The sequence below is a fragment of the Schistocerca cancellata genome, chromosome 5, assembly GCF_023864275.1.
Source record: "Schistocerca cancellata isolate TAMUIC-IGC-003103 chromosome 5, iqSchCanc2.1, whole genome shotgun sequence".
Lineage (NCBI taxonomy): Eukaryota > Metazoa > Arthropoda > Insecta > Orthoptera > Acrididae > Schistocerca > Schistocerca cancellata.
In genome coordinates this window covers 602,982,844-603,127,022 of record NC_064630.1, presented here as the reverse complement: position 1 = coordinate 603,127,022, position 144,179 = coordinate 602,982,844, and positions in this window count along the sequence as shown.

Sequence of the window (144,179 nt, the reverse complement as noted above, 5' to 3'; positions counted from 1 at the left end):
TTCCGGAGGGTAATGCGGAACGCCTTGCTGGATCCCAACGGCCTCGTATCACTAACAGCGGAGATGAGAGGCATCTTATCCGCATGGCTGTAACGGATCGTGCAGCCACATCTCGATCCCTGAGTCAACAGATGGGGACATTTGCAAGACAACAATCATCTGCACGAACAGTTCGACGACGTTTGCAGCAGCACGGACTATCAGCTCGGAGACCATGGCTGCGGTTACCCTTGACGCTGCATCACAGACAGGAGCGCCTGCGATGGTGTACTCAACAACGAACCTGGGTGCACGATTGGCAAAACGTCATTTTTTCGGATGACTCCAGGTTCTGTTTACAGCATCATGATGGTCGAATCCGTGTTTGGCGACATCGCGGTGAACGCACATTGGAAGCGTGTATTCGTCATCGCCATACTGGCGTATCACCGGGCGTGATGGTATGGGGTGCCACTGGTTACACGTCTCGGTCACTTCTTGTTCGCATTGACGGCACTTTGAACAATGGACGTTACATTTGAGATGTGTTACGACCCGTGGCTCTACCCTTCATTCGATTCCTGGGAAACCCTACATTTCAGCAGTACAATGCATGACCGCACGTTGCAGGATCTGTATGGGCCTTTCTGGACACAGAAAATGTTCGACTGCTGCCCTGGCCAGTACAGTCTCCAGATCTCTCACCAAATGAAAACATCTGGTGAATGGTGGCCGAGCAACTGGCTCGTCATAATACGCCAGTCACTACTCTTGATGAACTGTGGTATCGTGTTGAAACTGCATGGGCACCTCTACCTGTACACACCATCCAAACTCTGTTTGACTCAATGCCCAGGCGTATCAAGACCGTTATTACGGCCAGACGTGGCTGTTCTGGGTTCTAATTTCTCAGGATCTATGAACCCAAATTGCGTGAAAATGTAATCACATAGCAGTTCTAGTATCATATGTTTGTTCAATGAATACCCATTTATCATCTGCATTTCTTCGTGGTGTAACAATTTTAATAGCCAGTAGTGTATATCAACGCCCGTTAGCAGCTGAAGGTATTAATACAGTCCTAATTTCGTTCTAGACGGCTGCAAGTCATCAATGGTGTCTGTCTGTTCTTTCGGACATGTCCGAGAGAACAGGCACCATATCCGTATAAGTATAAATATGGTAAAGTCCATTCATTGCGATCGCTCCTTAAGACCGCCAGCTGCATTGTGAATCCCAACGCCGCAAGTCGTGGCCAATTAGTTGGTCAATTACTCTCACTATATCGTCTCATCTTTCTCTCTATCGTCACTTCGTGTTGATGACAGTCCATTGCACCAAATAGCCCATGATTCAACCCCTCGGATGTCACAGTTTAATCGGTTGTTCAGCCCTCATATTATTATTACGTTTCCAAATTCGCATACAATGTTCGATACAGTCAATATGTCTCACGATCTCAGTGGCCGATTATAGCTGTAAGTCCCCACAAAAACCTGATAAACAGTATTACGTTTCTTACTGTCCAGCAGACTATAAGACACACCAGTTCTCTTACTAACGATGTCCTCTCAACACAGGTGGAAGTGTCTCAAAAACTCAGTAACACGACAGTTCGTCTCTAACGTCGCGAAATGACATGACAATACAGCATCGAATAAGTGTCAGTACAGTTATATGTGAGTAGTTGAACTTAAACGCTAAACTTGAGTGAATATAAACCATTACCATTAAAATTACACAAAAACTTTGCGGTTAACCGTAATCTAACTTTACACAACGTGTAGTGGTATGACTCACGAAGATCTGCTTCGGTCTAACCATGTCAACTTACATGTGAGGGCATTAAATTGGGACTAATAATAAGTGTCAGTACCATCCCATTGAAGGAGTTCCATACGGAGTGTGGAAGTGGCCATGTACGTAAAAAACAGTATTCCATTTGAGTCCATAGACGTATCAGGGCACTGCACTGAACATATATTTGAATGTTGTGCAGGGGCAGTTGAATTTAGAGAAACTAAACTTCTAATTGTTGTTGTTTATAGGTGCTCTATCTCTAATTTCACGTCATTTCTGCTCAAACTAGAGAGGGTTCTTGGTTCGCTTTATAGGAAGTACCAAAAATTAGTTACATGTGGTGACTACAATATTAATTTTGTATATGACTGTGCAAGGAAAAGGATGTTTGTGGATCTCCTAAACTCGTATGAGCTGATGCAGACTGTGTTTTTTCCAACCGGGATGCAGGGGAACAGTAGCACAGCCAAAGACAATAATTTTATTCGTCCTTCATTACTGTATGGGCATTCTGTCAGTAAAAGGGTGAATGGTCTTTCAGACCATGATGCACAAATTTTAACACTAAAAGGCTTTTGTACTCAAACAAACGTCACATATAATATGTATCTAGGAAAGCTAATCCAACGTCAATACACAGTTTTTTTAACTCTTGTTAAGGAGCAAGAGTGGCAGGATGTTTATAGAACCGATAACATAGATGACAAATATAATGCTTTGCTTAACAAATTTTCATGCTCTTTGAGAGTTGCTTTCCCATAGACCGTTCTAAACGGGGTACTAACAGTAAAAGGCGGCCTAGTTGGACAAAGATATTATGTAGGACAAAGTGGACATTATATTAAAATCTTAGTCGTCACAGTCAAGCTACTCTTTACAATAAGTATTGTAAGGTGCTTCAAAATGTTATTAGAAAGGCAAAGAGTATGTGGTACGCATATAGAATAGCTAATTCGCTGGATAAAATTAGAACCATATTGTCAGTTGTGAAGGAAGTGTCTGGTCAGCAACACAAGGTCGACGATATAGTCAGTTCGCAGAAAAAATATTTCTGTTACTAATAAGTCAGATATATGTACAGTACTTAACAATCATTTTCTGAGCATTGCTGATGAATTAAATAAAAACTTAGTGTCTACAGGGGATGATATAATTCTCTTGGAAAATGCCTTTCCGAGATTGATGTATGAAGTACTTCTCTGTGATACTGACAAGAGGGAGATTGCGTCAATAATTAATTCACTGAAGACGAAGGACTCTCATGGATATAATGGAGTGCCTACCAGAATATTAAAGCACTGCGCTGCACATGTTATCCTGTACTTAGCCATATTTGTAATTTTTCCTTTAAGAACGGTCAGTTTGCTGAACGATTAAAGTACTCAGCAGCAAAGCCGCTTTATAGAAAGGGAGAAAGGGACAACGTAGAGAGTTTCAGACCTATTTATATGCTATCAGTGTTTGCTAAAGTTATTGAAAAGGCTGTGTATGTAAGGATAATTGATCACTTTATATCACATAATTTGCTATCAAATGTACAGTTCGGCTTGAGAGGTCGTTTAACAACTGAAAATGCTATACTCTCTTTTCACTGTGAGGTCCTGGACGGATTAAACAAAAGGTTTTGAACGCTTTCCATATCTTTTGATTTAACTAAGGAATTTGATTGTTTTGATGACAAAAGATTGGTCCAGAAGTTGAACCATTACGGAATTCGGGGAGCAGCTCACAATTGGTTCACTTCTTACTTTATCAACAGACAGTGTTGATAATGGCTGTGATGTAGGGTCTGAGTGGAGTCCGGTCAAATGGGGGGGGGGGGGGGGGGTGCTGCAAGGATAAGTTTGGGACCACTCCTGTTCCTTATTTATATAACTGATATGCCCTTTAGTATTATGTGTAGTTCTAAAGTATTTCTGTTTGCTGATAACACTAGCTTGGTAGTAAAAGATGTTGTGTGCAACATTGGCTCCGCTTCAAATAGTGCAGTTCATGACATACGTTGAGGGCTAGTAGAAAATAAACTAACGCTAAATCACAAAAAATGTGTGTTAAATCTTATGGGACTTAACTGCTAAGGTCATCAGTCCCTAAGCTTATACACTACTTAACCTAAATTATCCTAAGGACAAACACACACACCCATGCCCGAGGGAGGACTCGAACCTCCGCCGGGACCAGCCGCACAGTCCATGACTGCAGCGCCTTAGACTGCTCGACTAAATCACAGTTAGACTCAGTATTTACAGTTCTAACACACAATTCAACAAAACCCGACGTTTTAATTTCATGAAGCTGAACAGTTCAAATTTCTAGGTGTTCAGATAGATATTAAACTGTCGTGGAAACTCTGCCGTTTTTACTATTCGAACGATATCTGAAGTAAGTGATTGTTCGACACAAAAATTAGGTTACTTTGCTTATTTTCATTCGCTTATGACGTGTGGTATTATATTTTTTGGTAATTCTTCCCATTCTAAAAGGATATTTTTGGCTCAGAAACGGGCAGTTCGGGCAATAAGTGGTATAAGCTCATGAACCTCTTGTCCAACCCTGTTCTTTAGTCTGGGTATTTTGGCACTGACCCCTCAATATGTATATCTGTTATATATATATATTACTTACAGTATCAGCTTATTACCAAGAATTAGCAGCTTAGCAGCTTTCATTCAGTTACTACTAGGCAGAAATCCAGTTTGCATTTGGGTCGCACTTCCTTAACTCTTGTGCAGAAAGGGGTCAATAGTTCTATTCTCTTGAGGAGTTCCTTGAAGAATTAAGCTGATTCATATGTTACATTGTTGATTGCATTTACTTAAACTTATGGCTTGACATATTTGGTTTCATAAACATTTTATTTTATCTGTTATTACTTTTATGTTGTAATTTCATGTAGTGACATGTTCCATGACGTTATAGATTTGCATCTTAATTTGGTGCAATGGAACTAGACGTGTAAATAAAAAAAGATAAATAAATAAATAAATAGTATTCCTTAGTCTGAGCATTTTATAGATCCAATAAGATATGTATACAGTGCAGGACATCTTGGATATTTTACAAAGGCAGAGAACAACACAAATTAACTACAATATCTTTTTCTCTTTTTAACGCAGCAACAACTGTCTAGCAAATGCATCCATGCATAGAGCAGGTAGAAGCTCTTGCTTCTGGCTTAGAATCACAACGATTATCAGCACAATCAGTCTTAAAGTCCGCAAAGGGCTGTTCTGTTGCTAGCTCCACAACGTCTAATCATTTAGATACATAATAGTCATTCCTTTTAAAGCAGATCCATATGAGCCTTTAGAAACAGATTTTTCGAGTGTCCTTGAATGTGATAAACATTTGCGGTAAAGAGTCCAACGCATAATTGCTATTAACAGTAAATCCTAGTATCCTGTATTCCTCAGTTGCAGTTAGCCATCTCCATACACTTCGTATAAAGCGACATGTGAACTTTGTTTGTACCATTGCCATAGCTTTCTCTTTCTGCAACTTCGGTGTTATATTCATCCTCTATGGCAGTTGTTTTCACTAAATACCCAAGTTCTCCATTTCCCCATTTTTTTTTCCTTGAACTTACAGGGCGGATGCTTTGTTTAAGGGAGAATGGTTTCAGTCTGCTTGACACATTCGTTCTTTTTCTTAAGACTTGCGGTATAACACTGTTTGTGGGTAGCAGTCCTAGGTCTACAATGCTTATATTACATGGTATTGTGAAGAATAACGTCGTACAATGTTTTTCCTTTTTTAATGTAGTACTTATAACGTCTTTTTCGGAGAGAGTGTTAAGAATCTCCATGTAGTTTACGAATAAAAAGCTAAAAATATAAACCATCAGAATATAGTTTATAAACTCTCACTCATATCGAGTGATGATCTAACAGCTTGCACAGATATCCTTCCTTGTTACCACAGCATCTAGAAAAGGTAGTTGGTGGCCCCTTTCCAAGTTCATAGCAAATTTTTATGTAGGTGTCGAAGGAGGTGGCCGACTGTTTCACACTATGAAGTATCGCTTATAAAGCAACCAGAACGTAGCCACTTTATAAGTCTGAAAAATAAAGTTCTGTCTCTTACGAAACAGGTGGCTTTCATATGCCTTTTAAGCCGTATCGTATTTCATATGCCGGTCATGCTCAATAATAGTACCGCTGGTTTGAGGATTCCCAGCGACACTGCAATTACATGTGTATTTTCTATCGACAGATCGCCTGAGGACATATCGAAGTAATTTGGCTACATTGTAGATCAGAGGTATGTGGGTGCAAGATCTGAATACAAGTATCAATCTACTTTTTTTTCATTTGCAGTTCAGGGCAAAGGATCTGACTAGTAGAGGGGCTTTGTTTGTTGGGTTCTGACTCTGGTTTTTCGCTGATAAGGTTCACAGCCCTGGGTATTAGCTTTCCATTTCCACCAATGGGTCACTCCCCTCCTCCCTCTGATACAAGCCAGAACTTTCACGGCAAAATTTACAGCAGCTCTTGTAGGAGTTTTCCAGACAAGGTCAACGAATGACAGTCTCCTCTGAAGGGTGATGTTCCCCTATAGATTCAAACAGTCCACTTCCGTTGTAGGTTTACCTAGTCGACATGGCTCCAGATATGGAAGTCAGGAGATGTAAGCCTGCCAGTAATTATTCCATTAACACCAACAGCAACATGTATATATATCTATACAGTTTGATAGAAGTGAATGTGCTTCGTTCACATTCTTTCCAGTACCAGTACCGACCAACCATGGTTTCGTTCTGCGTGGGGGGTGGGGGCTGGTAATGACTAGGGGTATACTCTCTCAAATGCAGACATAGAGAAATTCACATTCATTCGACATGTGTGTGATGTATCAATAGCAGCTTCCATCAATTGATGTTATTGTAATTTTGAGGTGTGGTGTAATATATCTGCAACATTTGTGGTAACTTTTTGCGTCTTTCTTCTGGCAGTTATTATCCACAAACTCCCAACCCACAGAAGAAGCACGAACATGCACTTGAAAACCACTCGGATTTAGCATTATAGCGTGTACCCTTAGGACCGTGTGTTTATGCTCTGTGATCGTTTTTCTCTTTCCAAAATCTTCTTGGAATGTACTCCAAACACTAGAGCAATACTCCAGGATTGGTAGCAGAAATGACTTACGTAAAATGCTTCAAACTCCTTCCATTTCAAGCTTCATGATGCATAAACCACACGTTTCTTTTCTTAACTGTCTATTATATCACCACAACGCTCAAAAATGTTTCTGGCTCATATTTACTATAGAGCAATGATGATTGATAACCTCCTCAGCATGTACGCATCTGAAGTGTTCATGTGTACTTGGATGGGTGCCGTGCGTAAGATTGGTATGGAGCAATCTCCGCAGAACAGCTGTTTCAGTATTGCAGTGAGAATATCAATCTATATAACTAGAGTCAATCGGTTGTGCAAGTGTGGAACTGGTGTCGTGCTCTTTTCAAAAGCAAAATGTTGAAGTGTATTAATTACGTGGAACTGAACTCGCTCTGTTCCATCATACGACGTAATGTAGCAGGTATAGTGCCATTCTGCTTCTGGTCAGTTCCAAATGAAATCGGAGACCATGCTGCAGAGAGGGCTGGCCAAAAACAGAGGAACAGTTAGAAGATGCTTGGAGATAGAGAGACCTTCTAGAGTTTTGCTCAGGATTTTCAGCGAATAGGTTCAACGAAGGGGCAGCTCGTTTCGAAATACAGCAGACATCTACTAATACAGTTCGTACTTTTACTCTGTTGGATGTTACAAAGTAATGAGGAGAGAGATAGATGTGCATTGTAGTTTGATGTCAAACCTAAAAGTGATTTTTTTTTGTCATGTGTGAAAGACACCGTTCTGTATTGATTTTCACGTGTCTGAAATGCATGTAATACTCATGTGCATGACAATTTGTAAGACTTCCATAGACACTAATTTAGAACGCAAGGATCGCTCTCAAACTACACCAATTTCTCCATCAGACAGAAAGAAATTCGTTGTGTTCGTTCTTATGAAACCATGACAACTACATTACCATCATGATTGTGCTTGGCAACAGTTGGTCGCTTACAGAGGTAGGTTGACATTAGATCTGACTGTTCCATTGAAAGTTTCCCTCACACAACGGCTAATAACTTAGATGTTTCGTATCTTAAAGTTTGACCTCAACTAGTTCTCACTTTTACTCAGATTGATGTTCGTAAATAAAAAGGACATTCTGTAGTTTTCACATCAAATTAGTGGTTATTTTCGATTTTTCATCTATTTTACACACGGCAGATATGTAAAACTGTTGTGTTATGGGTTAATACATGTATGGCCGGGGGGGAGGAGAAGGCGGGGGCGGTGGTAGGGGCGACTGGAGATAGTGATGTGCAGAGACAGCTGTGGCATAACTCCCTCGACGGTAGTGTGTTTGTCGAGTGGTATTTTGGTGTAGGGCGTACAGCAACTCCACGTACTGTCTGTGTTACAAATAATAGTTGTTTACTTTGGTGTCGAAGGTAGTTGTTTTATCACTTTAAGCTTTGTCACCACTGTGTTTCAGAGAGAAACTTGCAGGGTGAATATATGTCAGACGCGACCACTGTAGCATAATACCCTCGGAAATAGGTAAAGACACCAACTCAGCTACCCACAGACCGTTACAGGTGGATGAGGGCAGAATGCTGTGTTCCTGTCAGTTTTGATTGCCCTCTGTTAGCTAGCTCAGTTTAGCCACTAGACCAAGGTGATCCCTCTGGGGCAAGCAGCAAGACTAACAGTCGTTATCGTTAGTAAGAAGACTACGGTGGACCGCTCACTTTATGAGCCTTTGTACTGCAAACACATATCCATCTGAGAACCATCACCGTTGCAGGCTTGGTCATCGGCGTGAGTGGGGGGGGGGGGGGGAGGGGGCTACAGGACATTTTCCCGCCAATTTCTAATGGTATTGTAGATTAGGGAATTCTGCAAGGTGAACAAATACTCATACAATGGGAATAAGAAAAAATGGGGTGCAGGGGTGCTGGAAAGTGGAGGCATGGGGTAGCAGAGTGTGGATGCAGGTGTAGGAAAATCTAGAGAGATAGCACCTTCAAAAAAAAAGTAAATGAATACCTTACGTCCTTCCGCTTCAGTAGCTCAGCGCAGACTTTTTTCCCAACAGTTCACAAGTGGGGGAAAGGTGCAAGAGGGGGAGGGTGTACAGTTTATATAATAACATGTTCGGTGACTAACATCAGATTTCACACGTGATAAATAGTTACTTTTGTAGTTTAACAATATAATAACTGATTTTAGTTTACAGTCAGTATCGAGGTGTTTACTTGCGAGATATATGGTGGTGCGAAGAGGGGCATGTCGCAACACGATGTTGCAACTTACCCAGTTCTTGGTTAGGTCGAATTTTTGCGTTCGATAATGTAATGCTTATCTTTTACTTGTTCTTGTATTTTACGTTTACTCAGACCAAAGTTTTACTTTCAGGTATAGGAAATGCGTCGTTACAAACGCAAAACAGAAAATGGTTTGACACCTTTAGACGCGGTGGAGAGAGCAGCGAGTTTGTTTCTGGAAAATGGAGGAAAGAGCTATTATACTATTATAAAAACTGCAAAATAATTTAATATTTGCTGTTGTACCCTCTCTTGGTTCATCAAATAGAAAAAAGGAACAGACGGATACGTTACTTGCGGGTACTCTAAATACATGAAAGTGTTGTCAGGCAGTCAGGAAAAAATACTCTGGGATTATATCGTGAGGTCCGGCGAAATTATGTTCGAGCTGATCAAAGAGGAAGTACGAAAACTGGGGTATCGTTCTGCAAAATACTTCAATTTGAATATGTCATCATCTTGGAGTAGCTGTGGCCGATTGGCTTTCAGGATTTTTGGAGAGAAACAACGATCTTTTCATCAGACAACCTGAAATTACAAGTCTGGGAAGAATGATAGCATTTAATAGAAGAAAAGGTGGGGAAGTTTCCAAAAGTTAGATGATGTTTATTCTCGACACCCTCTTCTTCCTTCCAGAATTTGGAACATTGATGAAACGAGTGTAACTACAGTGTTGAAGCCGAACAGGATAGTTATGCAGAAAGATGTGGAACAAGTTGGAATTAAAAGCTCTGCTGAACGGAGAGAATTGGTAACAGTAGCAGCTGCAATATGGGCGCAAGGGAATTCATTCTGTCTATTATTATTTTTCCAAGAACAAATTTTAAAGATCATGTTACCCATGGCGGGCCCATTGGCTGCATCGGTGCTGCCATAGATTCTGGATGGATGGTGGAGCGATCTTTTGTAACGTTTCTCGACAATTTTGTTAGGAAAACCAGACCAACAAAAGAAGCTCCTGTCCTGCTACTGCTGGACAACCATTCGTCCCATCTCAGTAGAGAAGCTCTTAATAAATGTAAGATTTCCTCCCCAGTATTCTCACAAATTACGGCCCATAGATGTAAGTGTTTATAGTCCTTTCAAGAAAATGTGCTCCAAGACACTAGCAATTTTTCATTTGCCTTCCATTATAAACAAAGGACTTCTCACCACTTTCACACCATCAAACATCATTTCAGGATTCACAGCAAGAGGCATAATTCCATTTTACCCAGAAAAATTCCAGGAAAGTGGTTTTTCTCCATATTTTGTGACTGATAGGCCAGTATGAGAAGAAAAACTTTTAGATCATCTGGCTAACACCGAGAATATGACGAATGCTGTTAATTCTGTTCCAGGTACTGCTGCAAAGAGACATTTTTCCTCAGAACGCATTTGCCCTTTCCCTAAAGCTGGACCAAGGAAAGAGAGCAACCATGGGAGATAGAAGAGGAAGTGTGCTGTCTTAACAGACACACCCAGAAAAGAGACTACAGAGAAAGAAAACGAGGAGAGAAATGACAAGATGGCACTGAAGAATGGAAAGAGAAAAAAAGGAGAGAAGGAAGCAACAACTAGCAGCAATAGAAAATTGCACTTCCATTCATCTTACGAAGAAGAACAAGATTTTTTTTATATCTGTGGTGATGTTTATAGAAAGCGAGAGGATTACAGTGTACTAAATGCAAACCATGGTCTTATTGGACACGGTGGAGTAATGATCCATTCTACGTGTGTGCAGACTGTGGACACAATTAAGACTCATCTGACATGTCAGATAATCAGAGCTGAGTAGGCTCATTTCAATAAAATTTTGGTATGCGGCAACGTGTCCCATAGGTGCGGTAAATTTAAATATGTGTCAACCTCTTCTCTATACTGTAGCTATCCTAATGGGTTTAATCGGACATTTTATTAGTGATTTTTGTGTGTTAAATTATGTTGTTTACCACCACCATTTTCAAATTTAAACAGTTTACAATAAAAAATAATAAAAATTAGTAACTGTTTTTGTTGAGATATGTCCCATTTCTTCCCCATATGTGATTCTCAAAAGGCGAAAATACGCTTTGACACGAAGAAGAATCCTCATTGGGTGGTTGTAATTTCAGCGATCTGTTTGGCTCCTGTAAATTAGAAGACAACTAATTTGACAGGGTAGTGCAAATGAACTATTTCCTACAAAGAACGAGAGATTTCTTCTTATTCGAAATTTTACTATGTGTTGTTCAAAGTTTTTCGCTATGATCAGACCAGTTACAAAGCGTTCTTCAATTTGTAGGCGAGGTTATCGTTTTGTTTCACTATAGTATCTAGCACTGTGGGGAAGGGGATGGAATGAGCCCTGTCTGTCACATACTGATTCAATAAAGAATTTCTTAAATAAACAAAATATCCTTTGCAATGTAATTGACATCCATTTGATTTTTGTGTCATGAGATCCTTCCTCTACAGCAAGTCAGCACAGACTTTTTTCTCACTAATTCACAAGTTGGGGGGGGGGAGGAGAAGTGGGAGAGGGGTGGGTTGGAGGACTTCCTGGAGGGGGAACAGTGGCTCAGACCTTAACTGGAGAGGGGTGACAAGAAAGTGTCCTAAGGTTGGCATTCCTTTTCTCAGAGCGGTGGGGGAGAAGGATGGGGAGGGGGAGTGGTGGTTCTTTTTCAGAGTATAGGTTATCCGAGAAGGTCATAAATCAACCCCAAGTAGGTCATAGACCACTTAGCAGAACAATAGTTTAAGGGGAGATGAAGGGGTGATAATTTTCCCATGAATCTATGCTTGGTCCTAGGTGTTTGCAGTCCACATACACCAAAGATACCAGAACTCTCTTTACCCTACTACTACTGTTAGGGAGGTTTGAAGGCTAGAACACGATATTAATCCTCTGTAGGTAATTTAATGTCACACATACCTGCAAAAATAGCATCAACTTTGACAAGCATCCTAGAAACATGCGACAGCTACATTTCTTAGATGATGCAATGAATTAGTTGGAATGCTACATGAAGAACAGACAGCAAAACGTTGTATTTGGGAATCAAAAATCGTCTAAGAAAAATGTTCCCTCACAAGTGCCACAGGGGTTAGTCTTAGACCCATTTTTGTTTTCCAAGTGTGCCAATAACATTTCATCAGGTTTCCCTCCATGCAAATGACGTCTCCATGCCAACGACCACGTCACTACCTAAGTGCTGGCCCTGAAGATATAAATACTGTGATTTCCCACATGAATAATATAATGCTTACAGTTGTTAACATGGGCAAAAATCTGGGAATTAAATTAAATGGAATGAAATTCAGACATAATCTTAATAGCCCATGAGAAATTAATAAGTTCAGAATTATATAATCAATTGCCTCCCATTCAACTTGACAATACCCAATTACCATATCAGAAAGCTGGAAGAACTTCGGTGCAACTTCAGATGAGTATCTTAAGTGTCCAGAGAATACTGTCGCCATGTGCCGGTGGACTTCCGGCCTTTGTGCCCATCAGATATCTCGGAACATATGTTGCATATGACTTAGCACATAGTGCTAAGGAGAGGTCGGCTACGGAGTGTAGCATCAAATGTCGTCATGGGAAAGCCGGACAGGAGCAGATCGCCTTAGTGACCAAGTTAACACACTAAGTAAAAGATTTACTTACCTGTATTTCTCTAAGCATGTGAAGGCTCATTACTAACAATAAAGCAGAAAATAGAGCTCAGCTAGGAAAAGGTCAACAAAGATGAGGCTCTTTGAATTAATGTGTGAACGCTACTGTCGTCTGACGGAAACTTTCAATTCTGTTGCCATCTTTGATCCCCATGGGATTTAGTACTGATACATGATACCACACATACTTCTACAGGTCTTGGAACGCAAAGTCATGCAATCACCTAATGAACTTCCACTAACTTGACATTACTCAGCATGGCACGAGTAGTCAAAACACAAGAAGATTAAAGCTAAATACGGAAACTTCAGTGTTTCGTTTCTGCAACAGCAGTGGATACGACCATTTCAGTGGTTTGTACTCTCATTTTGGGTCATTGCTGTCACACAAGTTATGGGGCTATCATACACTATCTCTACTTTGCCAGTTCTTTATTGTGAAACCACCCCATTGTCTCGCCTCGTCGATTAAACACCTTTCGTTCTATCATAATGAAATATAATGTCTCACTTACCCAGTACTCTAGTTGTTCCCATTCATAACACAAAAACATTAGCAAACTCTTTCGCTGAGGATGCTATCCACCACGGAACAATATGTCCTGCTATCTTTGCACAGTTCAATTTCCTGCTACTTTTAAGAAGAAGTTAGAGAAAAATTCCCCCAAAAATTAACGTATATAGCCAATTTCCCCTTTTGTCAAATAATAAAGCGAATACTTCCGCCTTCTCCCAATTAAGCTTCTCTCTTTCTTTACCTTTCTCTTTGAATCACGCCACCTTCTCTTCGTCAGTACTCATTAACTCCATCTTGCCACATTCCTCTTTCCCTCCCTTGTCTGCCCCTCTCTCCATGCCAATTGCTGCTAGCATACGTAATTAAAAATCTACCTTTCAGTAATATATAATTACTGCTATATTTATTGTGTACAAATATAAACTGTGAGTTTATGTTTTTTACCTGTGCTAATGTAATTTTTATTTTCTAAATTTAGTATAACATGTGTATGTCATATCGCAATGTATAATATGTAGAACTCCAAGTTAGACAAATAAATAAAATTTTCGCATTTGAACATTAGTCTTGATTTACGTTATAGCAATATTTACTAACATAAAAATCATCTTTCATGATACAGGATAATGAATGCTTCAGTTGGCAGTTTTTTGTTTTCGGGCATTTACTTGCTGTTGATCACAATGGCACTGAGTGATAATACTCCCACTTATTGCTTACTTTGTTTTGAAGGCATTAAGTTTTAAAATGGTTCCTCCTCTCATACATTTCATAAGTGATGTTCTTATATTATTGTAATATAAATATTCATATTGAGTGGGATATTCCTTTTAGGTATGATTTACAATATTCATTCGTTGTCAAACAATGTCCTGTAATATGTTTTCTGTTAACAATATGTCCTCAGCATTTCCTCTCCTATTATATTTGCTCTTTATATATATATATATATATATATATATATATATATATATATATATATATATATATATATATATATATATACTCCTGGAAATGGAAAAAAGAACACATTGACACCGGTGTGTCCGACCCACCATACTTGCTCCGGACACAGCGAGAGGGCTGTACAAGCAATGATCACACGCACGGCACAGCGGACACACCAGGGCCCGCGATGTTGGCCGTCGAATGGCGCTAGCTGCGCAGCATTTGTGCACCGCCGCCGTCAGTGTCAGACTGTTTGCCGAGGCATACGGAGCTCCATCGCAGTCTTTAACACTGGTAGCATGCCGCGACAGCGTGGACGTGAACCGTATGTGCAGTTGACGGACTTTGAGCGAGGGCGTATAGTGGGCATGCGGGAGGCCGGGTGGACGTACCGCCGAATTGCTCAACACATGGGGCGTGAGGTCTCCACAGTACATCGATGTTGTCGCCAGTGGTCGGCGGAAGGTGCACGTGCCCGTCGACCTGGGACCGAACCGCAGCGACGCACGGATCCACGCCAAGACCGTAGGATCCTACGCAGTGCCGTAGGGGACCACACCGCCACTTCCCAGCAAATTAGGGACACTGTTGCTCCTGGGGTATCGGCGAGGACCATTCGCAACCGTCTCCATGAAGCTGGGCTACGGTCCCGCACACCGTTAGGCCGTCTTCCGTTCACGCCCCAACATCGTGCAGCCCGCCTCCAGTGGTGTCGCGACAGGCGTGAATGGAGGGACGAATGGAGACGTGTCGTCTTCAGCGATGAGAGTCGCTTCTGCCTTGGTGCCAATGATGGTCGAATGCGTGTTTGGCGCCGTGCAGGTGAGCGCCACAATCAGGACTGCATACGACCGAGGCACACAGGGCCAACACCCGGCATCATGGTGTGGGGAGCGATCTCCTACACTGGCCGTACACCACTGGTGATCGTCGAGGGGACACTGAATAGTGCACGGTACATCCAAACCGTCATCGAACTCATCGTTCTACCATTCCTAGACCGGCAAGGGAACTTGCTGTTCCAACAGGACAATGCACGTCCGCATGTATCCCGTGCCACCCAACGTGCTCTAGAAGGTGTAAGTCAACTACCCTGGCCAGCAAGATCTCCGGATCTGTCCCCCATTGAGCATGTTTGGAACTGGATGAAGCGTCGTCTCACGCGGTCTGCACGCCCAGCACGAACGCTGGTCCAACTGAGGCGCCAGGTGGAAATGGCGTGGCAAGCCGTTCCACAGGACTATATCCAGCATCTCTACGATCGTCTCCATGGGAGAATAGCAGCTTGCAATGCTGCGAAAGGTGGATATACACTGTACTAGTGCCGACATTGTGCATGCTCTGTTGCCTGTGTCTATGTGCCTGTGGTTCTGTCAGTGTGATCATGTGATGTATCTGACCCCAGGAATGTGTCAATAAAGTTTCCCCTTCCTGGGACAATGAATTCACGGTGTTCTTATTTCAATTTCCAGGAGTGTATATATATATATATATATATATATATATATATATATATATATATATCAAAAGAATTCTCGTGTTCCTACCCTTACATAAACTGATGATGCACTTAGGACTGCATATTTTTATAACCGATGATAGCATCATATTTGTCTCACTGTATCATTGGTTTACCTAGTAGTGTAGCTTACCCTAATCTCCTTAATAATCTGAGCCTCAATATGAGATAGGTAGGTACAAGTTTTTATCTGTGGTGGTATGTACATCAGCTTCACGTGATACCACTAGTCTTACCAAAAAAAAAAAAAAAAGGCATATAATGCTTAAGATGTAAATTTAATTGCATTATTGATATATCTTCTCGAAAGAATGATAGTACATACAGAAATATGTGTAATTTCACTACCTAGGTCAGGCTCGTCCAAACTGTGTCCCTGGGGCGCTAGAGCCCGCGATCGCCCGCTGCCAGCGCCCCGGGTAAATTCGTGTGTTGCTGCAGTGGCCGAGCCGTGCCGCTTAGCTGGCCGTGCGGACCGCCCGAACGCCAGCCGTTAGGTATACCGGGTGATCAAAAAGTCAGTATAGATTTGAAAACTTAACAAACCACGGAATAATGTAGATAGAGAGGTAAAAATTGACACACATGCTTGGAATGATATGGGGTTTTATTAGAACCACCCCATATTGTTAGACGCGTGAAAGAACTCTTGCGCGCGTCGTTTGGTGATGCTACTGTGCTCAGCCGCCACTTTCGTCATGCTTGGCCTCCCAGGTCCCCAGATCTGAAGTCGCAAGTGTATCGTGATCGACCGACATCTCTAGGGATGCTGAAAGACAACATCCGACGCCAATGCATCCCCATATCTCCGGACATGCTTTACAGTGCTGTTCACAACATCATTCCTAGACTACAGCTATTGTTGAGGAATGATGGTGGACATATTGAGCATTTTCAGTACAGAACATCATCTTTGCTTTGTCTCACTTTCTTATGCCAATTATTGCTATTCTGATCAGATGAAGCGCCATCTGTCGGACATTTTTTGAAATTTTGTTCTAATAAAACTCCATGTCATTCCAAGCATGTGTGTCAATTTGTATCTCTCTATTTACATTATTCCGTGATTTATTCAGTTTTCAAATTTATACTGACTTTTTGATCACCCGGTATTTGTTCGCCCGGTTTCCCTTCGGGCAGAGGACGTCTCACAAGTGCTTCAGCTAGAACTGATCGACCTACAGAGCCATATCTGCCTGAGGGACCGCTTTCTTATGTGTAAAACTTTGGATGACTTTTACAGCTGTCTTCCACGAGAGAAATATCCTCTTTTGCACAAGCACGCGGCCAAAGTTCTCTCAATGTTTGGTTCCATGTATATTTGTGAGCGCTTTTTCTCTCTTTTAAAGCTTGCTAAAACTAAGAATCATTCATTCCTTGGCGATAAAAATTTGACCAATTCTTTGAGGTTAGCAGTCTCACGGAATATTGTACCAAGATTAGATAAAATCGTTTCATCGAAACAATGTTAATTGTCTTCTTTAAAAATGTTGACTGTAAGAATTAAAGAGCTTTATAACCTTAATTCTATTTTAATAAGTTTTCAAACTTCGTCAGTTAAAATTATTACGTACAAAACAGCAAACTAAGGATCCGATTTCTAAACTCTGAAAAGGGATACAAAAAATTGTAGCACGAAGTGTATCAAAATATACTTACTTGTAACTACTAACAGTAAGAATGAGACTCTATATCCCTTACATAAAATTAATTCTAAAATAGAATATTTTGTTTACGTTAGACGTGACCGCGGGACAGTCCAGCGCAGAGCAGTGATGTGCGGTCTCTCTCTCTCTCTCTCTCTTTATGTCCTATGCCGACGCTAGCGACACACGGTCGCTGAACTGCACTTCTTGGATGAGCCTGACCTAGGTACTAGTCAATTAAGGAACATTTTTCTAGGTCACCTGTTACTTAAGTGTTATATCAGTCATCCTTTCTAAGGTCTTAGTTTCACATACCTGGCACCAAGATTTAGCCATCCAGGAATTACCCATCACGTGAGGCCCAAATACCATGTAAACAGGCACTTATTATTAAAAGTCTTAACAGATGGTTTAAGGTATAGTGAGTGGTCTAGGCGTTGTCTACGTATCTCCAAAATTGTCTGAATATAGAAATGGGAAAACGCATAAAATACTATAACAAAATCCAGACAGTCAAATAGAACTGTGAGAGTTGAAAAGTCTGAGTAAATTGTGTGCTTTTCTCAAAAGTAATCGCCATAATTGTTAATATATTTATCCCACTGTGAGACAAGACAGTCAATGTCATCACGGAAAAATGTTTGAATTTGCTTACGGAAACATGTTTATAGTCACCTGTGCAGCTCTTTGAAGTGAATTGATGACCACCAGTGTCTTCCTTCAGGGCTCCACAAATATGAAAATCGCATGGGGTGAGATCGGGACTGTATGGAGGATGTATAAGGGCCTCGCAGAGAAACATGTGTCGTGTAGTCGAAACAACCTTGTCAACATGTGGGCCCATAGGCAACTGCAAACATTTTTCCATGAAAACATTGACCCTCTGGTCTCACAGTGGGATAAATGTCTTAACAGTTATGGTGATATGGCGGTTACTTGTGAAATAATAATAACTTACTTACTTTTTTCATCTGTTTCGTTTTCATTTGACTGCCCCAGAAACCAGTCCTTGAGACAGGATGATGAGAAAATCAATTGAAGGCATTTTATCTGTCTGTAATTGACTTCTAACTTACAGCACGTAGAAATAAACGTAGTCTAAGACGTTGATAGTATTGTACCAATGACATGCCGGCACATGGGTCTTCCGTAGGTCAGTTATCTACGCTGATGGCTCAGCTACGAAGGCGCGCAAATGATGAGCAACAGAGATACGACCAACAGACAAATCCGATGCCCGAACGTTAGCGAGATTAAACAAGGCTGCGAAACAAGACAGACCAATACGAAAATCAAGAACCTTCATTCCGTTTTCTGCAGCGATACGAGCTCTGACGTCCATGAAAAAACCTTCGTAGCTTGGGTGTGGCAAAGACAAAATCGAAAACTCGTTTTCTGCTCTCATTAAACAAACTAATAATATTGTTTACCAGCACTAGTCAGCCCACATGCTGCAGTACACTATCATTAATCGGAGCCACCACCCTAAGCATACTTTCAACCTAAAATACTGTAATAAATACAACAAATAAAGTAATAAAGTGAATTTCTTGTGAAGCGATTGGAAACGATATTATCTGGATAACCAGTACCAAGTACGTCGTGGATAGCTCAATACCGTGTTGACCGACATATTTGTATTTAATGTGTGCCTCATGAAAGAAAGGAATCGTAATTCTACCTATCTGCAAGAAAGGGTACTCAAGTTGCCTTATCCGTTACCGTACAACCCGCATGTCTACAATATCCTGGAATTTTCTGTTCACGTTCAGCTGATTGAATACTCACGCAAATTCAGTTTCTCAGACAAACGTCTGTTTTCATAAATACTGTAGCACTAGCACAAACACTGCATTAATCAAGGCAAGTAACGACCTCGAATACATCGTACACAACCATGGGGTCACAATTTTGACAATATAGGGTTCGCTCATAGATTCGTACCCTTTTTCTGTAAGTTTAATGAACAAAACAGACACACACAACGCAGACTTAAGTCATCAATAATATATTCTCCATCAATATTTGCAACAGTCTGCCAGTACTGGGGTAACATTCCGATTCGGCAACTGTAGAACCCATGTGCTTTTGAGATGAAGAACTCGTCGAGCCATGTTGTTACTTTTAGGTTGTTTGATAGAGAGAGCGGGAAAGATGAAAATATGATTGCGCAAGATCAGTAAGGTGGGTGCGGAACGACCTACCCAGCTCCTGTTAGTGTTTTTTTGTCAGTCCAGCCTAACGCGGGTGGGCGTGTAGTAGGGTCACTTCACGCAGTCTTCGTGGACTGCGTCTGCAAGTTGTTGACAATAAATGTCAGCATTGATGGTTACACCTCGGGGAAGCAGCTGATAGTACACCAAACCGTCGCTGTTCCGCCAGGGGTATATTATCATTTGTCGATGTGCGCAAGTCTTTGTACGGATAGTTGCTGCTTTGTTTGGGCTCAACCATTTCTTTCTTTTTCTTACGTTAGTTCAAAGAAACCAGTATCGATATTAATAGGAATGGTCGGTGCTGGTTACAAGTCAATTGATGACGACCAAGCAGAGGTGCACATATGGCCAACATCTGATTTTGGTCACTTTGGCTTAGAGTGTGCGGTACCGATACACCCGGGTTTTGAGCCTTCCCCATTGCATGCAAATTTCGTGCTATGCTAGAATGACCACATTGCATCACATTTGCCAGTTCTCGAATAAACTGACGTGGATCGTTGTGGATTAATGCGTTTAAACGATTTTCATCAAATCCCGAAGGTCTTCCTGAACGGGGAGACTACCTAATGTTGAAACGATCCTATATACTTAAAACGAGAAAACGACTTCCTTGCCATGCTCTGTCCAGTGACATTATCCCCATACACGGCACATATGTTTCTGGGTGTCTTCGCTGCAACATCTCTCCATAGAAGTCAAAGAGAAGCATACGTCGGAAAAGCTCCAATTTCTCCTCTTGGTACTCAATTTTCTAGCTTTCACAGCTCGACTCACTATCTCCAAATAACATAATGACTGTATGTAAGTTCAAAAAACGAGAGTGAAAACCAATAAAAATGATAAGCGATTAATAAAACCATAACAACCGGGGTATGAACATGAAAAACAAAAATGCTACACACTTATGCCCTAACTTAATTAGTAGGCTTCAGCAAAGCCTTCGAAACCGTCAAATTTGACATACTGCTCAGAAAACTGCGATAGCCACAATTTTCAGGATGGATGAATTGGTTTGAAAGCTACTTGAGAAACTGACAGCGACGTATTGTCTGCGAAAATGAGAGATCGCTCTGGAAGCAGTTTCTCTCTGGAATGCCACAGGCGTCAGTACTGGGCTCATTACTGCTCTCAGCGCTGTTTAGCTCGGTTTTGCCCTTCTGTTAATATCGTTTACGTGCCGATGGTCTGTAGTTCAATGCTACTGTTAAAAGCATCAATACTGCATTGGTTCTGATGAATTACATATTGTCTTCCGCGTTCACATGAGTGCAAAATCCTGGATGTCAATAAAATTCAATTAAATCTCAAATAATTTCAGAGTGATATCAGAAATTAATTAGCATTTAATTCGGAGAACTATTGTCTCCTATTCTGCTCGATGGAATCCCAATACCGTATCAGAAAACGGCGAAGTCTTTGGGAGTAATTCTGAATGAAATTCACAACAGAGCAGAAAGTAGTTCTGCATGCAGGAAGACTTCCTCTTTCGTCTGTGCCCTTAAGAGACTCGGAAGATATTTTCACAAGATGTGATAAGCAAGTTAGTAAAATCTCTAGCTCTGCCGAACCGCCACTGTTATGATATAATCTAACAAGACATACTAACCTAGGTGGTTATAATAAACCGTGCTCTTAAGAACATTTAGCATGGTTAAGGCCACATAAATTGTGTGACTACAGTAAACTGCGAGTGTATTTATTTCAACGACTGCTCAGCAATTAGCCACACCTATCAAGTATCTGTCATCTCCATACTAACGAAGACAAGTTTCAGCATGACAGCTTGGCTTATCTAAACGAGGATGAGGGCTCGAGAAAGGGGCTGCAAGCGTGAAAGTTGTAGCAAAGAGAGAAAGAAATCCAAAAACAAGTGAACTATAGAATTGTTATTTCTAAAAAAAAGAAAAGTACACAATTGCTCACATATTCCCCCAGTTATTCTTCTTCTTTCCGTTCCTCAGTCACTCAGTCACTTCTGTCCTCTTTCCTTCATTATTTCTATTCTGTCACGGTCCTCTTTCCCTACTTCTCTCACTCCTTTCCTATATCCATTGTTGCCAGCGCCTACATTTTAAATATATCTGCTTGTAATTGGTCTTTATAATTCGGATTTAGCTATAGTTGTCAATGTTTTCACTATTTATGCCAAAACTATTTCCGCATTTGGATTCCATACTAGAAGTGAAACTTGGGAATGAATATAATGTAGAATATGAAGCCTGTCTGATTAGACAGAACTCCTAATGGCTGTGGTCTTGTCAGGATAAATAAATTTGTCCAACCTTTCATGTACACATACATTCAGTATCTGTATGCGGTATGCAGTTAGCTATTTCGCATTCATGTTTACTTCAGTTAGGAAATATTCTTCACTATGCAGTTTATTCTCAAGGAAATAGTGGACCCCACAACCGGAGTGAGGGACTTTAGAGACCTCAAAACACCGTTTATTTCTTATTTCATTCTGGAGAAATGACGTAAACGAGGTTAATGCATGCAACGTGCTGCATTTTTATTTTATTTGTTGAACCCAGGTCTCTCATCGACGCTTTAAATAACAGCTTCATTCTTCGATTGGACTATTTATTGAGCTAGAAGTAATTATCATCCGTCCACAAAAGACAGAATGCGGAACGTGATTTATTCTGCGGAATGTAAAAGAGCGAATGAACGAGAATAGCCGCAGGGCATAAATTGAAATTCCGAATCCAGCATTCGCAATAAATTGTGGTGTCGTATTAATGCTGAGAATTTACCGATATGAGGAAGGAGTGATATATAATGACGCATAACCGCTATGTCGCTGACAAAAAAAGAAACAAGCTTTATGAATGCACGACGCACGATAATACAATCAATCAAATCTTCACTTCTGCGAGCCTCCCATTGCTACAGCCGCAGTATTTCAGCAGTGATGGAGTTTTATATGACACAATACACGATTTAGTATTTTCCACTCGTAACGTGCGACAGAAAGCATCGAACGAACTGCATTCTCGATCATACCATCACCATCTGTTAGCGAACCAACACCAGGCGACGCTGCTTTTGAGCCTCTGTTATTCACCGTTGCGTCCCGATACGTATCAGAGTACCATTGTGCTGCTGTTACACAATGATGCAACTAAATTTAGATTCGGGTTCCCGAGAACTGCTGCAAGTTTTTCTGTTAGAACTGATCATGAATTCGACATTTCTTAGCGTTGCTTGAAAGATTGATAGCGTCACCATTATCACAAAGAACAAAAAGAATGTTGACATAAAAACGAAAGCGCTGAAAAATGCGGAATCTATACAGTGATGTGAGACAGTTACTCATAAAACATTATTACAACAGCATACATCATCATCATAATCGTCATCATCAACAACATCTGCCTTTCATAGTTGGAATTTGACGACCCTTTACACAGTCCTGTTAACAGTCTGTCTCCATTTTTCCCGATATGCTGCATCTAGGAGCAACTGGCCCCATGTTTGGTGTGCACCCTCTTTTAGCTGGTGTTCCCTGCTATCTTTTCCCTTCGACTTCCGCCTTGTATGATCATCTTTTCCTCCAAGTTACTCTACTGTCGTCAGATTATGTGAGCAAAGAACTGTGGAATTCGTCGGAACCAAATACTAGACAACTTCTTCTCCACCTTGAGTACTTGAAGGGTTGATTTGTTGGTCCATTTGTCCATGCATGACATTCTCAGCAACCTCCTATACGTTCACATCTCAAAAGCATAAATTCTTTTGCGGCCCCCATCATTTATTGCACACGTTTCAACGCCATAAAGGAAAACCGGAAATCTCAGAGATTTCAGCACTTCCTGTTTAGTATGTCTGATTATGGTTCGGTTTTTCCAAATCATTGCCAGTTTCCATATAGCATCCCTACTCAGAATAATTCTACTTCATAGCTCCTGTTTGGAGCCATCCTTTTTCTGAACCACTCAGCCCAGGTAGACAAAGTGATTAACTTTTTCCTACTCTGATAGTAAATGAATTGCCAGTAGTGAGTCACATCTTTCAGTTATCATGATCTTGATCTTTCTCTTATTAACTGTCAGTCCAAGTTTCTCACTTTCTCTCTTAACTCTATCCAGCAGTTCCTTCATTTCCAATTGTGATCCTGCTTACAGTGTTGTCTCTTCGGTAAATCTTAAATTACTGATTTTTAGTCCCCCAATTCGGATCCCACCTGCCCAGTCTCATAACATATTCTCCATAGAAGTTAAGTAGGACGGGTGATGGAATCCACACTTAACTCCTTTGAAATAGTTTTGTCTAGTCCTTTTATTGCTTTACTATCACAGGAGAGCTTTCTGGTAAAGGTAACAAGATGATCAGGAACGTCCATTTCTGTAGTACGCTCCGTAGGTCTTTCCACTGAACGCATTCGAAAGCCTTGCTATAGTCCAAGAAGAGAAGAACTAATGTGGTATAGAATTCTCTACATTTTTCAGTTAGCTGCCTGAGACTCAGTATGTGCTCTCGTGTCACTTTATTATCCATGAATCCAGCTTTCTCTGGGAAGAGTCTTATTGACATGTGAAATCAATGAGATAGTTCTGTAGTTCTCACAACGCTGTGCGGTTTATTTCTTATGTAACTGAAACATTACCGACATTGTCCAGTCCTATACGCATGTTGTGTTGTTCTATATGGTGTTACATACGTCATGTGTGATTTCCAAACCAAAATCTCTAGATGTTTTCATCAGCACTCTCTGTTTAGTATGTCTGGTTAATGAGGTCCGGTTCTGTTTCTTTGTTATTTTTTCACTTTAGCTCTAGCTTTTCGGACTTCTGCAGACAAAGAATGAAAAATTGAAGGGTTATTATAATGCAATAATCAGCGTTGTTTCAGCAAAGGTGAAGGTGTCCCAGACGCTAATAAGATGATCTCTTTATTAATAGAAGGGAGAGTAAAGATAAAAAAACTGTATATGACTGTATGAATTCTATATCCAGACAAGGTCTTCGTCTACCTAGTGCGGAATCTCGTGGTACAATTCCTCAGAGGTTCAGAGAAAGACGAGTAAACCAAAATATCAACGAAAACGATTGAAAGTGAAATACTGAGAAAGAAAAATCGTAAGAAGAACGTAAGATAAGGCAGGCATTATAGCTACCGTACGTCGAAGAAGCATTACGGGTAATGAAAGGATATTTCAGGAAAGAAACAGACAGTTCTTATGACGGTACTATTAAGTTGGTTGGTTTGCCATGATTGTATGAAAGCGTTATACACGTTTCTGGAGAATGAGAATGTTGCACACTGCTGTATTCATCATAGACTTTTGTGCTTGCTGCCACTCTGCGGAAAAGTTGTGTAGTGCTCAAGAGTTGATGTATGTGTATGGGACGATGTTCTACATGCTAATGTTCTGACAACGACTGCTCCTCTACACGTATTCCGCGAGGCAGACACGAAGCTCGCTAGACGACAAGGTCAGCAGATCGAGACGCCAAGTGTCAGGAAGCACTTAGCAAAGAAAGAAAATGGTAATAACATAAAATCATTCGAACTGATTATAGATTCAGGGTCCTTTAATTGTGATGCATACTCACCGGTGTGCACATTTTCTTTTTAATTTTTACTTACGGTTTAGACCTTATTGCATTTATACCATTCACAGAAGACGCTGGTGTAAAAGAAACATTCTCAGTAAGCATCGCAGAAGACTTCAAAGTACGTGAAGTGTGGTAAAACATTGACAAGTGTAATGTGATTTACATGTTTCTTACACCGAATTCATTGGGATGATCATGGTATATCCTATAAAGATATGATGACATCACCTCGATTATTCAATTACACGGACCCCATCATCTACTTCGTAGGCAAGGACAACATCACATGCCTGTGCAGAATCTACAAGTATGCAGTTATTCAAGACATGGAAGTGGGAGTCCTGTCCTCCAATGTCTCAAGAAGATGTACAAGATGTATGAATATGAACAAAACAGTATTGTATTTGCTCCTAATACAAAAGTATGGACGCAAAATAAATGAATTTTACGCACTTTCTGTGCTTTTAATGATTTTATCTTTCTTCTAATTTGATGCATTTATAGTTATAAAGTATGCAGCTTTGTTCAGATACTACGTCTGTGGTTTTCTTCAGGTACAGGTGATATAACACAGGTGATATAATTTTAGGCATGTTTGCTCTTTCTCTTTGGAAGCTGACAGTCATGTGCCACCTGCTCCCATAACCCCATACATGCATCACAATGGGCAATTCTCATGCAACCATTCTACAAATTTTGTTATTTTCCTTCTTCAGCTTCAACTCCTTAATAGCACTCATATTCAGACAGAGATATACTTTTTACATTATTACTGTTACTAATAACTATAATCTCAAAAAAAATCGGTCTACACAACAGTGGCACTGGTTGCAGCCTGTTGAGGTCAAATTTATTTACAATTTCGACAGACTCGGTAGGAGAGAGAACTGTTTATCTACATTAAAACGTAGTGAAACTCGAAGGACTAACGGCAGATGAGACTTAAAAATTGTTTCATTTACAAATTTACCTTTTTTTGGTATATTTTTACAAGTGTACGTTGATCCATTCTTTTCTGGCAGCACACAAGACGTGGTTAAGTTTACAACTGACATTCTGATCGCATAACATGAACAGTATGCTTACAAGTGTAATTTTTACATACTTTTGCGTCAGCACGAATAGTGCAGATATGCATTTACATATGTGTACACATTTCTACTAGCACACATGTACATATGTGTACATATGTCTACATGGTACAATTTATGTCAGACACACAGTGTGCAATTAAAACAATATGAACAGTTCATTCTATTCCAATTACATATATCATTTACATCCACTGTCACCCTCTCTTAATCTTTCTCACCAACTGAACAATGCCAGTACAGGCGAGTTACAATCCTGTCCCCACAAATGACCTACTTATCATCACCATGTGACAAACCGACTTTTGATTGCAGCACAGTGTACACCCCTTGCCATCACGGTTGAATACTAGTTTGCTGCACCATATGCTGCAGCTGTGGTGAAGCACCGTGAACATCTTGGTACAGTCACTGAGTGGCACCTCTCAGTGGGCGATATGCAAACAACTTCGATTTGAGACTGACAAACCCCACCATTGGCAACTTATTCGCCTTGTCCTTCATAAGGCCGATAACCTTGTTCTGTGAACAACACCGTAACGCTTATTAGCTGGATATGGAGACGTGTCGAAATCATTGGCATGGCATTCTTCACACAACTAGTTGTTCTGGACGTAGCCGCAAATCGCACTGTGAATCATGCAAACTAGTGGGATATGCGAGTTATGCCTCCACAACATGCCCTACACTAGAATCAGCCACCACACTATCGATATTTTGTCCTATTCTGAAGCATTCGTCTTTAGATACCCACTGAAACTCTCCAACCGCGAGTGATTATTGCATGGCGTGCCCATATAAGTTATTGGCCTCTAGGTACACAACCAGCTCGAATCTTCACATGCGCTGGACCTCTGTTCGACCCATGGATTATTTGCCGTGGTGTACCTATGGACACATTAGCATAGTCCATCACGGATCCCTCCCTGAAAGATAACAAGCACGTCACCATTGGTTGACGTTCATTTCCTTGAGCGTAACGATTAACGTCCCAAGGCAATCCAGATGGTTTTGGATGATATTTCGTATATTCGTATAGTACTTTTCCTAGACCTTCGTTTTTTTAGGCATTTTAATCTCACTGAATGTAGAGTCCATTCATTAATTGTTCTTTCCCGAGCTTTCTTCTAGATCTGGCTCATTCAGCAGTCATGCTTTGCGCATTTTGACAACCTTCCTTCGGGTGTACTCAACTTCACTGTGATAACCCACCAATGTTGTTTGTTTCTTAATGTTTATAACTTTCCAAAAACTGGGAGTTGTCCTTATATATTTGTTGTTGTTGTGGTCTTCAGTCCTGAGACTGGTTTGAAGCAGCTCTCCATGCTACTCTATTCTGTGCAGCTTCTTCATCTCCCAGTACCTACTGCAACCTACATCCTTCTGAATGTGCTTAGTGTATTCATCTCTTGATCTCCCTCTACGATTTTTACCCTCCACGCTGCCCTCCAATACTAAATTGGTGATCCCTTGATGCCTCAGAACATGTCCTACCAACCGATCCCTTCTTCTAGTCAAGTTGTGCCACAAAATTCTCTTCTCCCCAATCCTATTCAATACTGCCTCATTAGTTACGTGATCTACCCATCTAATCTTCAGCATTCTTCTGTAGCACCACATTTCGAATGCTTATATTCTCTTCCTGTCCAAACTATTTACCGTCCATGTTTCACTTTCATACATGGCTACACTCCATACAAATACTTTCAGAAACGACTTCCTGACACTTAAATCTATAATCGATGTTAACATATTTCTCTTCTTCAGAAATGCTTTCCTTGCCATTGCCAGTCTACATTTTATATCCTCTCTACTTCGACCATCATCACTTACTTTGCTCGTCGAATAGCAAAACTCCTTTACTACTTTAAGTGTCTCATTTCCTAATCTAATTCCCTCAGCATCACCCGACTTAATGCGACTACATTCCATTATCCTCGTTTTGCTTTTGTTGATGTTCATCTTATATCTTTCTTTCAAGACACTATCCATTCCGTTCAACTGCTCTTCCAAGTCCTTTGCTGTCTCTGACAGAATTACAATGACATCGGCGAACTTCAAAGATTTTATTTCTTCTCCATGGATTTTAATACCTACTCCGAACTTATGTTTTGTTTCCTTTACTGCTTGCGGGGAGAGGCTACAGCCCTGTCTCACTCCCTTCCCAACCACTGCTTCCCTTTGATGTCCGTCAACTCTTGTAACTGCCATCTGGTTTCTGTACGAATTGCAAATAGCCTTTCGCTCCCTGTATTTTACCCTGTCACCTTCAGAATTTGAAAGAGAGTATTCCAGTCAACATTGTCAAAAGCATTCTCTAAGTCTACAAATACTAGAGACTGATGTTTGCCTTTCCTTAATCTAGCTTCTAAGATAAGTCGCAGGGTCAGTATTGCCTCACGTGTTCCGATATTTCTACGGAATCCAAACTGATCTTCCTAGAGGTCGGCTTTTACTAGCTTTTCCATTCGTCTGTAAAGAATTCACGTTAGTATTTTGCAGCCGTGACTTATTAAACTGATAGTTTGGTAATTTTCACCTCTGTCAACACCTGCTTTCTTTGGGATTGGAATTATTATATTCTTCTTGAAGTCTGAGGATATTTCGCCTGTCTTATACATCTTGCCCACCAGATGGTAGACTTTTGTCAGGACTGGCTTACCCAAGGCTGTCAGTAGTTCTAATGGAATGTTGTGTACTCCCGGGGCCTTGTTTCGACTCAGGTCTTTCAGTGCTGTGTCAAACTCTTCACGCAGTATCATATTTCCCATTTCATTTTCATCTACATCCTCTTCCATTTCCATAATATTGTCCTCAAGTACATCGCCCTTGTATAGACCCTCTATATACTCCTTCCATCTTTATGCTTTCCCCTCTGTGCTTAGAACTGGGTTTCCATCTGAGCTCTTGATATTCATACAAGTGGCTCTCTTTTCTCCAAAGGTCTCTTTAATTTTCCTGTAGGCAGTATCTATCTTACCCCTAGTGAGATAAGTCTCTACATCCTTGCATTTGTCCTCTAGGCATCCCTGTTTAGCCATTTTGCACTTCCTGTCGATCTCATTTTTGAGGCGTTTGTATTCCTTTTTGCCTGCCCCATTTACTGCATTTTTATATTTTCTCCTTTCATCAATTAAATTCAATATTTCTTCTGTTACCCAAGGATTTCTACTAGCCCTCGTGTTTTTACCTACTTGATCCTCCGCTGCCTTCACTACTTCATCCCTCAAAGCTACCCAGTCTTCTTCTACGGTATTTCTTTCCCCCATTCTTGTCAACTGTTCCCTTATGCTCTCCCTGAAACCTTGTACAACCTCTGGTTTAGTCAGTTTATCCAGATCCCATCTCCTTAAATTACCACTTCTTTGTAATTTCTTTAGTTTTAATCTACAGTTCATAACCAATAGATTGTGGTCAGAGTCCACATCTGCCCCTGGAAATGTCTTACAATTTAAAACCTGGTTCCTAAATCTCTGTCTTACCATTACATAATCTATCTGAAACCTGTGAGTATCTCCAGGCTTCTTCCATGTATACAACCTTCTTTTATGATTCTTGAACCAAGTGTTAGCTATGATTAAGTTGTGCTCTGTGCAACATTCATCCAGGTGGCTTCCTCTTTTATCTCTTACCCCCAGTCCATATTAACTTAGTACGTTTCCTTATCTCCCTTTTCCTACTGACGAATTCCAGTCACCCATGACTTAAATTTTCGTCTCCCTTCACTATCTGAATAATTTCTTTTATCTCATCATACATTTCTTGAATTTCTTCTTCATCTGCAGAGCTTATTGGCATGTAAACTTGTACTACTGTGGTAGGTGTGGGCTTCGTATGTATCTTGGCCACAATAATGCGTTCACTATGCTGTTTGTAGTAGCTTACCCACATTCCTATTTTCCTATTCATTATTAAACCTATTCCTGCATTACCCCTATTTGATTTTGTGTTTATAACCCTGTAGTCACCTGACCACAAGTCTTGTTCCTCCTGCCACTGAACTTCACTAATTTCCACTATATCTAACTTTAACCTATCCGTTTCCCTTTTTAAATTTTCTGACCTATCTTCCCGATTAAGGGATCTGACATTCCACGCACCGATCCGTAGAACGCCAGTTTTCTTTCTCCTGATAAGGAAATCCTCTAGAGTAGTCCCCGCCCAGAGATCCGAATGGGGGACTATTTTACCTCCGGAATATTTTACCCAAGAGGACGCCATCATCATTTAACCATACAGTACAGCTGCATGCCCTCGGGAAAAATTACGGCTGTAGTTTCCCCTTGCTTTCAGCCGTTCGCAGTACCAGCACAGCAAGGCCGTTTTGGTTAGTGTTACAAGGCCAGATCAGTCAGTCATCCAGACTGTTGCCCCTGCAACCACTGAAAAGGCTGCTGCCCCTCTTCAGGAACCACACATTTGTCTGGCCTCTCAACAGATACCCCTCCGTTGTGGTTGCGGCTACGGTACGGCTATCTGTATCGCTGAGGCACGCAAGCCTCCCAACCAACGGCAAGGTCCATGGTTCATGGGGGGGGGGTTATATATTATGGAATTATAGTCCATAATAATTATAATTCCTTATATATTATGGAATTATAATCACTAATTACTTCTTATTGTTTTTTGTTGCATGCCAGCACTATGGTTTTATAGTTCTACCAATTCAAAAATTTCACACAGTGATATGTATGCTTCAGAGATAACCCTAAAGATGCATCTATACTCATTTGAAACATAGTTAGAAATAAAACACGTTCATACAGCTGTGCGGCCTCTGGAACACTTCATCAGTCTTGACTTTTTAGTTGTTATAATTTTTATGATAAGTTCGATGGTTCTTGAGTTTTGAGTGTTATTACTTTTATTCAAAATGTCTGCGAGCTGTGATGTGTTCAACTGCCAAGAGACTGCTGCTGCATTGTGTTGTCAATTTCTAGAAATATGAAGAAAGAAACATTCGCGAATGTACCAGCTGTTGTCTCGAATGGCTAAGCCAATAAGATCACAGTGACTTTGTTTCATGTAAGTTCTTGTCAGGTTACGCAGTTTTCTTTAATTCTCCTAAAAATATATATAACGTCTGTTAAGCAAGCAAGAAATTTGGGAAGTTCAGTAGGAAGAAATAGCTCAATAATTCGCCTCACACTTTTGTCTTTGGAGGATAATTATACTTTCTGTCATCAATAATTGAAAATTTGTAATCTGTCAATGAACTAAAGTAAATATGAAACAAAAATCTTGGAACATGGGCCTTTTAAGACTTAATTACTGTTGGAGACACCCCAATTACTTATGTGCCAGTAACCCTTTAAATAACGCCACATCTTCCTAGGCTCAATATTTTTCTAAGTAGCCCCTCTCTAAAGTGTTAAGAATTTAACATTGCGAAAGACTATTGATTTTCAGTGCTTATGGTAAATGAAAAACTCTTAATGCAGTAATTTTAAGGTTTTCTGTCAAAATCGTCTTTAGTTGAGAAGAAGAAGATTCTCAATGGAAAGTTGCCCAGACTTAAACTTCACCACATTATCTACATGATTAGATTAGATTAGATTCAGTTCTCGTTCCATAGTTCCAAAAACCTAATACTCACTACCATGGTCATATGCCAGGAGACTGTAAAATGTTTGAATACATTGCAGTAAACTGGAACTGCTAATATATGTAGAATTGATACAGTGTCAGAATGAAAAACTGTTATGCACTTTTAATAAATTTATCATACACAAATGACTAATCTTGATTGTTGTGATCAAGTGCTATCAAAACTGAATTCTAACAGACATTTTCACTTAAGCTGGTCTAACAGACCCTGTTAAGATATTAATCTATAGAACAGAAGGCGTTGCCTATCAAAAAGTCTTTCCAGCTCTGTTTGAAATGCGCTTTGTCTGAAACTAAGTCGTTAATGGATGCTGACAATTTATTGAAAGCGTGTGTTATTCCTGAATGATGAACCCTCTTTTGGACCAAGGATTTTAAGTTCTTCCTAGTACTGATACTATGTATGGAGCTATTGGTTGGAAACAGAGAAGTATTACTTGCAACAAATTTCATTAAGGAATAAACATCATGAGAAGCGGTAGAATATCAGTTCCTTGAACAGGTTTATGTATTATGTCCTTGAATTTACACCACAGATGATATTTAATATGTCCCAGCAGGCTGTTGAGGATGATCCATGTATTTGACTAGTCTCTGAACTAATGTTAGTCTTCCGTTTTATATCCTTTTAGATATTGTATTTGGTCCTAGTTTTATATTAATGTTCATCATTAAGGTGTGGGTAAGGTGTGGGATGTGTCACCAATAGCCTCTCCCACACAAATGTCAACCTCTCCGGCACGTGGTATCCCCTGCTACGCTAACGAGGCTCTGGCGACCGAGTTTCTCCCGGGATAAGGAGAACCCTCTACTAAGTCAACGACCTTCTAGAAGGGCGGATGAGCTGGTAGAGCAAGGGCACCCTCTTGTCCTTGGAGTGAGAAATCACTCCTAAAGACGGAAGAATCACCAAGGGTGGTCAACGGCATAGGATGCTGAAGGCAACGGGAAACCACAGCATTAAAGATCCAATGGATATCCCCAGGAAAACTCATCATGGCAGGGTTCAATGTCAAATTATCCGGAGTTTCAACTCCCCCACTCGGATCTCCGGGGGGGAGAGCCTTGAACAATGCCACAAGTAAATACAAAAATAATGCAACAATAGCAACTTGGAATGTAAGATCATTATACCAACCAGGCAAAGTAAATAATGTTATACAAGAAATGAAACGCCTAAAAATTAACATTTTGGGTGTAAGTGAAACAAAATGGCCTGACTCAGGAGATATTACCATTGACAACATGAAAGTATATTACTCGGGAAATTCTGATAGCCAGCACAGGAATGGGGTAGGAATAATTTTAGATGAGTATGCTAGTAAATCTGTCAAAAGCATTTTACCAATCTCAGATAGAGTAATCAGTCTACATTTACAAACGAAACAAACAAATATTAATTTAACCCAAATCTATGCTCCAACAGCCGACAAAGACCAAGAAGAAACAGGAAAATTTTATGAAGAATTAACACAAGCAATAGGAACCTCAAAAAGCAGAGACATTATTATCATCATGGGAGATTTTAATGCCAAAATAGGTGAAGGAAGTGAAGGTGATCTTATTGGACCTTTTGGTTTAGGAACAAGAAATGAAAGAGGAGATTTGCTGTCACAATTTTGCCAGGAAAACAATCTGTCTATTACAAACACATTTTTTAAACTCCCTAAACGAAGACTTTATACTTGGAAATCACCAAGAGACTGTAATGAAGAAGTTTGCAGAAATCAAATCGATTTCATACTTATAAACAAGAGGTACAAAAATTCTATTCATGGTGTGAAAACATATCCAGGAGCTGATATATTTTCTGATCATAACCCTTTAGTAGCAAAGTTCCATGTGAAACTGAAAGCCATACAAAAGAAACAAAAGAAGGACTATATAAATACAACTATTCTAAGAGACCCCTTGACTAAACAAAAGACTTCTGAAGAGATTAATAAGGAATTAGTTAGGATAAAGAATAATCAAACAGAAGACATTGATGGCAAATGGGAACTTATAAAAGACACATTAAATAATGCATGTAAAAACACAATGGCGACCAAACACGACAACATGAAAAAGAAGTAAATGACAGAGAAGATATTACAATTGATGGAACAAAGAAGAATGCTTAAAAATAGAGATGAAAGTGAGTATAAAAGATTACATGCAGAAATACGAAAAGAAACACGGCGAGCAAAAGAAGAATGGTACAAGGAACAATGCTCTGAAATTGAGAGTTATGAAACAAGACATGATAGTTTCAACTTACACAAAAAAGTTAAAGATTTAGCTGGACTTAATAAAAAGAAAAGTACAAGTTTATTGTTAGATAAAAATGACAAAATAATTCCTGATGTTAAAGGTAAACTGGACAGGTGGACAGAATATGTCAAAGAACTATTTGAAGATACAAGAAAAGATCAAAAATTTTATGATAACATGATCGGAGAACGAGGACCAAGCATATCGAAAGAAGAAATATTACATGTTATCAACAAATCAAAGACAGGAAAAGCCCCTGGACCGGATAAGATACCAAATGACATCCTGAAACTCATAGGAATAGACCATATAGATATATTTGTACAATTGTTTAATGATATTTATAATTCGGGAATTATTCCTAGGGATTGGTTGACATCTACCTTTGTTACATTACCCAAAAAGGCTAATGCCAAAACTTGTAATGATCACTGTACAATAAGCTTAATGAGTCACACCTTAAAGATATTTCTAAAAGTTATACACCAACGAATATACAAAAAAGTAGAAGAAGGTATAAGTGAAACACAATTCGGTTTTAGAAGTTCCCTCGGTACAAGAGAAGCATTGTTTGCTTTTAACATATTAGTGCAACGATGTATGGAGGTTAATCAGCCACTATATGTGTGCTTCCTGGATTATAATAAAGCATTTGACAAAGTTCGTCATGATCATCTCATAGAATTGTTAGAAAAGAAATCACTTGATAAGAAAGACATCCGCATTATATATAACCTCTACTACAATCAAACCGCAACCGTGGAGGTAGAAAATGAGTTATCGAATGATATAGAAATAAAGAGGGGTGTGAGACAAGGTTGCGTTCTCTCACCCTTATTGTTTAATATGTATTCAGAAGACATACTCCAGGCAGCTCTATCAGATGAAATAGCTGGCATTAAAGTGAATGGGCTAAACATTAACAATGTTAGGTTTGCTGATGACACCGCACTACTAGCTGGAAACCTCAAAGATCTACAATTACTTCTTGACAAAGTCGCAGAAAAAAGTGAAGAATTTGGCTTGACTCTTAACGTAAGCAAGACTAAGTTCATGGTGATATCTAAAACACACCAACAAGAAAATCTTACAATCAATAGGGAAAGAGTCGATCAAGTACGTAAATTTAAATATCTCGGAACAATTGTAAATGAGGAGATTGAAAGCTCAGAAGAAATTAAATCGAGAATAGGACAGGCCAGAAGTATCTTTAATAAGATGAAAAATGCATTCTGTTCGAGAGACATTTGTTTAAACACAAAAATGAGGTTGCTAAGATGCTATGTATTCTCAAAATTACTATACGGAATGGAAGCGTGGACATTGAAAAAGAAGGACATGAACAGTTTAGAAGCTTTTGAAATGTGGGCATATAGAAGAATACTTAGAATTAGTTGGGTGTCGAGGATTACTAATCAAGATGTCCTAAGAAGAATGGGAAAGGAAAAAGAATTAATTAAAACTATTAAAGTAAGGAAGCTACAATATTTAGGCCATGTTATTAGGGGAGTAAATTACAAAATATTGCAAATAATACTAGAAGGGAAAATTTGTGGGAAGAGAACGAGGGGTAGAAGACGGACATCCTGGATTGACAATTTAAAAAATTGGTACAACTGCTCAACGTCAGAACTCCTTAGATCAGCCAAATCAAGATCAGAAATTGCCATGATGACAGCCAACCTTCTTAGAGGAGACGGCACATGAAGAAGAAGACATCATTAGTTTTTGACAAAAGCCGAATAATGGAAACATTCAATGCGCACAGAAACTTTTCTGCTCATTGATCCTTATATTTCTCCGCTTTATGAAGAACTGAGTACGAAGTAAAGAAAACGTGTACATCAATACCGGCAAGTGTGGAACACTTTAGATAATAGGTCGTGTACCGCTCTTGGCTCATCCGTGTAGAAAATAACTCTCAGCTTCCTCTCAGGCAGCAGCAATTAATCTAGCAGACTGTAGGATCGACCGTGAAGGCAGTTCTGGTGTATCGCTGAGGTGAAGAGATAAAGCCGTTCACTCGTATTGTTCGCTAATGACGCCGTTTTATACAGGCAAGAGAAAAATTAGATGGGAGAGTGCAGCTACAAATGGACTGTAACATCAACAGTGCTACCACCGTGTAGTGTGAGGGATAAAGGTCAGAGTCTATAATACAGCTGCAGCACTAGCTCCGAAGCAGCATTTGCCTGCAAAGTTTGAGGGTAATCACCGACTATTTACTGAACCAAATTACATCCGAATGCTAGTACAGTGTTATAAGCATTGCGCTATCTCTCTCTACAGCGCACTGAATATTGTAGCAGTTTGGCAATGTAATTTAGTCTAACAATCCCTGATGAGATGTGAAAAATTAATTTGCTTTACGTACTAATGTGCCTTCGGAAGTGAGAGTACTCTCTTCCATCAATCGTCCTATTCTCATTTGGGGAATCAAACTAGATCACTATATTATAAAAGCTCATTTGGTTATATGAAATGACGGCTCTTGACGTTTTCACCATAATCAGTCGTGGCATCAAATTTTCGATAATACAGAATAACCAAAATTCCTTTGCTGTTTGGTTAAATTCGCTCATGAAGTCACCTATCTCTCACTGTTGCCGATATGAATTGGTGATATTTCCCATGAACAATAACGATGCCATGAGTCTTCAAAGGTGTATGAGTCGAATTCTGATAATCAAATATTAAATCATCCGCCTGTACACCATAAACAGTACGATGTTTAGTGTCAGACGAGACGCACCACGATTAGGTAACTGTTCGTTCCTTCTCAAAATTTTGCCGATATGAATTGGTGATATTTCCCATGAACAATTACGATGCCATGAGTCTTCAAAGGTGTATGAGTCGAATTCTGATAACCAAGTATTAAATCATCCGCCTGTCCACCATAAACAGTACGATGTTTAGTGTCAGACGAGAAGCACCACGATTAGGTAACTGTTCGTTCCTTCTTAAAATTTTTAAGTTTATAAAGAAATCACAGTGTACTGACAGACTTTTACACAACAGTACCGGTCATTATCTCTTGACAGCAATCGAAAATACCTTTTCTGTTTGAAATTTTTAAGTAAACCATGTCCAACAATCTTTGTGGAAAAGACCAGTCTTCTATGAGGAGTCCTAGCATTTAAAATGTAAGGCCCTGTGACTTCCGTCTCGTTATAGTGAAGCTAACATTGATTATTAAAGACGATTTGATGAAGTAGATAAATCTGTTACTATTACAGGCGTCCAGAAAGCAAAGATACACTGGAATAGTTTTGTAGGTGTTTGTCCTTAACCAGATTACCAGTCGCCACTGGAAAAAACCGATTTTCTCTATTCATTATTTAACACATTCAGATGCAGAAAATTCGTATAAACGTTTCTGTAAGAAGCTACGTGATAACGCTGTCATGTGTTGTCAAAAACAAGAGTAGAGAAAGCATTTAGTATCTGAACTTCAAGAAGTAAAAAAAAAAAAATCAATTTTGTAACTTTTAATGAAGTCATGAAGACAGACATTTTGTTGAAATGGCAAAAACCTTCGAAATAGTGATAGGCTTTTTTTCGAACCAGATCTAATACCGAAGTTCACCCGAAATTTTCAGGTGATCTCATTCAGTGGTACGTGCTTTGTAACAGATATTCACAAAATAGGTACCAAGAAATTTTTGTGTCGGTATGGTCATTCGAAAGACTTAAAGGGATCCTAGGGCATTCTCATTAAATTTTCTGTTCCAAGCCTCCTATCATTAAGACAGGTTTGCTATTTTTCAGCAATATGAAGCAAGCTACGAGTCATGCGTTACAACGCTATCTTGCCACAGTAAATGGACCGGCAGCTTTGTACGATTAGATGAAATGTAGTCTCCCCGTCGTCATCAGCGAAACGTAGCATTGATATACAAATCTTTAACATAAGGGTTGAGATTAGTAAAGTTTTTCAATTTCTGACAGTTTTTTGTGTTTTAGGGGATAGTATGTAAGCTGATGTATCTGGTTAATGCACCAATGCCTCCAGATTTAATCAGCTGGGTTAGTCGACGGCAGCCGAATGATCTGCTTACGTGGTTATCAGGATTAGAGAGCAGCCAAGAATCATTTTCCTCTGATGCACTAGCACACAGAACACTATATGACCTATATTGGTAGCAGTACATATTTGGTTTGCCAAAGTTAATTATTGACATAATGAAGAGACTGTTTTAATGCACAAAGAAAACTTTTTCACGCTTTTCGATAATGATTACTTGTGGTATCTTGAATCGTAAGCTGATGTATGGGCAGTCTGGTGTTGATAAAGAGGTTTAGGAATTAGTAGATGTGGCGCCTGTGTATTTTTTCGGCTTCGGATGCTGTGACCAACATTATTCACCAACAGTTGCCAATCTTTCCTTTAGCTTGTAACGTAACATCGGCCGAAAATAGATGGCGATGAAAAACTACTCTCGAAAGAAAGAACATGTTGACGGAACATGTACTAAGGTATCAATTAGTAGTAAATTTAAAAATAGAATAAGTAATAATACGACTGGATGACCGCACGCTTGCTCTCTTTATCGATTTTCAAAATGTGTACACCTTAAACGTCAAACTTCCATATCAGAAACAAAAGAAAAGGATATTAAGGAAAAATTTGGTTACTTGGCGTAGCAGAGAAATGTACTCTTAGCTGCTAAACTAACGTTCACGTAGGACAAGTATCTTATGGGTGGGCCGAGAACTTTTCACTCACTACTCGCAGGAAGGTGAAGTGAACTACAGTGAAGAAATGAGTAAAAGACAGAAAGAGTTGCAGAATTACTTCTAGCTGACGTATGGCTCAACGCATACTGCGACCAATTCGTGTGTAATGGTTACGCTATCTAAAAATGTTTTTCGCTTAGGAATTGTTTACCTTCTTGATTCTGTCCAAAGAGGAAGTTGTTGAACAATTCAGTTAAACTGTTTTGTTATTCAAGAGAATCTGGAAGAAAACATAGGAACTAAACTACAGATTTAGCGTGGAACACCGTCTACATCAGTATCCTTAGTCTGTTTGACAATTCTGTAACCAGCGCCAGTTTCTGGTTCGTAGCTACAGCCCTCTACGGACTCTAGCTTCGTAAAAATTCCTCTAGCTTCGTGAGATCATCGATCTGTTGTAGATTTTTTTTTAAATTACTGTCATACTGCCCATCTTACTTATTTTATTTATCTTTTCTTTCAGTATGCGAAGTATACAGCCAACCAGGTACATAATTTAATTTTAAAAACTTGACCAGGTTTCGATACTATTCGGGTTATCATCGTCAGGACGACGTCACATAAATTACATGGCTTCAAAATTGTAAACATACAAGATGAACTAAACATCTGACCAGGCACATCGTAACCTTCTGACTGCCAACCATCCGAGAACAAGTAATGGATTCCCTGCAACATTCTGAGTCATCGTGCACCATTGGCCTGAGACTAGCAGCAGTCGGACTAGAGGGTAACAGTCCCACGTGCAGGCTACGGTTAACAAACGACACGAAATGTTCCGTTTGGAGCGGTACCGTGGACGGGAAGCATGGACTAGTGAGGCATGGCAACGCATTATGTTTAGCGTTGAATCATGATTCTGCACCACCCCGGATGACCGTCGTTGGCGAGTATGGCGGCGACCTGGGGAGAGAGGTCTCATTCTTCCAACGTTTTCGAGAATCACAGGATGTTACTCCTGACGTCATGGTACCGGTGTGCTTCAGGTCAGAGCAATCAATGGGGGAAGGGACTGTGACAACACTACGGTACACCACGGATGAGGTGTGATGCGTCTCATATGACTGGGTCATATTGCCATTTTTGAACAGTACAATGCCCTTTCACGAATGTCATGTACCTGTGTGAACATCATGGTGCTGAGGAACTCCTGTGGCCAGCAAGAAACCCAAATTGTACCCTATAGAACATCTATGGTACCAATTCGGACGTCAGCTCTGTCCACTGCCGTTACCCAGGTCATCAAAAACCAGTTACCACAGTTGTGGACCGGCTTGCCTCAGTGTATGTAATAAGGTATGTTCGAAGGCAAAAGTATGAAACGCAGTGACAAGCAAAATGACTAAAGTTTTCATTTGCCGTTTTGGTATAACATAAGGAGACATCTAGTGATCCGAATGTAGTGTCACCACCTCTCTCTTTTCTTTTGAACACCCCGCATACAACATCTTTATCCCATCTGAATGACTGCAAGCATGCAGGCCAATGGGGATGCAACGTCATACCAATAAATGGGCTCATATGGCCAAATCCTTGGTGCATTTGACTCGATTTTGTAATCACTTAACTAATATCACATCATTTCCGGTCAATGCCCGCTTATGTATTTTTTTTTTTTTTTTTTTTTTTTGGTGTCTAGAGTCTTCTTTGTGCTACATCACTTTATACCACTTAACACTGTATCCTACGACATTATTATTAGCTATAGAAGGCATGGACGTTTTTTTCAAAGAAACCCGATCATGCGTCTCGTAGAATAGGAAACTGTATTTCAGAACATGAGCGACTACAATAGGCACTACAGAATGGGACTTGTCGCTCAATCCTCCATTTAGAAGTCTTCTTGCACCGCTTTGGTTTTTAATTTTTCCTAGTTCTAGTACTGTACCGAATAAACTTCTGAACGGCTCAGAAAGCCTCCATTCCTGTAGCTACACGTTGTCTCAACTTTATTTCACTCCACACATTTACACTTTGTGATCAAAAGTATCCGGACGCCCCCAAAAATATACGTTTTTCATATTACGTGCATTGCGCTGCCACCTACTGCCAGGTACGCCGTATTAGCGACCTCAGTAGTCATTAGACATCGTGAGAGGGCAGAATAGGGCGCTCCGCGGAACTCACGGACTTCGAACGTGGTCCGGTGATTGTGTGCCACTTGTGTCATACGTCTGTACGCGAGAATTACACACTCCTAAACATCCCTAGGCGCACTGTTTCCGATGCAACAATGAAGTGAAAACGTGAGGGGACATGCACAGCACAAAAGCGTACAGGCCGACCTCGTCTGTTGGCTAACAGAGACCGCCGACAATTAAACCGTCGTAATGTGTAATAGGCAGACATCTAAACAAACCATCACACAGGAATTCCAAACTCCATCAGGACCCACTTACAAGTACTACGACAATTACGCGGGAGGTGAGAAAACTTGGATTTCATGGTCGAGCGGCTGCTCATAAGCCACACATCAAGCCGATAAATGTCAAACTGCGCCTCGCTTGGTGTAAGGAGCGCAAACATTGGACGATCTAACGGTGGAAAAACGTTGTGTGGAGTGACGAACACGGTACACAATGTGGCGATCCGATGGTAGGGTGTGGGTACAGCGAATGCCCGGTAAACGTCATCTGCCAGCGTGTGTAGTGCCAGCAGTAAAATTCGGAGGAGGTGGTTTTATGGTGTGGTCGTGTTTTTCATGCAGGCGTCTTGTACCCCTTGTTTTGCGTGGCACTGTCACAGCGCAAACCTACATCGTTGTTTTAAGCACCTTCTTGTTTAACACTGTTGAAGAGCAATTCGGGGACGGCGATTACATCTTTCAATACTATCGAGCATCTGTTCATAATGCATTGCCTGTGGTGGAGTGGTTACACGACAGTAACATCCCGTAAAGGACTGGCCTGCACAGAGTCCTGACCTGAATGCTATAGAACACCTTTGGCATGTTTTGGAACGCCGACTTCCTGCCAAGCCTCACCGACCGGCATCGATACCTCTCCTCAGCGCAGCACTGCATGAAGAAAGGGCTGCCGTTCCCCAAGAAATCTTGCTGCACCTACTTGAACGTATGCCTGCGAGAGCGGAAGCTGACTTCAGGGTTAAGGGTGGGGCAGCACCAAAGTGAATTCCAGGATTGCCGATGGAGGGCGCCACGAACTTGTAAGTAATTTTCATCCAAGTGTCCGGATACTTTTGATCACATAGTGTATCTATGGAAAGTAACCTGAAACTGCTCCCAGATACTTGAACTCCTTGACATTCACTTTTTTTGAAGCGCTGATGTTGTTTCGTCCATTACTGGATAAGGACTTTTTTAATATGACTGCCTTTCACCACGTCCTTCACATAGCACACGTAACGAATAAAAGAAAATAAAAATCTTCCGACATGGAATGTGAGGTGGATGCCGATGGCGATTACCGCAAGTACAGATTGGGTATCGGCAGGCGGGTATCGACAGCGCGGACATGAGCCCCTCCTTCAGGCATGTACCTGGACTTTTATTTCTTGGCGGGGAACACAGTCGCTCGTTATTGAGACACATGAGGCGCGCCGTTAATCCGGCCGGCAGGGGGATTTACGGCAGGCGCGGACCCGCGGCGGCTTCGTTAGCGTCGCTTAGCGTCCGCGGCGCGCTGTCAGCGCCATGACACCGCGACAAGCCGCGACCTGCGCCGCGCCGCGCTGCACGGCAGACGGGGGTTCCCCGACAGCCGACAAGCCGGACCCTCCCCGTCCACGCCGCCTCCCTCCCCCTCCACCCCCGCCAACTGGCGGCCCGTTATTAATGGAGCGGCGGGGCTATATCGCGATGCCCGCCTGACAAATGACACTCGGGGCCCTGATTTGTCAGTACGGTATTTCGTCATTAGCTTCTACACGCCCCGGCTGCTATCCGTCCTCCCTGCCATTCTTCGTGACTTAACGTCGGAGATGTCGGATGCCATTCTCAACACCCTGTGTTCCGCCTCAGTGACATTTTTCATGTAGCCTGGGACATTTTTAGAGCAATACAGCCAAAGCCTTATCTATCCGCTATAATTCACTAACAGATTTTTGCAATACCTACCAAAGCCTCTCTTTGTCATGTCTTCTGACTCTTTTTATGCAGCCCTCCACGACCAAGAACACAAACATTCTACTGTCCATTAAAATTGCTACACCACGAAGATGACGTGCTACAGAAGCGAAATTTAACTGACAGGAAGAAGATGCTGTGATATGTAAATGATTAGCTTCTCAGAGCATTCACACAAGGTTGGCGCCGGTGGCGAGACCTACAAAGTGATGACATGAGGAAAGTTTCCAACCGATTTCTCATACACATACAGCTGTTGACGGGCTTTTCCTGCTGAAACGTTGTTGTGATGCCTCATGTAAGGAGGAGAAATGCGTACCATCACGTTTCCGACTTTGATAAAAGTCGGATTGTAGCCTATCGCGATTGCGGTTTATCGTATCGCGACATTGCTGCTCGCGTTGATCGAGATCCAATAACTGTTAGCAGAATATAAAATCGGTGGGTTCAGGAGGATAATATGGAACGCCGTGCTGGATCCCAACCGCCTCGTATCACTAGCAGTCGAGATGACAAGCATCTTATCCGCATGGCTGTAACGCATCGTGCAGCCACGTCTCGATCCCTGAGTCAGCAGATGGGGACGTTTGCAAGACAACAACCATCTGCACCAACATTTCGACGACGTTTGCAGCAACATGATAAGCTCGGAGACCATGGCTGCGATTACCCTTGACGCTGCATCACAGACAGGAGCGCCTGCGATGGTGTACTCAACGACGAACCTGGGTGCACGAATGGCAAAACGTCATTTTTTGGGATGAATCCAGGTTCTGTTTACAGCATCATGAAGGTCGCATCCGTGTTTGCCGACATCGCGGTGAACGCACATTGGAAGCGTGTATTCATCATCGCCATACTGGCGTGTCGCCCGGTGTGGTGGTATGGGGTGCCACTGGTTACACGTCTCGGTCACCTCTCGTTCGCATTGACGGCACTGTGAACAGTGGACGTTACATTTCAGATGTGTTACAACCATACATTTCAGATGGATAATGCACGACCGCATGTTGCAAGTCCTGTACGGTCCTTTCTGGATACAGAAAATGTTCGATTGCTGCCCTGGCCAGCACATTCTCCAGACCTCTCACCAATTGAAAACGTCTGGTCAATGGTGGCCGAGCAACTGGCTCGTCACAATAAGCCAGTCACTACTCTTGATGAACTATGGTATCGTGTTGAAGCTGCTTGGGCAGCTGTACCTGTATACGCCATCCAAGCTCTGTTTTACTCAATGCCCACGCGTATCAAGGCCGTTATTATGGCCAGAGGTGGTTGTTCTGGGTACTGATTTCTCAGGATCTATGCACCCAAATTGCGTGAAAATGTGATCACATGTCAGTTTTAGTATAATATATTTGTCCAATGAATACCCGTTTATCATCTGCATTTCTTCTTGGTGTAGCAATTTTAATGGCCAGTAGTGTACCTTCTCCCACAGCTTTTATCCTCTACAGTTGCATCAAATACCACGGAAGCTATTTACTAATGTCTAACACAAGTCCCTTCTCTGATTCAGCGTTTTCCTTACCAGTTCGGTTCAGGACCTCCTCATTTCTTGTTAACCCCACAATACCAACGTCTTTGCCATAACGTAGGGTACCAAGGGGGGGTAATTCCTGGCCACCAACAAAAAGTCGAAAATTTCATTAAATATGTTTAACTTTTAGTAATAAGATACTTTTTAAATAGGTACTGATTCATAAATGGTCCAGACCATGATAACATATTTTAATATAATCTTAGAAGCACCATCACATTTTCTGTAATGCTGACACGGAGGGGAGAGGTACTTTATCATTATCACAATAAATTTTAATGAATACAAATTTCGGTATTTGTCATCGATTTTCATTCACCATATACTTTTTATAGTTATATGTATGTGTAAGAAGAAGAGTCCTGAACCAGAAAGTATGAATATGACACTTTTTTCCGAAAAGTCCCATTCACTTCTAAGACTTGAGTTTTGGATTAAGTTTTACTGAAAAATTGAGAACAATTACAAAATCTGGTATAAGAAATCATTAAAAACAATAAATACTCTTTTCCCAAGTACACGACTAGATTACGATATTTTCAAAATATAGATGTAACCCTTCCTCCACCCCACCCCACCCCCCCGCAACCCGCACCCCCCCTCCTCGCCATCCCCACCTCTTCGCATTGCGAGGGCTAATACGTGAGTTCCTCCATATATAATAATGACTAAGCCAGAAGGCCTGATGTGTAAAGTAGATGATCGAATCTCTCACTCTAGAAACATGCAATCTTACACAAATTATCATCAGTAGTGCACTCTAATAGCAGAAACTGATTCTTTCGTAGTAGGAAACGCCGCTGTCCGGGATTTCCCTCACATTCTCGGATTAAGCGGACGACGAAAAACTGAAGGAAGCCCGAGTTTGAGATCCAGTCGACGGTGAGGTCATCAGGGAAAGAGTATAAATTCGAACTGAGCGGGAAATAAATCATGTATTTCCTGTACAAAAGAGGTTATTGGCACTTGCATACAGTTGTTTACCAAAACCTGAATTCTTTTCTTTAACTCCAGTCAAAGGTCACAAAGAAATTTTCGGCAGACGATATGGACAAGCGGAGTTCGGCTAGGGGAGGAGCAGCTACCGTCATCTGTTCTCGATGGTTATTACGCCACGTCTGAGTCAACACGGGTAAATCGGTAACTTTAGGTATCGCAGGACAATATATCCACAAAGATGTTAGTAACTGATAATGAACAGATAGTGAACATTAGAAGAACTAAAAATACTTTGTAAAACACAGAGAGAAGCTAACAAACACATCCAGCGAACAGCACGAGAAATGGAACAGTTCACATTTGTTGCGTACGGTTCTTTCACGGAAACGTCATCACTAAGAAAATTACCTGTAATCCACCTGTTATTCCGATGAATATGGGAGTTATGAGAAAAGCGTCCCCAAAAGAAAAAGCGTTTATAGTGAAAATCAATTTCCAGTAATGCAAAAATTCGTTACAAAACATTAATACTACCAGAATGCATGTAGCGTAATATACACTAATTTTAGTAATGTTTAAAAATTAAGAGAAAGGGAGAAAAGAATGAAATATTGTGCCGAAGGCATGAGAAAAAATTAAATTTGTAAGTGACACATAATTATACGAATACACAGAATAATACAATCAGCACACCTTTCTTAAAAGACACCCCTTTTTCAGCAACTAGTTTCGACTGTTTCGCCGTCATCATTATTCTTTTTAAGCTCAGTAGTCTGAAAGAAAGAAAATCAGTTGAAACTAGTGGCAGTTAAACGAAGTTTTATAGAGGCTTTTTGATGAAATGTATAATAATAGCTAGAAAAAGTCAGGTGATGTCAGGAAAGGAGTAATGTCCTGTAGGTATGTTCAGAGGATGAATCTTTGCAGTCCGACAAGAAAAAATGAACAGAATTTTGAAATATATCAAGGTAAGCCCTTTGGCTTAAAAAAGGCAAAAATAACAGAAAACTGAAAACACAACAGAAATGTTTGTAGCACGCTAACAGATGGTGCACGCGGTTTCTATTGACTAATGACTTGTAGGAGGCAACACGGCCGTGAATATCGGTGTATCGAGTTCTCACGTCTCTAGAGGGATCGTCGTGTCACTAATTTGTGCAGCCGACCAGCAACAAACTATGTGCAGCAGTTGGTTGCGATGTGTGACTGTTGATTCGAACAGTCAAGTTCAGAGTTCAATGGCACCTAGCAGTTAATTTCTAGTGGCTGTCGGGGTGATGCCTGTGACGAGTGCCACTGGTCAACAACATTATTAAAGATCTGACTACTTCTATCGAGCCATTCGAACTATTTATTTATGTTTTTGTTTTTCGGTTCTTAGCTAATCTGGGGCGTAGGTAGGCTGTTTCTGTGTCGTTAAATATACAGGGTAGTTATAATTAAACTTTCTCTACTTGAGAGGGCCCAGCGAAAAACGAGTGATCGTAGGACACTGAATACGTTTGTAAGGATTTGTGGAAACATTTGTAAGGACAAGCGAAAGAGAAATAAGGAATAAACTACTGAAATGAACATATTTTAATTTCCACAGGAGAGGGTAAAATTTGTTAACTGCGTACCATGTTAGCTTTCCAGGACACAAATGTTGTTCACTGTGACGAGCGTCTACGACCACGACTATCTGGAACCGCACCAGAGATCGTTCTACTACTGCCCGTAACTTCTCAGCTGTGATGTTGGCTACATCCTCCCTCTGCTCATCTTCAACCTCCAACGTGTATTAGCATCTCGTTGATAAACTCTCTTCTTCAGGTACCCCAAATACAGATATCACACTGTTCAAAATCTGGTGATATTGGTAGCCATGCAGTTTGGAACGATCGGTCAATGATTCTGTTTTGTCCTGATGTGTTAAGGATTAACCGAGTGACCTCACGAAAAATGTGGGGTGAAGCTCCATCGTGCTTCAAAACGTCTTCCCTGCAGAGCATAGATGGTATGTTAGCGAAGCAGATCAGGGTAATGCGTGCCGTTTGCATTGATTGTTCTTGGTCACTGAGGTGCAATGTTCCTCAAAGATAAACGGAACAACCATGAACTGCGCCATGAAGCCACACCATACAGTGACGCGTTCACTATGCACGGCAACTTTATGAACGTTCATTGGTGGTGTAACCTCCCCACAGAATTTTGTTCACTGTGTAACCTCAAAACAGGATTCTTTCACATTTAACCTCCCCAAAAAATTCATTCACATTTAATCTACCCACAAAATTCTTTTCTCATTTAATGTAAGCTCAAAACAGAAAAATTCCTAAACTTCTCAACAGTAAAAAATTATAATTATGTCGTTCACATTCAGTGTAACGTCCCAACAAAATAATTTCCGTAACCTTGTAATAATACAATGTAACAAACCTCTCAATTAAATTATCGCTCACTTATAACTTTTCAATAACTGACTGTGAATTTAACCTGGTAAATTTTGGACGTCAGCAGTGCTGCGTCATGGCCTTGAAAGATCATTCTGAATTTAAAAAAAAAGAGAAAAATTGTTACCTCAATGAAGTCGCCGGATACGCATATATATCTGCTCTTAAAATAATGTTTTCTGGCACAGCCCTGTGCAATGCTGGCCGATAGATTTGTCATTTATGAAAGGAACCAACTGATTTTTCTTTCGCAACAATCGGGATGATCATGGATGGGAGAAATTAGTAAATTCTTTAAATTGAAATGAATGGTTGTTAAAAGTTACTTTTTATGAGAAAGATTATTATTACGAGATTATTAAAACATTTACATGGGACTTGAGATGACATTACTACATATGCACGAGGCTGCTTTTTACCTTATACAATAATGCTCAGGCTCCGGCATCGCTGCACCGCGACCCGCCAGCCAACAAGGTACACCAGACCAGACCAGAGCATGAGCAATACATCGAAATTACATCTGCTCGGACCTCTTACATAAAATTACATCTGCTCGGACCTCTTACAGTGGTGACGATCCCCAAATGAGGTAACTGTGAGTGTTCACTGCCTTAGGGAGTGTAAAGTATGTTTCATCAGTGCACAAAATGTTTCAAGGACACATGTCATAAAATTCAAATCTTGCAGGAAACATGAGAGCAAACTCTACACGAATGTCTTCGTCATGTGAAAAAAGTTGCGGATAGTACAAAGTTTTTAAGGATACTACGTCGCAATAATTGTTCGCAGCACTTTACCAACGGTGGACCATTGCAATAGGTGTCGTTACATGATTAAAAAAAAATGAGTGATGCAACTAATCAATCTCATCCCCAACAACCGCATGCCTGTAGAAGCAATACGGGTCTACACATTTCTTTTCTTCATTCTTATGTGCCCTGATATCCATTTTTCACCCTTCCTGAAAGTGTGTGGAGAAGTGTGAATGATTTGAATGCAGCAGCGGACGAACCAGAGAAGTGGTCGGTTTCTTAATCTTCTACCAACCTAAACGATGTCGATGGAAGGCACAGAGCAGGATCAGGAAGGCTTGGCTAAAGATGCATATAGCAAAATGTTTTGCTAGGAGAGGTTGGTCATCGGCCTCCCCCACCACCTCGGGCGGCTCGGAGAGGTTACAGGTTGAGTTCTTCTGACGACAGGTAGGCGACCACACGTTCCCTCAGAACGTCTGTGTCGAACAAGGGACATAAGGTATTTTAATCTGTTAATGACAATTTGTTAATCTCAACAATTTCAAATCCTAGCCTTTTCTTGAATTACCATTTAGGTTCTGGTTACAATTTTTGGTTCAGTTAATCAGTGCCATAATGGTGTGAGTTCCGTAAGGCGCGACCACGCGGTCTATAGATTCAAAGCGCAGACCAAGCCTTAAAAGTTACTGTCTGCCATTTTATTTTATTTGTGCGGGACATTTTAAATTATCAATAAAACTGTACCGAGCGTATATTCGGCAAGATAAATCGATTTGATTCCAAGCGCTTCACACAAAGACATGCAGCCGCCAAAATCCGATCCATGCCAGGCATGAGGTGCATACAAATCTTCCAGCTAATAAATGCTGTCGGCATTTTGTCTGCCGTGTGAATTAGTGCATGTGAATGGCTGTGTTACAAACGTGAGCAGTGACCTCGTGCTCTCCATATTTTCCCACCCCACAGAACTCTACAGATTAAGGCCAACGTGGCTTGCTTTTATCGTATGAGAAAGCCATAGTATCGTATATAAATGTACCAGGAATGTTTTGTTCATCTATTAAATAAAAAAATATTACTGCTAACATGCGCAATATTAGTCAGAAATAAATATTTTATCATTTGAAGCTATTTCTGCGATCGTTAATTTATTTTTTAATACATCTGAAAATAGTGTCTCATTTGTAGTAATGATGATTACACTCCTATAATCCAAAGTGCGTGGCTCAAGTTTAGCTAACGGTACGTAGCTTTTTCTGACTGCTCCATAGAATACCCTTGCGTTATCCGTTGCGACGTTAATAAATTCCGTCAGTGAAGGAACTGTTCCTAAAATTTAGATGGGCCGAAATCTATTTCAAATAACGGGCAAAACTATTCAGGGAAGGTTATGTCGCCAAAGAAAAATAAGAGCTAATGTGGACACGATATACCATCATAGCAGGCTAGAACCAAAGAAATAATAATAATCAAAGGAAGCTCCTGCTAGAGAAAGTAAGTAACCCTCCATCAAGCCCCTACCACGCCGTAGCGGAGAAGCGAGGCAACTGTCCCCCAATTGAAGCAGCTGATCGCCGCCATTTGCAGTGATGAATCCTAGTACTGGGGTTGTGATTTGAAGTATATGAGATGCAACAAGAGCAAATTGAAGCACAACTTAAACACATGTTTGTTTAAAAAAATACTGAGTATTAGAGTCTATTTTAAAAGTATACTTAAGTGAATGAAGTTTCCTAATTTCCGAAATATGTCTGCATAGAGACGTGAAATCTAAGAATGTAAGGCACTTTCCTGACAAGGTCGAGAAAGTTTACATAGAGCTACTTGCATTAGATAATTACATGAAACTTTTAAAGCAGCAGACAGTACGATTATTATTTAATTGACATAAGTTTCCTGTCAGGTCCTGTTTGCTTTTTGCCGACTACTGTGTACATTTTGCACGCTTACTTTCGTTTGGCACAGTACTGTCTACACTCGAATTTTGGTATGATTAATTGTAATAACCCATATCACTTTAAATAACGTAGGAATTTCATTCGCACATTAGTTTTTAACATTGATAGCACCTCTGAAAGTGGTTGAGTTTGCAACATTTGATCAAATATTTGACCATTTACGAAGTATAATCACCACCTGACAACACATGTTAAGTATCTAAACGCAATTATTCGACCTACCTCTGATTCATACTTAATATATATTTGATTAAAACTCTAAATACCTATCATGTGCCTAGTTCTTTATTCAGTTCAACTTAGTACATTAACCCTATTAGTATTTTTAGTAATTTATATGCAAATACAATATAAGTACTTGATATGCAACAGAGTACCTTTGTCTGTAATCTAACATTGCAACTTTTTCCCTATATAACTTGCAATTTTTGTAGCAGAAAGTTTATTAGATACAGTATAAAGTGTAAGTATATACATCAGGTTAGGCTATAGAACAATCTGCTGTCCCCTACATTTAGAATTTGCATTAATAGGCTTTGCAAACACTATATCTTTTTCAAATGAGTTGGATATCCAAATACTGTCGGTATAGCATCGTCCTTCAGTTGACGTCTATTTACATAATTTCCAATGTAAGAATTCTCTTCAAAATGAAGAGAGCATAGCAAATGATTTGCTGTCGGTTGGAAGTTCTCTCTCAGAGTAGCAACAATCCATTTCCGATTTAGAAAATCATTTGTAAGGGGAAACCTAAACCAAAGCAAACGCTGATGATGTAGTATTTCTCCATGAAAATACTATATACAACTAACAGAAAGTAACAAACAACCAGAAAAGACTGACCTGTGAAATGTAACATTGTTTCCGTCTTCGTCTTTGCTTCCATTCTTACTGTTACAATTGAAAGCAGCACACGAACGAACCATGTTTACGCGCTGTTTCCCTGCAAATGGTGGCTTCTATCACGTTCAGTGTGGGGACGCGACACTAGCGCCAATGCACGGTCTAGTTTTTATTTAGTAAGTCTATGCCCTCCATAGGCTGCCACTCAATGAATAATAAGAAAACCAGTGGTGGGTTTGTAACACTATCATGCCGATATGCTCTTTGACCATCTATTATTGTATATGTACTTGCTTTTATCTTTTATGTAAATTTATATGTACACGATGTATGAATTAATTTGTTTATTTTGCTGTATAATCAATTATGTATATTATGTAAATATCGCTGAGTAATCGCTGAGGGAATGTTAGGGAAACGTTAGGTTTTTGTCAACGAATAAGTATCGTTGGAGTAGCGGCGTCTCTGGACGCGGGAGGATATTACGTCAGAGCGCGCGCTACACACAGAGAGAACTCTGGTGTGAGACTTGGTGAAGTACGGGCGCATGGATGGCGTGCACTGTACTGGAGGAGTGATTGTTTAGCGCAACGTGGCAAGTGATGAGCGTGGGCGGTGGAAATATTGGCTGCAGCAACATCAAGAACCCGCCACGCCAGTATCATTGTGAATAACTCCCGTGCTCGCTAATTATCATGGAAAGGAGCCAGCAGCAGTATCGTCGTCAGCAACTTCGTCACGACGAGAATGGACTGAGGTAAGACTGCTGCATCTCAGCTTATCGTCAATTAGTTTTGTAACGGCGTTACTCAGCTTTGTGGTGTTTTGCGAGTGAATAATTACCATAGTTTAATCAAAACTGTTTACCCATGATTATCCTAAAATCATTCGCCAAGTAGTTTCCTGTCCTGTGCTATTGTTACAATAGTCGAAGTACCGTTTATGAAAAATGAAAATTGCAGTGCCAGTTAATTTTGCTTATTAACTAAATGATGCACTTAGATTAAAGATTTGAACTTACAGCATTCAGTAATTTCAGTCTCACTAACATTAAATTTGAGCTTTAATCTGAGGCGATCTAATTGTTGCAAATAGTAAATCAACTAATCAAATTAATGTGATTCCTGGAACTATGAACAAAAGCACTAACTAGAATTAATGAGTGAGTGCAAATATCAGTGATTGTTGTAATTTGTTGTTAGTAAAGTTCTGGTCCACATTTTGACTTGCAGTCATGCTAAAGAATAATAATTACCTCTGATACAGTAATTATCAATTTCTACTTCCCTGTTCAGAAGTCAATAGAGTTTCTGTTAATTATTTTTTCCAATTTTCCAAAATTCGTATGAAAATAGTAGACCTTATTCTGACGTAGCGCCATTGTCACTTACAACAGTAAGTTACCATTAATCTAAGTGTTATCTCGTATGTTTTCAAAATTTCAGCTCTATTAGTTAATGATATTTCGAGTGCAAACTATTTTCTTTCTCGCTTTATTACGTAAATGTTTCAGTTGTTTTTGCTAACATGCGTGCAGCCCTCTGTCGCCGCGCGTGTTCGATTAATTTTTGACATTGACTGTTCTGATCATTAATTAACCTACCGAACAGAAATTTTGCCCAATTGGGCTGGCGACCGTATTTCTTTTAGCTATAATTATTTCAGTAACTCTTATTTTTCTGTTCATGTCCACGTGGTACCCCTTCTCGTTGGCACAGTACGTGAATGACAGCACAAACCTTTCGAACAACCATACTAAATGTTACAGTAATTAAGTAGGCGGAATAAGTTGTCCTAGAAGGCATCTTGTTGTTAACCTCCCCCTCATTTATCGACTTTATATTGAATCTTCGGAACGATAGCCTTTTCAAAATTTTATTCCCATTGTTTAGGCACATGCTTACACGGTCATATATTTCTAACATTGTCGATAGAAGGAAAGGGGGACGTTACAAGTTACACCATGAAACGTTCAAATGTCGTGACACAGCATGCGCACTTCTTGAAGACCACGCATTACGTCTAGCATTCTTAGCCATTGGAACAGTAACTCCAAGAATGTGTAGCGCATTGGCCATCGGCCTCTCCCGGGAGCGATTCCCAGATCTCCAGTTAATTCGAACTTCCGAATCACGTTCTTGAACCCCGGGTCGGAAAGAGGACCTCTTCATTTTCTTTTAATGCGTCAATATTCGCGGAGAGCAACAGAACAATAGCTGTTGTTTTGATAAAACAGCGTTACTAGTAAAGCCCCGCTCACCTTGTTCAGACCCGTGTTGATTGTCAGGAACTGTACTGCACACTGATGCTTGTGCTTCGAAACGTACGTCGTCGTACCAGCACCGGCACCTAACGGGAAGTCATGACACTACTAACAACGCAAATCCTGCAGCGCATAGTCTGTACATCAGTCCTATAGAGACGGGTACCCACGTGGTAAATAGTTTTCCGTCTACATTAGCTCAAGCAGCGAAAGTTTAATTTTAACCAACCTTTGCAGCTAGTTGATCATTGTCCGAATAAACTTATCTACACAGACGAGGTGCCAACACACAAGAAAGCGTAACGACCCAAAGGAGTACTGAGCAAACACATGCCATTTCAAAGAAGGTCGTAATTAATAAATTCTGCTCGAAGTATGCACGGAAATAACATCTGTCAAGAACCGAGAAAAAACGCTTCGTAGGTAAATTATTACGAAAGCTATTTCCTGATTAAATCAAATGGATTCTTATATCAAATTGTAAATTAATCGTTAAAATAGTGAGAGTTTATTGATAGGGTATGTAACTCTCTTGATGTGTTACCAATATAATTTTCTCAATTTTCCTGTAATTCGAATGTGTTTTACTCTGTAGTAAGTTTTCAAAATCAGACCTAAACGTATTCCCAGCATTAGGACACATTTTTATTTTCTGTCATCTGATCTCACGCAGACTGGTGTAATCAAAAGTAATGGGTCGAGTATTACTTTGTGACTGAGAGAGGAAGTAGGTGTATATATTATTGTGTGAACGGCAAAGTCAAAACCATTAGCTACCGGAACACAAGAAGGAGATAGATAGGTAGAGAGAGAGAGAGAGAGAGAGGAGAGAGAGAGAAAATGCGGGACACGTAGCCGAGAGATGGGAAGAGAGATAGAGTGAGAAGGGGTGAGAAAGACGGAGGGAGGGCGGGGGAGAGAGAGATGAGAGAATCTATTGCCGAATATTCGCTGGCTGCGCACGTTTGTGTGTTAGCCGCCTGCTGTGTTATGTGTGATGCACTCGTTCTGCAGTATGCGTGTGTAATCATCCCAATGTATCGACCGGTAGTTTCATTACTGGGTATTTTTTTGAGCGCCACATTATCAAAGCAGCTTTATTAAGCAGTGTCCTATGTTCAGCGAAGTTCAAACGCGCAGTCAACGCAAAGTGCAACAGTCCGTTAGCGACGATTGCATCCGCTGTCGTCATCGATGGGTCAGCAAATACGGAAAATTAATGTATTCATTGCTGCGACTAAAGTACACATACTCGCTTTAAGAGGATCATCGGAATTGCAACTGCAGCTGTGACGAATACTGTTCACTAATTTTCACTTTACAAAAGTCACCCCCAAAAAGAAAGTTTCCTTCTTTACACAATAAAGTGGTTTCAAATATGCGAATGGCTAGGAAGCTCTCTTTTTACTACCTATTAAATACTAATTTTTTTAACAGGTGTTACTGTATTCCAGGGTCTATTGATGAGCTCTCATGGTTGCCTCCAAATTCAAAGTAACTCATGCCGTGTTATTAATAAGAAATTATACCGCTCACACCCAATGTCGTTTTTTATGTGTGAGATATTTTCCTCTAAACTATAAGAGTCTCCAACGTTCTCGAGCTTAAGCCGTTATACAGCACGTCCGTTTTTTGTTAACATTGTCTAGTACTGTCTGTGTCTTTTTTTCCAGTGTTTTTTTTTTTTTGTATTTCTCTAGTATGTTAAGATTCCTATTAACGTTCATACCGAAATGTATGTGACATCAATTTGTTTGTTTACGAAATGTGCGCGTCCTGTAGTTCCTACCGTTAATATTGCTAGCTTCATTAAATGGTATAGCTGTTCGATGGTTGGAGTGGTTGTTAACATTATGGGATTTATCGTATACTAGTCTAAAGGGAAGTCAAATGAAAACGAGACAAACGGAAAAGAGATAAGTAAACTGTTAATTATTTCAAAAGTAAAGGCCATAACTGATAATAAATTTGTCCAACTGTGAGACGAGACGACCAAAGCCTCCATGGAAAAATGTTTGCGGTTGTCTATTGGGCCCACATTTTCCAAAGGTTGTTTCGACTACGCTGCAAACGTTTCGATGGAAAGCCCTTGCACATTCTCCACACAGCCTCTACCTCCTCCCATGCGATTTCCATATTTTTGGAGCCCTGAGGAAAGACGTTCGTAGCTGTGATTTACTACAGACGAAACAGTGCACGTGTCGGTGTAGTCATGGTTCCACAGGCAACAGCTAATATTTTTCCATGGAGGTGGCTACAGTGGGATAAAAGTATTAACAGTTATGGCCGTTACTTTTGAAATAATTAACAGTTTGGTTCCTCTCTCGTTTTCATGTGACTGCCTCTTATACACGGTGTTCAATTTATCAGAAGACATCGAAATATCTCGAAAACTACACATCGGAACCAAACAACAGTTAAAATTTGTCCGTCTCGGAGGGAGATGTCCAATGCTACAACTCGACTCCCCACTCAGCCCCATCATGTGGGTATGGGCCATGGGCGGAGGGGAGGGGGAATGGCACTTTTAAAACTTTAATGGGCACCCACAATTTTTGTTGCAGATTCGGATTATACGGAAAAAAGATACGTAAGTTTCGTCTCGAACTCTTTTTTTTCGTAATCGGAAAAATCAAAATGGGAGGGAAGTCGTATGTTTCAAAACGATTTCCAATGACACTTGAATTAACCACTGCACTTCCACGCTGTTATTTTAGGACACGCAGTTATTTCATAACTTTTAATGAGAAACCTTACTCTCAACGTTGTATTCCTCTGCAAAAGGAATAACGGATTGATCGATGCGCCACTGTGTGGCTGTATAGCGAACTATGACGTATCATAAGAGGCAGTGCAGTGGGATCAGAGCTCACTTTTCTTTCAGAAGTATAACTGAAAGCATCTCTGAAAATTTCATTACGTGAGTAGTTTTCATTGTCTGCTCATCTTCCCTTCATTTCCATAACAGAGCTGCAAGTGGACCGTGACTGTTGCAACCTCAGAAGAATAAATTGAAATGACTCTAATTTATGGTCAATGTAAGAGAAATGTTAACGATGCTGTTGCCTTGTATGCTGACCGTTTTCCAGATAATGTTCGGTCTCCTTCGTTTTTCTACAAAGATGTGGATGGATTCATGTCTGATGGCAAAGTAGACGCTGAAAAAAGGAAACGAAGAAAATATGTTCATGAGAAAGAAGGTAATGAAAGAGCTGTACTAGCAGCTGTTCATCAAAACATACTGATAAGCATTATGCAATTAGGCAACGGGCTTCCGGAATTTCCCAAGGTACTATTGTTCACGTATTGTATCTTTATAAGTATTATCTATGTAAAATTTCAGTGCATCAATAACTTCATGGCGATAATTTTCATGATGAAGCAGTATTTTGTGAATGGACACTTCAATATATGCAAAATAACCCTAATTTCTCATCTAAACTACTATTTCCAGATGAGTCTACATTCACAAACCTTGGTACCATTAATCATCATAACATGCATTACAGGAGTGAAGGAAATCCCCACTGGTTACGGCAAGTTGAACATCAACCGCCGGCCGGGGTGGCCTAGCGGTTATAGGCGCTAGAGTCTGGAACCGCGCGCCCGTTACGGTCGCAGGTTCGAATCATGCCTCGGGCATGGATGTGTGTGATGTCCTTAGGTTAGTTAGGTTCAAGTAGTTCTAGGGGACTGATGACCTCAGGTGTTAAGTCCAATAGTGCTCAGAGCCATTTGAATCATTTTTTAACATCAGCTTCGTTGGGCAGTTGACGTTTGGTGTATAATCACAGGGAACAAACTCATTGGTTCCTATTTTAGTGAAGGCATTTCGAATGGAATCGAATATCGAAATTTTGTGGACCAGGAACTATCAATACTACCAGAGGATGTTGCCTTGGACGTTCGACAAAGTACGTGGTTTGAGAACGGCCGCTGCCCAGTGCAATACTCATAACTTAATTGAAGCACTGGAAGTATAAGAACGTGTCTACCATGGTCAGTGCATTGGCGGAGATGCCCCTATTAATTGGCCTGCCAGGTCGCCTGATTTGACTTCGCCTGATTTCTTTCCGTGGGTTTATCTAAAATGTAAGCTTTATCAGAAAGTGCGAACAGACCTTGAAAACATGGTAGAACGTTTAAGAAACATTTGTGCTGAAATTTCCGTAGATTTGCTTCTGTCATGCGCACAGTTATTCGAAGAAAGGATCAGTGAGTATACTGTATTTGAAGGTTAAACGTTTGAAGATTTACTCTAATTGGAAATAACACTCCCATATGTGAGAGCCAAGGGGAGTCATATTAATAAAGCACCCCAAAGTGAACTGAAAGCTACCATGTCCACGTCGTTGTTCGTCGGTAATACTAAACTTACTTTTTGCATTAGTATTAAACGAGTCAATGAACCTATTTCTGATCGCACTGCACTGCCTTCTATCTTAGATCGTAGTTCACAATATGACCACAGTACCGCGTTGAGCAGTCACTTTTTCGTTTTTTGGAGGTATTAAACATTGAGAATGGGGTTTCCTATTAAAAGTTATGAAATAATTTCCTGTCCTACACTCTCAGGGTGGAAGTGGGGAGTCAGTTCAAGTGTTATTGGATACAATTTTGAAACATACAATTTTTCTAACCATTTTGATTGTTCCAATTACAGTGCGATCTGTCGGGAAACAAAACAAATGTTTTAGACAAACTTATGTATTTTGGGCGAAGACTCCGAATCTGCAACAAAAATGGGAGTTTCTACTTAAGATTTCAAACTTTCATCCGCACTTCCACACACCGGGGTGAGACGTGGAGGTCGAGTTTGGTATCATCAGCAGAGGGCGTATTCAGTGTGTGCAGTTTAAAATAACCTAGATCTGGTACCCACCTAAACAGCGTAATTTCCAAACTAAAAAGGAAAATCACATCTTCACAAATGAAGAGCAGTCTTACGTGACTGATGGGAAGCAGGAGAATGTTAACAAGTATCGATGTTGTAACAACACGTTGCTACTCGAAACCTTTTAGTGGACTTACTAGTTGGGAACTCTGAATAAATTGACAGTTCAGAAAAGAAATAAGAAAGCGACGGAACAGCTTTTAAGTTTCACATTCCTCCAAAAATATTGAGCCCAATCTTTCATTTACTTCTGAACTCCGTAGTTCCCAGTCGACATAATTTAGAAGACTGTTGCAAAATAAAGTACTTACGTTGGCAAATGAAAGCCATTCAGGTCAAACAATGTAATATTCGAGCGCCATTATTTTCAGTACAGTATTATTTTTCGAACTGATGCTTGAATTATATCAGTACCCAACATCAAGCCCGCCCGGTTGGCCGTGCGGTCTAACGCACGGCTTTCCGGGCGGGAAGGAGCGCCTGGTCCCCGGCACGAATCCGCCCGGCGGATGTGTGTCGAGATTCAGTGAGCCGGCCAGTCTGTGGATGTTTTGTAGGCGGTTCTCCACCTGCCTCGGCGAATGCTGGCTGGTTCCCCTTATTGCGCCTCAGCTACACTATGTCGGCGATTGCTGCTGTCTAGTTCTACCGTAAAAATAGAACACATTTAGTGTCCATAAGTGGAAATTACCTTCCTGGAAAACCAATATTTTATGTTCTACTGAGAATTATACATTAACGCCTTTACATCTCTATGACGTGGAGTAGCAAGTTATATGTTGGTAAGCAGTGCATTACTTCAGGTAAGATGCGCGTAAAATTGTAATTTTCATTAGATCATGAAGTAGTTACTCTTGTACATTTTAATATCAGATTATGCTTGACGATTAATTGCTTAGTTCAGTTTTAGTTTTCATCATTAATAAGTCATATGTCTGAGCTGAAAAGTGAACTCTCTTCGAGGAGCATCTGCATTCTTTTCACTTGATTTTACGAATTACTAACGCTTGTGCAGTATTAGAAAATTTGCCGACTTCTACTACTGTATCTCATGAAAAGCTCTACACAGCAGCATAATATTTGAATAAAGCATAAGTGAAATGAGACAACAGTTTTCTGATCAGACTCCTTGTGTCGATTACATTACAGTTTTGAAATGATACTCCGTTTTTTTTTTTTTTTTTTTTTTTTTTTTTTTGCTGTAGGCGTCGACCACGAGAGTAGATCATTTGGGCACTATACATCATTACGAAGTAAGGCAGAAACTCCAAAGAGGTTCTGGTCTTATGTATACCGACTGCAAAACACAATTAATACCTTAACTGCACGATAGCAATTGTAATGTTATAGGTGAGAGTGTCAATAAAGTGGATTTACTAAACACCGTTTCCCTAAGGTCCTTCACCAAACAAGACGATTCGAAAATGAGAATCAAGAACAACTTCCAACAAGTCTAACTTAGAGGTAGATGTGCTCGGTTTGCCGAAAATACTTGAGTCACTTAATAAACGGAAATCTTCCACTCAAGACAGCATTCCAGTTACAAGTCTTTAGAAGTACACTAATATAACAGCTTCATGCTCAGCAGTCAGATACAACCGCTCGCTCGAAGAAAAATCCGTACCTAAGGTATGGAAAGTTGCACAGATCACACAAATAGTCAAGAAAAGATATAGTAATCCACTAAACTATAAACCAGTGTCACTGACAACAATATGCAGTTTATTTTTGGAATATATACCGTGTTCGAAAGTTATAAATTACCTCGAACAAAAGCATCTATTGATACATAGCATGGATTCAGAAAATATCGTCCTTGTCAAATGCATCTGACTCTTTGTTCTCTAGACGTAATGACTCCTCTCGACATGAGATCTGAAACTGATTCCGTATTTCTAGGTTTCCAGAAGGCTTTTGTCACCAGTCCTCACAAGCGCCTTCCAACCAAGTCCTATGGAGTATCGTCTCAGTTGTGCGGTTGGTTCGTGATTTCATGTTAGAAATGTCACAGATCGTAGTAGTTGATGCAAAATCATCGAGTAAAACAGAAATTACATTCGACTTTCCCCAAGTAACCGTTATAGGTCTTCAGCTGTTCGTAATATATTGTCGATTCAGCTAAGTATCTAGCGATTACAGGTACAAACAACTTAAACTGGTACTATCCTACAGAAACTGTTGTTCTGAAGGAGAACCGAAGGGTAAATTTTATTGGCAAAATACTTAGAAGATGCAGCAAATCCACTAAAGAGATGCCTACACTAAGCTTATCCCTCCTCTTCTGGAGTACTGCTGAGTGGCGTGGAATGATCACCAGATAGGATTGTGTTGTGTACTATCGAGAAACAGGGAAGAGAGTGCAAGCGATATGATATGCAAGTTCGGGTAGCGATCACTAAAACAACAAAGTTTTTCGTTGAGATTTTATCGCGAAATTTCACCAACTTTTTCCAGACACCATATTATCTAGAGTTCCTCCAACACAGGGATAAAGGACTATTACAATAATGTGAACTTGTCCGTAAAGATTTGGTTGTTAGTTTTTCTTGCATGTCATCGAGAATAGAATGGCAAAAATAGTCTGAAATGCATCTTAGAACCTTCATCCGAGACACTATCCAATTGCTCTTCCAAGTCCCTAGGTGTCTTTCGGAAATCTAGGAAGACACAACTACCTGTTCGGCTTCATCTGAGGTTTGAAAGATTTTGTGTACTAATATAGCCGGAATTTACTGTTAGGTTCAGTTCGATTGCCATTTTAGGCAAATATGCCGAGTCACAAAGTGGTCTGTCTCCACCCCCGCAGAACGATAAAGAACGCACGCACCGAAGCACTGCTCCACGAAGATCTCATTGTTAACCACGAAATACCGGCTGAACTGAAGGGGACCCCACTACTGTTCGGAATGCGGGACTACCACGAGCCCTCCGCAGACACAGAGACGCCACGGAAACTGCGTAGCGGTCGCGGCAGTGGCAGCGCATTCAGAGCACGCACAGGCGTACGGCACGCTCGTGTGTTTGCCCGGCGCACGGTCGCCGGTCCGGCATGGCAAGTGGCACAACAGACAGGAACAGGCCGCGCCGTCCAATCAGCATAAACCTGCCGGATTGTCCAATTAGGGGAGTGGCCGAGGTGCGGCTATTCTCTTCCCGAACAATACCGAGCGCCCGCTCCCACTGTCACGCGGACGGCAATTATTGGCGCTCCAGACGACCCTCGCCGGCCGCGGTTCATTCCATCCTGCGGGGCAGATCAGCAAGTCCGCTACTGTCCAGTTCTGTGCTGTTTCCGGCGGCCGGCTGCGTCTCTTGCTCATTCTGAGGCACTGTGTGTGCATTTGCGTGACTAGGAATATACACTGGTGGGCTCTGTCAGACTCAATGGTGCGGACTGCTCTCTGTTCCCACTTGCGACGGAGCCTGGGAAATAGCACTGTGTACTTGTCTACCTTGCTTTGTCCTTAAGTTCCTTAAGCAATTTATTTGAAAATTTTTTGATGGCATTTGAGCAAAATTATTGCAGCTAGCAATATTTCCTTTAGCAGGTTACAGACACACTATATTGCATAACATATTTTTAAAGTGCATATTTATATCACCAGACTACAAAATTATTAACTTTATGACTCATTGATATGCACTGCCTTAATGTACATTCTTTCTCAGTTAACGGTCGGCTCCTTTTCTGTCGCATCTCTTACTGGCAGAAGTCAATTTTTATCGTGAACACATGCAATGTGGTTCAGCTGCCCCTACCGATGGGTTTTATGCAACCCTCAATGCCTTCATATCCTCTCGCTCTCTATGCCCATACTATTAGCCGCGCGTGATAGCCACGCGATATAGGGCGCCTTGCCACGGTTCACGAGGTCCCCCTTCCCCCCTCCCCCCGCCAATCCCGTCGGGGGATCGAGTCCTCCCTCTGGCGTGGGTGTGTGTATTGTCCTTAGCGTAAGTTACATGACCTCAGCGGTTTGGTCCTGTAGGAACTTATTACAAATTTCCAAATTTTGCGACGCTATTAGTTCCACAGAAAAAAATGTACACGACCTTTTTGTGGGAAATTTAAATACTTTTATTTTGTGCTTCGATATGTCTTCGCTAGACACTGTAATTTTCGAGTTATTCAAGAAAAATATACAATAGTGATCTTCAAATGCATTTCTCTTGAATAACACTAAAACTGAAGCTTCCAGCGAAAGTATGTCCCAACACAAAATGTAACTACAAAAAGATCACGTTCATTTGTTCTGAGGGACTAACAGTTTGTGCGCAGCAAGCAAGAGAATATGCAAATTTCGCTTGTGGTTTTTTGAGGCATTGCTGGTTGCATAAACCGGATCTGTAGGGCTGCTGAATCATATAGTATAACACCGAATTAACACAAAAAAACTGTTGTGATAACATTTTTGGTATGGAAGTAGTTAACTCAGAATGAAATTGCGTGGAGTCTCTTAGCAAAGCTGTTCTCAAGACGGTGTAATGTAATAAAATAAAGTTTTTTTAAATATTTTGTGACTATTAGTGTAATGTAATAATATAAAATATGAGCCGTGACTTTTACAAAAAGGAAACAGAAATTGATGCAATGGCTCAACATGAAAGAGAATTAACTAATGTAGGAACATTATTAACAGTGTAATATGTTGTTTAATTTAGCCCGACGTGTATAAGCACTCAGTAAACTAGCTCAGTTCTCAGGGTAGTTACGTAATCGTCTATAATTGATTGTCCTTTGCGTATTTATCCAACACTAGGCTCGTGAGAAGTCGTGTGCTTATTGCACCAGAGAATATCGGCGAAGTCTGTTCGATGTACACTACTGTAGTACGTAACTTAATGTTGTGGTTTCGTCTCGATTCCCCAACAAGAGTAACATCTACAAATCAAATCCTATAATGGAACTGTTTCTCCTCGGTAGACATGGGTTTACAAAATGTAAACTAAATATTACGATAAATATTATAAATAATCGACAAGTACGCCAAAGAAGAAGAGATAGAACTACAATGGACATGTTATTCCACGGACTCTTGCGCTTCTATGCATTCGCTTATCTTATCTTATCTGCTTGGATTCGGACCTAAGAGGACGTTCTTGTTTAAAGCTCATCTTGCTGTACCAGCTGACAAGTTGAACTTAAAACCTGAAAAATATAATGGTTACAGAATGAGATTTTCACTCTGCAGCGGAGTATGCGCTGATATGGAACTTCCTGGCAGATTAAAACTGTGTGCCCGACCGAGACTCGAACTCGGGACCCTTGCCTTTCGCGGGCAAGTGCTCTACCATCTTTTTTTTTATCTCATTTTGTTCGCTTTTGTTCGTTGCATCTGCTCGGGGCGGACGACGTAAGACGTCCAGTGAAGTTCGTTGGTGATCGATTAACTCAGTTTTTTTGTTACAGAGGGCACGTAACCCTCTGACCGAACACGCTGAGCTACCGTGCCGGCAAAACTCTGTCCACTGCACCAACTGTACAGCTTAGCCATCTGAGCTACCGAAGCACGACTCACGGCAGGTACTCACAGCTGTACTTCTGCCAGTATCTCGTCTCCTATCTTCCAAACTTTACAGAAGCTCTCCTGCGAACCTGCAAATATCTCTGCTTAGCAACGTAAACAGAGATCGCAGTTTGGTTCGCATTGTGAAATAATTTTAAAATATAGTTGTATTACAGACAGTTATACTTTGAGCGGTGTCCATTATCGTTCATAGCCTTCTGACAAGCAATTACACAAAAGTTTCGTTTATCTGGGACCAGAATATCGGCTTTTCCGGCCGTCCTGAGCGGACGCGCTGTGGCGCTTCTGTTTGGATTTCATGACTCTGCGTAACAGTGTTGTGTAAAATTGTGATTGTGGTGATGCAGCATTTTAGTTTCCTTGTTTTCGCGAGCTGTTAACTGCTGACATGGCAACAATGTTTCCCAGAAAGCTTACCCTAAGATTTGGATTTGACAAAGCAATCCGCAATGTTCAGCCAAGTTCACTAGAAATTCATGACTGGATCGTTGACGTTATTGGCATTACTTCGGATCAGACGCACACTGCTTATTATGACTTGGAGCAATATTCCTTTTTTGTGAAGCTGCTTTCCCCGTTGGTGCTGGAACGTATTTTGCAGAAATTTGAAGGAAAAGCTGAATTCCGCCATCGCGATAATGCGGTGAGTACAGTTACCATTTCAAATGCTGATGTTGATTATAAACAAGTCAGAGTATTTAATTTGCCCCCTGAGGTAGAAAACTGCTACTTAAAAGACGCATTATCTAAATACGGTGACATCAGGCAAATTCGTAACGAACGATGGTCAAGCCAGCATAGATTGCAATGCTTTAGTGGTGTTTGTTCTGTCGATATGCATGTCAAACAAAACATTCCATCTCATATTTTGGTTTGTGGCTACAAAGCGCACGTTATATACAATGGACAGACTTTGACTTGCCATATATGTCATGAAAGTGGGCATCTCCGCCAAAACTGTCCAAAAAAGGTGTTTGTATTGCAGAATAATTTACAACAGCGTAAATGGTTAACACTGGCTGATCTTGTGACTGAAAATCAGATGACGGGTGGTGAAGTTTCCAGCATTTCGTGGAGTGTAGAAGACAGGCCACAAAATACTCTTGAAGACACTGTAGACAATCCGGCTGGAAAAAGTAGTATAGCCAATAACAATAGACGTCGAACTTGTGACGGCAGTAGCACAGATGAAGAAGATATCAACCTGTCGCTGAAAGCTGTAGGTGACATTCAGAAAACAGTACTGGAAACTGTTTCAGACAATATTGTCAGCATAGATTCCAACTCTGAGTCAAGTACATCAGTAGACAAATCGAATACGTTACCATCACCCGAACAGGTCGAAGTGACATCGGAGTCCCATTCTGTAGCGCTGGACGCGCCAGCAGATGGCAATGCGCTGCTCTTGGTGACGCCACAACTTCGCGCTGCAGTGCCCGTACGTCGATCAATGCAGACAGATTCACTCGCGGATGCAACTGAAAGCAAACATGACGAGGTAGCGAGTGATTGTCAACAACAGGCGGCATCACAGCCCAAATCCCAAGACGAAGAAGCGGAGTTTTACAGCAATATGACACAAACAGTAAACGAAAGTGTTCATAGAAGTGATGGGGCATTGGAAGAATGTTTGCAAACTGCTTCTGCGCCGCCCTTGGCGGACGAGGTGGTGGCACACGACTGCCCCTCAGATCCACCGACACCGCTCTCGGTGGAAAACTGCTCAGGGGGTGGGCGGAGCAGACATTCGGTGAAGGCTAGTGCCAATGCAAACCGCAAGAAAAGTAAAAAGAAAGGCTCTAATGCAAACCGTGACGGTGGTCTCCAGTCAGATTCTCAGGAAGTATCCGGCATGGAGTGGCATGAAATGATAGACTAGCGGGAAAAAGGTCACCCCCCTATGTTACAGTCATATACGATTACCATGTTAAACATTAATAGGATACAGTCGGATGTTAAAATAGCTGCTCTGGAACAGTTTCTGTATGAGTCAGCGACGGATATTGCTCTCCTACAGGAAGTGGTATTCCCACAATTAAATTTTTCCAATTACGTTGATTTTTACAATATTTCCACTGAAACGAATGTTGGCACGGCCATTTTAGTTAGAGAAGGCATCCCCGTACATGACGTTGATAAATTAGAATCGGGGCGAGGTATCGGAATAAATGTAGCAGGAGTTACTATAGTCAATTTATATGCTCCTTCTGGCAGCAGTAATAGAGCTGCAAGAGCCACATTCTTTAATGAAAGCGTAATATATTTACTGAGGAAAAACCCCCTCCAACTTATAATAGGAGGAGATTTTAATTGTGTATTGAGTCGAAAGGATCAAATCCCCAACTTCAATTACTCAACTGACTTGAGACGTCTTGTTGTTGATTTAAAATTAAAAGATGCGTGGGAAATAAAATACCCAACGATGGTGAACTTTACTCATATTGTAGCGAATTCCTGTTATAGAACTGACAGAATTTACGTAACGGAAAATTTAGCAGATAAAGTACTGAAAACAGAAACTGTTCCCGTTAGTTTTTCCGATCACAGTGCGTTGTTGACCTGCGTAAATTTAACACCACAACCTACCCGAAGAGTAAGAAGCCAGTGGAATCTAAATATATCGTTATTATCAGAAGAAGACTTAGAAGATGCCCTAACCAGAGCTTGGGAAATGTGTCTCCGTTCACTGAACAACTTTGCAAGTGTGATAGAATGGTGGACCCAACGAGCGAAACGAAGCTAAGGAAAGTTTTAATATCTTTTAGTATAGATATGGCCAGAGCAAGGAAACATACTGTAGAATTCTACTACAGCGTGCTAAGGAACCTCTATGATCAGACAGATGTAATTCCTACAAGATTAAAAGACATCAAGAAAATAAAAGCAAAGTTAATAAGTCTGAAACGTAAGGAACTGGAGGGACTTAAAATAAAATCCAAAGCAAAGTCAGTCACTGAAGATGAGACTGTTGCATTGTACCACCTTGTCAGACACGCCAAGAATAGAAGAAGAAGTTTCATGGATGAACTTCAAATAGATGATGGTACCATAATCACCACCCAGAAGGAAATAATTAAAGAGATCTCAGCGCACTATGAACGTATGTTTGCATCAGGGGAAACAAACGAAGAAGAATACGATGAGCTCTTTGGTACATATCTTCCACGAATATCGCGAGATGTTGATGAGAACATTTCTTCGGATATCACCAAGGAAGATGTTTTAGAAATCGTGTGCAGCTCCCCTGCTAGAAAATCTCCAGGACCTGACGGACTGCCCATTGAATTCTATAAACGATTTTGGACCCTAATAGGAGAAAAGTTCACCGAAACTGTCAATGAAGTCTTACAAGGAAAGTCAGTGCCAGCAGAGTTCAAACAATGCAAAATCGTGTTGATCCCGAAGAACAGAGGCTGCAAAAAAATAAACAACCTACGGCCGATTTCGCTTTTAAATTCAGATTATAAAATTATAGCTCGCGTAATTAACAAGCGCTTTACACCATGCACTGCTGACATCATAGGCCAACAGCAGACTTGTGCTTTTAGAAGAACGATTTTACAAACTGCGGCTTTGTATCGCGATGTCATTGCGCTAGCGCAGGCAAGTAACATAAAATGTGGACTGCTTTTCATAGACTTCCATAAGGTATTTGATCAAATTAATCACAAATACCTGATAGAGATAATGCGCCGAAAAGACTTCCTGCCAAAAACCATCGACATCATCAAGAACATGGCAATGGGTGTTACTGCACAAATCTCCGTTAACTGTCAACTGACAAAAAAAATTGAAATAAAAAGGGGTGTTACCCAAGGAAGCCCCTTATCCATGCTCCTGTTCGTTATATCGCTGGAACCTTTCTTGAGACAGCTACAGCACAGACTGACAGGCATTACCATTCAAGGAACAAAGACCGTGGTAGGTGCTTACGCGGACGATGTAGGCGTAATCATCAGAGACCAAACAGATGTGAGACAACTAGAGATGATACTTGCGAAATACTGTTCCGCATCAGGTGCGAGGGTAAATGAAAATAAAAGTAAATTTCTAAATATAAAGCGGCTTGATAACTTACGCATTGAGTGGGCGAACCATGTTAATGAACACAAAGCTCTTGGAATGGCATTGACAACGTCCCTTTTAAAAATGATAGCAATAAATTGGCGGGAGGTGGCAAGAAAAATCAAGGGAGCTCTGATTGAAAACTGTCAACGTAGCATAGACCAGTTCCAGAGAATACTGGTTATCAACACGTATATTTTATCCAAGGCCTACTACATAGCACAGGTTCTCCTCATTCCATCAATGGTGGCGTAGACGATCATGTCCACCTTAGCAAAGTTCTTGTGGAAAGGGGAATTGTTTCGAGTGCCGGTGAAGACAGCAGTTTTGGATTCAAGCAATGGAGGAATGGATCTAACCGACATCAAGTCTAAAGCGATGGCACTGTATGTCAAACGAACATGGAGCATAATGTGTAATGATCCAGGGTGCATTACAGCAAAACTATACGATATTGTCAGGCCAGAAAGTGTAGAGCCGCCGATAAATATACAAAAAATAAGCTTTAAGCTGAAACACATTAGGGAGTATTATCTTGAACTAAGTTATCTCAGCAAAAAGATTTTAAACTCCAAAAACGTTACAGCAAAGGCGATTTTAGCTGAAAGACTGAAACATGAAAGGAAAAATAACATAGAAACCAAATATGCTGGAATAGCATGGAATGTGGTCTGGAAAAACATCAGTAGTGATGTTCTTTCGTCTGACGTGAGAACAGCGTGGTACAAGGTAGTCAATAACATCATCAGCACTAATGAGCGTCTCTTTGCCATCGGTTTAAGTGACACAAACCTCTGCAGCAAATGCAACCTCGTTGATAGTGTGCCTCATCGTTACACTTGTGGAGATCGGATTATCAACTGGAGGTGGACCAGGGATAAAATTGCTCAAATAACAAGAACTTCAGCAAACAATGTACCGACTAACATTTTCTTCGGACCAGAGGAAAGTTACTACCCTCAGGCAAAAAATAACGCAGTGGTTTGGTTAATGGGCAAATATACAAGTTATGTTTTTAACAATATTGGGAGCGATGAACATATTGAATACAAGATGTATATGGAAAATGAATTCGAGAAAATACTCAAATATCTGAATCACAATAAGAAATATGGTAACAAGCTCCGAATTGTCTTCAACCGAATGGGTATAGGTTAGGAACTGGATTTCTAGTAGAGAGGGAATGGATTGGGTCACTTTCCCGACCCTAACCTCACCTGCAAGTCACACATGAAAAATAAATCAGCAGTACAGCAGATACAAGAATATGGCGAGAAACATCTGATGTCTGATATAAAGGAAGATCTTGAACTCCCTATAGATGCGTTTAGAAGGCTGGAACTGACAAAAATAACAAGGCAGTGAAATATTTTACGATGTCGCTGCTCAGGACTTATCTTCTGTCCATGTAATTTACCCTGGAAGGAACACACATCAAGGATTTACTGAATGATTAATTTGGGTCTGGGAAATGATGATGAGGAACCGGCTGCAGACGAAGAAAATGTGCATGCTGAACTGCCACCAGTTGAAGGTGACAGTGAAGTTTAGGTCCAGGCTTGGCGTTTGTAATTTACCCAGAGGCAATTTCTATGCTGCAACTGCCTCATTTATGGGCAATTCTCTTCTTTGTGATGTTGTACCTTTTGGGAATGGACACTTGTTTTGTGCAGATAGAAGCAATAATGTCCAGTGTGACAGATGAGTATCCTGTATTGAGAAAACATAAAAGAATTGTAACACTGGCTTCCTGTTTTGTTATGTTTCTTGGATCACTGTCCTGTATTGCAAATGGTGGAATGTATGTCCTGCAGCTTTTGGACTGGTATTCAGCTTCAATATCAGTAATTCTCATCTGCGGTGTTGAAGTGATCTCTATAGCATGGATATATGGTTGTGAAAATTTTTGTCAAGACATAGAATTTATTATGAATGAAAAGGTTCAGATACGGTGGAAAATCTGTTGGAAGTACATCACTCCCAGCATTCTAACGTTCATCTTCATCACAACAATAGTTTTCAACACACGAATTTCCTACAACAATATTGAATATCCAGACTGGGCCATTGCAACAGGATGGATGTCTGCTGTCTCTTCAGTGATCTTTATCCCAGGATATGCAATTTATAAAATCTTCCTCACTGGGAAAGGAAGTATACATCAGAGACTTGTGAAACATCTGAAAGCAAGCAGTGAATGGGGTCCTGCTCTGCCAGAGAACCGAGCTGCATGGAAAGAGCATATTTTATCCAATACCAGCAGATGAAATAGTATTTTTAATTCTTTCATGTTCCTTTGCCTTGTTTTCAAAATCATACACATAAAAGCAGATCATGAATACAGTTACTTTCTCGGCCATCTATGACATAACGGCATCTGCTTGTTTCAGAATCACTTTAACTGGTAAAATGGTGGCAGTACACATGTAATGCCATTATTATGCACTGTCATTTATAACACTATGAAAAATTTTTTATGTGATCAATAAATATTTTTTATAGTAAAAAAAAAAATTGGTAGAGCACTTGCCCGCGAAAGGCAAGGGCCCGAGTTCGAGTCTCGGTCGGGCACACAGTTTTAATCTGCTAGGAAGTTTAATATAATGGTTATTTTATCAAAAGAATTTTGTGTATGTGGTCAATCTGTTGTTAGTCTGATAACTAGATTGCCTTAAGTAGATATGGGCCTTGACAAATAATTTTCATTGTTAGGCGCCATCTTAGAAAAATCTTTAACATTTTTCTTTTAGCTCATCTACGAGACGTGCCGTCGGTTAGGACAATTAACTTTATTTCAGATCCCACGAGACCGGAGGCAGCTACTAATAATTTAACAATATAACGAGATAACATCCCAGGCAGAAAAGGTCTGGTCATAGGATTCCAGTTCCATTACAGGATTTTAGTTGTAGATGCAACTCTTGTTATCTTATATTGGGGAATCGAGACGAAATCACTACATTAAGTTATGTACTGCTGTAGTGTACATCGAACAGACTTGGCAAATATTCTCTGGTGCAATCAGCACACGACTTCTTACAAGCCGAGTGTTGGATGAATAAGAAAACGACAATTAAGTATAGACGATATCGTAACTACCCTGAGAACTGAGCTAGTTTACTGAGTGTTTATAGGATTGGATTGGAATGTTTGGAGGAAAGAGACGAAACAGCGAGATCATCAGTCTTATCGGTTTAGGGAGGGATGGGGAAGGAAATCGGCCGTTCCCTTTCAAAGGAACCATCCCGGCATTTTCCTGGAGCGATTTAGGAAAATCACGGAAAACCCAAATCAGGATGGCCGGACGCGGGATTGAACCGTCGTCTGAGTGCTTATACACGTCGGGCTAAATTAAACAACATATTACACTGTTAATAACATTCCTACATTAGTTATTTCTCTTTTATGCTGAACCATTGCATTAATGTGTGTTTCTTTTTTGTATAAGTCACGGCTCATATTTAATTTTATTACGTTACATTAATAGTCCAAATAAATAAAATTTTTATTTTATACATTACAATGGTATGATATACTTACCAAAAAGAGATTCGGGAATACTCTTGCTTGTTACGTTGTCTTTTGTTATTGAGATGGCAGTAGTCTGGACGCAAATATCTGAAATAGTAAATGGTCGCACATGGGCGTCCTAAGACTTCATTTATTGAGAGGAGTGTGAAAAAGAGTAGCTGCAGCTTACTGACTACTACTGTCTTACTGGTTTACAATTAGTAATAATAATACCCATCTGCGAAGAAACCTACGTGTCGAAACGTGATTTTGGCATATTGAAATCACATGTCTGTTTCAATACTTACGTCTAAAAGTCGCTACGATTTAAATACGGAAGAGTATAAGGTGTCAAATTTCTCTTAAGCAACAGCACTGCAGAATACTCCCTGGAACTCCACAAATCTGCAAGGACAGGTGTTACGCAGAGTTAATTTTCTTGTTTCCCCCACATATCTTTCTGGTGTTTTTTTGGGAAGACACACCAGCAACGAACACTGAAAGGTTGGTAACATTCCTCAGTCTCCATAAACAACAGGTGATGCACAATCCTTACTATCCACATGCTGCTGACATACAACGCGTGTACACAAGAGAACAGAAGCATTGTGCTTCCTTAGATTTTCAAGAAGTTTGTTGCCGTATCTGATAACCTACAGGAAAATACGAGCATAAGGACGACCTTCACGGGCAGAATATATCACACATTCAAAGACAGGTGCTTCGTAGCGATCAACGTTCCTGCCAGAATATGACGGTATGCATATAATAACCCAAAAAAATCTTTGCTCTCGAATAACGTTGTTGTTACCATTCACTGACTGTCAAGCGCAGGTTCGAAAGCCCGTCAGTCTAACTAAATTACATGCTGTTGTTGTTGTTGTGGTCTTCAGTCAAGAGTCTGGTTTGATGCAGCTACTCTATCCTGTGCAAGCTTCTTCGTCTCTGAGTTACTACTTCAACATACATCCTTCTGAATCTGCTTGGCGTATTCATCCCTTGGTCTCCCTCTATGATGCTTTCAGTCCACGCTTCCCTCCAATACTAAACTGGTGATCCCTTGATGCTTCAGAAAGTGTCCTCCCAACCTATCAGTTCTTCTAGTCAAGTAGTACCAAAAATTCCTCTTCTCTCCAACTCTATTGAGCTCCCCCTCTTTAGTTACGTGATCTACCCATCTAATCTTCAGAATTCTCCTGTAGCACCACATTTCTTGTCTAAACTATTTATTGTCCATGTTTCACTTTCATACATGGCAACACTCCATACAAATACTTTCAGAAAAGACCTCCTGACATTTAAATCTATGCTCGATGTTAACATATTTCTCTTCTTTAGAATCGTTTTCCTTGCCATTGCCAGTCTACATTTTATATCCTCTCTACTCCGACCACAATCAGTTACTTAGCTCCCCAAATAGCGAAACTCATCTACTATTTTAAGGCTCTCATTTCCTATTCTGATTCCCTCAGCATCACCCGACTTAATTCGACGACATTCCATTATCCTCGTTTTGTTTTTCTTGATGTTTATCTTATATCCTCCTTTCAAGACATTGTCCATTCCGTTCAACTGCTCTTACAGGTCCTTTGCTGTCTCTGACAAAATTTCAATGTCATCGGCGATCATAAAGTTTTTATTTCTTCTTCATGGATTTTAATTCCTACTCCAAATATTTCTTTTATTTCCATCACTGCTTGCTCAATATACAGATTGAATAACATGGGGGATAGTCTACAACCCGGTCTCACTCCCTTCTCAACCACTGCTTCCCTTTCATGTCCAGCTTGATTGCCGTCTGCTGTCTGTACAAATTTTAAATAGCCTTTCGCTCCTTGTATTTGACCCATGTCATCTTCAGAATTTGAAAGAATTACATACAGATTACATATCATTCAGCTGTTTCGCTTCCAAAGGGCTCAGTGATAAGACAAGTCACCACGGATTGTGCCTCAGAGTTGATTAAGAGCAAGGACAGAAAACGTCAAGGAGCGGTCGGAGATTCATAAGTACTTTTACCCTCCACCTTCCACATGAAAATAAATCTAACTGCATAAAAAATTAACATCCATAATACTGTGTTCTGTGATTTCTCGAAGCATTTATGTGGTTGTCGATTCTCTTATAAGATTAACTGCTCTGATGTCAACTATTGACGGATTCATAATCCTGATTAATGGTCAATAATTACTATTTGCTGACACACTGAGATAGCAATTCCACTCTGTTGTTCTTTTAGAAAGTGTAACGATAATCTTCACATCGATGAGTAAATGACTTTGAAAAACAGAGATAATATTCCCATTTTAATAATTAGTGGTACTATCTCATTCACAGCTTTTTCGTTTCGCCGGAATAGGTTTTGCCAGATCCAGAACATTTACATAACACTCCAGGAGACCTATGACCATGATGTTGCCGAAGAAAAGTATACTCTCATTCTTATTGTCTAGAAAAATGGTGCCTGCGTGGGTTAGATGTACAGTAATGATACACTTGCTAGACAAAGAGCGAATACTAAGTGATGTTGGATTTACTCGCAATATTATATGTCTGATTTCAATTGAAAGTTGGTTGGACGCCAAGGAGTATCTACTCAATGGGTAGTATATTGAAGACTATATATTATTTTAATAACCACGTCAAACTACAGAACTGAAAGTTGGAAGGTATTCGTCAGATCCATTTCATATGTTTGTGTCAATTTTGTTATTTTTGAGTTTTTGGTGCCTCTTATCTTAATATATGTTAAGAAAGCAAGCCTCAAGGAAGGAAAAGAGCTGTAGTTTCTTTTTCTTATGCCTGTATGTTTTGTTATCCTAATTCTTTTTCCTGTGTCGTAAGTCTGTGTTTCCATTCTGTGTATAGGGTTTGAGTGTGTGAATCGAATATGTTTCCTTGTGGATGAAGAGGATCTTGTTGTCTGCGAGGGCGGTTTTGCAGATTCAGGATGATTAGGCAGACGGGCAGAAGGTTTTACCGATTCGTAGAGACAGCTGCTTCTGTATGAGGTATTACGCAACAATTGGTATCAGGTAGCAATGGTCTCTGGCTTAGCGCTCACCACACGTCTGGCTACGGGAACGGGGAAGAGCTGGTCAGCTGAATCATGGAACTCTCTACTTAGAGCTCTTGCTAAGACAAGTTGTATCTCCAATAGATACTGTGAAACGTAGGTACAGATATTCCAGCGGTTTCGCTATACTTTAATTTCATTTATAGTAACGTTTCGGACTTGGATCGTTAGAAAATTTATGTTATTCGCTCTGAGTAAATTTACGTTATTCGTTCTGAGTATAATTTCGCATACGCACGGGTGTTTCTGATTTTCACATGTGCAATATTTTGTCTATAGAACATATGGATGATAAGACAAAGGAACCATGCTTAGATATTTGATCAAGCTGTTTCATCCTCATCACTTTAGATAATTCAGAGGGGTCTATTCTAAATTTCCCGATTTTTAACTAACTGTGTTTTTGTTCCGCCCAAGTTTTCGTGTGATACTGTAACAGGGTCTATGTATTTTGTATTCATAGTCTTTTGTAAATGTTCTCTCTGCAGTGCTTGTCTAGAATGCAGGTGATTTTTCATTAAGATGTGATTTTTGTGGGTGAGTAGTCAGGTTTTTACTTCGCGTGTTCATCATTGTTGTACCATGTGTTTAATAAATTATGTTGAGGGGACTTTTCGTATTCGCGATTCAACTGTGCTAAATTTTCTCCAAATGGTTCAAATGGCTCTGACCACTATGGGACTTTACATCTAATGTCATCAGTTCCCTAAACTTGGAAGTACTTAAACCTAACTAACCTAAGGACATCACACACATCGATGCACGAGGCAGGATTCGAACCGGCGACCGTAGGAGCAGCAAGGTTCCCGAATGAAGCGCCTAGAACCGCTCAGCCACAGCGGCCGCCAAAATTTTCTTCTTAAAATGATCAGCTATTCGTGTACTTAAATTTTGTGTGACTTCTTTTTAATTTCGGATTTAATTTCTTTGAGTGACTTTCTGATGTGATTGTTTTCTACGGACCCACATGTTTTTGTAGTCATGTTGGACGCCATGGCTTTCGGCATTAGATTCTTCAGTTTTTCTGCGTACAACGACTACTTATAAGTGAACCTAAATTTTATGTGTTTCCCTGATTTTCTATTTTATGTGTTTTCGTGATTTCTTATGCAATTGTTTCCATCTATTCACGATGTGTTCAGATTATGCTGGAGCATGCTGCAGTTCTGTATAATTGACTGTTCTGCTTCTTTGATGCGGAACAAATACCTTTTCGTGTAGTGGGATATTATTATTTTTTATGTCTCTCAATTTAACGGATTTTGGCTGTTGGACCCGTCCATTGCCAATACTTGCTTCTCTGCCCAGTCTCCAATAGTTTCAGCAGATATGGTGGTGTGGCAGCTTCTTTCCAACTAAATCTACTTTTATATGACTGATCAACTGTTTCAACTGGTATTGAATCGTTTTCCTTATGAATCCAAGTGACTTCTTTCACAACCTTCACATTACAATGCAGCCATCCGCCTGACTATATGTTCGTTGTCGTTGTCGTCTTCAGTCCGAAGCCTAGTTTGATGCAGCTCTCCACGCACCTCTGTCCTGTGCAAGTCCTTTCATCTCCGGATAACTAATTCAAACTACATCCTTTTGAGCTTCCTTATTATGTTCATCTATTGCTCTCCATTTATGATTTTTATTCCCCCCCCCCCATCCCACTTCTCTCCAGTACTATACTGGTGATATCTTGATGTCGCACAATGTGTCATATCAGGCAATCCCTTCTTGTAGTCAGCTCATGTCACATGTTTAAAACTGAAGAAACTGCATGAAGGTGGGAATTTGAGGAGATGGGATCTGGATAAACTTAAAGAACCAGAGATTGTAGAGAGTTTCAGGGAGATCATAAGGGAACAATTGACAGGAATGGGGGAAACAAATTCAGTATAAGAATGGGTAGCTTTGAGGGATGAAATAATGAAGGCAGCACAGGATGAAGTAGGTAAAAAGACGAGGGCTAGTAGAAATCCTTGGGTAACAGAAGAAATACTGAATGTAATTGATGAATGGAGAAAATATAAAAATACAGTAAATGAAGCAGGCAAAACGGAATACAAACGTCTCAAAAATGAGATCGACAGGAAGTGCAAAATGGCTAAGCAGGGATGGCTAGAGGACAAATGTGAGGATGTAGAGGCTTATCTCACTATGGGTAAGATAGACACTGTCTACAGGAAAATTAAAGAGATCTTTGGAGAAAAAGAGAAGTATGAATTTCAAGAGCGCAGATGGAAAACCAGTTCTAAGCAAAGAAGGGAAAGCAGAAAGGTGGAAGGAATATATAGAGGGTCAATACAAGGGCGATGTACATGAGGACAATATTATGGAAATGGAAGAGGTTGTAGATGAAGATGAAATGGGAGATATGATACTGCGTGAAGAGTTCAACAGAGCACTGAAAGAACTAAGTCGAGACAGAGCCCCGGGAGTAGACAACATTCCATTAGAACTATTGACAGCCATTGGAGAGCCAGTCCTGAAAAAACTCTACCATCTGGTGAACAAGATGTACGAGACAGGCGAAATACCCTCAGACATAAAGAAGAATATAATAATTCCAATCCCAAAGAATGCAGCTATTGACAGATCTGAAAATTACCGAACTATCAACTTAATAAGTCAAGGCTTCAAAATACTGACGCGAATTCTTTACAGACGAATGGAAAAACTGGTAGAAGCTGACTTAGGGGAAGATCAGTTTGGATTCCGTAGAAATATTGGAACACGTGTGGCAATACTGACCCTACGACGTATCATAGGAGATAGATTAAGGAAAGGCAAACCTACGTTTCTAGCATTCGTAGACTTAGAGAAAGCGTTTCACAATGTTGACTGGAATACTCTATTTCAAATTCTGAATGTAGCAGGAGTAAAATACAGGGCGCGAAAGGCTATTTACAATTTGTACAGAAACCAGATGACACTTATAAGAGTCGAGGGACATGAAAGGGAAGCAGTGGTTGGGAAGGGAGTGAGACAGGGTTGTAGCCCCTAACCTATGTTATTCAGTCTGTATATTGGGCAATCAGTAAAGGAAACAAAAGACAAATTCGGAGTAGGTATTAAAATCCATGGAGAAGAATTAAAAACTTTGAGGTTTGCCAGTGACATTGTAATTCTGTCAGAGACAGCAAAGGACGTATAAGAGCAGTTGAACGGATTGGACAATGTCTTGAAAGGAGGATATAAGATGAACGTCAACAAAAGCAGAACGAGGATAATGGAATGCAGTCGAATTAGGTCGAGTGATGCTTAGGGGATTAGATTAGAAAATGGGACACTTAAAGTAGTAAAGGATTTTTGCTTCTTGGGGAGCAAAATAACTGATGATGGTCGAAGTTGAGAGGATATAAAATATAGACTGGCAATGGCAAGGAAAGCGTTTCTGAAGAAGTGAAATTTGTTAACGTCGAGTCGTTTTTCAAAGTAATTGTATGGAGTGTAGCCATGTATGAAAGTGAAACATGGACGATAAATAGTTTAGACAAGAAGAGAATAGAAGCTTTCGAAATGTGGTGCTACAGAAGAATGCTGAAGATTAGATGGGTAGATTATATAACTGATGAGGAGGTATTGAATAGAATTGGGGAGAAGAGGAGTTTGTGGCACAACTTGACTAGAAGAAGGGATCGGTTGATAGGACATATTCTGAGACATCAAGTGATCGCCAATTTAGTGTTGGAGGGCAGCGTGGGCGGTAAAAACGTAGAGGGAGACCAAGAGATGAATACACTAAGCAGATTCAGCAGGATGTAGGTTGCAATAGGTACTGGGATATGAAGAAGCTTGCACAGGATAGAGTAGCATGGAGAGCTGCATCATACCAGTCTCAGGACTAACGACCACAACAACAACAACATATTACAATTTTTTTCGCCAATTATATTCAGTAACTCTTTAACGGGTAAATAATCTACACATCTAATCTTCGGCATTCACTTCCATGCAAGCCTACATTTTAGACAAATACCTTCAGAAAAAACTTCTTAACACTTACTTGTTGTTAAAAAACTTCTTTCTTCTTCTCAACAGCTTTTCTTACCAGTCTACATTTCATATCCTTTCTACTTCTGCCATAGTTATTTTACTGCCCAAATAGCAATACTGATCTACCACTTTGTGTCTCATTTCCTAATCTAAGACCTACAGCATCGCCTGATTTAATTCGACTACATTCAATAATCATTATTTTGTCTCCTTTCAAGACACTGTCAGTTCCACTAAACTGCTTTTCCAAGCCCATAATGTATCGAAGCTTTTCCTCACTTAACTTCGATGCCTTCTCCAAATTTACCTTCGGTTACCTTTAGTACTTCCTCGGTTAGGGGAAGACTTCAATCTGTCTTACTTTCTTCTCAACCACAGCTTCCCTTTGATGCTGCTCGATTCTTACAACTGCCATCTGCTTTCAGTATAAGTTGTATATAACCCTTCGCTCCCTGCTACCTTGAGAATTTCGAGGATTGTCAAAAGCTTTCACTAAATCTGGAAAAACTACGAACGTAGATTTGTCTTTTCTGAAGCTATTAATAGAAACCCCAACTGATCTTTTCGCCGAGGTCGGCTTCTGCCAGTTTTCCTACTCTTCTGTAAGTAATTAGTGTAATTATTTTGCAACCATTGCTTTTTAAACTAATACTTCGGTAATATTCACACCTGTCGGCACCTGCAAGCTTTGGAATTGGAATTATTACATTCGTCTTGAAGTCTGAGGGTATTTCGCCTGTCTCATACGTCTTGGTACCAGGTGGAATAGTTTTGTTACGACCGGTTCTCCCGGAATTATCAATAGTTCTGATGGAACGTTTCCTCTGGGGATCTTGCTTCTACTTAGGTCTTTCACTGCTCTGTTGAACTCCTCTCGCAGTATGGTATCTTCTGTCTCATCTTCATCTACATCTTCTTCCATTTCTATAATAATGAAGTACATTTCCCATGCATAGCCCTTCTATGTAGTCTTCTTACCTTTCAGCTTTCCCTTCTTTTCTTAGTATTAATTTTCCATCTCAGCCCTTGATATTCATATAGCTGATTTTTTTTTCTCCAAACGTCTCTTTAATTTTCCTGTAGGTGGTATCTGACTTTTCTCTAGTTATATATACTTTTATATGCTTAGCCTTTTTATGACATACTGATTTTATTCCCTATAGCCTGCTCCATTTGTTCCATTTTATATTTTCTACTTTCATGAACTAAACTCAACATCTCCTCTGGTATCCAAGGATTCCTTTAGGGCCTTGTATTGTTACCTATTTGATCCTCTGCTGCCTTCGCTATTCCGTCTATCAAAGCTATCCATTCATCTTCTACTCCATTCCTTTCCCCTGTTTTAGTCAATTTTTGCCTAATTCTCCCTCTGAAACTCTCACCAAACTCAATCTTTTAACATATTCAACAAATTGTGGTCAGAGTGCACATCTGCCCCTGGAAAAGTCTCACAACTGAAAATATTTTTACGAAATCTCTGCCTTACATAACCAATCTGAAACCTCCCGGTCACTTCAGATCCCTTCCAAGTACACAGCTTTCTTTTATGATTCTTAAACAAAGTGTGCCGGCCTTGGTGGCCGAGCGGTTCTAGGCGCTTCAGTCAGGAACCGCGCTGCTGCTACGGTCGCAGGTTCGAATCCTGCGTCGGGCATGGATGTGTGTGATGTCCTTAGGTTAGTTAGGTTTAATTAGTTCTAAGTTCTAGGGGACTGATGACCTCAGCTGTTAAGTCCCATAGTGCTCAGAGCCATTTGAACCATTTTTTTTAAACAAAGTGTCAGTGATGACTAAATTAGGCTCTGTGCAAAATTATACCAGGGGCTTCTGTTTTCATTCCTTTCCCCCAGTCCATATTCATCTACCATTTTCCCTTCTCTTCCTTTTCCTACTACTGATTTCTAGTTCCCCATCACAATTAAATTTAGTCTCATCACCAGCAGCAGCAGCACAGTACTGTTTGTATAAAGCGTTTATTTTGCATTTTGTTTACGACCTTCCACTAAGGAAGGGATTCTATTTGTGTTTATCTGCTCTGCATAGTAACTAACAGTTCTTGATAAAACTTTACGTAGTTTTCGTGTTAGATTTCTTAGTGTTTTCTTGATCGTTTAGAACAGAAAGCGCCCTAAAACCGTCATTTGTTTGTTTCGCGGCCGTTAGCCACTAGTCACTTGAATCAGCAGTTGTCTTGTGACAGCGAGAGCACCAGCAGCAGCGAGTACTGTTTGTATAAAGCGTTTTTGTACTTATTTGCTGCGCTTAGCTTTTAAATAGTTTTTCTGGGAAAACCTAGCGTAGTTTTCGCGTCTCGTATTTCAGTGAGTGTTTCTTGATTATCAGAGTAGCTCATCAGAAGATTATCTTGGGAATTTGTCACCGTATAGGGTAGGGTAAACATAGTCATGTGTAGGGACTGTGGTTGTTGTGAGCGGACGCAAGGAGAATTGGCCACTCTTCGGGGGCAGGTGGAGGCTTTGTCTGTTAGGCTCATCGAGCTCGAGGCGCAGGCGTCGGCTCGTAGTGGCGTTGGGGCAACTGTGGTGAGACCTATGCCTACTTCGGTGGCCTTGGAATCACATGGAACCCCTGATGTCGCTGCGTCTTCCGGCAGTGAGCATCTTACCGGTCAGCCATCACTCCAGGGTGAATGGCGGACAGTGGTGGGCTCGCGCGTGCCTGGCCGAAAGGCGAAGGTGGGATCTGGCCGCGTGGCAGCTGCCTTACCCCTTTCCAACAGGTACGGGGTGCTTCCTAGTGGTGATGACATCGTTTCCGAGCCACCACAGGATGCCTCGCCTGTTGGGCCAGTGGCCGATTCTCCGGCAAGGTCCCGACAGTCACAGAGGGCGGGCCTATTAGTTATAGGGAGCTCCAACGTTAGGCGGGTTATGGAGCCCCTCAGGAAAATAGCGGGTAGGTCGGGGAAGAATGCCAGTGTGCACTCGGTGTGCTTGCCGGGGGGTCTCGTCCGTAATGTGGAGGAGGCCCTTCCGGCAGCTATTGAACGCACTGGGTGTGACCGGCTGCAGATAGTAGCACATGTCGGAACGAATGACGCCTGCCGCTTGGGTTCTGAGGCCATCCTTGGTTCCTTCCGGCGGCTGGCTGATTTGGTGAAGACAACCAGCATCGCACGCGGAGTGCAAGCTGAGCTTAATATCTGCAGCATAGTGCCCAGAGTCGATCGCGGTCCTCTGGTTTGGAGCCGTGTGGAGGGTCTAAACCAGAGGCTCAGACGACTCTGCGACTATAATGGTTGCAAATTCATCGACCTCCGTTATTGGGTGGAGAACTGTAGGGCCCCCCTAGACAGGTCAGGCGTGCACTACACACCGGAAGCAGCTACTAGGGTAGCAGAGTACGTGTGGCGTGCACACGGGGGTTTTTTAGGTTAGAGGGACCCCCCCTTGGGCGAAACGATAAAATACCTGACGGCTTACCAGAGAGGACATTATCATCGTTGATAAAGAACGTCCGTCCTCAGAGACCAAAAACAGGAAAAGTTAACGTAATATTGGTAAACTGCAGGAGTATCCAGGGCAAGGGTCCTGAATTAGTATCTCTTATTGAAGGAAATAGTGCGCATATAGTATTAGGAACGGAAAGTTGGTTAAAACCGGAAGTGAACAGTAACGAAATCCTAGACACAGAATGGAATATATACCGCAAGGATAGGATAAACGCCAATGGTGGAGGAGTATTTATAGCAGTAAAGAATTCAATAATATCCAGTGAAGTTATTAGCGAATGCGAATGTGAAATAATCTGGGTTAAGCTAAGTATCAAAGGTGGGTCAGATATGATAGTCGGATGCTTCTATAGACCACCTGCATCAGCAACCGTAGTAGTTGAGCGCCTCAGAGAGAACCTGCAGAACGTCGTGAAGAAGTTTCGTGATCATACTATTGTAATAGGGGGAGACTTCAATCTACCAGGTATAGAATGGGATAGTCACACAATCAGAACTGGAGCCAGGGACAGAGACTCTTGTGACATTATCCTGACTGCCTTGTCCGAGAATTACTTCGAGCAGATAGTTAGAGAACCAACTCGTGAAGCTAACGTTTTAGACCTCATAGCAACAAATAGACCGGAACTTTTCGACTCCGTGAATGTAGAAGAGGGTATCAGTGATCATAAGTCAGTGGTTGCATCAATGACTACAAGTGTAATAAGAAATGCCAAGAAAGGAAGGAAAATATATTTGCTTAACAAGAGTGATAGGGCACAAATCGCAGAATATCTGAGTGACCACCATCAAACGTTCATTTCTGAGGAAGAGGATGTGGAACAAAAATGGAAAAAATTCAGAAACATCGTCCAGTACGCCTTAGATAAGTTCGTACCGACTAAGGTCCAAAGCGAGGGGAAAGATCCACCGTGGTATAACAATCATGTACGAAAGGTACTACGGAAACAAAGAAAGCTTCATCATAGGTTTAAGAGTAGTCGAATCATAGCTGATAAGGAAAAGCTGAACGAAGCGAAAAAGAGCGTAAAGAGAGCAATGAGAGAAGCATTCAACGAATTCGAACATAAAACATTAGCAAACAATCTAAACAAGAACCCTAAAAAGTTTTGGTCATATGTAAAATCGGTAAGCGGATCTAAATCCCCTATTCAGTCACTCGTTGACCACGATGGCACCGAAACAGAGGACGACCGAAGAAAGGCAGAAATACTGAATTCAGTGTTCCGAAACTGTTTCACTGCGGAAAATCGTAACACGGTCCCTGACTTCAGCCGTCGCACGGACGCCAAAATGGAAAATATTGAAATAAACGATATCGGAATTGAAAAACAACTGCTATCACTTAGTAGCGGAAAAGCATCCGGACCAGACGAGATACCCTTAAGATTCTACAGTGATTATGCTAAAGAACTTGCCCCCTTTCTATCAGAAATTTATCGTAGATCGCTGGAAGAACGTAAAGTACCTAGCGACTGGAAGAAAGCGCAGGTCGTTCCCATTTTCAAGAAGGGTCATAAATCAGATGCGAATAATTATAGGCCTATTTCGCTTACGTCAATCTGTTGTAGAATAATGGAACATGTTTTGTGTTCTCGTATTATGACGTTCTTAGATAATACAAATCTCCTTCATCATAACCAACATGGATTCCGCAAACAGAGATCATGTGAAACTCAGCTCGCCCTATTTGCCCAAGAAATTCACAGTGCCGTAGACACTGGCGAGCAGATTGATGCCGTATTCCTGGACTTCAGGAAGGCATTTGATACGGTTCCGCACTTACGTTTAATGAAAAAAATACGAGCTTACGGAATATCGGACCAGGTTTGTGATTGGATTCAGGATTTCCTAGAAGAAAGAACACAACATGTCATTCTTAACGGTTCAAAATCTGCAGATGTAGAGGTAATTTCCGGAGTACCGCAAGGAAGCGCGATAGGACCTTTATTGTTTACAATATACATAAATGACTTAGTTGACAACATCGGTAGCTCCGTGAGGCTATTTGCAGATGACACGGTTGTCTACAAGAAAGTAGCAACATCAGAAGACTCGTACGTACTCCAGGAAGACCTGCAGAGGATTAATGCATGGTGCGACAGCTGGCAGCTTTCCCTAAACGTAGATAAATGTAATATAATGCGCATACATAGGGGCAGAAATCCATTCCAGTACGATTATGCCATAGGTGGTAAATCATTGGAAGCGGTAACGACCGTAAAATACTTAGGAGTTACTATCCGGAGCGATCTGAAGTGGAATGATCACATAAAACAAATAGTGGGAAAAGCAGGCGCCAGGTTGAGATTCATAGGAAGAATTCTAAGAAAATGTGACTCATCGACGAAAGAAGTAGCTTACAAAACGCTTGTTCGTCCGATTCTTGAGTATTGCTCATCAGTATGGGACCCTTACCAGGTTGGATTAATAGAAGAGATAGACATGATCCAGCGAAAAGCAGCGCGATTCGTCATGGGGACATTTAGTCAGCGCGAGAGCGTTACGGAGATGCTGAACAAGCTCCAGTGGCGGACACTTCAAGAAAGGCGTTACGCAATACGGAGAGGTTTATTATCGAAATTACGAGAGAGCACATTCCGGGAAGAGATGGGCAACATATTACTACCGCCCACATATATCTCGCGTAATGATCACAACGAAAAGATCCGAGAAATTAGAGCAAATACGGAGACTTACAAGCAGTCGTTCTTCCCACGCACAATTCGTGAATGGAACAGGGAAGGGGGGATCAGATAGTGGTACAATAAGTACCCTCCGCCACACACCGTAAGGTGGCTCGCGGAGTATAGATGTAGATGTAGATCATACCTTCCTTCAGTCTCTTCGTCATGTGCGGAGGTGGCTGTTATATACTCTTGCACTATTGTGTTACTATGGCACCACATTGTCGTAGCATTGTCCGTGCAGGCGGAAGAGTTAGGGTGCTCCTAGGAAACTGAGAGCTATATCGGCGGTAGTGTAGCTATTGGTATGTCTAACCTAGTTGGGAAGGCATCGGTAGAGGAACCAGACAAAGTGAGCCTCACAACGGCGCATATTATATCCTACATATCCTCTCGCCTATACTTTCCTCAATTACAATTCCTTTTCCTCCTCTGATTACCTTGCCCGCCGTTACCTTGCGGTTATAGTCTGGAGGAATGCAGGCTAAGGGATAAAATCCGGAAAGTAAATCTGGAGTGGGGCCCCAAAGACGGCTGGAAGGCGAATTACGTCTCCTCCTGGCAGCTCCTGCAACCGAAGTGATACCTATGCTATTGGCTTGCCTTTCCTCTGGACACCATAATTTAGGTCAAGAGGGAGACCGTGACGATTGGGCGACTGACGAGTCTTTATATTTATCGTTCAGGCAACATGGAGAGGAGACATCAGTGACGACCAGTGGCATCGGCACAAGAGTAGAAGAGGTAGTTATCGGTTACAAGCTCTGTCTGATTGGCGTAAGACTCGAGCACCAAGGGCTACTTCCAACGGTGGAAAAGATCATAGCATCTCACTGGACAGCCACGCCCGTCTCAAGGTGGGCAGCCCTGGCCATTAAGGTGCTGTCCCATCAAACCAGCCAGCTTCATATAGAGTGTCGAGCTCAGAAATAACCGTCGACAAGACAGTTGATGTAGTACACCTATTATAAGCTAACAAGAGAGTAATAAAGAATTCACCATTTCGTATTGCAGACTGGAATGTTAGGATCAAGTGACCAACGTACAACGACGATACCCAAGTTGTTGATTTCATTCGTAAGACTGCTGTAACTGACACAGAGCTCCATCGCTTGAATCTGCAACTGCAGGAGACACGAATTCCAGATACGGACTCGATTAAAAAGGTAAACTGCACATGTTTGTGGCAGGGGAAGTCTCTAGACGAGCCAAAACTTCATGGTGTACGATTCGCAGTTAATAAGTTAAATACACCCTCCTGAACTGCACTGTGCCACCATCTGGTGGAACATAGAGGATTCTTACTTGAAAAATGTGCTCTTCACTTGGCGCAATCAACGTCTTGAATGTGTACACCCCCACTTTATCACCCAGCATGGAAGAGAAGGAGCGACAGAATAGCCAAATTACCTGGCTTTCTCGTACCTATACATTCTAGGGAACTTCACTTCTCGAGTTGTAACACATAACGACATATGGCCAATTTGCCTAGGTTATCATGGAGGGGAAAAAGTGAGTTAAAAAAGCCAGAGACTGCTGGAAATCTGCCGCTTCTATGGACTATGCATTACAAACATAAATTTTCAATTTTTTATCCAGCCTCAGCAATTTTAGTTGTACGTAACGAAATAATAAGCAACCAGCTCCATAAACGAAATTTAATTTCTTTACAGGTTCCGGACACTTAGTCCCCTTCTTCGCATCATCTGCGAGCGTCAGCAATGAGAGGCGTACAGTAAAGCGCCGCGGTCATGTGGTTCATAGTGTCTATGAACAGATACTATGAACCACATAACCATAATAGCATTTTGCTGTACGCTTCTTATTGTTAACACTCGCCAATAATGCGATAAGAAAGGGGCTAAGTGCCAGAACCGGTAACGAAATTAAATTTCTTTTAGGGAACTCATATTTTCTCAATAACACATGCCCACAATATGGGACATATATTCGCTAAATTATTGGAATACCCAACACTGTTCACACGGAATACTCGGCTCCCTTGAAAAATATCGGTATTCGCTAGAGCAGATATAATATCGGTAGATTCAGATGCAGAAGAGATAAATTTCTACTCTGGTAACGCATGTGTTCCTAATTCCAGGTTTTCATCTCTTTCTTGATTTTACGCGGCATTCTACAGTTGAGCCAACGAAGATGACGCACCTTCCGCGGTTACACATACTATGCTTCGCCAATCATTGCTACATCATTGTTTCAAATCATCTAGCCGTCACCAGGACAATTAAGCCTTCCTTATTATTCCGTTACATATATTTTCAACTTAAGGACCGACACAACGTGTCCTGGAGACACCCCTATTCACATCAACCTGATTTTGTCATTTTAAGCGGTATAGCATAGCCTCTGGATAAAGAAGAAGTACAAAATTAACTTATCGATATTCAACAATAAGGAAGCGCTATATGAGCTCTTAGATTCGTATTAATTGTATTCTTTGTCTCGTGGTATAAAGTAAAGCACGTCTCTGGTTTCATTGTCTTCTGTGTCTTCTTGGTTCTGATGTCCTAGCTGACAGACGCACGTAAATCACGGTTTGTAATTAATACAATTATCCGTAGAGTATCTTCCCTCTCCATGATTTAGTTACGTAATAATTAAATGTTGCCCTTGCCACTTTGTGTAAATCCATTGTTGAAACGACACCATTAATGGAAAAGTGATAAATGCTTTTTTAATAATCATTTAATTCTGAAAGTATTGAAGTGATTGATCTCAATAAACACAAAACGGCGTCTTCTAATATTTTCCAATCCAGTTTTTAGGCCAGAGGTGCAGATTTATCAAACAAATATTTTCTATAAATGTATACGCTGTCATTGCATATAGGCAACTATACTGGAGCATCAAGTCTCACAAAAAAGTAATTAGCATTGTGATTAATTGGCCCATTGCGTAACATTAAAAAAAGATTTTTTTCGCGTTGAAATACGTATGATATTTCTGTCAATATCGCCCTGCGAAAAATTAGTCGTGGCTTTTGACAAACATAAAAGAGAATATTTAACAAAACATTTCATTCCAAAATTAACAGAATAATTTATTTCATTCACTGTTAAAAAAGTTACGCGATAGCGTACAGATCTGAAAAGTATGCTGCTGACATGTAGCTATCATAGTGCTGATTGCAGCACTGACCACGCTCGTGTGGCATGCACAATGAGGCTCACCCCTAAGAAACACCACCACGCTAACCGAGAGGTCACCATCGCATCAACGCGTATCGTGTTCGTGGATTCACAACGAAAATTAATTTTGAAATTGCTTTACCAGGAAACCTACAAGGAGAAAGGAATATCGATAACAAATGGCTACAATCACCTAGTGTCACTTACCACCCAGCAGAAAGAAAATAGAAACAAGGACTGTTACGACCAAAATTTTGTAGCGAAGGAGCCAGTCGTTGAGGCTAAACGGAAAGCCTTGGTATCTTACAAAAGAAACCTAAACTGGAAAATCTCAAGGAGCAAAGAACAGGGTACAGCCAACATCCAGAAGTTGTGAAAATAACTACTGCCTAAATTTGTATGCAGATATACAGGAAACGGCAGATTATGAGGACACTAAGGCAATACACGATGGTATTAAGAAAGGAAAAGGTCCAACTGCCAGAAAAACAGTTCCTCTGAATTCATTACTGATTAAGCCAGGCAAATGTAATGCTGGGTTGAACACTACCTCGATTTGTGTGCAGCTCAGAATGAAGGTAGGTGGGAAGCACTTGACACGATCAAACAAATGGAAGAACTAGATTCAATGCATACTATGGAAGGATTCAGTAAAGCAAGAGATTCCATTGTTAATGGAAAGGCTCCAGGCGAAGAGGGTTTCCAGCAGAGCTTATTAGGTATAACAAGTCTGTCCTTCTCAGACACCTACACTCACTTCTCACGACCAGCTGGAAAGAAGGTTACGCTTCCCTGAGTCCAATGGGAAGACCGCACTTCCGCTTCAAGGATGTCTATAAGATAGACCTGACCAAGGCCAGTATTAACACAAGTCACCGGGAAAGTATCGCTGACGGCCGTGTCAAGTGACGACTAACTACGTAAATTGGGGTCAAGCTCGCAGGAGACGAAAGCACACAAGAACAAACCACGAAGAGGACAAGAGGCGCAGGGAGAGCGGCTGCTGTTTGAAGTGCCTCACGGTTCACGTGCCCTGACAGGGACTGCCACTCTTGAGTGGGACTTTTCAGCTGCAGCAGACGTTGCAGACTGTATCTGTCTTCAACCTGTCCCTTTCCCATTTCAAACTTTCTAACGTGAGTGCCCTAACAGGGGATCTAACATTCCACGTTCCGACCCGTTGCCTGCCAGATTTGTTTTACCTGATGACGACATCATCCTGAGTAGTCTGCGACCTGAAATCCGAATCGAGAACGGTTTTATTTCCGGAATATGCTATCATTAGCTAACCAAACAATAGAGCTGCAGGCTCTCGGGAAAAATAACGCATGTAGTTTCCACTTTCTTTCAGCCGTTTGCAGACCCAACACATCAAGGCCATATTACACTACTGGCCATTAAAATGGCTAGACCAACAAGAAATTCAGATGATAAACGGGTATTCATTGGACAAATATATTATACTAGACTTGACATCTGATTATATTTTCACGCAACCTGGGTGCATAGATCCTGCGAAATCAGTACCCAGAACAACCACCTCTGGCTGTAATGACGGCCTTGAAAAGCCTGGGCATTGAGTCAAACAGAGATCGGATGGCATGTACAGGTACAGCTGTCCATGCAGCTTCAACCCGACACCACAGTTCATCAGTTCATCAAGAGTAGTGACTCGCGTATTGTGACGAGCCAGTTGCTCGGCCACCATTGACCAGACGTTTTCAATTGGTCAGAGGTCTGGAGAATGTGCTGGCCAGGGCAGCAATCGAACATTTTCTGTATCCAGAAAGGACCGTACAGGACCTGCAACATGCGGTCGTGCATTATCCATCTGAAATGTATGGTTTTGCAGGGATCGAATGAAGGGTAGAGCCACGGGTCGTAGCACATCTGAAAAGTAACGTCCACCGTTCGAAGTGCCGTCAATGCGAACCAGAGGTGACGGACATGTGTAACCAATGGCACCCCATACCATCACGCCGGATGATACGCCAGTATGGCGATGATGAATACACGATTCCAATGTGCGTTCACCATGATGTCGCCAAACACGGATGCGACCATCATGATGATGTAAACAGAACCTGGATTCATCCGAAAAGATGACGTTTTGCCATTCGTGCACCCAGTTTCGTCGTTGAGTACACCATCGCAGGTGCTCTTGTCTGTGATGCAGCGTCATGGGTAACCACAGCCATGGTCTCCGAGCTGATAGTCCATGCTGCTGCAAACGTCTTCGAACTGTATGTGCAGATGGTTGTTGTCTTGCAAACGCCCCCATCTGCTGACTCAGGAATCGAGACGTGGCTGCACGATCCGTTACAGCCATGCGGATAAGATGCCTGTCATCTCGACTGCTAGTGATACGAGGCCGTTGAGATAGAGCATGACGTTCCGTATTACCCTCCTGAACCCACCGATTCCATATTCTGCTAAGAGTCATTGGATCTCGACCAACGCGAGCACAATGTCGCGATACGATAAACCGCAATCGCTATTGGCTACAATCCGACCTTTATCAAAGTCGGAAACGTGATGGTACGCATTTCTTTTCCTTGCACGTGGCATCACAATAACGTTTCACCAGGCAACGCCGGTCAACAGCTGTTTGTGTATGAGAGATCGGTTGGAAACTTTCCTCATGTCAGCACAGATAGATGTCGCCACCGGCGCCAACCTTGTCTAAATGCTCTGAAAAGCTAATCATTTGCATATTACAGCATCTTCTTCCTGTCGGTTAAATTTTGCGTCTGTAGCACGTCATCTTCGTGGTGTAGCAATTTAATGGCCAGTAGTGTGCAAGGCCAGATCAGTCAACCATCCAGACTGCTGCCCACGAAACTACTGACAAAGCTGCTGTACCTTTTCAGGAACCATTCGTTGTCTGGCCTCTCAACAGATATTCCTCCACTGTGGTTCCACCTACGATATCGCTATATACAGGGTGTCCCCGCTATCTCGTCCACCCAAAATATCTCTGGAACAATAACAGCTATTGGAAAACGACTTTCACCGGTATCAATGTAGGGCTGGGGCCCATGAATGTACATATTTGGAAACATTCTAAAACGAAAGCGTATGTGTTTTTTAACACAAACTTATGTTTTTTTTAAATGGACCTCCTATATTTTATCTTCAGCAATCCATAGCATGACAAAGTACATACACAATGGCGTTGATTGCATTGCAATATTCCCATTACATCCCGAGATATTAAGACGCGAAGTTGACGCTTGAAACACCCGACATGCGCTGCTAGCTCACGTCCTGGGGCTCAGGCATGAACCCCATGCTGCCCGTAATCGCGATGTGATTGACATGCGTAATCACACTTCCATGCTTATCACGAGGTCCGAAATGAATAATACGGTCTGACCTGTTTCATTGAGACGTTTTATAAGCTGAATACTTACCTATCGTGTGGTATTCCACTTTTGCCACCCAAAGCTTCTTGACATATGGAGCAAGCCAGTTCATCTTGCCTTGGAATGAAAACAATAGCATACGTACACTTGGATTCAATTAAAATGCGCCTCATGAAAAGGGCTGTGAACCCCACATGGTAAAGAGTTGTAGCTTTAATAACTATACCATTTCTAGAGTTCCTTGAAGTAACAGTGCATCGATATTGATTTTTTTGTAGCTACATGATTCTTTCCAGGCCATCCAGCAGAGCTCGCACGCAGTATGTACAAGGTGAGAATTATTGAACAACTTGAAAAAAAAGGAAATTATTTACAAGCTACGACGTGCATACACTTATTCAACATGTAAACGTCGTTACAGATATTCGGATTTAGATTATGACATGTTCGATGTGCCTGCCATCATTGGCGATGATACGCAAACGAACAGCGGAATTTTGCATCACCCGCTAAAGTATCGGAACATCGGTGCTGTCGATGACCTCGTGAATGACTGTTTCCAGCTCAACAACCTTGTCTTTAGTACAGCCGCACAAACAGGAGCCGCACGTGTTCAGATCCGGAGAAATATGCCACCAACCATGACACATGCCAGTAGTTTCTGTGCACCTCAGAACCAGAGTACGATCCCTAAAGTGGTTCTCCAGGACATCAAACGCTCTCCTGGGGTCGAGATCCGTATTGCATGAACCGCATCTTGCCGAAATCATGGTAACTTTGAATAATGGGAATGAAATCACGTTCCAGAATCTTCAAGTACCGTTCGGTAGTCACCGTGCCATCAAGGAATACAGCACCAAGTATTCCGTGACTGGACATTGCAAACCATAGTCACCCGTTGAGGGTAGAGAAACTTCTCAATCGGAAATTGCGGATTCTCAGTCCCTCATATGCGCCAATTTTGCTTGTTGACAAACCGATCCAAATGAAAGTGAGCTTCACCGCTAAACCAAATCATACTAATTCCCTTCACGCTCCGCGGCCAACCGTGCAGTTTGAACGTCGTGACGCAAATCGTTCAGACGTTATCACGAGTTTATTTCATATAGTTCAGTAATTGTCAGTCTATACATCTCCAGATGGACCTACTGCTTTGTTCTTTTTGACCTCAGTAACCTGCAATCAATAAACGTACTGTTATGTTCTGGAACAACACAAGAGCGAAGTTCGCGTACCTTATTTTTCAGAAAATTGTCTCTTATAATGTGTTTTACTAGACAGTGAAAGGGTCTGGCACTGTCCCAGAACCCCAGCTTTTCTCTAAACAGGTTTCTCGCAAGTTCACGGTAGTTATTCAATCCTTTAATGAGGAAGTTTAGCCGAACAACTTCCCCGAGATGCTCCCGATGCCATTTAAGAAGACAGTAGACAGCAAAGAGGTAAAGGTGAACGCCACTTGCTGTGTTGGTGGTGGTGCAGAGAGAGAGAGAAAGAGACTGAGAAAAAGAGAGTGCGCATGCGAGGGTAATGTAGGAGAAAAGCAGGACCGTAAATGAGAGGGAAGAGAGAGAGAGAGAGAGAGAGAGAGAGAGAGGGGGGGGGGGGGGGGGAAATCACGCAAAGCAGACGCTAGTTAAGGCAAGCGGCAAATGGGGTGAGGAATGGGTTGTGGGGCGGGAGCTGGGGAGGCGGCGTGTCCTGTGGGAGATTTACTGCTGAATTACGCCGAGCAGAAGCGGAAGTTGCGCAACAGAGGCTGTCAGCCGTGGCGGAAACTCGGCGCCGGCAGATGGCGGTCGCTACCGCCGCGAGACCGAAGCGCACCAGGGGCTGCGGCGGCCCGCCTAAGGAGCCCAGCCGTATCACCAGCATCTGCAGATAACAGGCTGCGGGCTGACAAAAGGTGCAGCTCACAGCGTCTCACTGTTTCGTTTGCCTACCACGGGTCGAGACGGGAGAGCATGGTCGCACATATGTAACCTAAGGCAGACTTTATATTTCGACGCAACTGCCTTTGCTTCAGTTTACTCGTTCAAAAAATGGTTCAAACGGCTCTGAGCACTATGGGACTCAACTTCTGAGGTCATTAGTCCCCTAGAACTTAGAACTAGTTAAACCTAACTAACCTAAGGACATCACACACACTCATGCCCGAGGCAGGATGCGAACCTGTGACCGTAGCGGTCTCGCGGTTCCAGACTGCAGCGCCTAGAACCGCACGGCCACATCGGCCGACAGTTTACTGGTTTTAGTATATTTTTTGTATTATTTGAAAGAAGTCTGGTTGCATTTACTAATGCAGTTTTCCAAGTTCGTGATTAAATTTGATAAAGACGACTCAATGCGTCGAAACTAGTTATGTAACCCTTACAAGATTTCATTGTGCTAATGACTGTGGCTTGACGACCGTTTGTGGTGTCAAATAAACATTTTAATCAGACTTTGCTGCCCATTCTTCAGGTCCCAACAGAGGTTGTAATTCATGGGTTGTTAGGGGGTATCAATGTACGAGGGATATTCGGAATGTAAGGAACCATCCTTCGCGAAATGGAAACCACAGTGAAAATCCGATGAAGTTTTGCACATGTGTGTGGCAGTGTCTCTAGTATGTCCGTCGATCACGTTACGCCGTTATTTTTAGTTCTGAGCACACAGGGAGCACATAAAGATACCTAGAACAATAGTGCCTCCCGCCAAGTACGAGGGCCTGGTGAGAAATTTCGCCTGAAGCTATGCAGCCAACATTATATAACTATCGTGCGGATTCTTCTTCAAGACAATTCTCAACCGCATTCTGCAGAGGCAGTAAAGATGCTCCTGCATCGTTTTCAATTGGAAATGTTTGATTACCCACAATACAGCCCGTAATTGTCTCCCTCTGAGTTTCATCTCTGCTCACATGAACCGCTGGCTATGAAGACAAAATTTTGACACAGAAAACGAGCTGTAGGCCAATGTAGAGAATTGGCGGAAAGCACTGGCGGCTGCCTTCTACAACGAGGGTATAGCAAAGTTGGTACAATGCTACGACAAAAGTCTAAGTCGGATCGGCGACTATGGGATAAGTAGCTGGGAGTTGTACCTAACTGTTGCGAATAAAACAGTTTTGATATTGAAACTTCCTGGCAGATTAAAACTGTGTGCCCGACCGAGACTCGAACTCGGGACCTTCGCCTTTCGCGAAAGGCAAAGGTCCCAAGTTCGAGTCTCGGTCGGGCACACAGTTTTAATCTGCCAGGAAGTTTCATATCAGCGCACACTCCGCTGCAGAGTGAAAATCTCATTCTGGAAAGTTTTGATATTCACTGTGGTTTCCATTTCGCGACCTACCGCTCCTTACTTTCCGAATAGCCCTCGTATATATTGTGGCCATTGGTACCTTAGTGTGCATCAGGTTCCACGTGTTATCTGTTTTTTGCACGTGTCTGTCTTCCTGCAAACATGTCACATAATTTACTACTTGTTGTTTTCTACTCAGTCGTAGCTGCGCTGTGAAGTGGACTACGCCTGTCAGTGCAGACTGTCCGTTTTGCGCTATTGCGTCGTCATTTCATTTCCTTATCTGCTGTTCAGAGAAAGGTAAATGTTAATGCCTTATTACGTAAATTGAAGGTGAAGGGGGGAAAGGAAAAATGGTTGAAATGGCTCTGAGCACTATGGGACTTAACATCTATGGTCATCAGTCCCCTAGAACTTAGAACTACTTAAGCCTAACTAACCTAAGAATATTACAGACATCCATGCCCGAGGCATGATTAGAACCTGCCACCGTAGCAGCCGCGTGGTTCTGGACTGAAGTGCCTAGAACCGCTCGGCCACAACGGCCGGCATGGATTCATCACTTCGAACCGGAAATAAAATGACACTCCATGCGGTGGCGTCACATCACGTCTCCTCCGAAGAAAATAGTTCAAAGTCTCACCCTCCGCCGTTAAAACATGATGACACTCTTCTTGGAGTCTGAAGGGGTTATTCTGTTTGATGTCCTCCCCCGTGGTTGGCTCCGACGTCGATCAGTAGATTGATACCACGCGAGCATAAGGCCTCCTGAGGTGCCGTAAAGGATATCGCATTCGATGGAGATTATTTTGAAAAGTCGTATTTTGTATAAAAAAGAGTGAGAAATAATACGGTGTATTGGAATCCGGAATCGAACCAAACTAATTTCGCAGAAACTATGTTGCATTACTTATTGAACGCCCTCGTAAATATTTACCTAATATTGTTCAGTACACTGAAATATCAGCATTTATTCCCCTAATATCCTGTATGTTGAAAGTACAGGTCAGGCAAAATGAAACTAAGTGCTCGTGGGTTTTCCAGGTAGTATAGTCTTCGTGCATGACTCATTTCCATCCTCAACGTTTCGTCTGGGGCCGAGCTCGAGCTCTTCGTGGGTGGTGCAGGTCTCGCCGACTCTTGCCGACTGACAAGGCTGACGTTGGAAAGCGACTAACTGTGAAACAGGGGCGTAGTAGAAGATCACACCTGAACGGAAGAGGTAATTCCTCTTACACATAAAACATTGTTGTCTGTCTGAGATAAAACATCTTTCGACATCTCTACAGAGTTAATAGATGCTGTGCCTTTATCTGCGTGGAAATGTACACTCTAATAAAGTGTCAAATTAGTTTCATATTTGTCAGATGACTGCGTTTTTCATCTTCTTACCTCCTACGGTAGTACCATCATACTGCTCGGTAAGTTCCCTCAACTGCCCTCGTCTGCTTTCGTTAAATATCCACCTCCTCCGTTTTCTCCCGCCAGTCTCCGCTTTGCTATGGTAGTACTTGAGACAATCAAAGGAAGTGCACCAGTCGGGAATCGCAACTTACCAGTCACAGAGCACTTTCAACACTGCTATCTCTTCTCTTCGACTGCGTACTTGAACTGACGCTTTTCTAGCAAATTTAAAGAATAATTACACAAAAGTCAAGCATCTTAGGGCACACATCTAACATCATTTTAAACCCCATACTTTACAGATCAGGAAATATGGTTATTTGTAGATATTTTCGGATCATTACTGGTGAATTAGTGTTGCCAAATGCACGAAAAAAATCCTCCCCAGAAAAAGCTTTACATTTGCTCTCAAAGTTTCCAAGTAGAAATAAAAACTAAAATTTAACTTCACGACTGCATATTTATTTCATATTTCATTGCAGAAATGCATAATTTACTTCCAGATGACAGTTGTAATATGGCTATTTTTTGATGATGTTATTGGAAGTGTTAATATTTGTAAAGGAAAATGATATATATGAAGAACTGTAGTCAGAGAAACAGTTATTAGACAACAGAATATGTGTCTGCGGTGGCAGCACTGTGGAATTGTAGAAACTTTGACAGTCAAAAGTGGAAAGCTCCGGTGGGCAGTAGGTGGGATTCGTGGAGCGTACAGCATAACGTATGGACTCACTTTTGGAACTATGTGAGATACAGATATATTTCGAGGAGGAATGATTACTCAGAACATTGACTAGATACGATACGGACATAAAGAAGATTTTGAAATGAAGAGCAAGGTATATTTGATGAGGTAAAAAGTTTATTTTTAATTCTGTACACTTGCACGTTGGTCCATTTAACCCTCCCCATCGTCTGAGTTAATTTAATGTACTGTGGAAGTTATTAGATTAAATGAATTTTCATATTAGAGTCTATAATTGTTTTCTTTGACAAATTCCTTCCTAACTAAAATTTCAATACTTAAAGGTTGAGTCTGGCGTTTCACTGGCGTTCTGATTCAGGATTATGAACCCAGTTTCCCTGGACCAACTGTAGTTTTTAGCAATATATTTTTAGCTGTTGCGTAGTCTTGCTGTGTCGCTGTTTCTGCCAGTACTTTATTTTTCAGGGGAGATTCATAATATGTGTGTCAGTTTCTTTATTTTACCAGGGCCATATGTCAGTGCAGATATTTTCGCGTGCCTTAGGTTACATTTTTACTTGGGTCTACAATACGGTTTTCTTTAACAGCGTTACGTTTATATTTTTCTCAAACCTTTCTCAATGACCAAGTCTACTGAGCGTGAAATTATTGGTTTGCTTATTTATTTGCTTATGATTGAGAACGGTTTTCACACACACACAGTATTCTTTTCAATTTAATGTAAATGATGTTTCTTTCAGCTCAGTAGAAACTTAGGTTGTCAATTCACATTCCCAAGTTTGTATTTCCGATAACATCCACAAAAGTAAAGGCTACTCGCTTACACAGTATTGAAAATATTGTGGTGTACACAGTCCAACATCGCAGACTTTATATCACCATCTGCGTTCTTTCCTTATCCGCTTGCCAGTCTCTTTCTTTCCTTTGTCAGACCAAACTTCACAGAAGCGCATGGCGTTTACTTTGTAGGCAGTAGATGAAACCTATTCTGGAAAATCGCAACCAAAATTTCTATCCTGCCTAGTGGTTGGTGTTGGTTCCAGTGACCGAATATCCATTCCACGCTAAAGTTTCATATACATTCGACTGTAGATACTTTTAGCTTGGTGGCATCCTTTCACAAAATAAAACCATATAGACGTTCGGAAAACGTAAAAGAAAAGTTTATTCTAGCACTCCATTGTTTTTCTTTAGAGTGGGCAGTAGGTGTAAAGCCCACTGAATCGGTCTACGCCGGACTTTTCCATGTTAGATTATGATAATCTGTGGATTTATTGTTCTTATAGACTGATCAGCCATAACATTATGACCACCTAGCTAATAGCTGGAGTGTCCACCTCTGGCACGGATAACAGCGGCGACGGGTCGTGTACGGAAGCAATAAGGCCTTGATAGGTCGCTGGAAGGAGTTGGCACCAAACATGTCACCTAATTTCCGTAAATTCCGGGGAGGGAGACGATAACCTCTGACACGACATTCAATTACATCGCAAATATGTTCGATCGGGTTCTGACCTGGCGATTTGAGGGGTCAGCACATCAATAGGAATTCTCCGCTGTCATCCTCGAACCACTCCTGGGCTTGTGATATGGCGCATTATGTTGTTGAAAAATGCCACTGCCTTAAGGAAACATGATCATCATGAAGACGTGCAGGTGGTTTGCAACCAGTGTACGATACTCTTTGGTCGTCATGGTGCTTTGCACGAGCTCCTCCGGACTCATGGATGCCCACGTGATTGTTCCCCAGAGCATAATGGAGCCGATGCGAGAGAGTTACGGAGATGTTCAACAAACATTATTGACAGACGTTACAAGAGAGGCGTCGTGCATCACGGAGACATTTACTACTGAAATTTCGATAGAGCACTTTCCGGGAAGAGCCGGACAATGTATTATTTCCCCCCACATACGTACCACGAGGAGAAAATTCGAGAAATTAGAGCCAATACAGAAGCTAAAAGGCAAATATTCTTCCCACATGCTGCTCGCGAATGGAACAGGGTTGGAGGGCTCAGTTAGGCACACAAAATGTACCCTCCGCCACACACCATTAGGTGGCTTGCGAAGTATGATGTAGATGTAGATGTCTGACCATCACAAGGAAGGATCGCCCCATTGCGCACCAAACACAACGTAACCTCTTCACATTTACCCCTGACATCCGAGAACAAAGCAATGGGCTCCCTGTAACTTTCTGAGTGACTCCGTTCCATTGGTCGAAGACAAACTGTCGCCGGAGTAGTGAGTCAAGCCCCACGTGTAGGCTGCTGTAGTCTGCCTTTAACACCACAACACTAACGATTGAGGTTGGATTGGTACGGGGACCTTGAAGCATGAACCCCTGATGACTGGTGCCGCGTCGCATTAAGCCATAGATCGCGCTCCTGTACTACCCTGAATGGCCATCGTCGGCGAGTATGACAGTGACCTGGGGAGAGTTCCCATTCTTCCAATTTTCTGGGTGGGCACAGCGCTGTCACTCCTGGGGCGCTGGCGTGCGGAGCCATCGTGTATGACTCACCATCACGGCTGGTACTGACTGAGGGATCTCTGATAGCGCCCGAACATTATGCATCCTGATGTGTTACTTCTCACGCAACAGTATCGCGATGGACAGTTCAATGCCCTGTCTCTGCGAACTGTATGGGTGGTGTTGCGGTACCATTGTGGCTAGCTAGATCCAAAGATCTGTCCCCAATAGAGCATGTTGAGACCAGTTCAGACGTCACCTCTGTCCAAGTGCCGGTATCCAAAACATCAAGGAACAGGTTCAACAACTGTTGGGCAGGTTGCTTCAAAAGAGGATAAAACGGCGTTGTGACACCCTTCCGAAACGAATTAGTGCACGAATACAGGCCAGATGGGATGCAACGCCACACAGCTGCTACCAAGTTCTTTCTATATCTCAATAGCTTTTATGACCTTCGCAGTAACATCACATATCCTCTCAACCTGAGAATTCTCATTTCGTTTCCTCTTCCCCTTGTACGTGGTTCACTTTCTATTGTCAGCTTGTACTTGTCGCCAACAGCACTACAATGCGGTTACTATGCCTTTTTGTTCCTAATTGCTCCGTTAGTGCTAGAACTAGTAATTTGATGTAGATAACACTTCCAGCTCTATGCCCGTGCACTATACGGGTGCGCATGTATCGGCCATGTGGACAGCGCCTACCCCGTAAAGGCGCAGCTTTTCAGTTCGCTGAACTGCGCTTTCCCGAATGATACACAACTGCTGGCTGTTGGATAGCAGCAGTAGTTCATTCGTATTTTGTTGCAGAAAAAGATGATTTACAAGTATGCCTTTACTGAAAATCTTCTAGGAACATCAAATACTATCTATCGGAATTTGCATGAACAACAAGCTTCAGAGCAAGGAATATGAAGCAAAATTAACTTATTTTGATGGTGGGTGCTATTCTGGCGCTCAGATGAAAAAAATTTAAGAAAGGCACATTACCTCTCCACAAACCATGAGAAGATGGTTTGCACGTTCAGAAGGAGGTCTAAGACACTGATCAACCAGAACATTATGACCACCGACCTAGTATAGATATAAACCCGTCCAGGTGATAGCAGCGTCACCTGACAAGGAAAGGCTGTTAGTCAGACACACGTACGGGCGTATAGTATTAGTGAGTATGCTATGCTGTCCGTGTGTGGAATGGCAAAGGCGCGTGAGCTATCTGAGTTTGACCAAGGACAGACTGTGATGGCCCGGAGGCTCGGCACGAGCACTTCGGAGACTGCGCGACCTACCAGGTGGTCGAGGAGTGCTGTGGTGAGTGTCTGCAACACTTGGCGAAACCAAGGTAAAACCACATCCAGACGTCGTGGGTTTGGGCGGCCACACCTCATTACAAATGTCAGACGTCGTTGACTGGGCAGATTGTTGAAACAGGACAGGCGGCGAACTGTTACGGAACAAATATCAGACTTCCATGCTGGGAAGACTACAAGTGTGTCTGAACACAGTGCACCGGACACCCCCAATGATGGACCTCCGCAGCCGACGACCCATGCATGTGCCATTGTTAACACCGTGACATCGACAACTACGACTGAAATGGGCACATGTACATCGGCACTGGACGTTGCTGCAGTGGCATGGTGTGATGAATCCTGCCGATGGTTGGGTGCGAATCCGTCGTCTTCCAGGGACACAGCTCCTTGACACCTGTACTTCACGATGCACAACGCCTCTCTTGTAACGTCGCTGTCAGTGGTATTTGTTGAGCATCCCGTAGCGCTCTCGGCTAACCTAAACGATCCCGTGACGAAACGCACCGCTCTTCGTTGGATCTTCTCTATCTCTTCTATTAGTCTTACCTATTAGGGATCCGAGATAGATAAACAATACTCAAGAACCGCTCGAACATGCACCTTATAAGCCACTTCCTTCGTGAATGCGTTACATTTATTTAAGGTTCTTCCTATGAATTTGAGTCCGGGATCTGCTTTTCCCATTGTTTCTTTTATGAGGTCATTCCACTTACGGTCGCCCTGAATAGTTACTCCGAGATATTTTGCGGTAGATACTGTTTCTAGCGGTTTGTCATCAATAGTGTAGCTGTAAAAAATGTATGGGCAATATGTTACATTTATTTACGGTCAGTGCCAACCGACAGAGCCTGCACCATTCATTAGTTCTCTGAAGGTCATTCTACAAACGTTGCAATCTTCTGGCATTGCTACTTTGTTACAGACAACCGTATCATCAGCAAATAGCCTTCAAGAGGTTTTCTACTAGATCATTTATACATACTGTAAACAGTAACGGTCGTAGCACACTTCCTCCGTGTACTCCAGAAATTAGCTTTACATCTCTCGATTTTCTTAAGTGAAGAGCGACGTGTTTAATTCCGTCTGCGAAGAAGTCTTAAATACATTCGCAAATCTACTCAGATACTCGATAAGCTCGTATTTTTTTTCAGCTGTCTACGGCGCTGCGGATCTTGTGGAGGTACAGAGCGAACTGAGTTTCGCAGAATCTCTGTTGATATTTATAGAGGAGATTTTCATTCTCCTAAAACGTCGTAATTCTTGACCATAGAACATGTTCTATAATTCTACAGCAGATTGACGTCAATGATATAGCTCTATAATTGTGTGCACCCGTCCTACGAATCTGTCATAAACGGAAATGACCTGCGCTCTCTTCCAGTCGATAGGTACACCTCGTTGGTCAAGCGATCTACTATAAATTGCTGCTATAAATGGGGCAAGCTCTTTCGCCTAATCTTTGTAGAACGTTATAGGTTCCTCATCATGGTCGATCATAACCCACACAACGAGTGTGCCTGCCCTTACCTTATCATGCAGTACAACATCGTGACAGTGTGACAGCCGAATTCCACACAAATCTGGATACTGCGCAATGCGACCAGCCGGTTAAACTAAGATCCGAAATGAGACACCTTCAAACTCTATCAGCTTCTGATAACGCTTTCAGAATCGAACAGGCGGCACCTCGCTGTCGTTCACAGTGATCACGCCCTTTGTATGCTACTCTAAAGACGATCGATAGTAATGCACTCTGGAGGACGTTCTACTTGTCACGGAGTTTTTTTTTTTCTTTTAAAAAAACGAAGGACGGCAGCAGCCTATCTAAGCCGCTCGTCGGCCACAGAAAAACAGACAGTAAACATGGAGATAGAAAAACAGACATACATGAATGGTAAAAACAGTAGACATACATAAGAAATGACATGAAGGCGTTAACGGAAGGCACTGGTTATACACGGAAGTTCAGCAGTGCACACAATCGTAGACAGTTTCACACGCCAACGAAGGAGCACACTGAAGAGGAACACTGACACACTTCGACGAAGAGAACGCTGTAGCACATTGAATCTTCGGCGCACTGAACACAATGAGAAGATGGTGGGTGGAGGGGGGGAGGGGGGGCTGCCACTGGGTGCAGGAGATGGGCAGGGGCAAGGAGAGCCCTGGAGGAAAAGGGGGAAGGTAGGAAGGGAAGGGGAGGGGTATACGGATGGAACGAGGACATCTTCAGATGGAGAGCAGGTGGGAGGCAAGAGTATAGACACAGCTGTGGGATGGTGTGGGAGGGGATGGGAGAGACAAGTGGGTGAGGAGAATCGAGATTGCAGGAGGTATAGAGGATCTGTATCCGGTGGAGAAAACGGGGAAGTGTGGGAAAGGGATCAAGTCATAAAGGATCTGCATAGGGGAGGAGAGACAGATGTGATAGGTGAGGTGGAGCACATGGCGTTCAAGGATTTGAAGGGACTTATAGTAGGTGGGAGGGGCGGATATCAAGGTGGGGTGGGCATAGCAGAGGATGGGGCTGATCCATGTTCGACTGGAGAGGAGTTTGAGGAGATGGAGAGAGGTTCGAGCATTGGCTTGGACTGTCCAGAGAGAGGGCGTACAGGAATGGTGGCGGTCGAGGATGACGCCAAGGTACTTGAAGGTGAGGGTGAGGTTAATGGGGAGGCCATAGATGGTAAGGTAGAAATCCAGGAGACGGAAGGAAGGGGTGGTTTTGCCTACAATGATTGCCTGGATTTTGGAAGGATTGACTTTGACCAGCAACTGGTTGCACCAAGCCGTGAACTGGTCAAGATGGGATTGGAGAAGGCATTGGGAGCGTTGAGGGGTGCGGGTGTGGGCGAGGAAGGCGGTATGGCTCTGAGCACTATGGGACTTAACATCTATGGTCATCAGTCCCCTAGAACTTAGAACTTCTTAAACCTAACTAACCTAAGGACAGCACACAACACCCAGCCATCACGAGGCAGAGAAAATCCCTGACCCCGCCGGGAATCGAACCAGGGAACCCGGGCGTGGGAAGCGAGAACGCTACCGCACGACCACGAGATGCGGGCAAGGAAGGCGGTATCACCAGCATATTGGAGAAGGTGGATGGGGGATTGTGGCGACAGCATGTCCGCCATTTTATCATGGAGCATTGCAACTGTAATCAGTTACACACTAGTCAAAGCTTTGTACGTGTACGAAGTTACACTGACGTCTTACAGTGTCTTCCCGGTGCTTTACTTGTTAAGCAGTGCATTTAGGACCCTACAAGAAGGGACGCTCTGTATCCAGAGGCGAATAGATGAATCGATTCGCTCTACATTTAACTTTATTTCCAGAAGAGGAGGAGAATTTCGTCGGCTCACTGCACGCGTCTTGCGACTTGGCAAGTGAGTCGCCTTCTCGCCAGATGGAGCAGTCGGAGGTAATGCTGTAAGCCTCTTGCTTCTAAGCATGGCCCCACTACTTAACGCCTTTCGCATACAGTTATGGTGCGTAGAGTCTGTGCCCACTGTTGATCTCAGGATACAGTATACTGTGCACGTCTGACGACGGAGAAAACGATGACCACAACCGCTGCAGAGAGTCTCATTGTAGAAGTGCACAGTAGGTTGTTGCAGCTGGATTGTTCTACATTTTATTGCTCAAACAAATGTAAAATATGCCAGAGCACGAAATATGTGCTACACGTAACAGGAATTTTGACGTCTCGTGGCCCTCAGGTGACTCTGAGGTAAATAGTTGTACAAAATATTTAGTACGTAATACACAGCCAGGCATTTGAAAGACAGCTATGACATTGCGGATGATAATGGAAGCATGACTGACGAAAAATCAAGATACGTTTATAGGATTTGTGACCTGGAAAAAGGATTAGAAAATGTAAAATTTAGGAGGAAGCTGTAGGGAAAGACGGGTAATATACAGTATGTACAAGTACCAGAAGGGAAAAGTAAGACTGAAAGACCAAGAATGATGTGGACGGATTTTTACCTAAGATTCATCTTAGGGCGACGAGACGTGAAAAGAAAGGGATGGAGTCTTTTGCCCCTACTGTTCAATCTATACACCGAAGCAGCAATGATGGCAATAAAAGAAAGGTTCAAGAATGCGATTAAAATTCGATGTTAAAAGATATCACTAATAATATTTGCTGATGACATTTCTACCCTCAGTGAAAGTGAAAATGAATTACAGGATCTGTTGAATAGAATGAATGAGTGAAGAATATGGACTGAACGCATACCGAAGAAAGACGAAAGTAATGAGAAGTAGCAGAAACTAGAACAGCGAGAAAATCAACATCAGAAGTGGTATCACAAAACAGACAAAGGTAAGGAATTCTGCTACTTAGGCAACAAAACAACCCATGATGGACGGAGCAAAGGGTACATAAGAAGCAGACTGGCATTGGCAGAGAGGATCTTTCTGGACAAGACAAGTCTGCTAGTATCAATCATAGGCCTTAATTCGGGGAATAAATTTCTGAGAATGTGCGTTTGGAGCACAGCATTGCTTGTTAGTGAAACAAGGACTGTGGGAAAGCCGGAACAGAAGGGAATCGATTTCAGATGTGGTGCTACAGAAGACAATCGAGAATTAGGTGGACTGATAAGGAAAGAAATCAGGAAGTTCTGCGCAGAGTCGACGAGGAAAGAGATGTATGGAAAACTCTGACTAGAAGAAGATCTGCATGATAGGACATGTGTTAATACTTCAGGAAATAATTTCCGTGGAGCTGTGGAGTGTAGGAGGATAAAAACGCTAGAGGAAGAAAGAGATTGGAAGACATTCAGCAGATTATTGATGACTTAAGTTGCAAGAGCTAATCTGAGATGAGAAGGTTGGAACAGGAAAGGAATTCCTGGCGGACCGCATCAAATCAACCAGAGGACTGATGATTCAACAAATACAGCGTCATTAGCACATTAAAATTTATTACAACGCTGGCGTTGGTTGGCCAGGATCAATTTTTCATGTTTCTTTAACGGCGATGTCACAAATTTGTCACAGAAATTTCTCTCTGTAAAAGCTTCGTTATGATGTTTTAGCTTAAATGAAACTCGGAAACGCGAAGGTCGACATCTTTTATTGTTCGTTTAGTGGGCTATACTACGTACTATATTCTGACAATTTGTTGTTCCTCCTTGCCACCATGTCAAAAATTATTAAGTGAGATATTTGTTAACTTGTAGCAAGATATTTTCAGTAGAAACATGTACATCTGATACAGTGTTCTGCTTTTCCTTTGAATGTTAGGTCACGGCAAGTAGCTGAAAATTATCTTTCTTGACTTGTGCAACATTTAGGTCTTAAAATCCAGGATACGTTCTCCTGTACTGCTTTGAAGTTGTCTGATACCGCGAACAGTTATCGACGTACTCTACATGCAGTTTGTAACCGATCCAGATTCGATATCTTTACAATTATCGCACAACAGAAGTCTTCAGATTGTGGTCCATATGGACTACGGACGAAAGTGTGAAGCACAAAACAACATTTTACTTATTTATTTTTCACAAAATTTTGCCAATTACAGAGCGCGTAGAACCGATGACAAAGTTACAATCTCTTTCTTTTCATCTTCCCAGAACTTACTCAGCTTTGGCTGATGGCCTGCCTCTTAGGTTGTGAATTTCGTTGAGGGACAGGAAACTCTGCTGTATCGATCAGAAGCCTAAAACTATCCCTGTTGTGTATGGTGTCTTCTGCGATGTTAATTTTTCTCAAGTCATTTCTTGTCTCTTCCAGCCATCCCATGGTTGTTTTTTACGTTAGAAATGAAAAACATTTTATTCGTTAGCCAGTTGTCATTCTCCCCTTTCGTATTGTGTCTGCGATTGTTTCTATGTTTCTATATACATCTTCATTTCTCCTCTTCGTCCAGTTGGTATCTTCGTTCTTTTGTGCTCCTAAATTTTTCAGAGTATTTTCCTTTCTTTCTTATCCAGTTCTTCTTGTTCATCTCTTTTATTCAGTGTTCGGCATTCGGATCCGTAAAGTGTTTCCAGTTTAATTACTGTTCCGTAGTTTCTAAGTTTGGCCTGGAATAACACTGACCTTTTATTATATCGGTTTTGGATGAGTTCGTATACTAATTCGATTTTATTCGATCTTACCTTACTTGTGATATTATGTAGCCCATTTCATTGTATCCATTCTGCCAACCACTTAAACTTATCAACTCTTTTGATGTTTCCGTGTTGCGCTTGTAGGTATTTTTCTGTGTTGTGTTTATGTTCAATGTATTCCGGTTTCCCCTATGATATTGCTAATCCGGTTTTAGCTGCAGTTTTTTGAAATGTTTCTATCATTAGCTTTGTATCTGTTTTGCCCTTAGAAGTTACTGCAATATCGTCAGCCAAAGCGACACTTTTCACCTCAATTCTCCATCTTCCTTTTCCAAAATGGATCACTGCGATGTTTTTCTCTTGGAGTTATTTGTCACACTCTCCCATGATCTTGTCTAAGACTAGCTTGAAGGAAATCTGTGAGAGCCCAACATCCTGCCGAACACTTGTTTTTAATTCTGAACGGTTCAGAAACTTCTCCTACAAACTTAATTTTTGAAGTTGTGTCTGTAAGTGTCTGTTCCACTAATTGTCTAGTGGTTTGGTCGATACCTGCTTCTTATTATGTTAGAAATACTGTTGGTCTGTCTACAGACTCGTATGCTTTTTAGAAATCAATGAATGTAACCACTGTGTTAATGTTCCGCTTTGTTCTGATGCTGAGGATAATTTTCAGGCTAACAAATTTGCTCTGGGCACGATCTTTTTGTCCTGAACCCTGCTTGGTACTCGCCAATTGTGTGTTTTTCTTGATCTCCTATCTTTTTCAGTACAGCTTTGGACATAATTTACTGCGTGACTGGAAGTAGATACAAGCCTCGGTAATTATATATGTTTGTCCTGTCACCCTTGTTATGTAGCGGATGGATTATGGGGCGTCCGTTATTCTTTTTTTCTCCCAGCAATCTTGAATAACCTCATAAATGGTTTTAGCTGCCTGCTTCGTTCCCAGTTTCCACATCTCAGCTAATTTGTCGTATTCGCCTGGTGCTCTGTTTTTTTTGGTTGGCCAATTTATAGTTACGCTGATGCAGTGATGATGGTTCTGAAGGTGGGTTTTCCTTTTGAGGCTGTCTGGAAATTAGTCGCGTTGGCTCCTGGCTGTTAAGAAGTATTTTTCTAGTAACTCACAGTTGTCTTCGTCGTTGGTAGTCAGTTTGCCTGCTGAATCTCTGAAGCGTAGGCTCATTAGCTTGTATCCTATTATTTCTTCTCTGGAAACTTTGGCGACGTTACTAGTGTTGTTCTGTCTAAAATTTGTGTCTATTTCGTCTAATCATTTTTTGTCATATTTCCGTTTCTCTGATCGAATAATTTTTGATGTCTGTTTTCTGATCTCAGTGAGTGTGTTCCAGTTTCTTTCCTTTTTGCAGGAGTTCAATTTTTTCCAAGCAGTTAGTGTGTGCTCTATCGCTTCGTCACATATCTTATTTCACCACCTATGTTTCCTTCTTGATTGTTCTAGCTCTTTCGCCGTTTCTATCACTGCTTCTCTGATTTCATCATCGTTTCTCATCTTCTTTGCGTGAAGCTTTTTAACGAATCCGTTCCTGTTTTCTAAAGAAATTTTGTATCTATTATACAGACTTCTTCAATTTTGGGTTTGGTCTTTTAGACTAAAATTTGGCTTTGATTCCTGTTAAAAAGTGGTCCGAATGTATGCCTAGTCCTCTTCTGACCCCTACGTTCCTAATTTCTTTATGGTTTTGTTTGGTTTTTGCCACATGACCCAGTAGATATGAGTCTAAATGTGTATTAGAAGAAGACCAGGTCTTCTTTAACCTTGGTAGTTTCCTGAAAAAGGTTGACAGTTTTTGAGTGACTGAAATGGTCTGCAGAACTTGATGAGCCCTTCGCCTTTCTTATTGATGCGTTTGTGTGCAGGAAACTTCCCTACTGCTGGCTTGTATTTCCCTTCTCTGCCGATCTGTGCATTGAAGTCTCGCACAACTAGTTTTACGTGGCGCTTTGATAGTTTTGATGTCTCTTTATCTAGTGTCTTCCAAAATTGTTCGACTTTTTCAGGATTGTTACTGTTGTCGTTGTTGGCAGGTGCATTTATGACAGTATAGCCCTTATTTGCTGATTTAAATGAGGCAAGTGACATTCACTCCGTTGGGACCGCAAAATTCGTTATGGTTTCTGTCAGATTCCGTTTGAGCATTAAAGCTGTTCCAAGCATAGTTACTTTCTGTTTACTCTTTATGGCCGGTTTTCCTTTATAGATCTTGTAGCACTGTGATTTAAATGCGTTCTCATCACCGTATCTGGTTTCCTGAAGTGCTAGTGTGAGTACGTCGCGTATGTTTAACTCATCGTCAATTGTTTACGTTTCCCAGTCTTTAATAAAATGTTAATATTCAATGTGCCTGGCAGACGCTCCTTGTTAGGCCGTATGCGAGAAGTTGGAGGAAGCTCCGACTTATCCTTATATGATGTTCTAGCTTCTCCAGAATCCGATGGCCTAGTTGCATCACTGTTTCCAGCAAAGGAGCACTTTTTACCTCCTGGATTACTTTTCCAGTCAGTGTTATCATGATGTATTGGTTGAAAGTAATTTAGAAAGGGGCTTTAGCCCCTTTGTTGGATGTTTCACGTTCGACTGAATCGCCATATTGGTCTTAACAGGCCGCCCAGTATGGGAACAGACGCCTTTCGTAGCCGACCATTTTGGTAACAGACGCTACTGATTTTAGCAGGCACCATCAACACGCAGAGAGACGCTGACCACTTAGCTGCTTGTTGCAACTCACACACGACGTGGATTGTTGCTTTGCTTGGTGGGTTACCTCTTCTACTAGATCCGCCGTACTGAGAGCTCATTCCTCTCCGCGTTTATTACCATGAAGGTAATACTGTCAGGAGAAGATGACTCGTCTGCCTTCTTTGCCATTGAGATTAACATCTTCATTCTCCTCAGAAGCTGTGGATCTTCGTATTTATTAATTAATTTATTTTCTTTTTCATTTACCTGATAAGGACCATCAGGTGGTGTCTTACATTGCACCAGGGTTTCACATATACAGTACCTTTCCTAAGAAATAACAACTTTAAAATGACAAATAATTTTGAAATGCTTTGAGTGTCTATAGTGGCAATGCGAGTAAATACCACTGACCACTAACTCATAAAGTTAATACTGGCAGTGCTTGTACTGCTGCTGCTGCTGCTGCCACCAATAGTGTTAACAGCAATAGTTTTAGTAATGACCAAAATAATGACAAGTATACCAATTATGATAGTGGCATATACAAAAAGAAATTATAGGTGAAGAAAATAGTTGTTTTCTGATGTATCGAGATCTGGGGAAAGGAAATGTAAGAAGACTGCACCAGCTAAGAATAATGGGAAACGAGGAAGACCTAGTGGAAAGAAGAACGTACCAAGGTCGCAAGTGCATACGGAGACAATGGTCATAATTATTGTTGCTTTAGTAGATATGTCATTGTCTGTCTTCTGAAACTAGACCTGTTATTCAGTTCTCTAATGCGGGAATTTATTACAGAATCGGGTTCCTGCCGCTGAGATGCACTTAGATAAGGGACTGAATGATGAAATGGGACAGAAAGGAGTGTTTTTACCTTATTGTTCAAACAAGAGCGTTAAGGTCGAGAAGACTACGTTGATAATACAGTTCAGAAGGTATAGAGCATGGAAATCTCTCTGCCCTCGCCTGGACGCAGCTTGGGTAGCTGTGCATATGACGGTGAAATACGACAAAGAGTCGAACATGAAAGATATAACGAACACAGGCATTCATAACCAGTTACAGGCACAGTGAGCGTTCCTGAGAAAGGCCTTCTTCAGAAAGGCCTAGAAGCATAACACCGCTGTATTCATCAGCTGGAAGTATAAGTGATTGTACAAGATTCATTTTCAGGTCAAGAGTGAAGAAGTCTTTACATTTTTATAGAGCATAGAGAGATGCAGGTGTCTTCTTACAAAATGCAGTTACGTGCTCACTTCAGTTCAGATTTTCATCTATTATTACTCCTAGACTCTTTGCTGAAGAAGAGAAACTGATGTATATCCCATTTAGGGTTTAAATGGTAGGGATTCCAGACATTTCGTGCTAATGAATACAAGTGACCAATTAGTAACGATTAGGTTTTGGGTGGGTTCAGCGTTAACCCTACATTCTGCGGCCATGTTGACAGTGGACACAGCTCGGTACTGAGATGCTCGATACCTGTCTTCAGTTTTATTGGTCTTGCACTTAGATACAATTGGAGGTCATCAGCGTACACGTGGTATATGCAGCGGGTCAAAACTGATGACACATCATTGACATACAGTGAGAGGAGTTACGGACCTAACAGCGAACCTTGGGTGCCGGCTGATACTATGGGTCTCCATTGTCTATTGTGACTTTATGGTGCCGGATATGTAGCATTCCTGGCGGGACGCCAGGTACGAGCGAAACCACTGCACTACACTTGGTAAGAAATGTAGGCTGATAACTTAGGACGATAACTTCAGCAAATTCGAAGAACCAAATGAAAGAAAGTTGAAAGATTCTTCATTTGTCGGATAACATTCCTACTGTATGTTACGCGAGACGTCTTACTCAAGGAAACTGGTATTTATACATTACTTTTTCTATACGTAAAGCTCTTCCAGTAAAAGGACGCAGCACATTCGTGGAGAAACCGACTGCCTAATCTGTAACAAACACCGATGGTATATTTGCCTATGTGATCCCTGGCGGTAGGTATGAGCTAAGTGTAACAAATTTGTGTTAAAATCTTTTTCTGAACGTCGAATTACTGAAGAGAGAGGTCAGAATTATTTCCGTAGCACCCAATGTCAGCAACGGTAAAGCAACCGTTGTGATCACAAACAGCTAAATGCACAATGGACACTGATACTATTAAAGTGGAGCATACCATCTCTTTTACTCACAATTGTCTTGATCAGATTCGGCAGATATGTTGTAGCTAACCTGTTTCGGCTCTCGTGAGTCGTCATCAGAACAAAACTCTGCATCTGTTACGGAAGTAATATCGTCATCGACGACTCACTGTGTTCATTAAAAATCAAGACACACGTGAATACATGAGCTAGATATGCGCCGGAGCAGCATATGTAATTATAACAGATTGAGCCATTGTCTGAAACAACACACGGCAGTTGAAGTACCATACGACGTGTAGCGTAAGCTACACTGGGCGAGAGTTCCGCTCTGTGCACCGAAGCCCTACTGCAACGAGCGGTGTACTCTGTCCTGGTGTACGGCCTCCCGTGTGAAAGGTACAATCCACTGATGTCCACAAACGAGTGAGGATTCCTAAAAAAGTCTTCACAGACAGTTCACGGGAGCTCTGTAACAGTAACCCATAGATATCACCTTGAAGATCTGTTTTTCGTGGCCTTGTGTATTGTGTATTGAACCTGGGACCTAGAAACGACGGAGAAGCTTCGTCCCGCCATAGCCTTCAGTAGTTCACAACCCCACAACAGGCCACAGCAGTCCAACCACTCCTCCGCGCCTCACAATGAACCCTAATGAACCCAGGGCTATTGCGTGGTCTGGCCCCCAAAGAACCTCCTCCCCCCTCCCCCTTCCCCCCCTCCCAGGAAAGTCTCATACCAGACGAGTGCAACCCCAAATGCGTGTTTTCGTGGTACAGTAATGGTGGTGTGTGTATGTGTGTGTGTGTGTACGTGGAGACAGTGTTTGCACAGCAATCACCGACATAGTGTAACTGAGACGGAATAAAGGGAACCAGCCCGCATTCGCCGACGCAGATGGAAAACCGCGTTAAAAACCATCCACAGGCAGACCGGCACACCGGGCCTCGACACTAATCCAGCGGGCCGACCCGTGCTGGGAACCGGCACGCCTTTCCGCTCGGGAAGCAGCGCGTTAGACCGTGCGGCTAGCCGGGCGGACTTCATGGCCTTTCTGGATTCAGAATACAGATGCACATTGCCGACCACATTAACGGCTAAAATCAAGGAGTTAATATCGTGCCAAACAGTTAAGTACCCTCTAAATTTTATCAGAACGTTTTTGTCAGATGAATTACTAAAACTTCTTGCATCTTCAAAGATTCCGTCATCCTCTGCCAGGCACTTTATTGTGAATAGCACAGTTATCATGTGGATGTAGATTGTGATAATCTTCCTTCGCCAGCCGGTGTGGCCGAGCGGTTCTAGGCACTTCAGTCTGGAACCGCGCGACCACTACGGTCGCAGGTTCGAATCCTGCCTCTGGCATGGATGTGTGTGATGTCCTTAGGTTAGTTAGGTTAAAGTAGTTGTAAGGTCTAGGGGACTGATGACCTCAGATGTTGAGCCCCATAGTGCTCAGAGCCAATCTTCCTTCTGTTCCTTCTAGTGGCAGTAACAGTAATATTAATATTTATAATAATAGTAGTAAATGTTCGGGGGCGTGTTGAAACATAACGCCTCCGAATTTTTTATAAGAAAACTGTTACAGATTTTAAAGAAAACAAATGTGTTTAACCTTCCACATCTTTATTCTGCATTTCTACAAATTTGCAGACCTCTGCCGCTAGAGGGCTCCGAATTGTAGAATGTGACACTACTGTGCGTAACGTAACAGTGTCGGTGCGTGGGGAACAGCGTGCTGTAATCGAGTTTCGAATACGAATAGTTCGTCCACAGATGGAGCACTCTCTCCATCAGCACGACAATGATAGAACACACACGAACACTGAGGCATCGGCGATAATTCGACGTCTTGGGTTCACTGTCGTCGATCATCCACCATACAGTCACGATTTGGCTCCATCCGATTTTTATCTGTGTCGAAAACTTAAAGAACACCTTCGAGGACTTCACTTTAATAACGACGAAGCGTAGAAGTGAGGTTGTGGCTCCGTGAACGAAGTTGAAGATTCTACAGGAATGTTATCAACGAACTGGTCTCTCGTTGGGAGTCATGTGTTCCTCACTGGGGCGAGTATGTTGAAAAATAAATATGTGGACGTGAAGAATGGAGATGTTGTTGTTGTTGTGGTCTTCAGTCGTGAGACTGGTTTGATGCAGCTCTCCACGCTACCCTATCCTGTACAAGGTTCTTCATCTCCCAATACCTACTGCAACCTACATCCTTCTGAAACTGCTTAGTGTATTCATCTATTGGTCTCCCTCTACGATTTTTACCCTCCACGCTGCCCTCCAATGCTAAATTTGTGATCCCTTGATGTCTCAGAACATGTCCTACCAACCGATTCCTTCTTCTAGTCAAGTTGAGCCACAAACGTCTCTTCTCCCCAATCCTATTCAATACATCCATACCTCCTCATTAGTTACGGGACCTATCCACCTAATCTTCAACATTCTTCTGTAGCACCACATTTCGAAAGCTTTTATTCTCTTCCTGTCCAACCTATTTACCGTCCATGTTTCACTTCCATACATGGCTACACTCCATACAAATACTTTCAGAAACGACTTCCTGACACTTAAATCTATAATCGATGTTAACAAATTTCTCTTCTTCAGAAATGCTTTCCTTGCCATTGCCAGTCTACATTTTATATGCTCTCTTCTTCGACCATCATCAGTTATTTTGCTCCCCAAATAGCAAAACTCCTTTACTACTTTAAGTGTCTCATTTCCTAATCCAATTCCCTCAGCATCACCCGACTTAATTCGACGACATTCCATTATCCTCGTTTTGCTTTTGTTGATGTTCATCTTATATCCTCCTTTCAAGACACTGTCCATTCCGTTCAACTGCTCTTCCAAGTCCTTTGCTGTATCTGACAGCATTACAATGTCATCGGCGAACCTCAAAGTTTTTATTTCTTCTCCCTGGATTTTAATACCTACTCCAAATGGAGATGTAGGAAGCTAATTACGTTAGTTTTATTTAAAAAGCTATAAGAGTTTTGACATGAAAAATTCGGAAGCATTACTTTCCAGCAAGTTCTCGTAGTTGTATTCATAATTAGATCAGTTCTACAAGAATATAGGATGTTGTGGTATTATAATTTAATAACAACAAAAATAACGTAATTCACATGTATAGGCGTTTATATACTTACAGGTTAGTTCGACACGGGTTGTACGGGTAGTCGGCCGCTTCGTTAAAGTGGTAACGATGCCAGCATTTTTCTGAAGTAATTTTAGGAAACTACGGAAAACCTAAAATAGGATGGCTGGATGGGGACAGAGATGTCGACCCTCTATAATAGAAAGGCAGTCTTTTTAAAACAGTATTGTCTCATTCCGTTCATTCCCCATGTGCCAAGTTAATTAATGATATAAAAGGCTTGTGCTACAGTGATCATTTTCTCTCACAGTCACTGCACACGGTATACATACGGCACACTTTACACACATTATTCCTCTTTTATTTTATGCTCCAATAAGATGTACATCATGTTAAAAATTGAGATGTAGTAATGAAGCATCACTCCTTATTTACTAATATTAGAACGCAAATTTTATTTGCATGAAACTAATATTTTTCTTATTTTCCTAAATTATATGGCATGTTTCTCTGGTGGTACATTACTAATATTTCTATTGATTGTTCAGAATTTTAAAGCACAAAATAAAAAGAATTGTAACAATGGAAATATGGGTTGTTTAGCAAAGTGTTAAAAATATAGCTTATAATACTGCGACTGAATTGTCTACTGCTTGCACTGGCAGAATTGCACTGAATTCTATTTCTGATGATTGGTAAAAAAATAATGAATAATATTTCAGAGTGCTACACTGTCAGACCAATTTTTCACATCCGACAGATAAACTGAATCAATCGTAATTATCGGATCACGCGCTGATTTGCCGGAACGGATTACACTGCGATCCTTACTGATTGCTGGCTTTCAGCTACCGCCTGCCGCGTTCTGGGTGTAAACAAAGTAATCAGCGAGATCACGCTCGCTGGCCAAATTGCGTATCACATTTCACTCTTTTTTTTTTTTTGCAGACTATGTGATTTCTGGAAAACTTTCCACTAGGAATCCGACCCTGTCGTGCATATTTCATTCAAATCCAACGCAGCATTCTCCGTTACGCGGTAGCGGCGAGATCGCGCTGTGCAACAACGAAGCGCCCTCTATACCGAATTTGGTACAGCCGGCTGGCGATTTTTGTGTACGAAAAACATTATCGTTTTCATGTTTTATGAGTCGCGCCGAAAATCCGGTCGACGGTAAAGGCGCTGCGGAGATGCAGATCCGTGATTGATTCCGAGTGCTATTGCCCCATGAAGTTTAACGAACCATTGTCACGGGCGAATATTCCGGAGGAATTATTTCCGTATTCTACGAATGGGCGGCCATTTCTCTTCGTTGCATTGATACCGAGCCGATATATGACTTCGCGCCGTGGAGAGAGGTAACACGGCCTATACAGCTCGCGCGAGTACACCGGTATTAAGCTGCGAGAGGACCTGTCCTACGTGACGTGTGGCGCGTATGATGTCGGAATCCCGATACCAGGCCGACTGGCAGCGCGACACAAACGGATCACCCGCCGCACTCCACGTGTTCCACACACAAATGCCCCACTGCCAAATCGCTGCTGCAAACGCTGAATGCAGTCCGACACCGGTGGGTGCCACGTGTTTACCGCTTACAAATGCAGCAGATTACTGTTTCGTTTTACAATGAGGCTAGAACGAAAATGACGCGTTGCAGCTGGTGTGGTGTACCCTCATTCCGGGCGCTGACTGAGTACGAGGACCGCGTAATGAATGTTGGTGGAATATGTGACCGCTGCTGAAAAAAAAACAACGAATTAAAATGTTCTATTTATATTGACTAAATATTCTAACTATCACCACAAATAATAGCGTTTTAATCGCTGAAAAAAATATTTCATTTAACTGCAGTTAACTGCTCTTCAGAGCCATTTGAAAAGCAGAGCCATAGTGCTCAGAGCCAGTTAACTGCTCGAGGCACGCTGCCGTGCGGGCTCTACAATGAATAAAGAATATGGTGAGTCCATTTCAGTTTATTAGCAGTGGTAAAGTTACCAGAATGAGATTTTCACTCTGCAGCGGAGTGTGCGCTGATATGAAACTTCCTGGCAGATTAAAACTGTGTGCCAGACCGAGACTCGAACTCGGGACCTTTGCCTTTCGCGGGCAAGCCATGTCTCCGCAATATCCTTTCTTTCAGTAAAGTTTGGAAGGTAGGAGACGAGGTACTGGCAGAAGTAAAGCTGTGAGGAGGGGCGTGAATCGTTGTTGTGTAGCTCAGTTGGTAGAGCACTTTCTCGCGAAAGGCAAAGATCCCGAGTTCGAATCTCGGTCCGGCACACAGTTTTAATCTGCCAGGAAGTTTCAGTGGTGAAGTTAGTTTTTGTGTACCGAGATTAGATTGGTATTTCCAAGTCGCGATCCCTCCACGTATAAGAATAGAGTTGTCAGCATATGAGTAGTAAATTGGGATCTAATAGGGTACTACTATGTAATTTAATTCATGCTGATTATAGCGCCGTACACTGTTTTTCCACGCCGTCTTACTGTAAATTCAAAAATAGTATCCTCTCTGTAAGTAGGTAATAGATTTCACTTACTCAAGAACTCTGAGATGAAAGTACGATGTCACTGCGCAATTCACCGTGCGGTGCGTGGTGGAGGAAACCCTGAACCACTGTTATTTACTTCTCTTCTTGTTCCACTCGCAAATGGAACGAAGGAAAAACGATTGTCTATATGCCTTCGTACGAGGCCTAATTTATGTTGTGTCTATGGCCCTTACGCGAAATGCGCGGTGGCGGCCGTAGCATCGTTCTGCACTCAGCTTCAAAAGCCGGTTCTACCAATTTTCTGAATGGCTTTTATCGAAAAGAATGTTGCCTTCTCTCCAGGAACTCCGCTCTGAATTACCGTAACACTTTCGTAATACTTCCCTGTTGGTTTAACCTAACGGCAACAAATCTGGCAGCTCGCCTCTGAACTGCTTGGACGTCTTCCTCTAACCCGACCGGGACGGCACCCCAAGCACTCGATCAGTACTCAAGAATAGGTCGCATTTGTGGTCTCCATTCGGTCTCTTTTACAGATGAGCCATTCCTCAAACCCTCCCAACAAACCGAAGTCGACCAGTCGCCTTCCCCACTATTGTCCTCACATACTCGTTCCACTTCGTACTGCTTTGCAAATATTATACGTACATCAAATATATTCGCAGAGGCGAATACAAACAACCATCAGTCGTATAAGGCAATGACGACAATGAAAAGTTGTGCTCTTTATACCAGCAGTCGTCTTAACCACTATCCACGGCCAGACCCAAACTTACAAGAGTCGTCATTCCTGCGTCACATTATGTACTCGTATCCACATTACGAAATTCCCGTACAGGGGAGCACATTTTAATTCATAATCGCTGAGTCGTATCGGCGGATAAGAACGATATTACACAGTTCTTCTTAACAACATGGTCACTGCAATATCGCTATCTTATACTTCTTCGTTTGAGTAGTCCTGTAGGGTTATAAAGTCGTTTACCTACGTTCAGTTACTGTATGTTACAGTATAACTGCATATCATCCAGTGTCTCTCTAAATTATTGCCGTGCGCGGTAGACGCGTGGTCTGAGGCATCTTGTCACGTTTCTCGTGCCTCCTCCCCTCCCCCCCCCCCCCCGTCGCATCGGAGGTTCGAGTCCTCCCTCGGGCATGGGTGTGTGTATTGTCCTTAGCGTAAGTTAGTTTAAGTCAGATTAAGTAGATGATGGTTCAAATGGCTTTGAGCACTATGGGACTCAACATCTTAGGTCATAAGTCCCCTAGAACTTAGAACTACTTAAACCTAACTAACCTAAGGACATCACACACACCCATGCCCGAGGCAGGATTCGAACCTGCGACCGTAGCAGTCCCGCGGTTCCGGACTGCGGCGCCAGAACCGCTAGACCACCGCGGCCGGCTTAAGTAGATGACCTCAGCAGTTTGGTCCCATTAGACCTTACCACAAATTTCCAAATTATTATTAAATATCCTAATCATTCTTGAGCCACTAAACAGAGCCACGTTGCTTGAGCGCCATCTTCTTGTAATTTGTACGATCGCTTCATGATCCCCAATCACTCACAGTATATCGTAAATAAATCAACGAAGTCCGGGCCAATAACACACAGGTAATCAGCGCTGCTTATTTGCATGCTATTAATTCTTAGTTGCTGGTAAAAGTAGGCCAACTGATTCTGTTCTGCTGATTGCTGTTTTTCGAACGTCGTGCTACGAAATTGCACCCACTATTGCGATTCTACACAGGAATGAGAGTCAGAATTTTACCGCTCACTCAAAGCAACCCACTGGCTTCACGAACCAACACACTCTCAATACACAAGCATTAGATATATACACTCCTGGAAATTGAAATAAGAACACCGTCAATTCATTGTCCCAGGAAGGGGAAACTTTATTGACACATTCCTGGGGTCAGATACATCACATGATCACACTGACAGAACCACAGGCACATAGACACAGGCAACAGAGCATGCACAATGTCGGCACTAGTACAGTGTATATCCACCTTTCGCAGCAATGCAGGCTGCTATTCTCCCATAGAGACGATCGTAGAGATGCTGGATGTAGTCCTGTGGAACGGCTTGCCATGCCATTTCCACCTGGCGCCTCAGTTGGACCAGCGTTCGTGCTGGACGTGCAGACCGCGTGAGACGACGCTTCATCCAGTCCCACACATGCTCAATGGGGGACAGATCCGGAGATCTTGCTGGCCAGGGTAGTTGACTTACACCTTCTAGAGCACGTTGGGTGGCAGGGGATACATGCGGACGTGCATTGTCCTGTTGGAACAGCAAGTTCCCTTACCGGTCTAGGAATGGTAGAACGATGGGTTCGATGACGGTTTGGATGTACCGTGCACTATTCAGTGTCCCCTCGACGATCACCAGTAGTGTACGGCCAGTGTAGGAGATCGCTCCCCACACCATGATGCCGGGTGTTGGCCCTGTGTGCCTCGGTCGTATGCAGTCCTGATTGTGGCGCTCACCTGCACGGCGCTAAACACGCATACGACCATCATTGGCACCAAGGCAGAAGCGACTCTCATCGCTGAAGACGACACGTCTCCATTCGTCCCTCCATTCACGCCTGTCGCGACACCACTGGAGGCGGGCTGCACGATGTTGGGGCGCGAGCGGAAGACGGCCTAACGGTGTGCGGGACCGTAGCCCAGCTTCATGGAGACGGTTGCGAATGGTCCTCGCCGATACCCCAGGAGCAACAGTGTCCCTAATTTGCTGGGAAGTGGCGGTGCTGTCCCCTACGGCACTGCGTAGAATCCTACGGTCTTGGCGTGCATCCGTGCGTCGCTGCGGTCCGGTCCCAGGTCGACGGGCACGTGCACCTTCCGCCGACCACTGGCGACAACATCGATGTACTGTGGAGACCTCACGCCCCACGTGTTGAGCAATTCGGCGGTACGGTCACCCGGCCTCCCGCATGCCCACTATACGCCCTCGCTCAAAGTCCGTCAACTGCACATACGGTTCACGTCCACGCTGTCGCGGCATGCTACCAGTGTTAAAGACTGCGATGGAGCTCCGTATGCCACGGCAAACTGGCTGACACTGACGGCGGCGGTGCACAAATGCTGCGCAGCTAGCGCCGTTCGACGGGCAACACCGCGGTTCCTGGTGTGTCCGCTGTGCCGTGCATGTGATCATTGCTTGTACAGCCCTCTCGCAGTGTCCGGAGCAAGTATGGTGGGTCTGACACACCGGTGTCAATGTGTTCTTTTTTCCATTTCCAGGAGTGTAGGTCCACTTCTTCCATTGTTCTGAACTAATTAAAATACATCTCTCTGCTCAAATTTACGAATCAGCGTTTCCATATGGTTTATCTGGGGCATTAGAATTACACATTTTGCCTATCTTTAAGTATCAGTGCTTCATTATCACTGCCTTTGAGAGCAGTGTTTCCGTTCCTAACGCAGACAACCCTTTCAAGCCTGAAAGGAGGTTGCTATTACTCTAACCATTTTATTACGAAATCCTGGTATAAATCACGAAACGAAAGCTACCTTGAGTCGATATGAGGACTATAATAGTCTCTTTAAAAACAGTTCTATTTTCCATCTTGGTATTTATAAAATCATTGTTGTTTACATTAAACGATCAGCTGAGCCAATTTCAGGTGCTACTTATTATGCATCACTTTACTACCTCGCCCAGTGCGGAGGTGTAGATATGTGCGTCTGTCATTTTAAGATGTAACCGCTGTCCTAGTAGACAAAAGCGAGACCAACATTCTGTACTCCTGAACAGCTACAAATACCATTACTGCCGAAGTGGCATACTTACGTACACAATAAAATAATGAATTGCACAGAACATTTCTATCCAGGAGTTGTTACTCATGTCTTTGTATTCGTAGGCTAGAGTGAGAAATCTATTAAATTGAGGTCCACTCAGGTCTACTGAGGCTTACAGAACGCCTTAAAGGCGCAGGGTGAGATTCTTGTTACTTAATGCAGGCCGTAAGTAAAAATCTTTGCCGTCCATGTTCTTTCCCCTGTTCAACATACATGATAATTTCCTTTTTTTTCGAAACATAGTAAATAAGTTTAAGAAATTCTTTCCGTTACAGTATCATTAGCCCTGCATCCGAATTTGTCGTATCCTTTACCGCTTTGTTTCCATATCTCTCCTGAGTCACTGCTTTGAAGTGAGTAGATGCGACAACATCTCACTTTTGCATCAGTGTTATACCAGCAGTTCACGTACATAAAGTAGTTTTTGTAATGCTGTCATCTTCTGCTGAAGACCACAAGAGATTTTGTCCTATAAAACACCCTGCATAATTAATTTTATACTCTCTTCATAACATTTCCTGGTCAAACTGCTATTGGTTTTCATTTAAATGTTGGGATACTTCCCTGAAAACACAAAAGCAATTTTTTCGTATAGCTCGTTGTACCACCCAAATCATGTTGACCTTGTGGGTCATGCTACTCGACTGAAGCTGAAAAAAAAGAGGGGCTATCAAGGCAGACGGAAAACTTTGTTTAATGTTATGAACAAACCCTACGGATTTAACTGTCTACACACTATGCAGTATTATGTTTAACCTTTACCTCTTATTTTTATTCTGTACTTTTTGCATTCAGTGGCTCGCCAGAAGTAAACCATGACAGCAGACTGAAGGAACAAAAACAAAGTAAACATAATATACCTTTTATCACAGTATATTTTAATAAAATGTTCAGTACACATTGTAAATATTTGAAGAACGTCTTGATTTAAAGCCAAGAGCTCATGATAAACTATCTTTATTGAAGAACCAGTTTCGATCCACGGGCAATAATATGGTTTATAAAATAATTTACTTCACCGTGCTAGGCGATAAAATTAGGGACACATCTTCCTCTTTGACTTTTGAACTTTATCATATTTATGAAAACGCTTTTGTTCGTCGATGTGTTCAACATAATAGGATTCAAAGTAATGAATATAATGCTTATACAATTCTCATTGTCTAATTCATACTTCCACTAACACTATAAATGTCATAGTAACTCTGTTTGTTCTCGTGACTAAACCCCTCAAACGATTTCGACGAAACTTGATATGGAGGTAACTTGAAGTTTGTGGAAGAGCATAAGCTACTTTAGAAAGTAAGAAACTCGAACTCCAAAAGGGTGACACTGGGAACGTACGACATTTTTTACATCAGTGAACATAACCCATGTAAAAAAATTATTGAATTTGTGGCATAAGGTGTAAGCTCGCACGCTGTATAATGAATAGCTGCTTCAGTAGCTCAATGCATAGATCACGCTCCTGCCCATGCTTCTCCGCATGCATCACTCGGCAGCAACTCTGCGTGTGCTAGTGCGTCATGCATTGTGTCAGGTGGGGATGGTGGGAAAGGGGTGGGGGTGGGGCTGGGAGTTGTGAACACCACCGTCACCAGCTACTCTTGCCTGAACAGGTAGACACAGAGGGCAGATGACGTTATTGCAAAAACAATAGCTTACTTACTCACCACCACTTATCTTAAGAGAACTACTGATATGTGAGCGCAGCCACTGGTAACAGCTACTGTTAATTTAAATCACTATTATGATTGACTACGTAATTTAAACTAATGCTTGAAAACAGTAACAAATTCACGGATTTTATTATCTGACACAACTGACACCATCGCCTAGTATGATGAAAATATTTTATGAACCTGATGATGGGTCATGCACCATAACTAGTTGTTGAATATAGAAACTTTATCAGCAGTCTTTTGTGCAATATCATGACGTTCTTCAGTTATTCCACTGATTACGTCCACTTGTTTTCACTCAGCAGAACAACACAGATGTCGCTTTCAGAATACCACATCAAATAAATTTAACTAAGTTGGGTGATAAGAATGAAAGACGCGTCTACAGTTTTGAAGTCGAAAGTCACGCTGCATTATCATTACGGTACCATCTAATGCTTATTAGTAGATGTACCGAGGTACCTCTCAGTGACAAAATTGATGATCCACACAGGTTGCCCTCAGAAGATCATGGGTCGTCTTGACTTGTCATGAAACAGCCGTGGCAGGCAAAATCCACGAGTAATAATGTCTTCATTGGGATATTGTTCAATAATATCCGTTGCCCGGCTTGCTGTATAACTGATTCTTTTTCTCTAGTGCGGACATTTTACAAAGCTCGGAGCTTGCTTTAGACGAATTTAATTCTCTGTACTACATTCACACACACACTTACATAAATTTCTACCAAAAGGTAAAAACAATATTATACGCTAATTGTCACTGACGCAGCTCTTTCACGCTGCTAAGGTGTAAAGCCAAAGACTTCTGAACTTCGTCAAGTCTGTCGAAGACATCTGCAGAGAAGGTGTTTTTTGTTGTTGTTATTTGGATTTTATGTATCATACATTGCACAAGAGGCGGAATAATAAGCGATAACGATAGATTTAAAACTTAATGATGTCGTATTCCCGTAATGTGATGACAAGAAACAATAATGGGCGAAATGCGCTCTAGTTTATAAAAGAAACGGTATGTGAATTTTCACCAGAATTCATGGGAAAACGCTACGGTCGCAGGTTCGAATACTGCCTCGGACATGGATGTGTGTGATGTCCTTAGGTTGGTTAGGTTTAAGTAGTTCTAAGTTCTACGGGACTGATGACCTCAGACGTTAAGTCCCATAGCGCTCAGAGCCATTTGAACCATGGGAGAACCTGATGGGAGAAGGAGAAGACGTAGACACAGGAAAATTTGGTTCGATGATATGGAAGAAGACCTAAAGGCAATGGGAATAAAAAATTGGAGAAGGAAGGCGATGGAGAGAGAAGAATGAAGGCAGATGATACAGGATGCCAAGTTCTTCAAGGACTGCAGAGTCAACTAAGAAGAAGAAGAAGAAGAAGTACATTGAAGTCACAAACATTCTCCCCTTCCCCCCTCAAGACGGTCTTCGGAGACGAGGAAGAAATTTTTGATTTTCCAAGAAGATCTATGAACCGTGCGATGACAATGCAAGGAATTTAGAACCTGCAATTAAAAGAGACGAATTATGTCATGGTTGCTGTTCAGAGGCTTCACATGCTTACATAGCAGTGATGCTGTCCTTTCGGCTCCAGAACCATTTTCAAATAATCTGAGGTGGAGCACTTCACAACGGTGTTTTATTCGCGTATTTTACGGTATTCTCAAATTAATGGGAACGTGTGCTATGACACTTTTTTATTCCGACGTGCATTATACTATAAGGGGATCATTTAGTCAGTAATTTTTCAGGCGAGTCAAGCACGGTGAGCGATTAGCATACACTAAAAGGATAAAACTCATGGGATATCTCCTTATTTCCTTTCTCTCTGCGTAGTGCAGCAACTCAACATAGCATGAACTGAAACAAGCCGTTAGGTGTTCTATGCAGAAATACCGAGGCATAATCGTCCATAATTGCGAAAGTATTGCCGGTGCAGGATTTTGCGCATGAACCGACCTCTGATTACGTCCCATAAATAGTCGATGGGATTCATGTCGGTCAGTCAGGGTGGCCAAATCATTCTCTCCAATTGTCCAGATTCTTCTGAAATAGCGCATTGTAATTCACAGCAGAAAATGGTATAACAGGTGTAGGATTCGTTATGAATAGGAAGGTAGGGCAGAGGATGTGTTACTGTCAACAGTTCAGTGACCCGGTTGTTCTAATCAGAAACGACAGCAGACCAACACCGACAACGATAGTTCAGGTATACATGCCGACGTCGCAAGCTGAAGATGAACAGACAGAGAAAGGGAAATTTCCTGGCAGATTAAAACTGTGTGCCCGACCGAGGCTCGAACTCGGGACCTTTGCCGCTCGTGGGAAAGTGCTCTACCATCTGAGCTACCGAAGCACGACTCACGCCCGGTACTCACAGCTTTACTTCTGCCAGTACCTCGTCTCATACCTTCCGAACTTTACAGAAGCTTTCCTGCTAACCTTGCAGAACTAGCACTCCTGAAAGAAAGGATATTGCAGAGACATGGCTTAGCCACAGCCTGGGGGATGTTTCCAGAATGAGATTTTCACTCTGCAGCAGAGTGTGCGCTGATATGAAACTTCCTGGCAGATTAAAACTGTGTGCCCGACCGAGACTCGAACTCGGGACCTTTGCCTTTCGCGGGCAAGTGCTCTACCAACTGAGATACCGAAGCACGACTCACGCCCGGTACTCACAGCTTTACTTCTGCCAGTACCTCGTCTCCTACCTTCCAAACAAAGCTGTGAGTACCGGGCGTGCGTCATGCTTCGGTAGCTAAGTTGGTAGAGCACTTGCCCGCGAAAGGCAAAGGTCCCGAGTACGAGTCTCGGTCGGGCACACAGTTTTAATCTGCCAGGAAGTTTCATATCAGCGTACACTCCGCTGCAGAGTGAAAATCTCATTCTCGAAACATCCCCCAGGCTGTGGCTAAGCCATGTCTCCGCAATATCCTTTCTTTCAGGAGTGCTAGTTCTGCAAGGTGCGCAGGAGAGCTTCTGTAAAGTTTGGAAGGAAGAATTTTTTTTTTTGTAGAGGTGGAGCCTCTCCACGCCCACACCGGCATGATGGCCAACACAAAAGGTCTACTGTCATCTCTGCATAACGGTTAGTATTCACTAAAGTGAGGTGTCGCAGGATGTGGGTACTGCGATGTTTGCGTAGGTCTGGTTAGGATTAACCATTAATACACGCTCATCTGGAGATAGATTGGTCGAAATCTGACGAAGGGTAGCGGTTTGAAGGGCAGAGGAAAAAAAGTGCCAAGGCAAGAGCCAAGGGAAAAAAAACTCTGCGAAAGTTAGGTCGGGCGGCAAGAGCAGTAGCGGTTGTCTTGCTGCCTGCGATAGGTTGTGCAAGGATAGGCTTTGTTAGTAGTGGGTATCATGCATGTCGATACCTTGACGTAGTGCGTTTGTGCTGCTCGGCGGCTGGCGCTGGGTGCTGGTACAGAGTCCTCGTTCAGCGTCCTGCAACCTGCAACAGTTAGGTTTGTTATCGGTCTTGTGTCCGATAGGTCATATACCGGAGGCACAGTGTGAGGGAGTGTTGGGAGATTGTTTGTGCGTCTGTGGGCGAGCTCGTCGGTGTCCCTGCTGTGGCCTGTTGGTCGGCTCTAATAGCAGCTGGTAGTTACCAGTCAGTGTTGCTGATATGCAGGGGCTTACCGACGTTTGTCGCTGTTTGCGTATGTTAGGTTACCATAGGTGGTTATGCCCTAGCTAGCAGTGTCTTTGGTCGCTTGTGTTTCCACCTGTGGTTGTGATCGTAGTTTCGCAGAGTGAGGATGAAAGGATTGTTCGAGTGTCTCGAGTTCCTGTATAGTCGTGTGGCGTGTTTCTTGAATACTTCCTTGAGGGTCTCAAGGCGGTATTCATGGTGAAGATCCACGGTGCGTGTGTAGCGTGGAGCATTGCTAATGATTCGTAGCACCTTGTTCTGTATGATCTGCAGGCGGCGCAGTCGTGTGGGAGCTGCATATCCCCAGACGGGAGCTGCGTACGTCATCAGTGGTCTAATCAGTGTCATGTATAAGGACCTCGACACCCTCCTATTCAGTGTGCTTTCCCTGTTGAGCATTGGGTAGAGCTGTTTGAGCCTCGCGTGCGCTCGGTTGGCAACGTATTCGATGTGGTCCCCCCATGTAAGTTTCCGGTCCAGCCAGACACCTAGGTATCTGACTTTCTCTCGGAAACGTATTGGGCGTGTATGTAGTGTTATCGGTTTACAGTGTTGGTGTTTGCGCAGTAGTTTCGGTCTGCGTGTGAACAGAACTGCTTCGCACTTGTCGACGTTTACTTTAATACGCCATCGCTCCAGCGAAGGCTCAGCTGTTCTGAGTGCTGTCTGTATTCGTGAGTTGATGTTCGACGGTTTCCAGTCTTGCGCGAGGATGGCTGTGTCATCCGCGTAGACGGCTAACGTCGTGTTTCGTGTCGCTGGGAAGTCATTAATGTACAGGTTAAACAAGATGGGCCCTAGGATGCTTCCTTGGGGTACTCCAGCTTGGATACCGTGTTGTGTTGATTGTTTATCCTGCACGTTAGTGTTGAAACATCTGTTCGTGAGATATGAGTGTATGAGACGTACGAGTCCGTCCGGGAAACCAGCTTCGCTTAGTTTGCGTATGAGTCCGTTGTGCCAGAGACGATCGAAAGCCTTTTCGATGTCTAGGAACACGGCCCCTGTGGCTTTGTTCATGTTGTAGCCGTGTGTTATATGTTCGACTACACGGAGGAGTTGTTGTGTTGTCGAGTGGTGATTCCTAAAGCCGAATTGCTCCGGTCTTAGGGTGCCGTTGGCGATGCAATGCCTAGTGATACGTTTTAGTATTACCTTCTCAACAATCTTGCTGAGCGAGCACAGCAGACTGATGGATCGGTAATTTTGTGGGAGGGTGTTGTATTTCCCTGGCTTCCTGAACATCACGACCTTGGCCGCCTTCCAAAAGTCAGGGAAGTGTTGGTGTGTCAGGATGGCATTCGTTAGGTGTGTGAGGTATTCTACGGCTTTATCCGTGAACTCCTGGAGGACACGGTTTTGAATGCCATTGGGCCCAGGGGCTTTTCTAGCGTTGGTGTGCTTGATAGCCCATGTGACTTCATTTGTGCTAGTACGTCTTATTTCGTCGCGCGAGGGCTGGGCTACAAGTCGTGTAACCTCCTGGTCCGTTTCAAGTGTGAATGCTGGGTCTGAAGGAACCAGATTCGGCATGAAAGACGCTGCAAGTGTTGTGGCCATAAGCTCTGCCTTCTCCGTCGCGGAGTAAGCTGGGCCGTCTGGTCCTTGTAACGTGGGAATGTAATGTTTCTCCCTGGTTAAGTGTCTGGCCAGCTGCCACACGCCAGGACGTGTGGTATACAGCCGAGCGAGTTTCTGTCCCCATTGTTCGTTTCTGAATGTTTGAATTTTATTCCGTATTATGCCCTGGAGTCTGTTGACGTGCAGTAGGAGACGAGGTACTGGCAGAAGTAAAGCTGTGAGTACCGGGCGTGAGTCGTGCTTCGGGAGCTCGGTTTGTAGAGCACTTGCCCGCGAAAGGCAAAGGTCCCGAGTTCGAATCTCGGTCGGGCACACAGTTTTAATCTGCCAGGAAGTTTCAGTGAATACCCTGTTCAAGAATCGCAAGAGGAGGAGGTATACTTGGAAAAGGCCGGGAGATACGGGAAGATTTCAATTAAGTTACATCATGGTCAGACAGAGGTTCCGAAATCAGATACTGGATTGTAAGGCGTACCCAGGAGCAGATATAGACTCAGATCACAATACAGTAGTGATGAAGAGTAGGCTGAAGTTCAAGACACTAGTCAGGAAGAATCAATACGCAAAGAAGTGGAATACGAGAGTACTAAGGAATGACGAGATACGTTTAAAGTTCTCTAACGCTATAGATACAGCAATAAGGAATAGCGCAGTAGGCAGTACAGTTGAAGAGGAATGGACATCTCTAAAAAGGCCCATCACAGAAGTTGGGAAGGAAAACATAGGTACAAAGAAGGTAGCTGCGAAGAAACCTTGGGTAACAGAAGAAATACTTCAGTTGATTGATGAAAGGAGGAAGTACAAACATGTTCCGGGAAAATCAGGAATACAGAAATACAAGTCGCTGAGGAATGAAATAAATAGGAAGTGCCGGGAAGCTAAGACGAAATGGCTGCAGGAAGAATGTGAAGACGTCGGAAAAGATATGATTGTCGGAAGGACAGACTCAGCATACAGAAAAGTCAAAACAACCTTTGGTGACATTAAAAGCAACGGTGGTAACAATAAGAGTGCAACGCGAATTCCACTGTTAAATGCAGAGGAGAGAGCAGATAGGTGGAAAGAATACATTGAAAGCCTCTATGAGGGTGAAGATTTGTCGGATGTCATAGAAGAAGAAACAGGAGTCGATTTAGAAGAGATAGGGAATCCAGTATTAGAACCGGAATTTAAAAGATCTTTGGAGGACTTACGGTCAAATAAGGCAGAAGGGATAGATAACATTCCATCAGAGTTTCTAAAATCATTGGGGGAACTGGCAACAAAACGACTATTCGCGTTGGTGTGTAGAATATACGAGTCTGGCGATATTCCATCTGACTTTCGGAAAAGCATCATCCACACAATTCCGAAGACGGCAAGAGCTGACCAGTGCGAGAATTATCGCTCAATCAGCTTAACAGCTCATGCATCGAAGCTGCTTACAAGAATAATATACAGAAGAATGGAAAAGAAAATTGAGAATGCGCTAGGTGACGATCAGTTTGGCTTTAGGAAAAGTAAAGGGACGAGAGAGACAATTCCGACGTTAAGGCTAATTATCTAAGCAAGGCTAAAGAAAAATCAAGACACTTTCATTGGATTTGTCGACCTGGAAAAAGCGTTCGACAATATAAAATGGTGCAAGCTGTTCGAGATTCTGAAAAAAGTAGGGGTAAGCTATCGGGAGAGACGGGTCATATACAATATGTACAACAACCAAGAGGGAATAATAAGAGTGGACGATCAAGAACGAAGTGCTCGTATTAAGAAGGGTGTAAGACAAGGCTGTAGCCTTTCGCCCCTACTCTTCAATCTGTACATCGAGGAAGCAATGATGGAAATAACAGAAAGGTTCAGGAGTGGAATTAAAATACAAGGTGGAAGGATATCAATGATACGATTCGCTGATGACATTGCTATCCTGAGTGAAAGTGAAGAAGAATTAAATGATCTGCTGAACGTAATGAACAGTCTAATGAGTACACAGTATGGTTTGAGAGTAAATCGGAGAAAGACGAAGGTAATGAGAAGTAGTAGAAATGAAAACAGCGAGAAACTTAACATCAGGATTGATGGTCACGAAGTCAATGAAGTTAAGGAATTCTGCTACCTAGGCAGTAAAATAACCAATGACGAACGGAGCAAGGAGGACATCAAAAGCAGACTCGCTATGGCAAAAAAGGTATTTCTGGCCAAGAGAAGTCTACTAATATCAAATACCGGCCTTAATTTGAGGAAGAAATTTCTGAGGATGTACGTCTGGAGTACAGCATTGTATGGTAGTGAAACATGGACTGTGGGAAAACCGGAACAGAAGAGAATCGAAGCATTTGAGATGTGGTGCTATAGACGAATGTTGAAAATTAGGTGGACTGAAAAGGTAAGGAATGAGGAGGTTCTACGCAGAATCGGAGAGGAAAGGAATGTGTGGAAAACACTGATAAGGAGAAGGGACAGGATGATAGGACATCTGCTAAGACATGAGGGAATGACTTCCATGGTACTAGATGGAGCTGTAGAGGGCAAAAACTGTAGAGGAAGACAGAGATTGGAATACGTCAAGCAAAAAACTGAGGACGTAGGTTGCATGTGCTACTCTGAGATGAAGAGGTTAGCACAGGAAAGGAATTCGTGGTGGGCCGCATCAAACCAATCAGTAGACTGATGACAAAAAAAAAAAAAATCACAAAATTTCCATCGTTGTTAGTGTACTGGTCCATGATTGGCTACAAATGGTCTCCAAGTATCCGAACATAGCTGTTTCCATTCAACGACCAATTCAGCTGGACCAGACGACCCAGATCGTTCCACATAAACACAGCCCACACTATTGTAGAGCCACCACAAACTTGTACAGTGCCTTGTTGAGAACTTGTGTCCATGACTTCGTGGGGTCTGTTCTAAATTCGGACCCTACCATCAGCTTTTAGCAACTGAAATTGGGACCAGACCACGGTTATTCAGCCGTCTAGGGTCCCACTGATATGGTCACGAGCCCATGACAGGCGTTGAAGGCGATGTCATGCTGGTAACAAATATACTCGCGTCGGTCGTCTGCTGCCATAGCCCATTAACGCCACATTTCGCCGCACTGTCCCAAGGAATACGTTCGTTGTTCGATTTCTGCGGTTATTTCACGAAGTTTGCATGTCTGTTCAAATGTTCAAATGTGTGCGAAATCTAATGGGACTTAACTGCGAAGGTCATCAGTCCCTAAGCTTACACACTACTTAACCTAAATTATTCTAAGAACAAACACACACACCCATGCCCGAGGGAGGACTCGAACCTCCGCCGGGACCAGCCGCACAATCCATGACTGCAGCGCGTCAGACCGCTCGGCTAATCCAGCAAGGCTGTTGCTTGTCTGCTAGTACTGACAAGTCAACGCAACTGCCGCTGCTCTCGGTCGTTAAATGAAGGAAATCGGCCCCCGTGTTGTCCGTGGTGAGTGATAATGCCTCAGATTTGGTAGTCTCGGCAGGTTCTAGACAATGTGAATCTCCGCAGTATGAATTCGCTAGCGATTTCCGAAATGGAATGTCCCACTTGTGTAGCTCCAACTGCCATTCGGCGTTCAAAGTTTGTTAATTCCAGTCGTTCGGCCATAATTACGTCGAAAAGCTTTTCACATGAATCACCTGAGAACAAATGACAGCTTCACCAATGCGCTGCCATTTATACTTCGCTCACGCGATACCATCGCCATCTGTGTATGTGCAAATCGCTATTCCAAGACTTTAGTCACTTCATTGTATAATTCTTTCGTGTCAATATATTCTGACCCTGTTGTTTCCAACATGCTACAAATACAAAACACACACCAGTTCGTAGAATTCTAGGTCCAGGCTGAACTCACCACGTTCCTTTTTGTACTCCATTCACCGTATTGGGATGGCAGTGAGTTATGCCCGTAAATAAATAACAGGTCGTTCCGGCAGTCGTGTGCGGACGCCTCGCAAACCACACAATTGTCACGGCACACCTAGACGGCAGCGGGCACACCTACTTCTTTTGACTCGGCCGCCTGCAAATGAGCGGGCGGTGACCGGGACCATGCTCAGCATGTGAGTCACGGCGCAGCTGACTAACAGAACAGAACGTCCGTCACAGGACCCGATTTTCGACGCTATTTGTCACGACACTGCACGTCGCATTCAGATTAACAGACACTCCGGCTTAACGCACGTGTCATCTGCATTTCTGATCTTTAGCGAGATATGCTTCTAAAATCTTACGAAGTCGCGCAGACGCATTTCGATAACTAATGTACAATCGCATTCTGTAGTGGATACGCTCGTCGATTCAGATTTCTGATGCGAGGGTCATCCAGAAATTATATTTCTTTATATATATGAAGATAGTAACTGTTCCCGAAACAACAGATACCATTGGTGAGCCGGCCGCGGTGGTCTAGCGGTTCTGGCGCTGCAGTCCGGAATCGCGGGACTGCTACGGTCGCAGGTTCGAATCCTGCCTCGGGCATGGGTGTGTGTGATGTCCTTAGGTTAGTTAGGTTTAAGTAGTTCTAAGTTCTAGGGGACTTATGACCTAAGATGTTGAGTCCCATAGTGCTCAGAGCCATTTGAACCAACCATTGGTGACCGTGCAGCTTCTCTAGAACAGATGATAATTGATTGAAGCCCTCAGCTGCCGACGGGTGTTGGTGATATATCTCGATGTGGACAGCTGAAAATGTGTGCCCCGATCGGGATTCGAACCCGGGATCTCCTGCTTACATGGCAGTCGCTCTATTCATCTGAGCCACCGAGGACATAGATAAACAGCGCATCTGCAGGGACTTATTCTTACGGGAATAGTCACCTTAGTGTGTGCGAGTAAGTAGTGGATGGGCAAATGTCTATTAGGTACATTACTATGTAGATTGTGGACAGGTGGGAATGTGTTTCTCACGGGGAGCGTGCAAGGGATAAGTTTCTGCAGTCGCGATATCAATTTTCCTCGGTGGCTCAAGTGGATAGAGCTTCTGCCATGTATGCAGGAGATCCCGAGTTCGAATCCTGGTTGGGGCACACATTTTCAGCTGTCCCCATCGAGGTATATCAACAACACCGTTCGGCAGCGGCGGGTTTCAATTAATTATCATTCCTTATGTACAATGACGAAAAATCGCAACACCGAAAAGAAGTTGTGCGACGTAAACGATAGTTGGCATGTGTTTTTCTACATCTGAACCAGTCACGTAACAGTGGCGCTAGTACGGCCTCTATGAGGATACAGATTAAGTTTGCCTGAAATACACGTTGCGTTGTAACGGTCGTGAGCATTAATTTCCTTTGAGAATGGACGTGGTGAGTTGATGCCAGCCATAAACGCCTGTAAGACGACAGATACGCCTTTATCGACTGAGTTTGAACGGAGTCATGTAATAGGACTACGAGAAGCTGGATATTCTTTCTGCGATACTGCGGGAAGACATGACAGCAAGATCGCCACTGTAAATGATTACTGTCAGCGATGGTCGCAAGAATGTGCGATCGCAACAAGACCGCGATACAGACGATCTACCGAGAGGGAATACTGTCGTCTTCGGCGTATGGCTCTGGCGCCTCGCACTGCATTTGCAGAAGCAATTTGAGCAGTCGTTGGTGTGGTGTTACCGCCAGACACCACACTTGCTAGGAGGTAGCCTTTAAATCGGCCGCGGTCCGTTAGTATACGTCGGACCCGCATGTCGCCACTATCAGCGATTGCAGACCGAGTGCCGCCACACCGCAGGTCTAGAGAGACTTCGTAGCACTCGCCCCAGTTGTACAACCGACTTTGCTAGCGATGGTTCACTGACAAAATACGCTCTCATTTGCCGAGACGATAGTTAGCATAGCCTTCAGCTACGTCATTTGCTGCGACCTAGCAAGGCGCCATGTTCAGTTACTATTGATATTATGAATATTGTACCGTCAAGAGCAACATTCACCATTAACGGATTAATGTTAAGTATTTCACCAGCTACGTCCGTTTTTTCCAAATTTTAATTTCCTTGTCCTGTTCCAGACCTCACTCCAGCCTGCGTGAGCTAAAGTGTGTGCCTTTCGGCTTCCTCTAGTAACACAGTGTTGGCTCTCCTGCCAACCACAACATTGGCGACGAGGCAAAACCGCGTTCTTAACTATACTGCCCTGATTTACTTGTGTAATAGCTTCGCCACCATCTCCAGATGTACTGTCCAAATGTTATCGCTTACAGAATCAGCAGATGCAGGCATTACTGGATGCCCTTGGACAGCTCGTCCAGGGTCAACGTGCAATGCAAAACGATGCGGCAGCCCCCGCTCCACCGCTAACGCAGCCACAGCATGCAGTTGCTCCAACTTTTCGTCCTTTTGATGCTGCACTGGAAAGCTAGACGGAGTGGTCACGCCAATTTCGATTCCATCTCGCCGCCTACAGAATTCAAGGTGATGAGCGGCAGCCGTTTTTGTTGTCTTCAGTCAGCATACAAACGTACCATGTGATAGTCAAATTATTTCCCTGACGCGACGTAGCAACTCTGTCCTACGACGAAATTTTGTCTGCATTAGATGCATATTTCAAAGACTCAGTCAATGTAGTTGCCAAATGGTATACCTTCTTTTGTACAAAACGTACGGCAGGTCAGACTAATCGGGAGTGGGTTGCAACCTTGCAAGGCCTTACTAGGGATTGTGCTTTTGAGTGTCAATGTGGACTCCCTTATTCAGATACTGTGGTATGTGATGCAATTGCACAGAACGTTTCTGATGTTTGTATAAGGGAACAGATTTTGAAACTAGTCAATCCCTCCCTTCAACAAGTGATGGACATATTGGATCGGCAGGACACACCTGACTTTGCTCAGGAATCATTTGCAACTTCGCCACCCGTGTGTCAGGTTAACCAGCCCGCCGGGCGAGCTGCACGGAAGAGTAAACAGCCCTCGCGCCCAGCCGCGCCACTGCCGCCGGGCTCTCAGCTACGTGTACCGCGCCGGCAAGCAAATGCAGTGCTAAAATCATGCCCGCGGTGTGCTACTAGACATTCGCGTGAGAATTGCCTGTCACGCCAAGCTATTTGCTTTTAGTGTAATAAAAAAGAACAAATTCAAAGTGCTTGCTAGAAAAAGCTCAGATCGGAAATTCAAAATCATTCCAGGCCCTTTGCTTCGCGCCGGAATTGGAATCGAACCAAGGATACTCAGGCTCGCGAAACTTCGCCCATGGAAATTCATATAGTCCATTCCACTCCGCCCAGTGCCACTCTCTCTAATAGTGACTGTGTTCGTCCCACAAATAGTGTGCGTCGACATCGCCGGAACTCCCGTCAATTCGCAAGTGATTTTGTACCAGTGTCACTTCACACTGCACGAGACAGTCGCTCTTGTCGTCAGCAGGGCAATAAACTTTTTGTGGACTTGGACATTAACGGCAAAGTGATACCATTCCAGCTCGATACCGGGGCTGCAGTTTCACTGATCAATCAAGACACTTACGAACTGCTGGGCACACCTCCGTTGCATGCCGCAAGTGTTAAGTTAACTAACTATTCACGTCAAGAGATCCCTGTGTTAGGACAGTGCAGCCTTCTTGCAACATACAAGGGACAAACAAAACTTGTGTCATTTTACGTCCTTCGTTCTTCTTCTGCAGTGAACTTGTTTGGTTTCGATTTATTTCAGTTGTTTAACTGGTCTATAGTAAATCAGGTCCTATCAGTGAACCAGACTGTGCCTTCAGACAGTGTTTCTCGTCTATGTGAAGAATTTGCAGACATTTTTGCACTGGGCCTTGGTTGGCTAAGATCTATAAAGCACATTTGGAACTGAAAGTAAACGTGCAACCGAAAACTTTCAGAGCGCGCAATGCTCCCCACGCATTGCGCGATGAGGTCGCAAAAACATAACACGATTTGGAATCACAAGGTGTAATTGAACGTGTGCAGGCATCTTTCTGGGCATCACCCTTAGTAATTTCGCCAAAACCTTCAGGACAATTGAGACTTTGTGTGGACTTCAAGGCAACAGTGAATCCACAACTACTGATTGCAACTTTTCCTTCACCCCACCCGGAAGATCTTTTTAACAAACTGTGTCCGAGTAAATATTTTTCGAAGTTGGACCTAGCGGATGCGTACTTGCAAATACCAGTGGACGAGGAATCCCAGCACGTTTTGGTGGTTAACACGCACCTTGGTTTGTATCGATTCAAACGACTGCCATTCGGGTGTGCATCCGTCCCTGCATTGTTTCAGCAATATCTACTAACTGTTTGTGCGTCGGTCCCTACTGCAGCAAACTATCTGGACGATATTGTGATCTCCGGAAAGACGGAAGAAGAATATTTAGCCCATCTCAGAACATTATTTCAGGTCTAGCGACAAAATGGTCTTACTTGCGGAAGGACAAATGTGTGTTTTTTGCTCGTGACTTGCCTTACCTGGGACATGTACTCAATGCCCAAGGAATACATCCCAGTCCCGAGCACTTCCGTGCCATACAAGGCTTGCCTTCGCCGCAGAATTTGAAGCAGCTACAGAATGTGTTGGGAAAAATTAACTATTATCACAGATATGTGCCGCATGCCTCTTCCATTTTAGCTCCGCTTCATCGCTTACGCCGTAAAGGTGTTCCGTTCGTCTGGACGACGGCATGCGAACGCGCCTTTCGCCAATTGAAATCGGCGTTGCTTTCCAGTACTTGCCTTACGCCATTTGATCCCCAGAAGCCCCTTTACTTGATGGTGGATGCATCGGATTTCGGGATCGGTGCCGTGCTTGCGCACAGAGATGTTTCGCACGATCGCCCTATTGCCTTTGCGTCCAAATTGCTCTCGTCTGCACAAAGACATTATTCACAGATCGAGAAAGAAGCACTGGCTCTCGTATTTGGTGTTACAAAGTTTCATGATTTCTTGCGTGGTCGTCACTTTACCATCATCACAGACTACAAACCTTTGACATCGCTTTTTCATCCGACCAAGCCTGTACCTCCACGTACAGCGCAGAAATTCATTCGCTGGTCTATTTTCCTCTCGCAGTACCGCTACGATATCTTGTATCGGTCCACTGTTAAGCACGGAAACGCCGATGCGTTGTCCCGTTTGCCTGTTGCTAAGGATAGAGCATTCGATTCCTCCGAACCTGCTTGCTTGTTCATTGATTCGGAAACCGATGACGTGGTCGAATCGTTTCCGATTGATTTTCGTCGTGTAGCTACAGCCACAGCTGCCGACCCTATCCTTGCTACGGTTCTGCGTTTTGTTGCTACGCAATGGCCCTTGTCAAAGTCACGGATCGGGGAACCGTTGGTTCGCCGATTTTTTGCTCACCAGGAGAGACTTTTTGTACGACGTGGTGTTTTGCTGTTGCGTTCTGATAATGATCAGTCTAGGGTCGTGGTCCCACGTTCGTTACAGTCCTCTGTCTTACAGCTTCTCCACCAAGGACATTGGGGTATAGTGTGAACGAAACAACTTGCTCGTCAGCACTGTACTTGGTTCGGAATCGATGCCGCGATTACGAATATGTGCTCTTCTTGCATGGTGTGTGCCGAACAACAATCAGTACCACTGCGGACATTCTTTGCATGGCCAAAAGCCACTTCCCCTTGGCAACGCTTACACATCGATTTTGCTGGAATGCTCGATGGTTGGTTGTGGTAGATTGATTCAGTAATTTTCTTTTAGTTGTCCGGATGTCTTCCACGACGTCATCTGCCACCATCCAAGCTTTATGTGCTATCTTTTGCATTGAAGGTCTTCCACAGACTATTGTTTCCGACAATGGCCCACAATTCATGTCCGCAGAATTTTAGTCATTCTGCAAGGCCAATGGTATTCAACATCTGACGTCCGCGCCGTTTTCGCCACAGTCAAACGGTGCCGCTGGACGATTGGTCAGGACTTTCAAGTCACAGATGTTGAAGTTGAAAGAGTCGCATTCTCGGGAGGACGCGTTATTGCTCTTTTTGTCCTCGTATCGCTCTCAGCCCCGAGATGGTCGCTCGCCGGCTGAGTTGCTCCACGGTCGCCCTTATCGAATCTTGATGTCTTTGCTACATCCGCCGCATCAGGTTCCTGTGCAGCGGCAGACACCTGCTTTCGCCCCAGGCGACGTTGTCTACTACCGCCACTACCGAGGTTCGCGGTGTTGGCTCGAAGGGCGCATTCTTCACTGCCTCGGCCGCGCTATGTATTTGGTTTTGGGGGCCTCTGGTGAGGTGCGTCGGCATCTCAATCAGCTGCGCCTCTGTCGTCGCACGGGATCTGTCGCTCCCCGTCTGCTTTCAGCGACGGTGCCGTCCGGTCAGCGCCCTGGGGACCCATCTACTGGCTCGCCTCGGCCCCAGCTGTTACCGACGCTGCCCACCATTTTGCCCCATGGGGACGCGCCGCCGCCGCCGCCGCCGCCGCCGCCACCTGTCCTCCCGCCGGCGAGGCCCGCAGCGGACGCGTCGCTGCAACCGCCGGGCGCCTCCCTGGGTCACGCGCCGCCGTTGGCTTCCCGTGACCAGTTGTCCTCCGACATGGATCTCTTGCCCGCTCCGGACCATATCTCGTCTTCGCCCGTCGGGTGCCTCGGCCCGATGGAGGTCGACCCTTCGGCCCCTCCGGTCTCTCTGCGGGCGCATACACCGCATGTTGGCGTGCACCCTGGAGCAGGTTTTCAGGCGTTTCCTAGTGCCCCGCGGTCCGAATGGCAGGGTGCGGGTGACACAGCCTCGCCTGTTGTTGGGCTCCCCACGTCGTCACATACGTCAACATGGGGTCCTCCCCACGGCGGGCGGAAGCATTATGCCACAACCGTACACCGATTTGCGGGGGTGGAATGTGGTGTCACCGCCAGACACCACACGTGCTAGGTGGTAGCCTTTAAATCGGCCGTGGTCCGTTAGTATACGCCGGACCCGCATGTCGCCACTAACAGCGTTTGCATACCGAATGCCGCCACACGGCAGGTCTATAGAGACTTCCTAGCACTCGCCCCAGTTGTACAACCGACTTTGCTAGCGATGGTTCACTGACAAAATACGCTCTCATTTGCCGAGACGATAGTTAGCATAGCCTTCAGCTACGTTATTTGCTACGACCTAGCAAGGCGCCATTACCTGTTACTATTGATACTGTGAATAATGTACCGTCAAGAGCGACGTTCACCATTAATGCATTAAAGTTAAGTATTCCACCAGCTACGTCCGTTTTTTCTAAATTGTAATTTCCTCATCCTGTTCCAGAACTCACGCCAGCCTGCGTGAGCTAAAACGCGTGCTTTTCGGCTTCCTCTAGTAACACGGTTTTGGCTCTCCTGCTAACCACAACAGTTGGGACCATAGTGACACAGCGAACTGTTACAAAAAGATTACTTCAAAGACAGATCCGATCCCGACGCTCTAGGGTGCATTCCACTGACCCCAATCCACCACCATTAACGAGGTTTAGGGTCCGCCTCCGGTAGCTGAGTGGTATTCCGGCATGGTAGCTCAGCGTGTTCGGTCAGACAGCTTGTTGGCCTCTGTAATAAAAAACTGAGTGGAACGATCAACAACGTAATGTCAATCCAAAGGGCCCGGGTTCCATTCCCGCCTGAGTCGGAGATTTTCTCCGCTCAGTGATTGGGTGTTGTGGTGTCCTAATCATCATCATTTCATCCCCATCGTCGAGCAGGTCGCCGAAGTGGCGTCAAATCGTAAGACCTGCAGCCGGGGAACGGTCTAACCGACGGGAGGCCCTAGCAACACGACATTTACATTTTATGACTTTTAGTGGTGTCAAACCACCACTATTAACGACTTTTCGTGGTGTCAGCCAAGAGCTCATGAGATGGAGGAATGTGATGTGTTTTTTTTTTAAAGCTGGTTCTGTCTGAGTCTCAGTGATGGTTGCGTGTTGATTAGAGGGGACCAGTTGAGAGGCTGCAACCAACCTGTCTGCGTGATACACACTGTGGACCTACACCTGGAATTATGGTCAGGGATGTTATTTCGCACGACAGCAGGAGCCTTCGTTGTTATCAAACGCACCCTGACGGCAAATTTCTGTGTCAGTCTGGTGATTCGGCATGTGGTGCTGCCATTCTTGAACAGCGTTCCAGTGGGTGTTATCCTACAGAATAACGTTCGCCCACATACCGCTGTTGCAACCCAAATTGCTTTACAGAGTCTCGACATGTGCTTTTGCCTATTCGATCACCAGATCTGTCTCCAACCGAGGGCATATGGAACGCCATCAGACGACAACTCCAACGTCGTCGACAAATAGCGTTAACCGTCCCTGCCTTGACCGACCAAGTGCAACATGCGTGCAACTCCAATCCCACAAACTGACGTCCAGCACGTGTACAGCATAATTCATGCACGTTTGCTTACTTGCATTCAACATTCTGGCGGTTACACCGGTTATCAACGTACCAGAATTTCACATTTGGAACGGCTTATTTCGCACCTACATTAATCCGTGATCTTGCAATTTTAATCATTTAAATATGTCAGCTAGACAAATGTGTCCCCAAAATGTTATTACTCTACGTTAATTATTATGGGGTGTTGCGATTTTTCCATATTTTTATCTTTGAAAAAGATAAAACATAGTTACATGAAAAACTCTAATGTAAACGCATCATTACTAGTCTTTCCAGCGGGAACAATATATGGTAAGTCAGATTCATATTTTATTGAAATTGTGACACATAATTTTATGTTAGGTATTCTGGATTACTGACATTTAGTGGCAAACGAAGTTAAATTATATTGCTTCGTATGAAGCGCAGCAAGAAATTGGAAGCGCGGCTGTCTTCAAATCCGAGAAAGCAGTTAACGCCATCAAGTCGGCGTCCAGAGGGATGAAGAAGATACACGGAACATCAAGTTCTTGCTATCCCTATATAAAGTAACAATATAAAAAGAAGTGAAGATATAATCTATACTGACAAAAACCATCAGTCGGTCCTGAGATATTGAAAGATAAAGTGCTTCTCTGATCTTGTTATTACGTTAGACGACTTTGTTGGCATTGTGCGCTAATGATACTGTTATCAAGTTGTTAAAATGAATTGGAAGATGTCAGTGTTCTCATTCATTTTTAAAGACTTGTAAAGAGAATTTTTGGAAGAAGTGATATTGGTAATAGTAATGACATATAATTCACCTTTCGATTCTGAGAGTGTGTCCAGAGAACAAAGGGACTTTGTTAATAGGTTTGGCGACAGGAAATCGATATAAAGTGATAACTGCGACTGAAATTTTGTTGAGCTGGAACGTTTGAAACTGTTGAAATTAATGTTGGAATTTAAATACAACATGAGTTTTGTCTGAAAGAAGGCTATTACATACCGGAAACTGCGCAGAAGTAGTGATGATCTCTGGCGAAAACTAAATTCACAAATTATAAATAAAAAGTGCGAATACTTGAAATATCATGAGGTTATAGGCACATATCTCTCTTAGAAGTGAAGTATATTTACAACTGAAGGGCTAATATCTTCGAAGGAACATCAGTGCGTTAGTAAAATGTTTTCACAGAACAAAGGTGGTGCTACTATCCGAATTGACGCTATAGTTAAACATAATATCGGTCGAGAAAATCAACTAATCCGGATGCAGCTGATTTAGAATTGGTTTGGAGAAAAAACAGAAATTAAGTAGTACACTGGATATTTATCCCGGCATTCAGGATGCATAGCGTGCACTAACTGGACAAAAATAAATTATATTGAGTGTATGTGGGATACCATCTTCGTGGGTGTACCTTTCGAGCTGACGAAGAGCAGGTACGTCGCCTTAGATACCAACTGCTGGCTACATTACGAAGTTATCCCGTATTAAAAAAAGAGAGATAAAGCTATGTTTGAGCTATTGTGCAACATAATTACCACCATGAAAGTCCACAGCTTGTGGTCTAGTGGCTAGCGTTACTGCCTTTGGATCACGGGATCCTGGGTTCGATCCCTGGGGATTTTCTCTTCTCAGGGACTGGGTGTTTGTGTTGTCCTCAGCATTTCATCATCATCATCATTTGTACCAGTGGCTAGATTGGACTGAGTAAAAAAAAATTGGACTGTGTAAAAATTGGGACTTTGTACAGGCGCTGATGACCGCGCAGTTGAGCGCTCTACAAACCAAACATCATCATCATCATCATCATCATCATCACCACCACCACCAGAAACGAACATTTGTCATATCGTGTACCAACTTTTCCACTCCTCAGTCGTAGAAGGTTGCAGTATGGGAATGGAGTCCAATGCAATTTCATCCGACTTCTTGCCTCAAACCATGAAATCTCCCGTGACGTCTATCGCTCTTACTGTCCTAAAGCAATCCAGTCTGTATATTTCTACGTCAGGGATTTCTCTCTGTGCTTCCTTAATTTTTTTCTCTTCATTGTCCTGGCCGGGCCTCCATCCTAGTTATATTTAACGTTACTGTCAAGGATTGCTACCAATGTGTCTGTCAACAAACAATGAAACAAGACAAAACCCCTAACGTCAGAAAACGATATGGAACCATATCAGTATTCACTGTTATTTAGACGAACTGTGTGAAACATAAATCAGCACATCAGGCAGAAATTACAATCACCCTCTTGAATATAATACTAATATCTTAGCCACTTGATCAACGCGCTTCGTCACCGTCTAGAAGGAATGAAAATACTTTTCTTCGCTGAGGTTCGAATAGACGATTCCCTAGTCGATCACTCAGTGGCTAGCACACTGGACTCGCATTCGGCAGGACGTCGGTTCAATCCCGCGTCCGGCCATCCTGACTTACGTTTTCCGTGATTTCCCTAATTCACTCCAGGCAAATGCCATGATGGTTCCTTTAACAGGGCACGGCCGATTTCCTTCCCAATCCTTCCCTAATCCGATGAGACTGATGACCTCGCAGTTTCGTCTCTTCCTCCTAATCCTCCCACCCACACACACACACACACACCCTAGTCGATCGCTAATTTCTATGCCGAAGGGAGGAAACCATTCAAAGCCTCAGTCCAAAGTTCTTAGCCTCGAGTCGAGAAGTTTGATACTTTCTTTGGCCAAATCACAGAATTTTTTGAATATATTACTAACCGGTGTTGGCTCGCTTTAGAAATTCACGATTTTATGGGTATTGGGCTATTGTAATAATTGGTATCTTAATATGTATTCACTTCAATGTGTTAGATGTTTTTCTTTGGTTCCTGCAAACACATCACGTAATTTACTACCTGATGTTTCCTGTATGGTCGTAACTGTTAGGTGTAGTGGTCCTGTCAATATAGATTTTCGTTTTGCGTCCACGCTCTACGCCTCAATACCTGACTGACCTGGCCTGCTGCCCCGGAAAAATATATATTAATGGCTTGTGCCGCATGCACTTGGGAGTACTAATCAACCTAAAAACATAATACTCATAATAGCTGTAATTACTAGTCCGCAAATGAAGTAAATACTGATGTAATATTGTTCAGTACACTGTCCTCAGTCATCAATACAAATATCTGCACTTACAGCAGTAACACTTTGGATGTGGTAGCAAAGTTTTTGTACTCAGGTCTTGAAAATTGTCATCAGAGAACAAAATTAATCACCTATGGTATAAAATAGTGTTCCCTAACTGGAACAAAGGTAAAATGTTTTCCTCGATGGCTGTGAATTTTGCTACTACTATGTTTTGCAATTTTCAGAAGAAGTGATAGGTATCGGGGGGGGGGGGGGGGGGGTTAAAAAGAGCCGTTTGGCTGTGAACACCATCTACGTACTGTAACGGCTTACTAAGATTATGTGGAAGTATGGGGAGAAGACCTTCCTGTCTTCATAGATTTTAGAAATGCATGTAACAGCCTCTACCGGGAGAGCCTGATGAATTCCCTGACCGAGTTTTGAATACACAAGAAACTTGTCAGCCTAGTTCGAGGTTGCCTCACTAATTCAAAAGGCAAGAGTAGATCGAAACCAAGTCACGGAGAGCTCTGACATAAACACAGGGTTAGACAAGGAGATGGCGTTGTTCCAATATTGTTTAACCTGGTGCTCGAGAATGCAATAATAAGGAAATCTTTCCAAAAGAGTTTTGACGGGATCAAGATATAATGTGAGAAAATGACACATCTCGCGTTTGACGACGACGTGGCCGTGTTGGCGAGATCCAAGGGAGAACTGATGCGAGTGAGAGACAGCCTGGAGGTGTCAACTGAAGACCAAGTTCCTGGTGAAGAGCAGGACCTATGCCTAGTCAAGAGAGCCACTCCAGGCTCTGGTAGTCCGAACCCGATGCTATAAAATGGTTTATCTGAGAGTAATCTGTACAAAGGACGCATCATATAATGAAGAAATCATA